At 44.6% G+C, this 124,840-nt stretch overlaps 2 protein-coding genes and 2 long non-coding RNA genes across 8 annotated transcripts; 1 reads left to right on the forward strand and 3 right to left on the reverse strand.

The window, feature by feature from the left end:
* Window positions 1–10,778: 10,778 nt before the first annotated feature.
* Window positions 10,779–21,558, reverse strand: LOC115556101 (uncharacterized). The gene is made up of 2 exons (XR_003978938.1): window positions 21,471–21,558; window positions 10,779–11,378 (listed from the first exon to the last, which is right to left on the reverse strand). It is a non-coding gene; the product is annotated as an uncharacterized LOC115556101 (long non-coding RNA).
* A 26,208-nt stretch (window positions 21,559–47,766) lies between these two features.
* Window positions 47,767–53,932, reverse strand: bloc1s2 (biogenesis of lysosomal organelles complex-1, subunit 2). Its single transcript, XM_030373524.1, has 5 exons — window positions 53,713–53,932; window positions 53,160–53,276; window positions 52,554–52,673; window positions 50,450–50,554; window positions 47,767–50,019 (listed from the first exon to the last, which is right to left on the reverse strand). The coding sequence occupies exons 1-5, from the start codon at window positions 53,876–53,878 to the stop codon at window positions 49,988–49,990; spliced, it is 540 nt and encodes a 179-aa protein (XP_030229384.1). The 5' UTR covers window positions 53,879–53,932; the 3' UTR covers window positions 47,767–49,987.
* A 47-nt stretch (window positions 53,933–53,979) lies between these two features.
* Window positions 53,980–112,863, forward strand: usp24 (ubiquitin specific peptidase 24). Of its 5 annotated transcripts, none has more exons than XM_030373519.1 (68): window positions 53,980–54,672; window positions 59,505–59,673; window positions 63,662–63,729; window positions 65,831–65,974; window positions 66,145–66,270; window positions 67,074–67,109; window positions 67,227–67,292; window positions 70,374–70,439; window positions 70,737–70,811; window positions 71,324–71,482; window positions 72,693–72,807; window positions 72,981–73,084; window positions 73,442–73,549; window positions 73,638–73,733; window positions 73,889–74,050; window positions 75,267–75,359; window positions 76,018–76,125; window positions 77,085–77,234; window positions 77,969–78,100; window positions 78,702–78,813; window positions 80,251–80,327; window positions 80,646–80,786; window positions 80,940–80,993; window positions 81,086–81,222; window positions 81,444–81,510; window positions 81,628–81,738; window positions 81,827–81,925; window positions 82,123–82,296; window positions 82,545–82,630; window positions 83,036–83,144; window positions 83,509–83,664; window positions 90,561–90,658; window positions 90,883–90,978; window positions 91,116–91,338; window positions 93,319–93,481; window positions 93,700–93,861; window positions 94,256–94,326; window positions 95,025–95,185; window positions 95,637–95,698; window positions 95,893–96,084; window positions 96,188–96,302; window positions 96,435–96,579; window positions 96,932–97,051; window positions 97,146–97,271; window positions 97,599–97,697; window positions 97,822–97,904; window positions 98,157–98,298; window positions 98,683–98,802; window positions 99,038–99,252; window positions 99,965–100,089; window positions 100,285–100,426; window positions 100,696–100,725; window positions 100,946–101,096; window positions 102,187–102,282; window positions 102,388–102,491; window positions 102,666–102,779; window positions 104,128–104,335; window positions 106,195–106,284; window positions 106,549–106,651; window positions 107,021–107,139; window positions 108,042–108,155; window positions 108,273–108,338; window positions 108,552–108,618; window positions 108,735–108,813; window positions 109,241–109,316; window positions 109,433–109,519; window positions 109,896–110,006; window positions 110,114–112,863. In XM_030373519.1, exons 1-68 carry the CDS (start codon window positions 54,394–54,396, stop codon window positions 110,174–110,176), a joined length of 7,917 nt encoding a protein of 2,638 aa, XP_030229379.1. In that variant the 5' UTR covers window positions 53,980–54,393; the 3' UTR covers window positions 110,177–112,863. The 5 variants fall into 5 exon arrangements, with proteins under 5 accessions (XP_030229379.1, XP_030229380.1, XP_030229381.1 ...); XM_030373520.1 differs by having other exon boundaries at window positions 81,086–81,201; XM_030373521.1 differs by lacking the exon at window positions 100,696–100,725.
* Window positions 60,496–62,731, reverse strand: LOC115556323 (uncharacterized). Its single transcript, XR_003978965.1, has 7 exons — window positions 62,565–62,731; window positions 61,911–61,971; window positions 61,773–61,823; window positions 61,642–61,686; window positions 61,415–61,479; window positions 61,224–61,317; window positions 60,496–61,140 (listed from the first exon to the last, which is right to left on the reverse strand). It is a non-coding gene; the product is annotated as an uncharacterized LOC115556323 (long non-coding RNA).
* Window positions 112,864–124,840: the final 11,977 nt, after the last annotated feature.

The raw sequence follows: 124,840 nt of genomic DNA on the forward strand, positions 1-124,840 counted from the left end.
GAAGAATAACGTTAGAGAGTGAGGCAGACTGGGAGGAAAGGGAAAGACTTGATGACTTATAAAAGGCTGTTTTCGGGATAATCTGAAAGCTCTTTCTTTCTTGCTTGCATGTGTGTGTATATGTGTGTGTGTGTGTGTGTGTGTGTGTGTGTGTGTGTGTGTGTGTGTGTGTGTGTGTGTGTGTGTGTGTGTGTGTGTGTGTGTGTGTGTGTGTGTGTGTGTGTGTTTGTGTATGTCCATGGAAAGGGGAAGGACGGTTCGGCTGTTTGGGGTCTTTAGGAGAGAGTCATACTGGGGTTAGCGAAGCAAATTTGCCTAAAGGTCATTCCGAGGTCACACAGCTAATACATTGGGACTGGGTAGGAAAACCCCTTGATGCTTTGTAATACCTGGGACAATAAATTCCCTCTGACATTTCTAGTGCCTTCCATGACTAAGTAGGGCAAGGTGGCCAGCATAAAGCAGAGAGAGGCTTGGCAGGTTGGGTGCATGTTTGGCTGAATTATCATTATCAGGGTTCAACTCATTGAATGTTCTGCTTCAGTTAACACACCGTTAAAGTGATGGATCTAAAAGTGGGCTACGTTTGAGCTGTGCTTTTTTCCCACTCCGTGTCCTATCTTAGTTGTTGTGCTTCCAGAGGATTCGGGGTCCCACAGCCGGCAGCGTCATTCCCTCCATCCGCATTTGTTCTCTTCTGTTGTCTGTTTTTACTGAGATGAGTCAGAAACAAAAGAACTCTGAGATCTGCAGAACTTGTTCCTGATGTCCGAGCACTGGGTCACAGATGAGACTTCCTTTCAGTGGGAACATTGAGACGGACTGAGAGAAAGCGGTTGATGAATGGCTGATGATAGTGGTTTGGAGATGAAACCGATAAAACACAAAGGCTTGTAAAATAAAGGCAGATGTAAACCATTTCTATTTATTTTCAGCAATATTTAGGTGCCCTTTAGCCACGAAAACATATAAACATTTAAAGCAATAGAGACATGCTGGTGGCTATTTATTTTTGGTTATTTCAATTGTTTATTGAACTTGAACAACAAGAGCAGAATTTCATGATGCATGTTTTTTTTTTCTTCCCAGAACACCACCACAACCTAATGAGAAAGTGTTTTGCCAAGCCGGGGTCCCATGCATGCCACTCTAGGGTGAAGCAATGCATCCAGGGCGCCAACATTTGGTTTATTTTTCTGTCATTCAACAGACTCTTTCTCAACATGCTTGCAACACTCTGCTACCTCCGCTACACTACACACAAGCACACATACATACACACACGCACAAACACACACACATACACACACCACCTCCAGCGTACTCCCTACAACCAGACCCCAGCAGAGACACTCTATTTGATTTAAACATGAACACATAACAAAGTGAAATATGAGGAACTCATGCACGTCGCTCATGTTTCCCACCAACCCGGGCCCAGAGCCCCGCGCTTATTCCTGGACCCCTGCACACATTTCACTTCTCCCCATGGCTCATATCGCTGGGCCTTCCTCCGCGTCTGACTTATTGAGTAACCACTAACCAACAGCATATTTTTCCTCTGAGAGACAAAACAGTGAAACCTAAAAGTTAGAACGAAGTTAGAAATGCTGAAATTGAGGCATGAGTGGCAATGGTTGATTCTGAACTGTAAGTCAAGCAACAGAACATGTTGAGGAGCATGTTTCACCAGCTCCTGGTCTTGGTTTGTGTTATCTCTCGAAATAGGGCATGTGAGAACCGTCAGTGTAGTAACTCTGCACTGCACTATTAGTGCTTGTAGTTAGTGCATGCTGCATGCTGCTTCTTCTCGCTACTCTTTGCCTTCAGCTACGGCCACCGGCTAGCACCTAACACGGGTGAATAGGGAGCCGAGTGCGTAAGTCTCCTACTGCCGGTACTTAGCCACTCCAACGCCAAGACTCCTGCAGTGCCTCCTCGTGGCCACACACGGTACATGGGTACCTTGCGGTCCCAGGCTAAACTTCAGCGGATCTCGGAGCAGCAGTAGGCCCCAGAGAGAAGGCATGCAGGCCCACCGGTGTGTGGATACGCCCTGGCGCCTCTCAACCACTGTCCCAACTATGGGCAAATAGGATGTGGCTCATAGCGATGGTAGGCAACCCCTCTAGGTGAAGATGGTGTCTGTGGTCACTCCGAACAAAAAACACAGGTGTTGCTCGCCCTTGCATCCGCACCGTACACCATCGGGAGTTCGGGGAGCAAGGGCGGATGACAAATTAATATCCGAGATGGCCAGAGTTGGGCTGCGAGGAGTTGTGCCCCACAATCCCTGCACATTGTTAGGTTTGCCAACGGAGAACCTAGCATTGAATGATCAATGGTAGACACCAGTGGAGGCTTCTCCAGTGAGGAGAGGGAGGAAGATCCTCCTTAACATTGTTGAGAATAAAAAATGTAGAATGCCCAGACTACTGCAATGAATTAATGCCCTTAAATATGACTACTTTAATGCCTTTGTATATGTAATGCTAAACATTAGCACCACCTATCGCCTATTGACATTACTTCAGGTAGGTCTTTCCTTCCTCAGCCTCCATTCTCTCCCATTAATTTTCCCGAAAGTGTTGGCGGCCAGTGAATAACATGGGGTTCAATGGGAGAGAGGAGGAAAGTCCTCCTCTGACCATCCAATGTGACTAGCTAAGGGATCTGGATCGCGCCAACGTCCATTCGCGAATGGAGCCCTGGCTGCGCTATGTACCAATAAGTCGGACTTCTGGCTGTGGGGCGGTGCTCTACTGTTCATTGTGGTACAGTGCGGCTCTGTTCGCTTATACTGGCGTTTCCGCCGAGCGGTGCGGCCCAGTTCGCTTATATTCGCGTTTCCACCTCTAAAAGGTGGGCAAGGTCCCGAAATAAACGGGCTGAGCCTACATATTTTGTAGGCTCAGAGTGTCCGTTGGTAACCCAACAGACACTCCTCCGTTGGGTTACTAAGACGTCTGAAAGGGTAGCGAAAACGTGGAGCTACGCAAGCCAAGTTATTCTGAAATCACTTAAATCACTTAAAATATCCCATTTGGTATGACCAGGTCACTGATATCTTTGCAACAGAAACAGCGAGGAGGATTGACTGAACTAAAAATTAAGGCCCTCAATCTTAATTGGCTTAACACCATGACCAACATTCTGAAACAACCATCAACATCCACATTTGCCTCAAACAATGTTAGGCTTACAGCCTATGCAAATAGTTGTGAATTAATGTTCTTGTTGTTCTTTTAATTGTTTGTTACTATGACCGTTCTGTTTAATATTGTGGAAAGGATCTTAGTGAATGATTCAGAGCATGATGCATTTTAAACGGCATCACTTTTGTGTCTTCATTTTTCTTAAAACAATTGTAGCTGACAATAAACATAGCCAAATTACAACCAATAGCTTCCGTCATTGAGGGCAAAAATAGGCCCAATGATAGGCCTGATTTGACTAATTGGCTTTGCATCCCTTCCTTCTGCCCTTGTAGTCCAAGACGTGCTTCCCACCAGTTTTCAAAGTACAATGCTACCACTGGTGGATTTGTATAAATTTTACTCACATAATTATCCCTCCCTGCTATTTTGTTGTTCACCAAAACACCCTGAAACAACTTGAGGCTCACATACTTATGCCACCATATCCCATTAACAGTGCAGGCAGGCTAATGGCAAACAAGCACGCAGTCCTTCCTGCCTCACTTTAAAAACCACCAGCCACTACTTGAAGACACCAGCCACTACTGGAAGACACCCCAATCACAAACCCTATACTTCCAGCGGAGGGAGTCCGCAGGAGACAAGCAGCGGATGGTGGTGCCGGTTCCCCCCCCCCCGAGAGGACACCATGACGACTAATTCCCAAACCCTCTCCTCCCCGCGTGGAGAGGAAGGGTTCAGTCCGAACACAGCAAACTGTCAAATGCGCTTTTGCGTTGTAGGAGACCATTTATTATGGGAACCTTCAACGCAAACACAGCACGAGAGGAGGCATGGCTGGAGGAACTAGTGCACTGTGTTGAGGAAAGGGGAGTGGAGCTTCACCCTGACCATCCCCGCAGAGTGGGTGTGTGTTTATTCATCATCATCACTTTTTCCCTCTTGGCACACCAGTGGCCTTGGGGTGCTCATGTCTGAACATATGGTCTAGCACCCGCAGTGGGCAGCGGCAGGGGGGCAGGTGGGGGTTTCAGGTGCCTTTGCTGGAGCACACCTCATCCATGGTTGAGGACGTAGGAGAGTGCTGCACAACTACTTCCCCCGTCCACTTTTTTTTTTTTGTGCACCGGTTGGGACTCGAACCGGCCACCCTCCGGTTACCGGTATAACTCCTTAACCAGTAGGCCAGCGATGCCCCAATCACCTCTTCTGCATGGCGGAATGATGCTCCACTGGTGGTGTGCGGCTCCTGGTGACCCCTCGAGCGCGAAGAACTCTCCGGAGGGTTCAGCAGCACACTGACAGGACTCTTATCGCTGACTTGGAACGGAACCGTGTAACAACAGTTATGAGTGCGTACTCCCCCACCAATGCAGCACCAGTCGAGGATGCGCAGAAGTTCTACGACGACCTAAGCACAGCAATCCACCATGTGCCAGCCCACAACTCAATCCACCATGTGCCAGCCAACAACTTCCTAGTAATCCTGGGAGACTTCAACACAAGGCTCGGACCAGAAGACACACCTGGGTACTTGGGTCAATTCATCAAAACAGGACCTTAAGGTGAGGAAGGCGCTGGCATGGAAGGCCCTGAATGGCATGACTAGTGTTTGGAAATCCAGTCTCCCTTGACACATAAAAATTAGCCTCTTCCAAACAACCGTGGAGTTTGTACTCCTTTATTGCTGTGAATCCTGGACCTTGAAGCCCACCCTGCAGAAGTCTCTGGATGGATGCTACGCCAGAATGCTGCATGTAATACTGAACATACACCAGAACGAGCATGTTACAAACAAGCATCTGTATGAGGGGCTACCAAGGCAGTGGTAGCCCCAAACAAAGTGGCATCCAGGAGAATAAATCTTGCTGGTCACTGCCACAGACACCAAGAACTTTCAGCTAGCAAGCTAGTGCTCTGGGAGCCAAAACACGGGCACCGACTAAGAAGACGTTCCACGCCGACATAAATGGACATACTCTACAGAGAGCTCTACAGAACTGGCTGGATGCATGGAGAAAAGGCGTGGATTGGAATCTCCTATGGTAGGACAACTCAATATGATGGTCCCCTCTGCACTCAGATCCGGGCTTCCACTACTGTCCCTTATTGGAGAACAGAGGAAACAAAGAAAGGATTAGATAGGATTTCTTGCTAAGTTATATTAGCATGCTGTAGCCTTATTGTGTAGTTATCTGGCCAATTGCATGTGGTCTGACACAAAGGACAGTACAATTATTTCCAGAAACACGAGATCAGTGGTCCAGTGTAGTCCCCTTTCTAACACAGTGCTGAGAGTTGATCTCATCATTTGCAGAACACCACATCCGACAGACTTCACCCTCAATATCAATCCATTTTTAAACTAGTTTGAAATACATACCGGGACATGGTTAATTTCTCAGAGATATTTTTCTCTTGTTGAATTTTCCCTCCACCCTTTAGATCACAGCCGACACCCTTGCTGATAGGTATGTTGTCTGAGCTTGACAGAGGCTCATGTGGGATTTTGAGTCTACTGTTCTGTAGACTTTTTCTCGTTCGACAGGAATGACAAACAAGCATTGATTCAATTGGAAGGCCCTCCAAGCTGGCAACATAATTCCACAAAGCCAATCTGAGTGGCCTTGTTTGTTTGGTAACCCCCTAATTAGCCACCAAAGTCACCAATCGATGCGCCCTGCTCAATTTATACTCAAGTCTGCGTGTATAAGGGTGTTGCCTTCCTGTGAATTTAAGTTAAGAACCATAACTGGAGCCGGTGGATGACAAACCAATGAAGAAACAGCACGAATACTTTAAAAGCCCTGGGAGCCGCCAAGAGCCTGGCTGTATTTCCAACAAGTTGAAATGCTGCCAGGGCAATCTGAACCTTTGCAAAACATTTTAATGATGTAGGTAGAGGTAAGCACTAGTGGTGCAACGGTTCACGGGTTTCCCGTGATCCGTACGGATCAACCATCACGGTTCGGGACGCAAGTGATCCGCGGATCGGCTGATAAAAAAAAAATGTTGTGCGTTGACGTGATCAGCGCATGTTTAGAGGACAATTCCGGTATTAACAACATCATCAAGTATCGTAGCGAAATACAGTTTCTGTTGTGTTTTATTTGGCGTTCCGTAAATCCCATTGAACGCAAACCGGAACCGGAACCGGACGTGTTTAGGTTTGGTTGTAGTCTTTTCGCTCGGTTCGCCGTATCAACAGTAGGGCTAGAACCAAGCGAAAAGACTACAACCAACCCCCCTTGCAATGAGCAATGAGTCTCCCAACCGAAATCAATGGATTTACAAAATGCCAAATAAAACACCACAGAAACTGTATTTCGCTACCAAACTAAAAAAAAAAGAAGATAAGGATGTCTGCATTGCCTTGGGAGAGTGTAGACTCTAAACTCTCCCCAGGAAATGCAGACATCCTGAATTGTAAATCCAGGGTTAGGGATTATTTACTATCCTATCCATGTTAAAAAGAAGAAGGAATAATGCCTCAGATTGCACATTTTTTAAATATTGACCATGCTTAAAGGAAGCAGGATTATTAACTAATTTGTCACTTTATTTTGTTTTTACACAGTTGAAGATTTTATTTAAAGTCACATTTGTCTTGTTATCTTCATTGTTGTTGTTGATCCGAAAATGATCCGACCCGTGACTCAAAAACCGTGACCAGATCCGAACCGTGAGCTTTGTGATCCGTTGCACCCCTAGTAAGCACTAAAATGTGTGCATATTCCACCCAGTTTTTTTTACTGTAATGTGCATGCAGTTAGCATTACAGTCGTAGTATATATAAATCATGAGCCAGACTTTATCCGGTACCTCCCAACAACACTAGCAGCCCAAGTGAATCACACCAAAATGTGTATGAGCAAATGACAGTGATGAGTAAAGGAGGTACAATCCCTTTGAGAACTTTAACAAATAATTCTTTGCTAATAAACATAAACAAATATAAATTGAAGCCAACATTGTAAAGGGTGGTTAATGAGAAAAAATGAATACCTTATGTTTGTTTCCCTCTGCCAGATAATGTATGGGGAACTATAAAACAGAGCCAAATTGATATAAGGCATAATTCCAGTGGAATCTAAATAGCTTGGGTTTTACTGCTGTGCACATCGTGGGTGATCTCCCATTTATAGGCCGACCGCAGCTACTGTTGGTGTTTAATAGGTGAGCTGCTAACCAGCTTAATTGAGCACGCGTGACTTTGCTAGCATATAAACACATTAGTAATCAGACATACATACACACACACACACACACACACACACACACACACACACACACACACACACAAACACATTATGGCGAGTGTGGTGTCAATTTTGCCGGTTTTGTGGGAATGATTTAAGGACTGTTTGAATTAATGTGTTCCACATAAGTCGCGTAAAACCATAGGAACTGACATGGGGAACATCCAGGTCTATGAGAGAGAGCGGATGAAAAGATTCAACAGAGCTCCATCTCGCTCATGTGTCTAATGTCCGGGTAGCTTACCGCTATGTAGTACAGATGTTGTTCATTGTATGACTCTGCTTTGATATCCTGCCTAGTATCATACTGAAAGCCACAGAATGGCAAATGTTATTCAACGATATTTGTCAGATTTACGAGAGCCACATGAGATCTGGATCCAATCAGGATCAAACTCTTGTTTGTTTGCAAGTGGAGAGAATGAGATTAATGGAAGCTCTGTTGTGTTCAAAGAAAGCATTTTTGCATGTAATTAAGTTAATTTGCCTGGCTATTGCCAGACCAAGCTCAATCGTAGATTGCACGTTGTTCTGGGGAGGCTGCTGTCATTTTATTCAGCAGAAGAGGCGGGATCAACGGGCCTAGTTCAAACCACTCTGTACGCAATTGGCTGCTTGCCGTCGCTTCTCTGTCGTAATTGTGTTAAACCAGCCAATAGCACACCAGGGGGAAAAGCCAGCTTGCTGATTGGATCATGCAAAAACATATCGGAAGCAGAAAGAAATGTATTGCTCTTCTCCAGACCCTTCTGCAGGGCGAATTCAAATTGCCGGCAGAATGGGCTGGGGTACCCACAGTCTATAAGTTAATGTCAATTATAGAATGAAGAAAGTGTGTTTGTGTGTATGTGTGTATGTGTGTGTGTGTGTGTGTGTGTATGATCCACTAATGAATGAATTGTGTCAACAGTTTGCCTTTTCTGTCATTTTTCTGAAAAGGTAAGATGTGTCCAGACATACATTAAAACATTAATTCGTAGAACAGGGGGAGCTTTAGGAGTGTGTAAATATCAAAAAATCAAAGTCATTACCCATACTGCATTCCTTCACTCCGCTCTCTAACCCTGATAGTTCCTTTTCATATAATGTTTCAGCTCACCTAATTTCAAACAGATGGTTTACATTGACATACATGGCATTGTGTGTGTATGTGTGTGTGTTTCTGTGTGTGTGTGTGTTTGCATGTGTGTGTGGGTCTTTGGGCATGTGTTTGCGTGTGTTTGTGTGTATGTGTTTGTATTATTAATAGATACCCAGGGGCTATTTGACTCCACTCTATCTTGACTGTGACTTGAGATGTAATTCAATTAGAAAATAGGTACATATTTTCTAAGGCACAAAAGAAAAAAGCTACAATAAAACATGGTATTACCCTTTGTCAAGGTAATGTGAACAGTTGGCCTGGGTTAAAACAAGACTAAATAACTCAAATAGAATCATATATAAACACACACTTACACGCACGCACACACACAGACACCCACACACTCACTAAACTCACACACACACAAACACACAGATGCAGGTCCAACTTGTTAACTTGTCCACTCAATTTGTTTGCATCAAGCCAGGCCAGTCTGAGATTTTGCAGCAGAGAAGACATTATTTCTTGTCTTGTACATAAATGTGTGTTAGATTGTGGGCTTGTGTGCGTGTCTGTGTCTGTGTCTGTGTCTGTGTCTGTGTCTCTGTGTGTGTGTGTGTGTGTGTGTGTGTGTGTGTGTGTGTGTGTGTGTGTGTGTGTGTGTGTGTGTGTGTGTGTGTGTGTGTGTGTGTGTGTGTGTGTGTATGAAACCATAAATTGGGGTTTTCTCCCACTTGTTTCCTGTGTGTGGAGGCCATTGACCACAGACTGACCACAGAGGGAGAAGAGCCGGGGCAACAGCCTGCCTGCTGAATAGGGAGAGGTACCGGGTTGACCAGACACCCACTGTCCTCACCGAGTGCTCTGGGGAGGGCGGAGCCATGCAGAGAGATTGACAGAGTGCTCCCAGCCGTCAGTCATCTAGCTTGCACATGCCCTCTTTCGCGGATATTTCTATAATGGTACAGCAAGGATACAAACAGTATACAAAAACACACACACACACACACACACACACACACACACACACACACACACACACACACACACACACACACAAACACACAAACACACAGAAACACACTGACACACACACAAAGACACAAACGCACACACACAAAAACTCATACGCACAAACACACATGCACAGAGCTATGTATTTAGATCCATGCTGTGCCACTGCACACTGTTGTTTAGCTTATAAAGCAAGCAGAGGATGGGAGGATTGAATACATATTATTGTATCCTAGCCTTTCATTAGCTCTGAGCTAGAGTTACATGTCCACGATGGGTGCCTCTCGCGGGGCTAATAACCACCTCCATTCCACATTGTGTACAAAAGGGCAGAAGGGTCAATCGTTGAAGGATTACAAAAATTGTTTTATTAATATTGAACAATAAAACAGGATTACTTTCCTCTGAATCATTTATTTGTTTTTTATCAGCTCTAATCACCAGGGGGTTCACAGAGGAGTCAGAGTGAGAGACAGAAAGGTCATGGGAGCAGTTGGCAGTGAGATATATAGGTGCTTGTGGGGGGGTGCTTGTGTGTGTGTGTGTGTGTGTGTGTGTGTGTGTGTGTGTGTGTGTGTGTGTGTGTGTGTGTGTGTGTGTGTGTGTGTGTGTGTGTGTGTGTGTGTGTGTGTGTGTGTGTGTGTGTGTGTGTGTGTGTGTTGGTGTGTCTGAGAAAGAAAGACAGAGTGTGTGTAAGATTGCCAGGAAATTAAGAGAGAGAGAGAGAGAGAGAGAGAGGGGGGGGGGGAAGAGAGAATCAACAAGGGAGATAAAGAAGGACGGGAAGATGGAGAGGGAGTGGAGGGTGGAGGTAAATCAAATCCAGATGGTCTGAATCTCCTATATTGTTTCCAACTCAAACCAGTTGGCCGCTCTTGGCTCATCCATCAAAATAAACATTTTCTCGATGGCCACGAGCTACGCTGATCTGTTAGTCATTAGGACAGCTCTCCTGCACCCAGCCGCTTCAGATGCACTCACTCTTGGTGCACACCGGGCCGCACTCTCAGAGGAGTGTGCACACACACAGACACACATGCAAAACATTTTTGAAAACACTGTCGTCGTACAAAATTCACACTGAGCCACAAATTCAGATATGTTACAAGATGTACTATAAAAGGATGTGTCGATTCCTTTCTGACATGGATGCGGAGCGATATGTTATTGTAAGTTTTACAATAACATAGTTTTTGCTGCATCTGTGCTGTTTCTGTTACGGTTGGCGAAAGGTTGGTTAGGACCCAGGATGCAGAGACAGAATCAGTACGAACAATCCACGGTTTATTGTCAGTAAAGAATAACTCAAGAGATAACCAGCGTGCAAGGCGAAGACAGGAGCGGGTGGGCGTAGCTGGCGGAGGCACCGGAGAGTGTTGCAGTCCGGGGATCATCCACTGGCGAGGAACGAATGAAAGGATAACACGACGTTAGGAATCAAAGGATTAGGTTAGGGAATCAATGTATACACGTCAGCCAAAATACCGAATGAGACGGAATAATCTGGCGCCGACGAGAAGTCCCCGCCAGGCTTAAGAAGGCGTGTGATTAGTTGATGAAGTCCAGGTGTCCCACGTTGCGGTGCCCCGCTCAGCTCGCCACGCCCCTCACCTGTCTAAGAACCAATGTCTGGGGAGCAAATCATAGAGCAATCGCGACAGTTTCGGCTTAGTTCATTGGAACACAGTCAATGAATTTTGAAACAATTAGTTCAGGGAGATGGAAGAAATAGATGCTTTGCCCTTAACACATTTCATTGAAGCCAACAATGTTTTTTTATCATAAAAAAAAAAAACCTGCTTACTACTTCAAACGCTTCCCGCCTCGTTCTTTGTGTGGGGACTTTGGCCTTCATTTGGACCCCTGCAGTTATATCAAGAGCTGTGGTAAGTGATTCAAACCTTGATCATCTGCTGAAGAATTTCTCCCAGTCTCTCACGTCCCCACCGTCTCTCACGTAACCACCGTCTCCTACATCCCCATCGTCTCTCACATCCCAATCGTCTCTCACGTCCCAATAGTCTCCCACATTCCATACTCTCCACAGTCTCTCACATCCCCACCTTCTCCCACGTCCCCGCACTCTCTCACGTCCCCAGCATCTCCCACGTCCCCATCATCACCCACGTCCCCACCTTCTTTCACGTCCCCGCCGTCTCCCACGTCCCCATACTCTCTCACGTCTCCATTCTCCCACGTCCCCCAGCATCGTGGGAGATGACGCTCCGCATCATCTCCAGCGTCTCCACCGTCTCCCACGTCCCAACCCTCTCCCACATCCCCAAACTCTCCGCCATCTCTCACATCCCCACCGTCTCTCACGTCCCCACCGTCTCCCATTTCCCCATCATCTCCCACGTCCTCGCTGTCTCTCACGTCCCAACCATCTCTCACGTCCCCACCGTCTATCATATCCCCCCCATCTCCCACCTCCCCATCGTCCCTGACGTCCCCATCTGAAAATCCCAGTTAAAAGGTTCTGGGTCTGATTCCCACAACCGTAGTCTAGCTGTAGGCATCCTTGAGCGAGGTGCCATAACCCCATGACTGCCTCTTTCATGACATGTATCTCAATGTACTATCACTTTGGAGAAAATGATCTGCTACAACCTGACAATAAATTGTAATGAAACATGAGTTCAGTCAGGGAAACCTGGCTTGTACAGCGACTTCACTGTATTGTAAAACTGTCAGAGCATTATTGTATCTCAAGTAGCAGACAAATAAAGGCTCATAGACTTGGATGGATTGTGTGGAATAGTGCATATTAACACCAGTCCTTTGAAATCTACTATCATCATAACCACATCCTCATCACCCTTCCCTTCGTGACCATCCATCATCTGAGCACACCGTGAGCATTTTCGAATACATTGTTCAAGTTTGGATAGTAAAACGAATGCAACAGCCCACACATGTGCGATGCGATAAATCTATCACAAATGTTGTAATCGCTGAACTGCGCATCTGCAAAGTATAATAACTTGTTTTTATCACTTCAGTGACTAGCACAATACCCGCAACGCAACCCCTGTCAATCATCTTCAGGATGAAGAGGAGTTACTTGTTTTGTAGTGCATATTGTACAATCCATTCCTGCCGACACATGTTGCTGTTCTGTGGGCCAAAGGAGACACAGCTGCGCACCACGAGATAGGCCGGGCACATGGTCCATGGTGTAACAGTAGGGTAGCGAGTGCTTAGGGTTAAGGTCAGTACTTACGTCACACAGAGGGGGCGGTGTTGAGGGCTCATTAAGCATTAACCATAAGCAACAACAGCTGGCGCTGCGGGAGTTCAGCAGGTGACATTCGGAGTCAGTGAACTTTGTGGAAACACGCTGCTCGGCGACTCTTTTATGAGAGAACCCTTTTCGGACATATATACACGGTGAATTAAACGATGAGACTTAAGGCGCAGGCTGGTCAGCAGGACTGACCCCTGCCCACCCGACTGGGACAAGGAGCAGTGTGAGGGAGAGAGAGCGCTGTTTGCATGCGGTGGCTGTGGACGTTGGGTGAGTATCTCTCACCTTACCCCCTAGATAGGTATGGTTGCACTGACCCAGGGGAAGTTTAGGAACATACTAAAAGTTCATCGAACCACGCAGGGACAGATGTTAGGTTACGGGCTGACTACCCAGAGGGATAACGAGCGCGGTAAGTCAGCACGTAACAATTGCGGGCTCATCCGGGATGGAGCAGGGAGCAGGTTCTAGCTGTGTAATGCTAACCGAGGCTGATTCGGCTTGAGTATTTGGCCCATGCGGTATCAGCTAGGCATGCAGGCTACTGGGGCAGTAGCGGTCGGCGAGTTAACTTCGTTTGTGTTTTTTTTTGGTACTGGTTGTTTTGGGAAATGGAGTTTGATCCGGAACAGTTTTTGGACATTGATGTGACAAGGCCACGGTTGGCTAAGATGGATAAACTCTGGTTATGGAACCTGATTGAGTATCTCGAGTTGGAGACACCAGAGGATGAAAAAAAAACCAGCCCTTGTACGCGCTATTCTGGTCGGCTGTAATGCCGAGGAGAGAGAACGGCAGGATAGACTGGGGGAGAGAGATAGGGAGCGACGGCATTAGAGCATGAAACTGGACTTTGAGAAAGCTAAGCTTTCTGTAGATCGCAGATGTCAGGAACAGTGAGAAACTTATGACATGAGTAAATGTTTCTCTTTTGTCCCCAAGTTTGATCCTGATAATTGTGAGCTGTTCTTCGAGATGTTTGAAAAAATGTGCTCTTCCGCGACTGTGGTCGAAGGAAAAGTGGGTGACCCCTATTCAGGGCTCTCTTAAAGGAGCATTTCACCGGTGGAGGCATGAATATGTATTGAAATTGGGTCCTATGCGTAGTCGAATAATAAAATAAAATTCTAATTTGGTGCCGTCTTGACCGAGAAAAGGCAGAAAGTGACATTTTGGCGCTTGTGGATTGAAGACAACAACTCCCACCATGCACCACGACGCACAGCTTCGCTGGCCACTCCCGCTGATCTAGATCTCTGCCTATCGGACACCTCGCTGTTCCATCTACCAAGCTGATACCGCAAGACTGCTAGAAAATCATTTCACACAACATTTCTAGTGAAGATCCAGTACCTTCCGCCATTGTACTTCAGTTTTATCAACAGCCTCTGTTAGCTTAGCTTCAGACGCTGTGGATGTCAGTTTCTGCTGGTGAAGTCCCACCCACTGGCACTGCTCTAATAGTTCTGTAGTGTCAGTGGGTCCCACCCCCTATAGGGGGGTGGGAATAGTGCTTGTAGTCTTACGAGAATCCTCCCCTCTTACACTTCCTATTTACTTCTATGCAAAAATTGTCAAATTGCGTCATCGTGTGTTGGAGATCGATACGGATCTCTCCAGTCTCTCCAGAAAATGGGAAAAGGGAATGATGCACGACCATTCAAAAATATGAGTGGGTTTCTAATGATAAAAAGCTTAATGGAAATGGGTGAAGTTTCCCTTTAAATTAGTTACAGAAAGAAAATATTGTTGCAAGTGGCCTAGCTGTAGGCATCGCCTTCACTTGGTTTTGCAAAGTTGTACATGTCTTAAAGATATTGATTTGGATGATGATGATGATGATGATGAAAACTTTATTTCAGACTCAAGTCCATAAATAGTAGGGGTGCAACGGATCACAAAGCTCACGGTTCGGATCTGGTCACGGTTTTTGAGTCACGGGTCGGATCATTTTCGGATCAACAACAACAATGAAGATAACAAGACAAATGTGACTTTAAATAAAATCTTCAACTGTGTAAAAACAAAATAAAGTGACAAATTAGTTAATAATCCTGCTTCCTTTAAGCATGGTCAATATTTAAAAAATGTGCAATCTGAGGCATTATTCCTTCTTCTTTTTAACATGGATAGGATAGTAAATAATCCCTAACCCTGGATTTACAATTCAGGATGTCTGCATTTCCTGGGGAGAGTTTAGAGTCTACACTCTCCCAAGGCAATGCAGACATCCTTATCTTCTTTTTTTTTTAGTTTGGTAGCGAAATACAGTTTCTGTGGTGTTTTATTTGGCATTTTGTAAATCCATTGATTTCGGTTGGGAGACTCATTGCTCATTGCAAGGGGGGTTGGTTGTAGTCTTTTCGCTTGGTTCTAGCCCTACTGTTGATACGGCGAACCGAGCGAAAAGACTACAACCAAACCTAAACACGTCCGGTTCCGGTTCCGGTTTGCGTTCAATGGGATTTACGGAACGCCAAATAAAACACAACAGAAACTGTATTTCGCTACGATACTTGATGATGTTGTTAATACCGGAATTGTCCTCTAAACATGCGCTGATCACGTCAACGCACAACATTTTTTTTTTATCAGCCGATCCGCGGATCACTTGCGTCCCGAACCGTGATGGTTGATCCGTACGGATCACGGGAAACCCGTGAACCGTTGCACCACTAATAAATAGCACAAGTACAATACAAATACAATACAAAAATATAAAAAGTCAGTTAATATACAAACATTTCAGCCAGTGCACCCTCAGGCTGGAGGTATAGCGAGCACAGCTCAGAGTTTGATTTACAAGAACCACAATGATACCATTCCGAGATTCCTCCAAACGTTTCATAAATTTAAACATGATGGTTCCCACATTCTCATATATTCTCGTTTTTTACATTTCTCAGAGTGCAAATATGTTTTTGAATGACTTTCTGAAAATGGTATTTTAAGATGGGACATATGTCACGCCACGCCTCTTTCACCCTCGCAGCTGGGCTGCAGTGGAGCCTTTAAGTTAGCTGAACACTATTCACCTGTTGCCAGATTGTCTTCGCTGTTTGGTTCATGCAAGTCTCTCCAGCAATTCGCCTGTCTCCTGTTCCCGGTTTCCCGATCCTGCCTGTTCCCGACTACGTTCCCCGCCTCGTCCTCCTGGATCCTTGTTCGCCTGTCTTCCGTCCCGGTTTCCCGATCCGGCTTGTCCCCGACTACGTTCCCCACCTCGTCCCTCTGGATCCTCGTTCGCCTGTCTTCTTACCCGGCTTCCCGATCCTGCCTGTCCCCGACTACATTCCCCGCCTCGTCCCTCTGGATCCTCGTTCGCCTGTCTCCTGTCCCAGTTTCCCGATCCTGCCTGTCCCCGACTACGTTCTCCGCCCCGTCCCTGTTGCTTGACGAAGTAAAAACTGAACATCATTGTATTTGCTTGTCTCTGAGTACTGCTTTTGGGTTCAAATCTGCCAGTCTCTTCAGTAGAGCGTGACAGTACAATCTGGCAACAGGTGAACAGTGTTCAGCTAACTTAAAGGCTCCACTAATCACCTGATTCAGCCCAGCTGCGAGGGTGAAAGAGGCGTGGCGTGACAACATATGTAGTTATAATTTGTAAACCCATGTTGCAAATATAACAACCAAGAAAACATTTAAAATGTTGATGCATGATTGTGGACTATAAGGAAATAGTAAAATTCCAGGTCTTCTGGAAAAGATTTTGGTCGCTGTGTCATAATTCAGCTTAATTTTTAATATGTTATTGCTCAAGGCACACTCATTAACGAGAAAATGTCTATAGCATATAACCGCATTTTCTGATTACAGTTTAATGTAACAGTAAACTGAACTCACCGCAACTGCAAATTAACCACACAGAGATTACCATGGCAACCGGTCAAACAACACGGCGTTCTGCGCACGCATCCGCCGTGTTGATAAAAAAATAACCGCCATATTGAACGAAATTAAACTAAGCTATAGTCCCGTTCACAGGCACCAGAATGAACAAGTTCACAGTAACGTTAATCAGGCAGTAATATGTTCAGTTCACGTTCGCCCCAAAATATGAACGTGTTCATGAACTATTGTTTAATGAACGCGTTCGGGCACAACACTGGTTATTGCTGGTGTGAGAGATACTAGGTTGTCTAAATGTAAACCGTGTATTATAGTAAGTAAGTCATTCTGTGAACAAGCTTTCTTAAAAGATCTTAATCTTTCTGACTGGACCAGGGTAAACTTGATCCCGGAGCCCGAGTTAGAATTGCAATATTTTAAATCATTATTTTTGGACATTATAAACAAGCATGCTCCTCTTAGGAAATATAAGATTAAAGGGCGTAATAATCCGTGGTTTTCAGAGCATGCAACAAAACAGCAGATGAGACGAGAGGATTACCCTTGGTCTGGGAATAATGCCCCTTTCGATTTAGATTTTGCCCCTATTACAACATAGGAGGTAAATGATGCTCTTCTAAAGTTAAATGCCAAGAAATCCTCTGGTCCTGATGGGTTTGATCCATACTTTTAAAAAATTGCTGCTGAACATATTGCAGTACCTTTGAAACACATTTTCAACCTGACAATTGAAACTGGAGTAGTACCTAGCGTATGGAAATCTGCATATGTCACTCCGTTATTAAAGGTTGGAGACCGATCAAATCCAAATAATTATCGGCCAATATCTAAACTATCTGTTTTAGAAGGGCTTATAAGTGTCCAGTTGAAATATTATTTAGCAACAAATAACATCTTAAATGATTTGCAGTCAGGTTTTTGTAAGAAAACACAGCGCTGTCCTTGCCACTATGAAAGTGTTAAATGATTTCATATATGCAATTGATTCGAAAGAATATTGTGCTGCACTATTCTTGGATCTGTCAAAGGCGTTGACACAGTTGAACACTCAGTCCTGTCTCAGAGATTGGTGGATATTAGAATGTCTTTAAAAGCTGTCAAATGGTTTGCCAACAACTTGAGGGGCCGAACACAAAGTGTTCAGGTTGATTCTGCGACCTCAAACTCCTTACTTATCCAAAATGGTGTCCCCCAGGGGTCCATTGTGGGTCCCATTTTATTTACTATTTATATAAATGACTTGTGTCACAATGTAACAAAAGCAAAGTGTCATTTTTATGAGGATGACACCGTTTTGTATTGCTCTGCCTCATCCTTGGCAAGTGCCACAGAATAACTGCGATCTGCTTTTAATACTATTCAGGAGAATCTCCACAAATTGAGACTTGTACTAAACTCTGACAAAAGTAAAATTATGTGCTTCTCAAAATCAAGGAAAAGAGACAATGTTTGTCAGATTGTTACACTAGATAAGAGAGTAATTGAACGAGTTCCAGTCTACAAATATCTTGGTTTCTTCTTAGAAGAAAATTTGTCCTTTAAACATCACATTGAGTGTCTTACAAAAAACTTACATTAAAGTTGGGTTTTTATTATAGAAACAAATGCTGTTCCCCTTTTAGTTTGAGAAAAAGACTTATCCAAGCAACTTTTCTGTCAATACTGGATTATGGTGATTTTATGCATGCATGCCAATCAGTCTTCTCTGAAAATGCTGAATTCAGTATACCATGCAGCACTAAGATTTGTAAAAAAATCTTTCTTTGCACAATCGTAGGTTGGAGCATTGGCTTATTTTTCTTTATAAACCCACATTATTTGAACGGCCTTCTTACATATGTTTTCTCCTGACTCCTAAAGTCACCACCAGGAATTGTAATCTTCAATCATATTGGCAAATCATGTATGATATTCCCCGAACGCGATGTGTCTTCGGTGAGAGTGCCTTTAAAGTTGTTGCACCCACATCCTGGTATAAACCACAGAGTCATCTAAAATTAGACTGAATTCCAATATTGAAACACTTTAAAACTAGGATAAAGGACTATTTGAGTACTAAATGCGCATGTGCTAATATTGAACATTGCTGGTGATCATGTTGGGATGATGTTAAATTGCCAATTGTCTTATTCTGTTTTATGCTGTTTTTATGTATATTTTATGTGGAACTATATGCTGCTGTCTTGGCCAGAACTCCTTTGTAAAAGAGATACTGAATCTCAATGGGATTATAACACCTAAAAGACATTTCTGATGTAGAAGCACCATATTCAAGTGAAACGTAAGGAGATCAAATTCAATGTACCATAACACTTAGGATATAGTATCTATATATTTCACATACACTTAAATAATGCCTAACAACACTTTAAACACACTTGGAATATGTTCGAGGTGCTCTTGATATGCCAAATTAAGCGAAATAATAACACAAGTAGGCCTACTTCAATGCACTTCAAATATTATCTAAATATTATCTAAATGCCTCAAATAGCTTAAAATAGTACGCTTAAAATATGGAGTTGGTATGATTTGTGTAAACTTCAATAACACTTAAACAACACTTTAAACACCCTCGGAATATGTTGAAGGTGCAGTAGATACGCCAAATTAAGTGAACTAATAACACAATTGAAATGCAGAAAGTGCATTGACATTTTAAATTGCAAGGCAACTATTATTGGTTAGTTGAAAAAAATAATCATCATTGAGATCTCTTCCGGTGTCCTGGCCAAGACAGGCAGCAGAAGCCTACAGTCACACATAGCATACACACAAAACACAAGAAAAAACAACAACTGAAACCGTCCGCAGGGGGGAAGGAGGATATCAATATCGCAAGACATTTCGGGTGGCTCAGGGAGCACTGTAATATTACATTTGAGCAACAAAGTGTAGTCTTGTGCAGTGGCGGGCCGTACTATTAGGCAAACCAGGCATTTGCCTGGAGCCCCGGGCCCCATAGAAGGTTTTTGGGGCCCCCAAAATGCCCCAATGCATATATTTTCTCCCCATATTTATAATTTTTATAAAAATCTCTTCACAATAGTAGCATCGGGATGTCTAATTACTCATGTTTTGACGATCTTTCCGTGTGCACCCCCCTTCAGTCTGCACTACATGGACTATTCCATGTAGTGCGCTCAATGAAGTCAAATTCAAAACAGTAAGCGGTAAGAGAGAGAGAGAGAGAAATCGAGTGAGACATAAATCGAGTGAAACATGAAGCGATCGTACGAAAGCGGGTCATATAAAAAGAAGAAGAAAGACCAAAGGCAGGACTTTCTTTCAAAGCTACCAAAGCTATCCAGCTTTTTTACAGCCACCGCAGTGTCAGCGGGACCGTCGGAGGATCATGAGCAGCCGTCAACGTCGTTAGCTGTCACGTTACTGCTCCTTTCATTCCAAGTGGCTCTGGCTCAGCCAGCAGCGATGCTAATGACGTGTGTCAACAAACTGACGGAGATGATGCACAACTGGTAGTGAATATTTCTCACTCTCCTTCTTCCACTTCGGTTATTGAAATTGATGACAATGACGATAACAATGACTGCGAGACACATATTGTGGATGACCCAGCACTCTGGCCCAAGCTGCTGTGTCTTGGGCAGGTGCACACATATTCTTGTGGATGACCCAGCACTCTGGCCCAAAGGCCGCAGATTCACAAAAGCATACTATTACATAGTAATGAAAAATGGTGAGAGGGTGAACAGGTCTTGGTCACAGTGAAAGTGCAGACCGTGTTTTTTGCTTTTGTTGTTGCCTTTTTGGAAAACAAAAACAACTGAGTGAGCAGCATCTAATCAACCATGAAAGGTCTGAAGAGCACAGGAAAAATACTGATAGCTGGAAGCAGCTATCAGTAGGTGTCCAGTAGTGGTTTCCAGTAGGTCACAGCAGATAGCTGCTGTGACCTACTGGAAACCCTCAGGTAAATGATGACATAAGGTTAACAGTCAGTGTAATGTGTCAACATAACTAATCTTATTGTTTTGTATGTTATTCTCAATTTTTAAATTGATAATTAACATTTGCATGAAAGAAGGATAGTGACTTTTGTTCATCCCTTGTATGGAGCATCTCATTATGCCATATATTATGCGATATAAGGTACATAAGACCGGTAGATCCAGGGGCCCCCAAATGACTGTTCGCCTGGAGCCCCCAAAGGGCTAAGTTCGCCACTGGTCTTGTGGTGGACTCTAAATAATTCGCCATACTGGGTTATTGACGTTTTCGTTGTGTTATAGGGACACTGTCTCTTTAAGATCATGTCACTTGTGTGTTGATATGCCAGTCGGCGCAATGTTTGAATTTAACTGTTTTTATATGACAAAATGAACGACCTGTCGTTGCTTGCCGAGGTGAGAAATTGTCTCTTCCCTTCTTTTATCGCAATTTCTACAATCTATAGACAGAACGTATTACCTGGGAGAGTTTGTCGACGGCAGAGCCGTTATGTTTAAAAACATAACATCCATGGGCGAGAATCGCTGTGGTGTGTGAGCGTGCGTGTGTGTTCTTACCTGCGCGTCTGTTGACGGTGGAGATGTTATTTTTACAAACATAACGTCTTACCTGGGTGAGTGTCGCTGCGGTGTGTGCGCGTGCGTGTGTGTTCTTACCTGCACGTGTGTCGATGGTTGGCCGTATGCTTAAAAACATAACGTCTTACCTGGGCAAGTGTCGCTGCGGTGTGCGCGTGTGTGTGTGTTCTTACCTGCGCGTGTGTCGATGGCGGAGCAATTATGTTGAAGGGCGAGTGTCGCTGCGGTGTGTGCGCGTGCATGTGTGTTCTAACCTGCGCTTGTGTCGATGGCGGAGCCGTTATGTTTAAAAAGATAACGTCTTACCTCGGCGAGTGTGTTGCTGCCTTTGTCTTGACGTGCGGTAAGTGCGCGTGCGTGTGTGCGTGTCTGTGTGCGCGCCTGTGTGTGTGCTTCCGTGTATGTGTCGCTGCCTTTGTCTTGACGTGCGGTGTGTGCGGATGTGTGTGTGTGTGCGGTGTGTCTGCGTGCTTGCGGTGTATATATGCGTTCGCGCCTGCTGTGGATGTGTGTGTGTGAGCTGCAGGCTGCTTGGCACATGCGTGTATGAGTAACTTGAGTAATAGGTGCGACTGGCACTATTCTAGTAGTAAGATAAGGGACTGTGAAGGGTCTATATGTGCATACCACTAGATATTCCTAGCATAAATCAGGAAATGAAATGACAGTGTATGTCTCTGAGACACTGTCTGCTGTCTGTCCTTGACGTTTATGTGTTTCCAACGGTTTAGCGGTTATCTGTGTGGCCCAGCTACACCAGCCTGACTGTGGTTAGGCTTCCGGCAACGGACGGGCCAGGTCCAAGCGAATTGTACTGTCTAGGCGGCCGCTTACGTCCCGTTGGCCAGTTTCCTTCCTCTTCATAATGCCACTGTGTCTCCTTATATCTCTTCTGTTTCCACACTTTGGAAATGATTAAGAGGAAAAAGGAAGGTTAAGCATTGAGGGAAGTGACAGGACTGTTTGAGCATTCAGCTGTAGAATATCCCCCAGCATGCCCTGCAGCATCTCCTGCCAAGAAAAACAGCATAGGCTTTAGACCTGGAGAGCCCATATCCTGCCGCCCTACAAGCCAGTGTGTGTGTGTGTGTGTGTGTGTGAGTGTGTATGCATGTGTGTGTTGGTGTGTGTGTTTGTGTGTGTGTGAGTGTATGCATGTGTGTGTTGGTGTGTGTGTTTGTGTGTGTGTGTGTGTGTGTGTGTGTGTGTGTGTGTGTGTGTGTGTGTGTGTGTGTGTGTGTGTGTGTGTGTCTGTGTGTGTGTGTGTGTGTGTGTGTGTGTGTGTGTGTGTGTGTTTACTCAAACGGTCGTCTTCAAAAAGTTCCAGTGGGGATGACCTGTGCAGTGTAACTGAAGGGAGTCTAAAATAGTGGATCAAACTAAATAGTGAGTAAGGCTCTGGCTGAGTATATTATAATAACAGTGTAAAGAAATATGCATACACACACACACACACACACACACACACACACACTCACACACACACAAAGACGGTAATCCTCAGCCACACAAACACAGTGTACACACTCTCTATAACACTAATTGGAAAAACAGTGCAGCCCCCTGTTTTGATTAACCTATATAAATGACTTCACCGCTAACAATCAACACAACCGCCAACAAAGACTGGGTTATTTGAGAGCCTGTGGGGTCATGGTATAATGACCTTCATATCTATTTCAGGAACAATGTCTTCAGACTGGGCATTACTGCTCTGCTGTTGGATGACTCTAAGGACATTCCTTTAGTCGAAACTGACAACCATTGTTCACTATGTAGAGTGAAGCTTGTTCAAAAGCGGTACCGGCCCACCGCATGCAAGAGGACAAGGGATGGAGCATTCAACAGGCCTGTTTGGTTTGTTTCTGTGTGTGTGTGTGTGTGTGTGTGTGTGTGTGTGTGTGTGTGTGTGTGTGTGTGTGTGTGTGTGTGTGTGTGTGTGTGTGTGTGTGTGTGTGTGTGTGACAGAGAGGGGCGTCAGACAGTGGTACCCAGTGGCCTATATCTGGATGTTGCAACACACACACACACACACACTCTCCCACACACCCTCAGGGAAGATGGGCAAGGGTAGAGTTAAAACAGTAGAGAGCAGCGTGGTGTGAAGCCTATCAAGGGGGCATGGACAGAGGAAGTCTAGCCTTGATCTACTTAACACCCGCAGGGAGAAAAGAGAACGCAGGGCCAAAAGCTCCGCATTGATACCCCCCACAAAAGTGCTGAGTGTGTTACTTTCCTCTCTGATCCCAGCTCTCCCCACGGTCACATCTCCTTCCTGTTGTCACAGAGAAAATAAGAACAGGATCCCCAACTCCCTGGCTGGACTATCACTGTCCACATCCCCCGCTCGTCTCTCTCACTCCTGCCAAGCCCAGCTTGAAAGAGTCAGAAACCAAACTCTTCAAGACTCAATGAAACACCTTTCACCGCCCCCCCAGTTACAAAGCTCTCCTCCGGCCCCAAGTCAAACAGTTCTCCCCTAGTCCTCAGTCACACAGCTATCCTTCGGCACCCAGTTACACAGCTTTCCCTTTGCCCCCTACTGTAACCAGAGCCCTATGTGTAGAAGATGGGGAAATTATCAAGAAGCTTGGACACTTTCCCTGGGTCACATGCTTTGTTTTGAGGCTGTTGTTGCACCATGTATGCGTGTGTGTTTGTGTGTGTGTGTGTGTGTGTGTGTGTGTGTGTGTGTGTGTGTGTGTGTGTGTGTGTGTGTGTGTGTGTGTGTGTGTGTGTGCGTGCGTGCGTGTGTTAAGAGACACGTATTGCCATTTTCTTGGAAACATTTTAGGATTCCTTATTCTCATCTACCCCTGTACCAGCACTAGCCCTCTGTGGTTATTAAATTGATAAGAATCGATTTATCGTAATTTATAATTTAAAAAGCCACCAGGTTTCTAAGGCCAAACTACGAACATACTACCAACAAAAATCTGTAATTTCCACAAAATATGATGACATCTGAGGTTGTACATCAGTGCGTCTGCATGCAAAGTGAAACCATTGTGGAGGGAAAGCCCATGGTACATAGGTTTTATCATTGACAAAAGGTCAATAATATAATAAATTATAACAATTATTGAATAAATACAAAAAAAACAGTAAAAACAGCTCTTTGTTCAATCCATCATACCTTTTCCATTGATGTTTTGTGTTCATTTGTGTTTGCTAAATAAACACAGAACTAGCATAAGCAAGGTTGCAGACTTTCTCTTTCTTCTATTCCCACTGGCCAATGCCTTCCTGCAGAAATAATTGTGGTCACTTGCACTCTTGGCTCAGCCACTGCAAACGTATTTAGCTATTTTTTACCATTTCCTTTTGAGGTGCTTTTGTGATCGCTTAGCAAATCAAAAACCTCCTGTTTTTGCCCAATGACCTTTATTGTCCAAGCCACTGAACTGATTCCTTGAGCTCCTTCAGGGCCTTGCGAGTGCGAGACGAGACGAGACACGATATTCGATTCACGAGAACGAGACGAGACGAGATTTTAAGAAAACTACAATGACAAAATATATGACTGGACCAACAGACTTTTATTTAACCGAATTGCACATGCATTTTAAAATGTTTTATTATAACTCTTAACATTCATGAAATTGAAACTAAAACAAAAATGTATAAAAGTTGAAGTAAAATAAAATTAAATAATTCTCTTTTTTTTCAAGTGCAAACAATATTATGTGCAAAACCAAATCAAAGTTCTACTCCATCAATACAGAGTGCAAATAGTGCAAACAGAGTCCGACCAAGTATGTCACTGACAACTTGGTATTGTCCGTGTCTTATCAGTCACTCTAAGCCATTCATCATTTCCGCCGGGTACCCAAAATGCTGCCAAACAAATCATTTAAAAGTGGCGCGGGCATCTTCCACGGTAATACGGGTATTTTCCGACGTCATTCTGGCTGCCTATGGCTGCTTCCCCCGCTTCCCCTCCTTCTCCTCCTCCTCTTCTTCTTTTCCTTCGTTAGGTTCTGGCAGCCTTGACGTAGCAAAGGCGCATTACTGCCCCTACAGGCCACAAATAGAAGTTTGGATAGCTCACAAAACTCGCGAGGCCGATTTTTAACGCGACGGGTAATATCGTCGAGTGTAATCTCGTCACACCCCTAGGAGGCATACTTCTTTTCCGCCAGGAAACCCTGCTGGATTCTTTCTTGTTTATTTTTTCAAAGTGCTAGACTTATATTATATTGTTGGAGATGTGTATTGAGTTGCTTAAAGTAGCAGTGGGCTACTTTATTCAAAGTGGGCACCGGCCGTATCTTCTGAAGGGAAGGTTCTCATTTTCAAGCGCATGTTTGATTCTCTGCTGATATTTATGGCAGCGGAAACTCTAGAATCAGCATCTTTTCATGAGATTCATGTCAGGATGCTGATGACTATATATTAGCCTTCTGGAGCCATGGCGAACAGGCAGGCCTTCCAGTTGTAAAGTAGTTCCTCGGCTACAAGAGCCTTTTCTGTTTCCTGTATTCTCATCTGTGCAAGGACTTCTGCGGCTCCTGCAACTTTGTGAGGATCTCGGTCTTCTCCTCCTGACTGGCATTTCTCATCCTTCCTTGTGAGTGGGCTTTCCACTGGTTCTGCTAGATCTAGGTGCAAGGTTGGCTTGAGGTCTTGGATCAGCTGCTGCAGGTGCTGAATCTTGTGGAGGCCTAGCGGAGCCCAGATGCAGTTGGTGTCGGATATGGCTTGGGTCAGCTGTAGCAGCTCTGCTTCCAGATACCAGATACTAACCTGGCCCTGACTAGGGCCTAACCTGGCCCTAGTCAGACTGATAGAAAATAAAGATTACAATGTCTTAGAGCTGATTATGCACATTTAAATGTATTAAAAATATTAATATCAAACTACTACTACTACTAAGAAGAAAAATAAAAAACTCAAGCGTCATGGAAACAGTTCCAAACATGTTGGAGATGATTTCACAAGAATTGGCCTATATAAAGCGGCGCATTTGGAGCAGTCTTGCTCATCCAGTAGGAGCACCACCCTAGTGACGAGCAGACGCTGGCTGATGGTGGAGACCAGCTCCTCCTGGCACTGCTGAAGATGAATGACGCACATCCTGGTGACGTGTTTCTGCAGCTCCCACGACACACTCACCAGGGTACACCAGGTAAGATGATTGAAAGGAGTGAAAGACTGGTGTGTGTGTGTGTGTGTGCGTGCGTGCGTGCGTGCGTGCATGCGTGTGTGTTTGGGTTATTGATACTGTTGGTCAAGGTAATCTTTCATGGTTTGTTTCATCATAGATACATGTATGTTCAAGAAGGTGTAAATGTAAACATTTTGTTAAACTACAGTCAAAATACAAACCAGGCACTGCATTTACAATGTTAATCTCTGGTAGTGTAAACCCGACATTCAGTTGATGTCACAATGCCTGTTATCTCAGAGACTTGAGATTTGCCAGTAGGTTTCAGTTAGGGAGGGTGTCTGGTTTGGTCTACTGCAGACACAACACACTTGCAAAAAATAGATAGAGGGATTGAAAAATAGGTTTATTCATTGATTAATTTTCCTTTTTTGTGATTGTTTTTTTCAAAGGATGGTAGGGGGTCACCTTATGTTGAGCCATCTTCTCCACCCTGCTTGAGACAGAGGACCCCATCCAGCTGTGTGAAGCAGTGTTGGGCCATGTCCTCCAGCTGGATCACGCAGTGTTGGGCCATGTCCTCCAGCTGGATCACGCAGTGTTGGACCAGGCCCTCCAGCTGTAAGACGCAGTGTTGTGCAATGTCCTCCAGCTGGGTGATGCAGTGTTGGGCCAGGTTCGCCAGCTATGTGACGCAGTGTTGGACCATGTCCTACAACTGTAGGACGCTGTATTTGGCCAAATCCTACAGCGGTTTGATGCAGATATGTGACGCAATGTTGGGCCTTGTCCTCAAGCTGTGTGAGGCAGTGTTTGTGTGACAGTGTCCTCCACCTGTGGGATGCAGTGTTGGGCCATGTCCTCCAGCTGTACGACACAGTGCTAGCCCATGTCAACCAGCTAAGTGATGGAGTGTTAGGCCATGACATCCAGCTGGGTGTCGCAATGTTGGGTCATGTACTCCAGTTGTGTGACGTAGTGTTTGGCCATGTCCAGGTTATCCAATTATGGATCTTAAAAATCCATAGTTCGGACTAACCCAATAATTAGGATTTCTCGAGTGTCATGTAAACGTACTGACTGTCCTCCAGCTGTGGGATGCAGTGTTGGGCGATGACACCCAGCTGTAAAACGCAGTGGTAGGCCATGACATCTAGCTGCGTGAACTGTGACGCAGTGTTGATTCATGTGCTCAAGCTGTAAGATGTATTGTTCGGCAATGCCTAGTGCCTAGACCTGGTCCAGCTTCATGTCCACGATGACCTCCCAGCCCAGCACTTAACTTAACCTAACTTCACCCATAACATGACTAACTTGCGATTAAACAACTCCACCGCTGCAGGGGCAAAGCTTGGCGTTAAACAAATTAATGGATATTACGCTGGCAAACAAACATGCAGATTCACACACACACACACACACACACACACACACACACACACACACACACACACACACACACACACACACACACACACACACACACACACACACACACACACGCGCACGCACACACACACACACACACACAATATAACACACTGTTATGTACACACACACACACACGCACACATTCACAGAAACCTATGCAATTGCATTCAGGTGTGTGCTTGCATACATCATTTTTGATCAACAACACACTGAGACATTTAAAGTTAACAAGCCTGCTGTTGTGTCACCTTAATGAGGCTCGAAGAATCAGTGTTACCTCTCAGCAGCTGCTATTCAGCTGAGACCAGGGCCCACCACCTAGGCTGGGGGCCATGCATCAGAGAGGATGAGCTCACATGTAGTTCGAAAGCAAAGGGGGCTCGGACTTCAACGGGAGGGCACAACCATGCGTGTTGTGAAATGGTTCTGTTTTTTCATAGGAGTACGTGTTAACAGCAGTGTCAAAATACACAGCGCTCGCGTCAAAAGGAAAAGGAGAGGCAGAGTGGGGCTGGCAGACTGAATTTGGCAGAAGGATTGGCGAAAGACACTCCGTTCTAATATGGTGTATAAACTGACACACACTCATGCCTTAGAGACTTAACAACAATGGACTCTCCTTCCTCATTCATCGTACTCGCTCCAGTAGAGGTATCAGTCGGGGGGGGGGGGGATTTCCACATCCTCCATGTCACATCCTTCCTCAGTCCATTTTCGATCTTACTCCGCCTTCTCCTGGACTACCAACCCTTTTTTTCCACCACTTCATTTTTTCCCCCCAATTTCCTATTATTTTCTCCCCATACTTACAGTCGCTGACATGACACGCAATTGGCATATGCATTAGAATTACAATATGCATGATTTATCATTAAATTTCAATACCAAAATAATATTTTCATTCATGAGATGAAAAGATTGTTGAACCAGACACTCACACATGAAGAAAACACTCATGATTATGCAATGTTTTTGGAGACATTAAACGTTTTCAGTAGGAGAGCGGAAGGTAGAGTTGATGGAGGGGCATAAAAAGATTTGATCAAATTAGTCCCTGAAAGATGTATTCATCATGACCATGTTTTGGTTATGTCGAGCTTGTATGTAAACATATGTGTGATGAGTGTGTGCGTGCGTGCGTGCGTGCGTGCGTGCGTGCGTGCGTGCGTGCGTGTCTCTCTCAGGGGGCAATTCACATCTGGTGTTAATTTACACAAACCCCTGCTCTGCATTCATATAATCACACAAATGCGAATGCACACGCACCCACACACACACACACACACACACACACACACACACCGACAAACACACACATACACACACAAACATACATACGTTGCGATTAACACATCATAGTGTTGCTCCATTGGTCTCGATAGATGAGTTCTGATCTGGAGGTTACAGGTAAGTAATGAATGAGAAGGATGAAGATAACCCATAAAAACTAAAGGGAGAGAGTTCGTGGGATTCAGCATCAATGAGTGTGGGTGCTCAGCATGGAATGTTCAAATGAGTATTCTGCTCGGGTCCGAATGGCGCGGTGTCAGACACTGAACCCAGCGGGAGGATACATGTAACTAGGTCAGTGTGTCAGTACTGATGGTACGTCCCCTTTAGAACTCCACTCTACAATTACAAACACATATTGGCCAGATTAATGTGTGGCACGCATTAACACAGACACACACACACAGACATGCGACTACACAAACTTTAATTATTTCAAAACACACTCAATTTTAAAACATAAAATGTGATAATTTTTAATTGCAAAATAATGGAAATTAGTACACTAATGTAGCAGGCTGTTGTTTTTACCCTTCTCTAGCCTGGCCCTACGGTTTGTGTGCAATTTTGTGTGCGAGTGCGTTTGTGCGTCCATGCATTTGTGTATGCGTGTGTGCCTGGTGTGTTTCAACAAGGACACCCCACTAGCAAAACACACATTCAGCCCCACACAACCCAGCCCCACAATTACAATTACACCCATAGGCGCCACAGCCAAAGCTAAAAACAATAGCAGTTACATACGTTTATAAATGTCCATCATTTCCAAAAGGCTGCTCTCAAAATGAGGTCACACTTACAACCACTAAAACCAGTCCGTAAAACACAGGCATTTGGTGATGAGGAAACATTCCCGATCTGCCTCACCCTAACCCCCTCCCTTGTCAAGAAAAAGGAACAAGGAGAGAGAGAGAGAGAGAGAGAGAGAGAGAGAGAGAGAGAGAGAGAGAGAGAGAGAGAGAGAGAGAGAGAGAGAGAGAGAGAGAGAGAGAGAGAGAGAGAGAGAGAGAGAGAGAGAGAGAGAGAGAGAGAGAGAGAGAGAAAGAGAGAGAGAGGCCTTGAGACCCGGATCTGTAGTTTTGATCAAAAACTACACATCCCCCCCCCCCCCCAGTTGGCAAAAGCAAGGTATCCGCAAAGAGCCAGGACTCTCACGGGAGACCCCGCCAATTGAATTCTGTCACTCACAGGGCTGATGGGAGCGCAGCAGACCAGAAGGAGAGTTCAGCGGCTGCGCCCATGGCTGTTTAGGTTGGGTTTGTCCACACTGCACACTTGCCTCATGTATGACCCATTATAATAATCCTCCACATCTGACCCAGACTAAACCAAACCATGTGGACAGTGTGTGTGTGTGTGTGTGTGTGTGTGTGTGTGTGTGTGTGTGTGTGTGTGTGTGTGTGTGTGTATGTGTGTGCACATGCCTGACTTATGAGGAGAGACTTATCAGGTCCCTCTTATTGGGGCCCTGTTCAGTTTGGGCCCAGCCTACAGGAGAGAGGGAGAGAGGTAGTGAGAAAGAGGGCGAAAGCTTGGATGCGAGACACATGTTTCTCCTTTTGTCAACCATCCATAACTCATAGCTGAGTTACATCTCAATGATATCTGACAGCCATTACAGAACAGGGAACGCTCTTAACAGATGCCAACTGGAGTTTAGATTTTCCTCTTTCTTTTATATTTCAGATCTGCTTTTCAAGAATGATCCCGTGAACCTCATCATACTCTTAGAAAAGAAAACTAACGTTGTTCGGGCCCTTAATGACCTGGGATACCCAGGGAAGGTGATCAGTTTCTGGCTAGCAATGCTGCTCCACCTGTCCTTGCAGGTAAATAACCTTCTAACACACAGGATATCCTTACTGGAAGAGGCCTTACAGAGTATGACGTACGCACATATGCATACACGCACTCACAAACACATACACGCGCATGCATGCACTTTCCCAAACACACACACATTACATGGATCATGTGCTCATGCACATGATCCATGTAAAAATGTACACATAGCTATACACATGAGAACACGCATAGAATACATGTAAGTAGTCTGACACACACACAAACACAACATGTAGGTAGTCTCACAGACAAATACACACGAACAAACCAACATGGAAATAATCCCAAGTCATTTCCTGTACCTCGACACCCTCTCATCCTTTTACTGGCAGCCCCCCACCCCCCTCTACTTTTCGAATTCCAAAATGGTACATCAGATGTCTTCTGTATGACCCCAGCCTGACTTGCCAGAACCCCCCCCCCCTCTCTTTCCTACAATGTCAAGGCAAGATTCGACCCACACTGCTTCACTTTCCATTTCTTCTTATTAAAGCAGAAACATGGCAGAAAGGGGCTGTTCTGTTTCCTGCATCTCGTTGTCCAAGGGCTCTTTGAAGAAATACACCACAATGCAATGAGGTGGGTTTGATCAGCCATGAAAAGCTGTTACTTACTGATTATAGCCAGCATCGGATTAAAGGATCAGAGAATTATCTATTATTGTACATAATAAAAAGTATTGAAGTAACTTCTAAAGTTGGTACAATGGTTTTCTACACTAAAGACCCTGGATTTTTCAGGGTCAGCCAGTGTGTGTGTGTGTGTGTGTGTGTGTGTGTGTGTGTGTGTGTGTGTGTGTGTGTGTGTGTGTGTGTGTGTGTGTGTGTGTGTGTGTGTGTCTTAATTTGGCTTCTCGCTAAACGAATGTTGCCAGTCCCTCGTTCTCTATTTCAAACGGCTCAGAGCAGAACCTGGCACATGCATAGCCGGGTGGGAAGAGGGAGCGGAGGGTGAGAGTTGTAAACACATGTTTCTGCTGTCAAGTCATTTGTGAGTCTTTTGTTTGGTCTAAAGTGATCAAAGCCCACGGGTGTGTTTATGAGCGCTGGAAGAAGTAGAGGCAAAAGGTGGGGTGTCGGGTTGGCCTGTGTTTGAGCTTTGTGTCGGTATGTTTGTATATGCGTAGGCACATGAATTATATGTGGGCTGTTTGTTGGCTGTATGCTGTGTGTGTGTTCCATCACCTTAAGAAATGACCAGCAGATTCTGGTATTTGGTTAGCCGCATTGGCAGACCCTTTCCTAATCAGTTTAGAAACTGATTCACTCTGGCTCAACCCCACCATTTTTGTTCTATTGTAAAATACAAACAAAAGGTGTGATGTCCACTCTACAAACGTAGTAGGGTAATCAAATATACTTACATAACATTATCCCTTCCCCAAGATCAATATTTTCAATTGATACAATGCACCAAGAGTGTTCTATTTTACCCCCAACAATATTAGTGTAACATGATATACCTACTGTACAGTTATCCTGCCTGCCTCAATTAGCAGCAATGCCTCATTTGATATTGCTGCAGTATACTATTCCTTTCCCAAGAACAAAATATGACAGGATACTATCCCTGTCCATAGTAGTAGAGTCGCATGCTACCATTTTCAGTACAATACACTATGAATGGGACAGTAGGAACATTTCCTGCCACAATCATCCTGGCCAAATGGTAATTTTCAATCCATGCTCTTTCATGCTTTATGTCTATGATTGTTGGGCAATTCGTTATTGAGACAATAAAACAATAATGAAATACTTCCAGTTTGTTAGTTTGTTTTAAGATTGCCTTCCTTTGACCAGCAAGTTTTTCAGTGATGATTGAGTTCTCCCTTTCTGTTGTCAACTTATCTTTTTGCAAGTAGCAGCTTCAACTTTTCCCTGAGATAGTTTTTCTTGTATGGTAATTCCCCACACTCGCTACACCGTACCACTTTGACTTGCGATTCGGAAAGGCAGACAGAGTTGTTGTCATATATTTCTTCCGTTAGTGTTCTTGACTACAAAGGTTTCATTTCCCCAGAATTTCAAAGATTTTTCAGGTATATGCTTTTTTAATAAGGAGGCCCTTAATTCACTTGAGAAATTTGTGCTGGCTGTTGTATGCTTATCAATATACATTTTGACCATGTGAATGAGGCTGCAGTTCAGGTTTATCAGTGGCTCAATTGGATAATGCCTTGTACAGGTGATCCTTAGGTTGAGAGTTTGAATCCCGATTATAGCATTATGAACAATCTGAACATGACATTCGGCCATTGCTTTGCAGCTCACCTGAATGCCGAGGCACAGTATTGCATTAAGTGGAACATCTTCATCAACATCTTTCCTTCATAATTATTTGTCATATTTATATATCTTCCATTAGTGTGTTCTTGACTTTTAATTTTGCTCGGACCCCGTTTATCACCGCTTGCGGTTATATTTTAAATTATTTTTGCCTTCTTCTCTTTTTCTCTCAGCTCCTTGCACACCTTCTCTCCCTTTCACTGGCCCTTCCTCCTGCCTACATTATAAATCATCCCCGCTTTTCCTCTCTTCCCATGAATCCGACCATATGGTAATATCATACTGTTTCATTCAGTAAATAAAAAAATAAGTGTGTGTGTTTGTGTTCTTGCTAATGTAATTGTGTGTGAATGTGTTTGTGCATTGTCTCTATGCACGTGTGTTAGTGTCTTTGTTTGTTTGTTTGTTTGTTTGTTTGTTTGTTTGTTTGTTTGTTTGTTTGTTTGTTTGTGTGTGTGTGTGTGTGTGTGTGTGTGTGTGTGTGTGTGTGTGTGTGTGTGTGTGTGTGTGTGTGTGTGTGTGTGTGTGTGTGTGTGTTGTGGTAACCGGCTCCGTGAATGAGCCGGGTTCCAAGGATCAGACACGAGGCAGCAATGGGTTAAGCCGTATTCTGCGTTTATTCAGAAGTCTCTTAGGATGCGGTGGCGCTCTAGGGTCTCCGTGAGCCTCTAGGTCTCGCGTTCGTTGCGTAATCCCGGACTGTCCCTGCTCCCGCTACGTAGCCCCTCTTATGCCGGTTCCGGGTCTTCCTCCTCCCAGCCGCCAGGTGTCCCCCATCCCGCTGATTGGGGGGAAGGTCCAGTTGCTCCCTGTCACCGGCTAGTGGGTGGCGGCGGTATACCCCGTCCTCCACTGTCCCTCGGACCCGTCCGGGCCGAAGTTTCAGGGGCGGGATGCCACACTCCTCCACCGCTTGCTCAAGCCCCTGGTCTCCGGGGAACCCTCGCAGGCAGGCATCCCGGCGTGACAGGGCGTCGGCGTTGGCGTGCTCCCTGCCCGGTCGGTGGTCCACCCGGAACCTGAAATTCTGGAGAGCCAGGAACCACCGCGTCACCCGGGCGTTGGTATCCTTGGCCCCCGCCACCCACTTCAGGGGGGCGTGGTCGGTGACCAAGGTGAACTCCCTCCCCAGGAGATAGTACTGTAGCTTCTCAAGGCTCCACTTGATGGCCAGGGCTTCCTTCACCACGGTGGACTAATTGCGCTCGTTGGGAAGGAGCTTCCGGCTGATGAATGTTATGGGGTGCTCCTCTCCGGCCCGGATCTGGGACAAGACCACCCCGAGTCCCACCTCCGAGGCGTCCGTGTGCACTGTCATGGGGAGATTCAAATCAGGTGTTATTAAAACTGTCTCGGAACACAGGGCCTCCCGAAGCGTCCTGAAAGCCCAGTCCGCCGCCTCCGACCAGGTGATTCGGTCTGGCAGGGCCTTACGGGTCAGGTCGTTCATCGGGCTGGCCAGCGTTGCGAACCCGGGTATGAAGCGCTGGTAGTAGCCTACCAGCCCCAAGAACGCCTTCACTTGCTTCTTGGTGCCGGGTTGAGGCCAATCCCGTATGGTGGCTACCTTACCTTCCTGCGGCCGCACGGTTCCCCTCCCTACCTGGTGCGCCGTGTACTCCGAAAGGGAGGACGGTGTGCTGATATAGTCCCCCAGGGGTGGAGAACGCTGTCTTTTCTCGGGCCGCTCGGGTCAACGGCACCTGCCAGTACCCCTTGGTCAGGTCCAGGGTCGAAAGGTACCGCGCCGGCCCCAGGCGCTCGATTAGTTCGTCAACGCGGGGCATGGGTTAGGCGTTGAACTCCGATGCCTTGTTCAGCCTCCTGAAATCTTTACAAAAACGATAGGTCCCGTCTGGTTTGGGCACGAGGACCACCGGGCTGCACCAGGCGCTGCGTGACTCTTCGATCACCCCGAGCTGCAGCATTCGGCACACCTCGGTCCGTATGGCCTCCCTCCGGGCCTTCGGGATCCTGTAGGGTGTGACCCTTACCCTTAAACCCGGCGCCGTCCGGATGTCGTGGTGGGTGACCGTGGTCCTCCCTGGCAGGTCGGAGAACACGTCGCGATGCTGCATGATGACCTCATCGAGGTCATGCCTCTGGGCCGGGCTGAGGTACTCCCCCACCGGGACCTCCGGAATCTCCCGCCGGGCCGCCAGTGCCAGGGGAGCGGGGTCGGTGGGTTTCTGCTCCCCCCCCCTCCACTGCTTCAGGATGTTGATATGGTAGAGTTGAGTCGGCTTCCGCCTCCCTGGCTGGCGGACTCGGTAGTTCACCTCCCCCACGCGTTCCACCACCTCGTAGGGTCCCTGCCACTTGTCCAGGCACCGGCACTCCGCCGTGGGGACCAGGACCAGGTCTCCTGGCTGAAAGGTCCGCAGCTGGGCTCCCCGGTTATAGACCCTCGCCTGGGCCTGCTGCACTCGTTGGAGGTGCCCCCGAACGATGGGCCACACCCGGGCCATGCGGTCGCGCACCTGCTCCACGTGATCCACGGTGGTGCGGTAGGGGGACGGCTGGCTCTCACAGGCCTCCTTCGCGATGTCCAGGATCCCGCAGGGTCTCCGACCGTACAGCAGCTCGAAGGGGGAGAATCCGGTGGACGCCTGGGGAACCTCCCGTACTGCGAACAGCACGTGGGGTAGTAGCTGGTCCCAGTTCTTCCCGTCTGCTTGCATGGCCTTTTTGAGCATCTGCTTCAGCGTCTTGTTGAAGCGCTCGACCAGGCCGTCCGTCTGGGGGTGGTAGACCGAGGTCCGGAGCTGCTTCACCTGTAGGAGCCTGAGGACCTCTTTCTTCAATCCGTGACTTGAAGCACGACCCTTGATCCGTGAGCACCCCCTTCGCTATCCCTACCCGGCTGAAGAGAAGCATGAGCTCACAGGCGACTGCCTTGGCGGTGGTGGCGCGCAGGGGGAGAGCCTCGGGGTACCGGGTGGCGTAATCTACTAGCACCAGGATATAGCGTGTCCCCGGCTGGTCTTGGGAAGGGGCCCCACGATGTCCAGGGCTATACGGTGTGTCTATGATTGGCATAGGAATGAGGGGGTTTTGGGCTGTGGACCGGGGGGCTACCCGCTGGCACTCGGGGCACCCCTGGCAGTGGCGCTCGACATCCCTCTTAACGCCCGGCCAATAGAACCTCGCAAGGATCCGCTCCCCAGTTTTGTCCATGCCCAGGTGGGCCCCCAGGAGGTGGGTGTGGGCCATAAAGAGCACCTTGCTAACGTAGGGGCGGGGCACCACTAGCTGCTCTCTCACTCCCCCCTCCCCTGTGGCTACTCGGTACAACAGACCCCCCCTGGTGCTGAAGTGTGGGTGTGGTGTGTGACTCACCAGGTCTCGGGTCTGCCCGTCGTGGACCAGGACGTGGCTCCAGGCGTGTTTGAGGGCCTCGTCCTGGAGCTGGGCGGTGGCGAACCGGTCGGGTTGGGACGAGCCTTCTCGGTGAGGGGGGAACTCTCCGGTTCCTCCGGTGGGTCCGGCTGCTCGGAGGACGTGAGGGTCTCCGGGGTGTCGGGGGAAGGTTCCGGCGTCTCGCTCCGGGCGGGTCCTCTCCCCGTGTGAACCGGGGACCCCGGTCGGGGAGGGCCGTTCCCCACTGACTCCTCGTCCTCCGCCGTCAGCTCTCCCGGGGACGATGGGCGCCGAGTGGCACCGTAGGCCTGCCGAGCCTCCCGCGCCCCTCTGCGGGGAGGGCCTCTCCGGTTCCGGGTCTCCCGCGTTGGGTCCCACAGCCGGTGAAAAATCGGGCAGTCCCTCCCAATCAACAGCGGCACCGGTAGGTGGGGAACGATCCTCGCCCGGGTCGTGAACACCCCGTGTGGGGTCCGGATGACCACGTGGCACGTTGCGTACGTTAAGGAGGGTAACCACACTGCCGGTGTCCAGGAGGGCCTGCGTGTCCCTGCTCATTACCCGCGCCAGGATGGTCAGACTTCCGGACGTCCCCTGCGTCCAGCAGGTCGCCAGCATGCAGGCTCGGCCCGCCCCCGGGTCTGCGTAAGCCGACGGCATCGACACGTCCCGGCCCCCCCGGGCAGTAGCGAGCGATGTGGCCGAGCTGGCCGCACTCAAAGCAGCGCCGCGCCTCCCGGTAATCCGCTCGGTGGGTTGAGGGCGGGAGCCGGGGTCCCGGTCGCGTGTCCCCATGGGTCGTGGCGGGTCTCGGCGCGTCGTGGGGTGGGGGCGGGTCTGGCGCTCAGGAGCTGGGCTACCTGCCAATTCTCGAGCTGCCGGACCAGGTCGTCCACGGTGTCGGGATGGTGGTGGGCCAGCAGCGTCGGGCGTCCGGCGGGAGTCGCCGCAGGGTGCTATCTATAATCACCAGGTCGATTGGGCTGGGTCCCTCTCCCGACGCCAGCCACCGCTTCACCAGCCGGCTTTGTTGGGCGACCTGCGTCCGCACGGCTCCCCGCACATCAAACCGCCAATTGTGGACGCGTTGCGCGCGCGCTCTGAGGTTGTGACCATAATAGGCCAATATCGCCTGTATGAGGGCCGGGTACTGTCATACGGCGTCCGCCGGCAGGTCCTGGCTCGCCTGCTGGGCGGGCCCGGTGAGGAACGGCGCCACAATATGCGCCCACTGCTCCTCCGGCCAGCCTTCCCTCTGGGCGGTCCGCTCGAAGACCTCGAGGTATGCCTCCACATCGTCTTCGGGTCCCAGCTTGGTGAGGCGGCTGGTCGGGGCGGCGGTCGGCACGGCGCGGACGGCGTGCTGGGTAAGCCGCAGCACGGCCTCGCGGAGCAGGGTGATGCTCTCGGTGGTCTCCCGCTGTTGTTGCTGGGCGGCCGACGCCGCGGCTCCGTCCGGGTTCTGCATGGCGGCGTAGTGGGTTCGCTCAGGCTGCCTGCATTCACCACCATATGTGGTAACCGGCTCCGTGAATGAGCCGGGTTCCAAGGATCAGACACGAGGCAGCAATGGGTTAAGCCGTATTCGGCGTTTATTCAGAAGTCTCTCAGGATGTGGTGGCGCTCTAGGGTCTCCGTGAGCCTCTAGGTCTCGCGTTCGTTGCGTAATCCCGGACTGTCCTTGCTCCCGCTCCGTAGCCCCTCTTATGCCGGTTCCGGGTCTTCCTCCTCCCAGCCGCCAGGTGTCCCCCATCCCGCTGATTGGGGGGAAGGTCCAGTTGCTCCATGTCGCCAGCTAGTGGGTGGCGGCGGTATACCCCGTCCTCCACTGTCCCTCGGACCCGTCCAGGCCGAGGTTTCAGGGACGGGATTCCACAGTGTGTGTGTGTGTGTGTGTGTGTGTGTGTGTGTGTGTGTGTGTGTGTGTGTGTGTGCGTGCGTGCGTGCGTGCGTGCGTGCGTGCGTGCGTGCGTGCGTGCGTGCGTAATACCATTGTAATCGTTGGTCCTCTCGGACGATGTGATGAATGGGTGGGTGCCACTCTGGCTCCTGGCGCTCTATCTGAGAGCGCCCTACTGGAAGATGCATGCATATGGTTGTGTAGATGCGTGTGTGTGTGTGCATTCTAAATACAGTAATGATCACAGAAGGTGATGCTGAGTAGCGGGCTAATTATTGGTCATATTCTGTTTTATGGTATTCAAGCTGATAATAAAAACACTGGGAATAGAACTACTGCTACTTTTCTTCCTTATAAAGGAATATGACAAAAATTATAGCTTTAGCTTTATTGTAATGAATAATTGTATTATTGTATTATTTGTATTATTTTTTATTATTGTTTATATTATTATTATATGTATACAAAGTCATTCAAACCAGGTATTTTACAACTTATCATTGAGTCTGGTTCCAGTCTCAGTTATCAGCTTTCCTGTCTTTGAGGAAAGAACCGGTTAAGGCTCATTGTTGTACCAGAAGAGAAAGGCATGCTTTAGATGTGTAATCTGGTTAGGGCTCATTAACATGGGAATACTTCCCCTAATAGAAGGTGAACATGCAGTCTTCTTTTAGGTACCAAGGTGGAGGATTTAAAAAATATACACATCCATAGAGCAAGAGAGTATGTTAGTAATTTCTTCTCTGAAAGCCAGTATATCACTTTTCCTTCTTCTGCTATGCTCTTTGTCCTTTATGACTACCAACTGTGTGTTACATTCAACTTCATACCTAGGGAATAGCTTCAACTCCACACCGTCCTTCACCTTGGATCGCTGCGTTGTGTCTGCAACGACACCATTTGGGCTTGTAATATTTAGCTGTAGTCCTTTTAAAGGTGGTCTGTGTAAATCCTCATATGGACTTTTGTAGAACAGACTTCTATAAAACACTTAAACAAGGTTGACACCCTCTGTGACACCACCTATCACCCACTCACCCATATATATCAATACTGCAGGGGCGGACAGAGTTCCATAGCAACATGTCAACATGAAGTCCAACTCTCGTTTGTATGCATGTGGGAGTTTTCGTGTATGTGTGTGTGTGTGTGGTTGTGTGTGTGTGTGTGTGCATGCTTCTGCGTCCATGTGTTTCTGAGGGTGTGTGTGTGTGTATGTGTGTGTGCACTTCCCAGACTTATTGTGTTCCCTGTCCATCATCAAGTTGTGGACGTTCTCCTTAAACGGTCCATTCAAATGACCTGTGTGAATGGACTGTTTAAGGAGAATATCCATAACTAGATGATCATAACATGATAACGCAATCCCAATGATAATTGTAGAACAACTTTCCTTGGCAACATGTAGACACCAGAGAGGACATGACATCATGCAGCTGACCGAACACAACGGCCCGGTCTTAAAGTTCCCAGAGATATTACATCGCTGTCCATGCGTTGCACACACCATGCAGGCTGTGGATCTGTGCATGTATGGGTCTGTGGATCTGTGTGTGTGTGTGTGCGTGTGTGTCTGTGCATCTGTGTGTGTGTGTGTGTGTGTGTGTGTGTGTGTGTGTGTGTGTGTGTGTGTTTGGGGGGGAGGGGTATGTTTATGCTATTCTGACATTCAGAACATTTACGCAACCTATTATTCATGTACCCCTCAACACACACACACACACACGCACACACACACAACAACATACACACACACTCCCAAAAACACGTGGACACACATGCATGCACAGGGCCAATCACACACACGCATGAACTTAACATATCCAGAGTGTATTATGAAACAGGATCCAGTACTGTATATAAATATGAACCAGAGAGGAAGACACACACCCGCTGATCTCCATGTCTCCACTTCCACAGTTCCTGTTGTTAGAGGTAAATAGGGAGAGTGCTGCCAACCAAGGTAAAGTCACAAAAGCCCGCACGCACAGAGTGATACTTACACATGGCCCCTAAAGGAGGAGAGGAAGGAGTGCTGTTGGGAACAGTTAAACAAAAAGACATTTATAGAAGGTTCCTTCTGAGTGGAGAAACAAAGGGGGGAAGTGGGATGACGTCGCGCAGGGAGGGAATCAGCAGGTCCCTGTTGGACCGTACGACATGCTCTAGAAACATTTTCTCATTCACACACTTGTAGCGTGCACACCCAGATGCACACACATGTTCACGCACACACACACACACACACACCTACACACCCAGACGGCTGCACACACACGCGTACTTAGACAGGGTATCTGCAGGTTTCAGCAAGTCAAATTTAAGACTTTTTAAGACCTTTTTAATACCACCTTCAATGAAATTTAAGACCTTAAACCCGCGATGGTGGGGGGGATCCCGCTGTATTACAACCCAAGCATAGCATGTGTGTCACTCAATGAGACTCATTCAAGATTACTTTCTGTTTGTTTATTGAACATAAATTTATACTCCAGGGCTCCAGACTAACTTTTTCCTTGGGTGCACTGGTGCGCCTACATTTTTAATTTGGGTGCACCAGCACGTATTTATGGTGCACCCAAGTTGTGAGTTGTTGAGAGGGGGGGGGGGGGGGGGGGGGGGAGACAGCGTCTGGGCCCCCGGGCAGCTGCACCGGTTGCACCGTCGATATTTACGCCGCTGATTAATAATATTTTCACCATTAAATAAATGCCTTCAGTAAGACCTGGGGGGTATACCACGAACCTCGTTGGACATACCCAGGCTTTCTTGGGAAAACCTGGCTCGACAGAGCCGCAACTCGCAATCACAGTTAAATGGTACCACGACGCTCACTTTAAATTCAATTAGTTGAACCAGGTTTTCCGCTTTAGGTTCAATGCGCGTTCACATAAAAGGGGCGTTTCTCTCGTCATTTGACTCACCCTTATGCAAAATAAATTGCGCAAGAGCGGTGTATTTCATCCAAGGCGAGCAATGTATTATTATGAACTCCTACGAGGAATTAAAAGTTCAAATCACAGCCAAGGGGAACACGGTTGCCCATAATATGGCTAGGGTGGCGTGCTGGCAAAAATAGCCGACCGTGTTAATTCGTAAGTGAAAAGAATCTGCATATTGTCTAAAAAATATTATGCATCATCATCCCTTTTACTCCCATATATGTGGGGCCCCATGAATTGCGAGCCCAAGTACCGGGAATGCACTTGATCTCCGACCCAATATCGGACGTGCACGTCAAGTTGCTTGCTTTTAGTGGCGTGGTTCAACGTCTCAAACATCAAAACAAAATCAGCCTTGTTGATGCTGCAGATTAGCTCGTTTCGGATGAAAGGTGCTAGTCCGAAGCGAGTTATATACGCCGTTTTGTCCCTTCCAGCAGTAAAGGTGCTCGCGATTTGAGAGTCAGGGAACATCAAACCGAAGAGATCTCCTATCCCCTCATTCGAGTTGTAGGACTGGTGCTTGACCACTGAGTTTAGAATCCACAACACCTCCGCTTTCAGTGTTGGTGTCGCACCAAATGCTACCCTCAGGTCAGTGCTAGCAGCGCGGACCGTCTGCGGCGGTGGCGCCGGGGCAGAGATGCAAAACGTAGAAATGGCTGGGGTCTGTGTGTGGCTCATGGCAGAGGTTTTATGTTTTTGGCTCTGCATATGGCTGACGACAGCCATAATCCCCATGGTGCCGAGCTTGAATGTAGGCTACTTTTGCACGGAATGCATCTGGCCTGTTCTGGGTTGGCAACGGACGTCTTCCAGCCAACTGACGTTGAACTTGCATTTACCCATTGTTGCAGACTAGCTAGCAAGCGCGCAGACATCCGTTTATATATGCAGCTAGCAAGAAAGTAGCCTCTCGTACATCTCCTTCCCGAAAAGTCCCGCGAGAAAAAAAATAAATTAAATAGCCCTGCCCCGACAAATTTAAGACCTCCGAGTTATAAATTTAAGACCAGCATATGACATTTTTGACGAATTTAAGATTTTTTAAGGCCTTAAATTTAGAAAAATGAATTTAAGACTTTTTAAGACTTTTAAGACCTCCGCGGACACCCTGTTAGAGTAACACACACAAACTGAATGAACAAAGCCAATATCTGTGTGCTGCTCCACAAATTGCCGTTTCCTTGTTGTCTTCACTATTTTTGGAATATTTTCAATTTTCCTATTTGTTGCATGAGGATGTTTTAAATCTATTCTTATTTTGACCGGGACCATCCAAAGTGGACAAGGTGTATGCGTCTGTTTTAACAGGCTCTCAGTCGGTCTTCTCCCACCTGTTTTGAACCGTGATGTAACACTAGCCGTGGGTGGATCGGAACACCACATCTGATCGGACGCTGTGGTAGAACGAAGCGCCTCTCTGGTGTGGTCCGTACACCAGGACCACTGAGCGCAGCCACAGCTGGATGTGTAGCCACAGAGAACACTGGAACTGAATGATCTTCTGTCTTAGTGTTTACTCGACATCTTTTCAACACAGCTTCTTGCACTAACACACACACACACGCATGGATGCACAGACACAAACAGACATGCACACAAACACACACACACACACACACACATTGAAACAAGGCTAGGATAATAGTCTACAATAGAATTCCTGACAGTATCGTCTGTACCTCTTGCTATTCTCTGGTATAGTTTAGAGCAGGGGTCACCAACCTTTCTGAACCTGAGAGCTACTTCATGGGTACTGAGTCATACGAAGGGCACCCAGTTCTATACACTCTTCTGAAATAACAAATTTGCTCAGTTTGCCTTTAGTTATGTATTACTATTAATGATTAATGATACTCATCTATGTGAAGACATGTTAATTAATTAAGTCATGTTAATTATATCTCACAATAATTATTAACCATGACTTAAAAATGGTAGTACTAGTGCTATTTTTAGAGCAGGCCTGCGGGCGCCTCATGTGGTCCTTGCGGGCGCCATGGTGCCCGCGGGCACTGTGTTGGTGACCCCTGGTTTAGAGGGATCAAAACCATGCTTGGGGTACTTGGGGTTGGAATCCCAAGCTCCTCTCCACAACCGTCCGACAGCTCTGTCAGCATCGCCATCTATTTTTATTATTCAGAAGAGACTTGAAATCAGAGAAGAATGTAGTCACCCAACATGTTGGGCAAGATAGGGTGGACACACACACCCACACACACACACATAAACTTCACATCTGGTGGGAGTTAGACCTGCCAGAGCCTGAGGGAATTTCTGCACTGGAAGGGGTGGGGAACGTACCATCAATCAAAACCTCCCCTCACCTACTATCTTTCTTTCCCTCAACCATTTAGTTTAGTCTTACTTTATCAGCAGGGGGTATATCCTGGAGAGTGTCAGGGAGGGGCTCAACCAATCAGTAATCAGAGCTTTGGTTATCAGTAACCAGAGCTTCAAGTCTTCTCTCGGTGGGGTCCCTTATGAGTCCAAGTCAGGATCCCTGCTGAATTGGAATTATCTGGTTCCAGGACTTTTGGAAGGGTACTTATTCTGCCACTTTGGGGGTTATCCTACCCCAAACTGGCCCTCAAACACTCACACGTGCACAGACACGCATGCACGCACACACATACTCACACACACATACCCATGAGGTTATAATAACGTTATTACTGTAAAGAGAAATCCTGACGCAATATGGGATACAAATTGTAAAGCTGTGGTTTCTGTGTTTGTAGCACATATAAACAGTTTAGAGACAGAGAGAGATACATATCCTCTAAGAAACCTAGTATGGAGGAATAACAATAGGAACAGAGGATCACAACCACATATCTTTCAAGATAAAGACCAATAAACATTCAGAATCTGCTCCCTCCCAGTGGAACACTTTCGTCTATCAAACATCACATGCTCCAGTGCTAATGATCGGGGGCCAACATGTGGAAAATACGATTTTAATACTATATTACTATTTTTTGCTCTCTCCTGGATTTTAAAGTGAGCAACTGCACTGGGAGAAAGAATTCACCTTTTTTGTGGGGCGGCTGAAAGAACTCTCAGAATGACTCAAATGCAGGTTCACGCAAGGACAAAGCTTGACTAATATCACTATTTTTTTTCTAAATAAGAAAAGAACTTGAGATATTTTTCTTCAACTACGTTTGTTTCTGTAAAAGACAGAGAGGGAGGCATTGCTTCACAAAACAATACATTGACAATAGAAGAGCAGATGGAGACCGAAGCACCAGCTGATATTACTGGCAGTCTGCAAGGCCTTAGCTCATCGTAACTGTTGTAGCACGGCCAGCAAAAATCAAATGGATAGCTTTTAGCACACACAACAGAACACTTACCCGTTAGCTGAGCCAGGTGCAGTTATGTTTATGCACCCTGGATAATTAATGCAAATATTATGGCAGTCTTTGGAGAAGAGAGTTCTGTGCTTAGCTTGGTGAACCATCCGAGGGCTCATTCCCCCAAACCTGGACCGCTCAGGCATAGGACCACATAAAAGTTGGGCAGAGGGGATCAGTGCAATTCCAAAATGATCAGGGACATATTGTGCCAGTTAAGCTATTAGAAAGATTTATCAAATCATGCCTTCTAATAAGTTATAGTATGAGCCAACTGACATTTTTCAGACTTGCACAAGAAGTAACACAATCTTTATACAGACAATCCCACACACACACACACACACACACACACACACACACCAGTTTCTGATTGATAATTCAATGTTCTTTTACTCAAGTTCCCATGCAGTCAGAGGGAACATGCGCAATAGGCCAGGCTGTTTAGGATCTCCTCAGATCTTCACTTATCCATGCTGGTGTACACGGTCCGAGGCAGGAGATAAAGGCAGCTTTGAATTGGCTCTATACTTGGTGGGACTCGGGTGGTTATGGCGTTCGGAAGAGTCCGGGTTCCTATTCTAGTAATCGCAGACAGAGTTTACAGAAGGGGGGTTTGTGTTTATCAGCGTCTGCTGCATTTAGGATGAGACAAACATTCTGTGATGTATGAGTCAACTCAGCTGCTTTTAAGGCTTCCAGGATATCCATTACTCATTAGGGTGGGGTAATACATGGTAACATATACCTAAAATAGTATGCACACACACACGCGCACGCACACACACACACACACAGGTGAAGGTGGTTGGGTTACCACTGACCCACAGGAATCACTTCCATCCATATAATGATGCAAAACTCTTGACATGTATGCAAGGATCCTCTAGACACAGCATCAGAAAGGCTGACTACTGCAGGCCAGAGCCTCTAGATTGAAGAATATTTGTAAAAAAGCAACAAGTAACCGAGGGCGAAGGGTCAAAGATGTCGCAATTTAAAAATATAAAGGGAAAGATTCATTGTCGAATCCAGGTTTTCAAATCCAGGTTTAGGTGTAATAACAAATAAGCTATTAAATTATCTATTAATTGATTGGGAGAAAAATAATAAATACAATTTTTTTTGTTTTTCATTTTTGATTTGTTAATTAATGTATCATGACAATGTTCTAATACAATGTTTTTGACCATGCAATGGGTATCGGTTTAGTTAACAAAAAACAAAATCTAAACAAAATATTAATCTGTGATTGTTAAATACACATACACAGACTTATCTCTGATGGCTCTGGATCCAAAGAGTCTGAGCAGGTTTTAAGGTAAGTAGCAAGGGGTACTTAAAAGGACAGTTATATGTTGAGATTCATAATGAGTATGAACAACAACAGAGATACAAGCAGACACACACACACTGAGATTAATAAGTGAACATCCAACTTTAACCAACCTGACATAAGATGAGGTTTCTTTAGATACTAGCGCTAACTGTGACCTCCAGTCACGGGTGGGTTCTTATGTACTTAATGTTCAGATGGGGCTGATGGAGACACAGGCCAACATCCTGACTCCCCAACCTGCGAAGATCAACCCAAATGAAGGGACACCGCTCCCCCATTCACCAACACATTCCATCTGGTCTCATTTTAGATGCGTAACCACAGACCGGGGCCATCTTGAGAATAACGCAGGCAGATTTAGCACTTGGTTCAAAGTGCTACACGGCTGACATGTACTTCTTGGGGCTGGGGTTAGAATTACAAAGGTGGGGTTTTAAAGATCTGCTGCGAGCTAGAAGTGACACCTGGGTCATGAGTGTGAGTTTTCGTGCCCACGTGTGTGCTTGATGGAGGTGTGAGTGCTGGAGTGACCGAGGGTGAACCTTGTGTGTCTTTTCATCTCCTTTCCCAGGAAAGGTATTTGAAGTTTGACGCAGTTCCTCTGATCTCACATGTGGTTCGTATTTGAGGAGAAAATGCCTGCAAGATCTACAGGCAGCTCTCGAATGGATGTAAACATGTACAGTCTCACCATTTATCTCAGGTCATTTGGATTTATTTTAAAGGCATTCTCTGTTGCAGGGGCATGGTTTTGTTACATTTTACAAGCTGGAGTGTAGGTATAGTTTTTGTGTGTGTGTGTGTGCGTACGTGGTTCTCCGCAAAAAAACAGTTAACGTTTGTGTGACAATCTCCATTAGGAAAGTTGTTAACGCTTAACTACGCCAATTAACACAACGATGACAAAGATGGCTTCAAGTAAATTTGATCATGTACAGTAATCTCTCTCTCACTGGCTCTCTCTCTCTCTCTCTCATTTGTGAAGTGTAGTAAAGTCTCCCACAGATCATGGCAAACCTGTCCATTACACAACAGCGTGGGGTGGCATTTCGCCCTGCCATTGCTAACTGGCACCAGGCTTTTGGGGGGGGAAAAGCACCTCTGCTGCAGATTGTAGCAGATTTTGACAAGATGTTTGACGCTCTTTTAATCTCACTACTGACTACTTTCTGCATTTGGTCAAATCCAATTCAAGTGTAGCCTACTCTGTTTGTTTGTTTTGATCGGTTGTGGTTGCTTTTTTGCGAGGAATGTTTATTCTAAGAAATGTTTTTATTTTAGGAAGACCAGAATCAAAAATGCAATCAAATCTATAATAACATGAAGCAAGTGTGTATATTTATAAGCGTTCTGTGTTTGTCTGTCTGTCTGTGTCAATACTAAATTAACTAACCCTCAAACTGAGGATAAACAATAGCAAAAGCATGAGAACTGCCGAGTTGTGTCTATTGTGGTAATTCTCAATCTAGACTAGAGACACTTACATTTGATCTTCATAGGAGAAAATAAATACTTAAAATGCTAGATTCTTTCCCCTGTCTAAAGTAATAGCAAATCTCAACAAAGCTTGGGAGTTGAAGACATATGCTATATATCTTCTCCTTTTCATTAATATATCAGGTTATTGATGACTAACTTTAACTAACTATAATTAATTAACTTTAGAATAAACATACAAAGTTAGCACATTTTCTGCTTACGGTTTATTATCACCGTTCTCAGTAATAACATGCGAAAGGACCAGTGTACACAACTTTTATTGACCTACAATTTAAAACCAAAACCCATGAAGCCCCTTGACAACCCCAGTGTTTAAAAGATGTCTGGTCTACCCTAGCAACAAATAAACACACCAACCAAACTCAAACATGGGAACACTTTTCTTAATTAGGAATGTGTTGATTCCAAGTAGAAACTTGCTGAAAAGGAACGTCCTGGTGATTAAGATGACAAGTTACCCAATAAAAACATAGATCTGCACATATTGGTGTGCATTGGTGTTTCCATAACCTACCATCCCTATTAGAGTTTGGGGGTATTTTACTGAGGCATGCTTCCCGGTTGGCTAACTGACTTGCTATAATGCACCCTATCGGAGCAATTGAGGTATGGAAAGCTGGGCGGTGGTGGGAATTAACCCAGAATCCCTGTTTAACCTCTGGTTTATGTACTTTATGCCCGGTATCCTAACAACGATCTGGTGCATACCTACCTGTTATATCTTAACATATGCACTGAACGATAACCTTAGAAGGATATTGTGCCAGGCATGTTATCAATCTGATAACATAATTTTGTATCTAAGATACACCTACAAATCTTATTTTTTCTATAACATACAGTAACAAACCTCCGGTAAAAAATATCCCATTTTAAGACGAAAACAAAAGTAGATCTGATAAAATACAGAGACGGTAAAACACAGGAGCATATTACTGCCCTGGGGCCTGGGGAAAGAGAGGGAGATGGAGGGGTTTCTGCTCTGCTGCAAACAATATAACAGTATGAATAATGAGTTCCCTCTGTGTTGGGGCCTTAGCAAAAATAATGAAAACAACCTGTTTTAGATTAGGCCCCTCTCTCCCCTCTTACACTCACATGGGATCACAACAACACAGGGGAGCTCAATTACTTTAGGTTATATGCTGCTGCCCACAGCTATTATTATAGGTGTGTAGGTTTACAGCAAAAGTTGTGAATGACGGAGAGCGAAACCTTTGATAGTGAAAAAGAACTCGCATAGATTCTAGATTAGTGACCTGCTCCTCGTCTCCGGCAAATACTCAACCCATAATTACTTTTTCATTCTCTCAGCCTTAACTTACGTTTCACAATGAATAACAGAGAAACCGAATATGTAAATTATCCCGATGAGGAAGGTATCAGGAGCTCAAGCGCCACGAACACTCTGACCCACCTATGGATTATAGTGATGGTGGAGTAGGCTCCATTGTTGATTCATGGCGACTGTTGTCAACAAACCTGGGTCAACTGCAGCATGAATCGAGTGGTTGTGTGATTGGGATTGGAACAAAACTGCAACCTTATTGTGATATCAGACTGGTTACATAGTATTGTGCAAGAGCCTGTTTATTTATCATAGTAACAGAATAGCAATTGTTATAATAGGTTAACAAAAAATAGTAATAGTTACTATAATAAAAGAAAAGCAATAAAAAACTGTTGGGAAATGTCAACTGACAACTCAATGTCCAAGTAGCTGTCTCATTTTGAACAACCAAGAACATTTTAACCAGTAAGAGTAAACGTGTCAAACAAACTAGTTATGTTAACCACTTGCGCCATGAAGACTAAAGTAGAAGCCAGTATTGAGAGGCAACATTGAACATGGTGCAGCACTGACACCTGCTGATTGCCGTACGGAAAGGGCATAACAATCCATTGGTCAAAAAAAAAAAAAATACTTTTCATCTCCGACTTATGTACACATTACATATTATCCAATTTCTCTATTCTAAATAAACTCCTCTTCCAAAGCATACTGCATTCTAACGAGTTGGCTTCAGCTGCCTTCAACACAGTTACGCAATACCATGTGTAAGTGTTCTCTATCAGTATTAGTCCAAGTACATAACAATGCCTTAAAGCCTTTTGGATCAACCCTACCTGAGGCTTTAATACTGTAAGGGAAATCTATCACACTGAATACGCTGCCATGTAGATCATTTTCCAGATGGGGCACACCTTTTTTCAACAAGGAGTAGGGGCAAATTACTTTCTTTTATAAAATGTATGCCATACTTTACCATGGATCTAAAGAGTTGGCCATAATCTTCTCGTCCGTTCCGGCTGAAGCTCATTAGGATTCAAGCAGTGCCAACTGTCCGTTTCTCAAGCGTTTTATTTAGGTGTGAAATTGAGCTTGCCTGGATGTTGTTTCTGTCTTGTAGTGCCGTGCTGGACTGGTAAGGGGAGGGGGAGAAGAGAGACAGCATGTCTTCTCATCGCTTCTCCAGTTTCTTGAATTTTGCCTCTGAGCAGATACAAAGATTTATAAATAAATAAATAAATAATTCAACAGCATGAAATTCTCACGAAACAAAGTGCACAATATTCAAGTGAAGAGTTTTTGATTTGGGAAACTGAGGAGGGCATGAAGAAGCCATGTGCATGGAAGACTATCTGTGAGGTAAGAGTGCCATCTGCTGTTCAAGGTTGTAATGGGCAGCACAATGTGGTTGAACTATTTTAAGGCTTCAGTATGTCCAACATACCAGAAATAGACAGGACTGACATTCAAAGAAAAGGCTCTGTGGCTCAGCTGATATACAGAAGCCTCTTTTTAGCTTTCATTATTCTCCATAATAAAGTCTCTTAATGCAATTATGTCTTTCAGTTTTCAATTACAACTGTTCAAATAAGTGTTTTGTAAACACACTCAAAATAATTGTATAATGTCATACCAAGCTTCTTGGAGTATGCATCTAGTTTGTAAGCAGCCTGTTCCAGAGATGATACCTGTTCTTCAATTTGATTTATTTGATCCAGGTAAGGTTGAAGGCTGGCATCTGAAACACACAAAAACAATTTTCATGGCAACAAAAATCAGGTAAGTGTGTAAATGTCGGTCTGTCTGTCCAGACACACACACACAGTACTTTTTAGCGTACAGCAGCACGTGGTATAGCATGTATCATCCAGCAGAAGTCCCACGTTGCTGGGTTACTCCAAGACGCGTTGGTTAAGTATTAGTATACTACAACCATAACAGACGCACATTCTTCAGAGTTCAGAGGTGCCTTGTCTATGCTATTCGGATCATAGACATTGCAATGGATATAAGATAGTAAATTGTATCTCAAGGTTGTACCCAATATAAATATTCAAGTATTCACATAAAAGAACACGCACTGCCACAGTGGTAGTGTGTACGAGTACTTCTCAGGTCCAGTCAAATGCTCGATTTCTGGTATTGACACACCTCAGCCAGAAAATAAAAACAAATGACTTTCTAGCAAATTAAACACAATATTAGAACCTGACCTGTTGGCTGATTTTATTGCCTATATTAGCCTATCACAGATATATCGTATCGGCATATATGTTTGCCAATATGAAAGCTTAATAAATGTTGATTTATAAATGTCATTTCATCCCTTTATAAATCCTCTACTTTTATGGTTGAACCTCCAAATTCTTAAACTGAGTATATCCACATAAACACTCCCAACAATAACTGTTTGACATTATGGTATGGACGAAGGTTGGTAGCTCCTCCCCATACAGTTCATTGGTTCCTTTAGCTCAGGATTTGCATGTTATGTTGTGGGTGAGCCACAAATCCAAAGGAACTGCTCCACTCCTAGCATTGATACAATATTGTATCAACCGATATATAAACCAATATATCTTCACCTAGATAGCCAGTCATCTGCATAGCCACCCTGTCCCACCCCACCCACTTATTGTATGTTGTGCGTCCTGGCACTTAATGTATGCACTTATTGTATGTTGTATTAAGTTATAGTACTTAGTTGTGAAGCATCTTATCCTAGCTATCATTGTTGCATACGGGGAATGGGTTAACCTAGCAATTGTTGGTGCTTGTACTTGATTCTACGAACATCCTATATAACTATACCGACAGCGATATATAGTTTCAATTTCTTCTGACAAATGTACTTATTGTAAGTCACTTTGGATAAAGGCGTCTGCTAAATGCCACACACACACACACACACACACACTAGTGGTGGGCATGGATTATTTAATTAATCTAGATTAAAATGGCAAATGGCAAAAAATCTGTCTGTTTACCTTGACAGCGGTCAATTATACTGGGCAATGGTGATTTATCGAATATAATTCACCGCCGGAAGTTGTGAAGTGCCCATGCAAGTGAACGGAGCATAAACAAAAATAATTGACAGCTGAACGTTGGGAAGGCCCATGCAAGTGAATGGAGCAGTCTACAGCATTGAGAAGAGCCGTGTAATGATCCATAATAATGTAAGGTTTAGAAGTTAAATATTTGAAAGTTGTAGAATAAATTAATATAATTTATATTGGAGTTAATTTGCTAGAAATGTACTTACAATTTTTAGTCAGTTAATCATTTACATATTTATGTTACACAATTATTACATATTTACATGTTTACATTTAACAGTCAGGATATTCTGTTGAATCTGCCTCTCTGATTCCCTCACGGTTACCTCAGTCTAAATTATAGCTTCTGATTGGTTAGTTCAGTCACGTGAAGGGTCCGAACAAGGAAGTGTTTGAAAATAGATTAACGGCGATATTTTTTTTTATCGCACGATAAAATTTTCCCGTTAACGCAGCCGTTAACGCCGATAACGTCCCACCACTAATATATATATATTATATATATACACACACTTTCAATATCGGCCCAAAAATCGAGTATCAGCTGATACTCGACACACACACACACACACACACACACACACACACACACACACACACACACACACACACACACACACACACACACACACACACACACACACACACACACACACACACACACACACACACACACACATTTGTTGTTGAGGTCTTGCAGGTTACGGCTTATGTTGATGCTGATGTCCTTCATCTCCATGTACTTGAGACTGGTCAGCTTGTTCATGTTCTCCAGCAGCCGGTAATCCTCACATGTTGCTGTGTGGGGAGGAGGAGAAAGGTAGGAGTGGAAGCAGGATAAAAATAGATCAATGACATTCTACCATGTTTTGTGGTAGTCAACTCTTGTGTGAGAACGACTGTAGTACTTTTGTATTGAGGACCTTGTGTTGTTTTGCATTGCATTGCATCATTATAGCTTGTGTACTTTGTCTATGTACTGTGTTAAAATATGAGCCCCATTGTCTGTGAAAATGCATTTCCTCTTTAAAGACGCAACATTACTATACATCAACTCAGATGTTTCCAGAGTTAGACGTACACAGTTTCTGCATCATCAACATTTTTGCCAGCCTCAACCAACTAGTTGGTGCTAAGAACAAACGTACTGTTCGTTTACTAAGAACATGGGGCTTAGAATAAATATTATAATCAATTGTTATTTTCAGACATTTCTACATGTGCTCAGACAAAAGGTTACACAACTTGGTATGAACAGGGATAAGAGCAAAAAGAAGATGAAACCTGTGAGTTCTCCTTGTAGAAATATTGCCATCTTGTCAAACATGTCAGTGCAAAGCTCATTAATGTCGGGTTCTGCAGGCTCCACAGCCTCCTCTGCCGTCTCCACTCCACCATCACCTTAACACACACACAAAATAATTCTTACTTTTTTTTCTAAATCAATGATGTTATAACCGAGAAGGACAGCAATAGCAATCCCGTGTTATTACACCGTTGTTATCGATATCGTAGTGGAAATTAAGCGTATTGGCATAAAGTCAAGAGAAATTACAAATAAACATGCATATTGTTAGGCTATATATTGTTCATTCATTCTATACAACTATGATATGAATTTTTGTACAACACGATGACGTTATTTAAAGCCCAAGGCAAGCAGAAAATAAACGGATGCATGATAAACAAGGCATAGACGTGATACGGACCAGAAACCTACAAAAGTAAAAGCATTGGACGGCTGGAAGTGTAGCCTACTTGTGGTAAGTTACCGTTCCTCTAATGTCATCGCGTAGCTAGCCAAGTTGCCTTGAACCGACATCAACTCAATACTCACTGTTCGTGCTTGGCTTCTTGAGCGCTGGTGCAAGAGGTTCCACTGCATCTTCCAAGCTCTCGCCGTGAGGGACGGTGGTTCCTGTCAGATTTAACGCAGTCGGATGGGCCATTACCACCCTGGAGATGCTGTCCATATCAGCAGCTTTCTCACCCGTTGCAGCCATTTTCTGTTGTTAGCTTTTCCTCGTCACATGATTTTAATTTCCACGTGATGTACTTCTACACGAATGAAATCACTATGCCACACCCTTTTATTGTCAGGTGGCTAACTGATATAGTATACGCCGCGTAAAACAATTTAAAATAGATATTTTAATAATATTATCTCATAGATGTTGATGCGCGTTACACTGGTCCACACATAAATTACCTAATTATAACCGTAATTGGATTGATTGCAAAGTCAAATTAATTATATTTTTGTCCATAGCCCCTAATATCCTAACCTATATTTGAATAATAGTAGACATTTTGAAAATAAGAACCAGGCGTTATGAAAACATCCCTTTTGGGCGGGTAAGGGTGACGCACTCCACGCATCCTCGGAAACGTATGGCGCTGTTGTGGGAATCCATCGTGACAGGTTAGCAGTGGACTGTAAACATGGCGGCGTGCACGGCGACAGGGCTGTGCTCCATACCCCGCTGCTACTAGTCTGAGAGACGGAGACGCGCTGAACATGGAGACTGAAGAGGAGCAGCATATGACAACGCTCCTATGCATGGGCTTTCCAGACCCCGTTGCAATACGGAAAGCGCTTCGCTTGGCAAAGAATGATATAAACGAGGCAGTCGCGCTTCTAACGAACGAAAGCCCCGGACTCGGGTATGGTTATGAGCCAATGGAGAGTGGGCCTACCACCGGCTCGGGGACAGGAGGAGACGGGGAAAACAGCGGGCGTACTGGGACGGGGGGTTTTGATCCCCCGCCTGCATACCACGATGTAGTGGACAGCGAGGTAAGGCCAGATACAGCCTTTCTTCAACCAGCAGCAAGGGAATTCTTGGGAATGTGTGAAAGTATGCGTTATACCAGTAATTTAGCACTATAGACCAGAGGGATCGCCCATTAGGCGAAATCACTGCTAGCTTAACATCAAGTATATCTGTCAAAGCAGGAGGGAAAGGTCGAGGCATGCACTCTCAATCCAATAGACTATAACGTTGAGAACGATTGACTTGGGCGGACGAAGACCGTGTGATAAATGTAAAACCCGTTTTGAACATGGTTCGCACTGTGGTTTGCTGTCAACTCCAAGCGGCTAACCAAGGAGCGGCTAGCTAGCCGGGACGTTATGCTGCCCGCGCGGTTCTCCGAGTAGCAGCAGTAGTACTGTGCTGGCAGGGTTAAGTTAAGGTGTAACTGGATTCACGTTTTAGTCTCAATAGGGAGTAAAATAATCAACCAAATGATTCAATACATTAACCACTGCACAGGTAAATTTGCTTCACGTAAAAGCTATCGTTAGCCCTTGCCCCTTATCGTAAAGCAAGGCAGTGTCAACCATGGATTCCTGCATAACCTTTTCTAGTGCATTTGAGAAACCGTATGGATTTCGCAATTCTTAACATTTAGCCACTTCAAGCACGACCCAAGATCTTTGCTGTTTGTTCGTCATCTTTATGCCATTGGAAAAAAAGCTGCCCATATGTTTAAAATGCTACCATTTTATGCCATTACGACGAATCGTTTTGTCAGTATAGCAAACCACTTACTGGTCCTCTCTGGACCACTGGTTTATCCTCTTCTTTCTGGGCAGCTTGAAGACCAGTTCCATGAACAGTTCTCATTTCTAAATAACTACCTTATGACATGTTCGCATAATATCGTACGCACTGCCTATAAGAAAGTTGTTCATACATTATGACCGCTCAAGCAAGGCTAATGGTTGAGCTGTAATGAGTTAGCAAGCAACCCGTACACCTGTTGCATTCCAACATGGCCTAAGCAAAGAAACGTTAATCATTACTACTCTAATGTTGACCTTTAAATCATCGCACAGCACTGGTGTGTCAGCCTTCATGTATTTGTTTTATGTTACTTACTACTACTAGTGTAGAACTCAAATATTTTGAGTGAGCTCAATATGTCTTATCCAGTTATGGTCTTTCATTGCCAATGGTAGTTAATGCTAATTAGACCCTGTAGTTAAAAACGATGATACTGGAATGAGAGGAATTAACCTGAACAGGAGAAATTGAATTTGCTTAGTCTAACACTTCTGTTTGTTTACTGTCAATTGGCAACATTTCTTTTCCCTTTTAGATAATATTTCACCTTATTCCTAGGACATCAGTAGTTCTCAGCATTAAGGAAAAATACAGATTTTATTCATCTCCTCATGCAACATTTTATTCATACTTATTTTATACTTCGGCGGCCTGTCATAGTTCTTTAGCCCCATATTACGCTCCTAAATATAGTCTCTCCACAAACACACACACAAACACACACACTGCAGTATTTTGCTGAGGTGGGGGTCCCAGGGGGGTCATAAGGGTGCATGGTAACAGACTGGTGCGGGATTGGTTACCTCTCTGTTCTGTGCAGATAGAAACATGGAGATGATCCCCTTGAGAAGCCTAGCCTTTCATTCTCCCTCATTCCCTGCCTATCTGCATTTCTCATATTTTGTTTTTTGGAAAAGCCTCCCATATTCCACTTATTGCCTTTAGATACTCTTTATACAGTATATGTCACTAGTAAGTTTGATGTCTCGAGACATCTAGGTTTTAAGCAGTCATGACTCATGTGGCTCCATTAGTGACTGGAGGCGATGTTTTTTTTGTATTCGGAAATCGAATGGTTCTTATTGGGTATTCTCTCCAAAAAGTTTCCTCTTGGTTGCCTTTCACTACCTTTGTCTAATGTCATAGCAGGTTTCATCTCTCATTCTCCACACCCCCTGGCATGCATCCATCCATCCATCTTTCATCTCTTTTTCACTTCAAACGGGAGAAGATGAAATGTGATACTTCTTCTTTGCATCTCCCTTCTCCATTCCTTCCTGGCTCTTGTTCAGTGTGCAGACCATCTACATATACATCAACAAGGTTATTAAATATGCAGTAAGATACGCCATGGGCATTGTTTAAAGGTAATCTGTTTCGTAGCTATGTTCATCAGCCTTTGGATAAGTTTTTCACAATTGTTTAAACACATTAATTGGAATATCAGACACAATGTGCACCTGAAACTCATGAACCAACTGCCAAACCAATTCTGCTGAACTCTAAGCACATTTTCTGCTTTAGACTCGGATGCCCATTCCAACCCACAAATTTTTCACAACACTACACACAATTCTCTATATCTTGCACACTCTTCCTGAATTCCCTCTTGGTGTTCACACAGAACACACTGCCAATCACATTTCTAAGCTCCAAAGGCTGTTGTGCAACTAGCAATCTGCAATTTGCTGTAGAGCAATCTAAAATTTGCTTTTAACTTTACGGTATTGCCTATTTTCCGTTATCTCTTTCATTTCATCCCGTTATAGTTATAGGAGGTTTATTATTATCCCAAAGGGAAACTTGGTTGCAGGAAGGTTACTGTAACAGATACGTAAAAGCATACAAGAAATACATTACTGTAAGACATCAACAATGACCAATAAAGTTAAGACACGGACACACAGGCAACACACAACAGACAAGTCTGGAATTCAGTATTCTGCAAATTTAGCAAGGATATTGCCCAAGTTAAAAATGAATTTTTGGTCCTATTGCATCTACAAAAAGGCACTCTGAGTCTCCGTCCTGAGGTGAGAACCTCAAAATGATTGTGAAGGGGGTGGCTTTTGCAGTCTAAAATCTAGTTGGCTTTACGGACGACCTGTTCCTTGAAGATATATTTCATCCTTTTTGCTGTGCTTTACCTTAGACTCCACACTTTGGGTACAAATACTGTATGTGTTGTTACTGTAAAGTATTGTTTTCTATTTTAGTATATGTAAAAACATTTGCGGTAATATTTTACAACCAACAGGTGACAGTGTAACACAAAAAATGCAAAAGCATAATACTGATGAAGCATTCATATAGTGTTTTCCATTCTGCACACTAGTGTTCACGGGGTGCTTAGAAATGTCTACTCGTATGAAGTATGTGTATGTTATTTGAAAAGAAAATGCAGTTAAGTGAAGAGTTAACACTGTTTTGGGGGCAAAGTGTGCTTTTGCAAGGGAAGTGTAGGATTTAGAATTTTGTGTTGAGTTTTGGGATTTTATGTTTAAGGTTTTGAGAAAGGGAAGTAGTCTATCAGGAAATGTGTTTAAGCAATTGGGAAAAAACAATATTGCGTTTCACATATCACAATATTCTATTGTAGATGTTTTAACTAGTGATGCTCCTTTTGATTGGCCACGGATTATTATTGGCACACAGACACCATGTAGTATGTGATCAGACTAATACATTTCATATAGATTGGGTTTAAAATTAATTTCTGAAAAATCTGAGATATTGTAGCCTCTGAGAAATTGGTGATCTCTGTCTGATTGTCTGATCACACATTGCCAAAAAAACTGATTTCTGCATCCCTAATCTTAACCAATGTTGAATGGAATATTGTGATATGCAGGCAAAAATCATAAATATATTCAAGAGGGCTATATTTGCTGTCTATGGCAAAACAATATATTTTAACATGCCTTATGTCAGATCGATAAATCGCAACGCAAGCATGAATTTCTAAAAAGACACACAGGACTTACCAGTGATCGCGTTTATAGTTCACTGCGTCGGATCGCTGTTATTCAGAGTGAAAATTATTTGATGAATATCCATCATCTTTCCAACTTAATATAAACTGCTATTGAGATGTGTTTCTTTTAATACACAAACATAGTAGCTATTCAAGACTGATAGTATTAATTTTACAATCAGTTTTGATGACGGTACATTCAGGGTGTGCCTTCATTATTTTAACTTGTCAAACGTGGATGAACTCTGCCTACCCGGGTAAGCCATCTTGAATCTCATCATTATCAAGAGAGGAGACTTATTCAATCGTGAATATGCATATTCCTTCAAGAATATGTTTTTAACCTCATAATGTAAATAATCACAATTGCTGCTCTTGCTCTACCACACAAAAAAAAATGTGTCACTCTTAATGACAAATTAATGATTCTGAGCTGCCCTTTTTTTTTTTTTCTGTGCATGTTATTTGGTCAACACATTTATACTTTCGCTAGCCTGCCCTTGAGAATGAAATAGTAGATCATGATGCATGATTCAGTTTTGGGAAGACGGGATGGTATTCCTCATACTCATTAGAAGATGATTCTTCCTCACAAGTCTGGGGATATTCTTTACAGCACTTGGGTCACTGTGGAACAACTTATACATTTTTGGGGCTCTGGCTTATTCATTAAAGCAGCTTCAATATGCTAAATGTAGGACTCCCTTTGTGTGTTCAACTTTAGGGAAAAATGACGACATTTCACTATTTAATTATTTCCTTTTGGTTAAGTAGCCCTGGGTTGCACTGGGTAAAATATTTGGTTTACCCAGTGCAATGAGTTTGTGTGATGCAGAATAATTTTGTAGCATGATAACTTTTATTCAGACGATTTCTAGACAATGTTGATCTGTTAAATAATTGTATCTGCTAATCAGTCAATAAAACTAAGCCGGATAATGCGTCAATAAGTCGTTCTTTAGTATTCAAATATATATATTTTTTATTGTTTTGGAAAGACGAAGGTTTAATGTGCAAGCGGGCCATTAAAATACTAACTGTAGATCTAACATGACAGACTAACTTGTGTCTGTCTGTGTGTGGCAGAGAAGTAACGATGAGAATGGAAACTGCTCTGGAGGTAGCATGGAGTTCCCCACCACCAACCTTTATGAACTGGAGAGCCGAGTGTTCACCGACCACTGGTCCATACCCTACAAGAGAGAGGAGTCCCTGGGCAAGTGTCTCATCGCTTCCACCTGCCTCGCCCGACATGGTAAGATTGTCCTATTGTGTGTGTGTGTGAGAACAATCCTTATTTTACCTCAAGAATGAGCTGTGATGTTCCTGTTGTGTGTAATTCAACCTTTTCGTTTTTGGATTTCCATGGTTAATAAGTTCCCGTAATTCTCTGTTCGTTGTGTAGGCTAGGGTTGGGCAATCGTCTACCAGCTTCCACTGCCGATAGCGCCCCCTACAGATCGCCGATAGTCGATACTATCGGGGGGGGGCAACTTTATAATAATTTTCTAATATTAATTATTTATAATAATTGATCACTTTGAAAAAAATCGCGTTTTTATTTTTTGAATTTTTTCTTAAAAACGAATACGATGGTCTTACCCTTGGACCAGCGTGAGCCGGGAGCCTCCGCTGATTTAAGTTTCGATGCGTCGGCGCCGGCCGACGCACACGCTGACACACGCTGATGACACACAGCTCGTAGCTGTGTTCGAAATCGTTCCCTATCACGGATAGGGTGCAGCTATTTTGTAGTGTTGTTCGAATTCTCACTGGTTAATTTCATGCCCTATATAGTGCACTTAAAATACCCAAAATGTGAGTGTACAAACTGTACATATGATGTTCCCTACGTGTTACTCCCATATACCACAATGCAATGCGGTCGTGTTTTTCCGGAGGAGAAGAAGAAGCTCAATAACCGCAAGCGGCAAAAACAAATACATTTAATGATGGAGTCTCCGGCTTTCGTTTAGAAATATCAACAATTTATTTGGGATTTAACAAGAAAATGAAACATTCAAAATTAATAAGAAAAACCTTGTTCAAGGAAATGTAACATTCAACATCAATACAACCTCCAGCTTTCCGAGTAGGGTCCAGCTGCAGCCCCGGAGAACAACACCCTGGCGTGACAGAACACCCAGGCGTGACGGAAGTACTGTGGCTGGACGGAAGTTACCTCCGATTATTTTCTATAGATAAATAAACGTATTTATAGCTTGAATTAACATAAAAAATAAATAAAAAAATATTTCGACACGTTAGTAACCATTTTTATAGCTTGGAAAATGTCTTTTAACGTTATTTAGACAAATACCTCAGGATTCTTTTTTGCGTTATTGAATTTATTAGACCAAAAAATGTACATAATAAAACAATATTATGACATGTCAGTAACCATTTTTATAGCTTAGCTTATAGCTTATTTTTTTTAACGTTATTTAGACAAATAAACTAGTTCAGTGTGTAGACAATTATTGAATGGAATTGAGTGTATTATACACTTTACTCATTAAGTAATTTACCATTAGAATTAAGTAATTGTTTTAATATGTCTTAATAGAATCAAATTCAAATTTTTGTCAAGTATATCATCATAATTTGATATAAAGATACATTGAAGAATAACCACACCAAAGTTTCCTCACAATTTATTCAACAAATAATCTACAGAATCTTAAAGATATAGGTTCTTCATGCTGCCATCAGCTCCAACTCACTGTCAAAAGAATCAAACAGTCAAATCAATATTAAGCCTATACAATATATTATTTGTATTCTGTCACTGGAAACGATATTCACTTCTCTCTTTCGCTTCAGTCTGAAGACTGGTGGAAGTAGTCCAACCGTCATTTGTTTGGCCTCCTCCGTGAAGTGTGCGAACCTTCTGCCGTGCCTGAATAAATAAGGAGAAATGATTGTAAGAATTATGCATATTTAGTTCATATTGGGGTTGAGGTGTATATTCATATCTGAAATAAAAAAAAACACACCCATCCAGGTGGAAGTTCTCAAGCAGTACTGTGCACCACCATTTTCTGAGGACTGGCATGTCTTTCTAAAGTAAGGGGATATTCCAAGAATTGACAATGATAAAATATGTATACAAGTGTGAATTTCTCGATGTTGTAACCTTACATATGTCAAAAATCCAATCGTTATTTTAAACGTATCTTTTCAATCGTCAGCTCTTTTTTCATTTAATTTAATGTCTACTTACAACAGTGAAGTCAAATGGTGCCTCCATGGCAAGGTACCAAGCGTACTGTGATGGAAAAATGTAATTGGTGACAACATTCACACGCGTTGTTATATCTGTTCAGTACATTTTAAGTTTGCGACTGAGTATACCATAATCATGAAGATCCCACAGTCGTTCCCGTATTCCTGTGGTGGAAGTCCCTGAACCATGAAGGTAAAACATAATATTAGAAACACATATAAAAACGATTTATTCCTTAAAAGTTAGACGAGAAAAAAGGCATGTACCTCGATATCATGTCCAGTTTTCTCCAACCAAGTTCCTGGAACAAGCTGCTCTGCGAGATCTCTGTAATGTAGTGGTTTACAAAGTACCTTTTAAATTACTGCAGCCTTTACAAAGGGATTAGCTTTATGTGATTTTCAGCTATCTCACATGTCACCATGTAAAATATTGATGTGGCCATTGTGTGTCATAAATGAACACATTTCACTGGCGTCCAATGGTATCTTAAGAGTGAATGATAACTTACGAGAACACTTTCCATATATTTCAGATCTGATGACATGTGATGAGCGCATGACTACTTGACTAAAAGTCAGGGAAATGTGACTCCCTTTAGAAATGTCTTAAACATAGGCTCGTCAGGGGAACATGACTGCCTTTTGAAATGTCTTAAACATAGGCTCGTCAGGGGAACGTGACTGCCTTTTGAAATGTCTTAAACATAGGCTCGTCAGGGGAACGTGACTGCCTTTTGAAATGTCTTAAACATAGGCTCGTCAGGGGAACGTGACTGCATTTTGAAATGTCTTAAACATAGGCTCGTCAGGGGAACATGTACTTCCGTCGCGCCTGGGTTGTTGTCACGCCAGGGTGTTGTTCTCCGGGGCTAAATAACGTTAAAAAACCTTTTCTAAGCTATAAAAATGGTTACTTACGTGTCGAAATATTTTTTTATTTCTTTGTTATGTTAATTCAAGCGATAAATACGTTTATTTGTCTATAGAAAATAATCGGAGGTAACTTCCGTCCAGCCACAGTACTTCCGTCACGCCTGGGTGTTCTGTCACGCCAGGGTGTTGTTCTCCGGGGCTGCAGCTGGATACTATTGAGCTTTCCTCGAGAGTGCCCGGTTTGTTTATATGATCTGGGCGCATCTGTCTGCGTCACACAAATACCTGGCGCATTTACTGACGCAAATGACGTTTAGAAATGTTCAGCGTAGTGTCCGAATTCTCGTTTGTTCGTTCCCTATGTAGTGCACTATATCATGAACACTATAGGGAATAGTGAGTGAGTGAATAGGGAACGATTTCGAACACAGCTCATGTACCACAGCTGTGACCCGGAAATGGTGCAGCGGGGTGTGATGTCATTTCGCCGTGCAAGCAGACCAGTAGGTTTCGAGCCCCTCCCCTCTCCTCTCCTCTCCTCTCCTCTCGCAGCAGTGAGTGAATACGGCAGGTCAGCGCTCCATAGTATGTTTTCCACCGGTGCCAGTTAATTTCAATTACAATTTGCGGTGCTTTTTAAGTTGAAAAAATAGCTACCACAGCGCTTTAAAAAAAGAAAACTAAAAATTAATAAAATTAATTATCGCCTTTTTATCAGCAACTTGGTTCGATCGACGATGGAATCCATCTATCGTCGATAGTCGATAGAATCGACTATCGGCCCATCCCTAGGCCTGCTGGGTTGTTTCACACATTGGTATATTGGAAACTGATGTTTTTATAGCTCAAACTTTGGGCAAAGTTCTTCCATAGTTTTAGATTTTATGGGCAGGGTTGTGCTGCTCCAAGGTCTCTCCTATTCGCAAGGTACTCTGATCCCCAACTTTTCATTCTACCTTTCACCATTCTTAGCAAGGTTCTAAATCCCTACCTGCTCTTTAAGATAAGATGCACTTTGTTGAAATGGTGGCTTAATAACATGTATTCTGAATTGACTTTAAGGCACTTTGGATAATAGTGACTGCTACATTTGGGAATGTGGGATATAAAAAAAATAAACGTTTTGCCTTTCTTTCTCCCAGGTTTGGCTGATGCGGACGAGAACTGTAAGCGCTTCATGGATAGGTGCATGCATGAAGCCTTCAAAAAGGTGAGAGGTCCCACTGCTGAGGTCAAGGTCATGCCTTCAAGGAGTCTACATGCTTATTCAATTGAAATCTTTAGAATAATCAGTTATTTAACTGAAAGGTCCATTGTGTAAAATTGAATAGTAGCTAGTGGTATGGTTGCAGATTGCAGCCAACTGAATATTCAGCCCTGCCTTGTAGGGGTGTAACGATACACGTATTTGTACAGAACGGTCACGGTACAGGCACTTCTGGGTGGTTACAGAGGTGGACCGCGGTGCGTAAATGTGGCGTACATAGCGTTAATATGGCGATTGTAAAGGCTTGTTTTGCGATGCAGAATTTAAAACTTGAAATCAGAGTTCCCCCCGGACCGTTTAGCCAAAGTATACTACTCCGACTCTGTAACTATGGAGACCACTTCCACCAGTTCTCCGTCAGATCGATCTTATATGTTGACTACAAACCATGTAAGTAGTGTTGTAAATTAACTTCGAAAGCTTTTAAAATCTTATTTGGTGTTTAATTGGTCCTTAATGTGCAAATGAAACAATGTACAAAGTAAATAAGGTGCCAGGTCAAACCGGAGAATTGATCCCGGAAATGATTTTGTTAGAGGACCAATCACAGCACTTGCCGTCTCCGTTGCGTCGATGGATAGTTCAAAAATATTGGTTGCGCACGTAAGAGGGTCTCCGGCAGGCACTCCGGCTACAAAGAGGGCTATCGGTGTCTACGTACAGCACTTTGACATGCACACGCATTTGAAAAAGCATCATCCAGGTGTTATTATCACCATTGCTGTGAAAAAAAAAAAAACGAGCTGTGCAAACCCAGCTCAAGACAATATTTCGACAATCCCTGTCTCTGAATTCAGAAATGCAAATGCCATAACCAAGTTGCTGCTGATCTACGGCCATTCTCTGTTGTTGACAAACAGTTTTTAAAATGTTCCCCTTAACTATGAACCGTACCGTCCTGTAACATACGGTGACTTCAAAACCGAGGTACCTGCCGAACCGTGACTTTTGTTTACCGTTACACCCCTACTGCCTTGTATGTGGCTTTGCGAAATAGCAACATACATTTATTTTGCACTAAGGTGGATTTTGACGGCGCTAATCTGCAAATCAGTTTGATCAATCACATTTGGATATCTTTGTCATAGTCACCAATGGTCACTGTACATGTTGTAGGACATGGCGGAGGTTATAGGCAACTGGCGTTGCTCCACACACAGTCCTGAATTCATAGTGGTAAACTACATTTATAGACCTATAATTATTCATTCAAATAGCAGTTGACACTAAAGGCCAATGTTTACTTGCACGGCGGTAATTGAATATAGGTTGCTTTTGATAACTATGTGCCTTTTTGTATCAAACATTTTTCATTTTGGATACCAACTTTCTCTGAAACAGTGATAGCCTACTATTAGTTATCGAACAGGGAAACAACCACAAAAACAAACGTCTCCAAATCATGGATGAATCCACACCCACTTGACATAATCCCCCTCATGGATCAAAAAGTCAACCTCTGTTATAATTAAACGCTCTGAATACATATGATAGTTTGGTGAACGAACAGAGCGTAAGCTCATCTTCATTGGCTATTTAGACTCGTCAGAGAGGGTTAACTTTCTTGAACACCTGAATATAATGACATGGTGTTTGTAAATTGATTATACAACATTGCTTATTCTAAAACGACTACACAACGGCCATGCTAGAAAAGATTCACAAATGGGTCATGGCTCATGCCCCCCTCCTTCCTACAACTCTCAAATATATATATATTTTTAAAGCACGTTCTCTCTAAAGCTGTCTGTCCATTCTGGGCTACTGTATGAATATTTCAGTTAACGTCTTTTAAGAGGACTAGATCCCTGTATAGATATAAAGGGCTCATTGTAGGGTAACGATATCGCAGCAATTATATTTGCATGTGATTATACAGATATCGAACATACTTTGGAGTATTTCAATATTCCTGCGAAGTTACCAACTCTATTCTGCTAGATGCCATTCGATTCTATACACTGAACCTTCAACTGCAATGTGACACGAGTCAATCAGCTCTAATACATGATTTAATACCATATCATATTGTTTTTGACTGTAGTTGCTGACCAGCAGTGCTGTCCACAAGTGGGGCACAGAGATCCATGAGGGAATCTACAACATGCTGATGCTTCTGGTGGAACTGGCTGCTGAAAGAGTCAAGCAGGATCCCATCCCAGTTAACTTGATGGGTGTTCTGACCATGGTAAGGTCTCCCTCTGCCCCCTCAGTGTTTTATATTGGTCCTCCTTGACTCTTTGTCCGTCTGTGTTTCTCTATCTCTGTCGTTATATCACTGAGATGTGTATGCATATTTGACACATGAGATTAAACATTGAAGGGCATTCTTAACATTTCTTCATTCCCCTCGTCCAGGCCTTTAACCCTGATAATGAGTACCACTTCAAAAACCGCATGAAGGCCTGTCAGAGGAACTGGGCAGAACTGTTTGGAGAGGAGGCCAACATGTTTGCTGTATCCCCTAGCAACAGCTATCAAAAGGTACATCACACCCTACAATTAGATCAAGCTAAATTAAGAGTTTATCTTCTTTATTGTTGCTGTAAATTAACCAGTGACTGCCCAGGCAACACAAGCTGTTGATGGAAATTGAATGCTTTGTATACAGGCTATGGTTAGGTGGATTTGAGAAGTCCAAAATGATAACTAATAAGCAACTAAAACTGTCATAATTGTCCAATCAACATTCTTATGCAATATAATTAACACATAGGGCATACGTGTTTATTAATGTGTAAATCTTTATCTAATATATACAGCTATGCATGCAGATTGATTGACCTACATCCTCAGCAGCACTCTATGTCTGAAAAGAATAACTGCATGCTGGGGAGGTATTCTGTTCCTCCTCCCAGGCAGGCATATCTTGCTGGGCTTCTGTTTGCCTCTAGTTAGCCCTTTGTTTCCATCTCCCTGAGCCAGAACAGAGGGCAAAATGAGTATGCGCCTCATCAGAAGCTTTGCGCAATAGATCCAAGAAGAGAGCTTAGTGTGCTTGACAGACATCCAACAGCTGTCCGGAAATCATGTTGCATTTAGTTACAGCTCTAAGGTGACGTGATATTTGTGAATGATTCTGTGGAGCTCTCCACGTGACATAACTTAACCCAACAGAACCTCTGAAGATTGTTTTCATTGAATCTCAAAAAGTTTTACATTTACCGAAGACGCATCAGACCATAAAACACATGACAAAATAGTCATAAATGAGGATGTCTACCATACATTTCTAATGACTTTCTCACAAGGCAGTTTGTCATTTAAGTTTCAACTGTTTGTTTCAGGAGCCTCACGGTTGGCTGGTGGACCTGGTGAATCGAGTAAGTCATTAGCGCTGAGCAACACATCATGGTGACATACTGAAACGTTCCTAAAGTGTCTGAATGTAAACCTTGTGCTTGGCCTCACACCTCTCTCCTTTCATCTGTCTGATCCAGTTTGGAGAGATGGGAGGATTCACCGCCATCCAGACCAAGCTTAATACTGAGGAAATCGAGATAGCGGTAAGGGAAACCTTTTCCCAGCATGCACTGGTGGCCTGACTCTAACAGTAATGCAATGAATGTTTTACTCCATAGAATATATGGATTGTGACAACATTGGAAGGGGAACAGTGATAGTGATTTACACACAACGGTATATGGAACTCTCCTGTTCAATCCATGACCTTAAGGATGCATTTCAGTGCTGTATTACTCTATAAGATAACTGCTCTAATTTAGTGTGTGTGTGTGTGTGTGTGTGTGTGTGTGTGTGTGTGTGTGTGTGTGTGTGTGTGTGTGTGTGTGTGTGTGTGTGTGTGTGTGTGTGTGTGTGTGTGTGTGTGTGTGTGTGTCAGCTGAAATGCTGTGTGTGTGTTGAGAGGAGTCCTTGTACTGAAGCCTCTTTCAGTGAACCTGGCCGGAACACAAGCATTGATTCAGTGTGTGTCTCTCATACACAGAAGCCATTAGCATGTTAATAAGTTAGATGTCTTGCTCGTTTACTCTGGAGATGCAGGCAGAGTGTGAAAGCTATCTGTTTGGAGATGCCCCATGAGCAGAGAAAGAGACTGGAGGGAGGAAGATGCATAGGAAGACAGAGGGGAGACACGCACTCAGAAAGCAAAAGAGGGAGTAAATAGAGAAATGGTAGGAGTTGCATCCCAGGGGTGTCTTATTCAATTGTCTTTGATGGGTAGGAAGTAGGGATGGGCGTGAGGAATCGATTACTCTAGTACTCCTCGTTACCAATGAACTCGGTTGGTGGACAGGCAAACTCGAGTTTGCATATACACACACAAACAAAGTTTTCTGAAGCAAATGTATCAATTTTCTGTGCGGCGCCACTAACGCATGCCGTCACGTGGGCACAAAGCAAATGAAATGTATCAAATTTCTGTGTGGCGCGTGCCGTGCCGTGTGCAGGCACGGCAGAATTTAGAAAGTTAAGAGATGGCGGTTAAAGCAAAGCGCAGCGAAGAATTGAAATACTTTAAAGAAAAAGGAGATCATAAGGTGAAATGTAAAATATGCCAAGTGAAATCGAGCTACCAGAAAGTACTATGCGGCAACATATGCTCCTGAAACACAACGGTGAGTTCGGGAAAGCAGACCCGCAGCAACCAAGTGTGTCGGCTATTTTCACCGCCGCAAGACGCTTCTGTAATCCAGGCCGTGTAGAGAAGATCGCTGAGTATTTCCATAGTCCATTTGCTGCCGTTTTATTTGGAGCTTTAAATTATTTGCGATGGTTAGGCTACTTGTTTCGTTTTTGTTTTTTTTAAACCGTTACAGGCCTTGGTTCGACGTGATTTAAATTGTGAGACGCATATTTATTTTTGTAAGGAAAATGTGTTTTGAACGTTTGCAAAAATAAATAATGAATACTCTGATAACTCTGACTGTTTTGATGGAGAATAAGCATTACATGTTTGGTTGGTAATATTGCCGTTCATCATTAGGCCTATTCCTGCTGCAGATGCGTTGCATTCTAAAAATATATTAGATTAAACGAGTACTCGATTGATCCTCGAGGAATTCCTTCGATCACTCGAGTTTGGAATTTACTACTCGTGCCCATCCCTAGTAGGAAGTCAAAAGCATTGTGGTCATACGCTCCTCCAGAAAGAGACATGGAAGATGTGCAAAGAGGAGGAAAATGGTGCCGAAAGGAGAGGAACACTACAGCCATTCATCACAAACCTTCTAGTTTTGGCCCTGCATGACAAAGGACAGCTGGGTTCCGCTGTTGCGAACTCACCCACATATCCATGCGTGCTCTCTCCCTGACTGTCCCTCGTGCACACTCATTCACACGCAGTAGTTAAAATGCTCCATGCATTCCATAATTTCTTGACCCCTTGGCCAGGAGTATGACACGTGGATTAGAGTATAGATAGTCTTTTTTGATGTACATAATAATCTGTGTTTCTGGTCAATAATCAGGTGCCGAGACTATCTGTATGACTCGTGATGTTTTTGGTCCAAACTGTTGATCAAGTTATCGTTTACAACATGAACATGTATATCAACGTTCCTACTTTTTGCATTAGGCCTTTTATCATTTTGGCTCATTGTATGATGCTTAAATTGCACAGCAGTTTGCCTGCAGCAGAAATGGCGTGCTATTTCAAACGAAATGAAATGCATGTTTAAAGATCCCATGGCATGCTCATTTATGAATACTTTTGTATATCTGTTAGTGGGCCCCTAATACAGTACTTGAAGACGTTCAAGACATTAAGCCTTGGTTTACAGCCCCTACGAGCCAGTCCCACAATGAGCTTTCCAAAAACCGTGTCTTTTTTTTAGAGGCGGGTCATGGTGGAGGGTGGGGGTGTGGCCCTGAGCAAATTGCGGCCATGGTACCTTGCGCTCATTTATACAGTGGATGTATCGCAATGGCAAGGCGCACACAGCTTTCGGACGTGTTCTGTAAATATTCTAGAACACTCCGGCTGCTCCAGCGGGAGTCCTGGAGCTCTACATCTAAATAATATCATATTATACATAGATATCTATATCATTTAATTATCACAGGCAAAAGCTGTGTGCGCCTCCAGACGATATTATGAATCTCAAACGTCTCTGGTTTTCCCACATCAATCTGAAGTAGACTGAACCACGACATGGAGGAGAAAGGGATTGTTGACCGCGATTGTCTCAGCAGCTCGAGCAGTGGGCAGCGGGGCTCCGGCGGGAGACAATCGCGGGCAACAATCCCTTTCTCCTCCATGTCGCGGTTAATTTACTTCAGGGAGTCAAAGCCAAAGTTCCTTTCCCCCAATTCCTTCTCAACCATGGCTAAGATTACCCCCACTCTGTGCTTTAATTTTTCCAAGGCGGAGCAGGAAACCTAGTGCTTGTTTTTTACACCTAACGTCATTTCTAGCCACTGGGGGACCATAGGCAGGCTAGGGGATCTATAGTTAGAAAAAACCTCCTAAAGTGAAGTTTTCATCTCATGGGACCTTTTTAATAATATTTTAATTTCAGCACACCAGTCATCTCCATTATCAAAAAAGTCTATAATTTTCTATTTGGAGGCTTTATTTCCTTATGGTTGTAGCTCTTCTGAGCAGCTCTCTCTGTGTCTCAATGCAGTGTGTATCAGCCCTGGTTCAGCCTCTCGGAGTTTGTGCAGAATACCTCAACTCCAGCCTGGTCCAGGTACGTTTCTTTGGCTTTATTCAACCTTGAATACAGCTCCCAGTTGGTTCCAATAACTTTCCATGTTTGGATGGGCAAAGTGGAACGGGAAGGATATGTACAACCCAATGCTTTCTTTTCCCATAACACATTCCAGAGTCCCAAATGTAAATCAGTACCATGCTGAACCTGCAATCACTGGTGCTCTAGTTTGTTTGTTGAACCAAACCAGACATTATTTTTCTGTTGGCTATTTGGTACAAGTTTACCTGTTCTCCCACGCAAATATACATGTATAATGAAATGTGTTTCTTGCAGCCCATGCTTGATCCGGTCATCCACAAGATGATAACCTATGTACAGAACTTGGAGGAGAAAGACCTGAAAGACAAGGTAGAATAACTATTCATATAGAGGCACTAGGGTTGCCGCGGTGTGGACATTTTCACACCGAGTAATACACTCGTGTCAACACCGGTATTACCGGGTATAAACGGTATAAACTTTGAAACTAGGTGAACCGCCATCTTCTCCGTCAACTCTCCTCTCACACTCGGTGACAGCGTCTGGCAGCGCGCCGCTTCGCAGGGTTTGTTTACCGGCGTTGCTATGGTTACGTTCTTGTAAGGAAGCGCGCCAATCCTCTACCGCACAGAGCAGAACTGTGGCCTATTCTACACATAATTTTCTTAATTATAATTCTATTCTTAATTTTTACTGAATTATTTTTTTATTACTAAGAAAAAAAAAAACGTAATACCGTATAACGCGGCAACCCTAACAGGCACTCTAAATCGACTTGAGCCTTGAATGAAGTGAAACCATAGGGGACAAAATAGAAGGGGAAAGAAAACAATTAAATAATCTAATATGAATCTATGAGTGGCTGTCACCTCCCTCCCCAGCGTCTGGTGAGCATCCCCGACCTTCTGTCAGCCATCAAGTTGCTGTGTATGAGGTTCCAGAGGGAGCTGGTCACGGTGGTGGACGACCTGCGCCTGGACACCCTGCTCCGGATGCTCAAGACCCCCCACTTCTCCACCAAGATGAACTCCCTCAAGGAGGTAACCAACATAAACTATACGCGTTGCCATGTGCTGGATATAGAGGGGCTTGTACATGATGGGAAATGTTGTTGTTGATCCTCCGCCATATTGATGACTTGATTTAGAACTTAAATCCTAAAACAATGTAAATATACTGATACATAGATTATTGAAAACATTGTTTTGCCACATCATGCTTGAGAAACGCTGTGGCAGTTAATAACACAACCATGTCTTCCCATGAGGATATTTCAATTCATTTCACAATGAATTATTGAACAAAGACCCAAAAAACCTACGACTCAGTGTTGAGTGGAGCTTAACAAATGGCGGTATGCTCAGTCTTTATCTGTAGTAAAAAAGAGACCCCTAGGGGAGAAAGAAGGGAACTCTGTTCTTTAGTCTGCTGACCAGTAGGAGGACATAGAGTATCTCTCTTCTTTAGTCTGCTGACCAATAGGAGGACATGGAATATGAGGCTTTGAAACTGTATTACTTCCCTCCTTTGATGTAAGGATTTAGCGTTCGTGGGGGGCTCTTTGAAATTGTTTGGGACTCACCCGGTTATAGACGAAACTGGTGTATGCAGAATTCAAGTAACTTTTGTTTGCTTCGTTCCTTATCTGTCCCAGATGCTATGTAAGAAATAAAATTTTAATTATACATCCAAAAAAGAAACTTGCTCCCTGCCTAAGTTTCTCTGCTATTCTGAAGTTTTGCATCTAAGTACCTGTGTCAGAGCTTAGCTATATGTGTTTGACAGGCAAGATGAATTCCCTGAACCAATCAGAGAAGAGGTGGCCTGATGGTCAGAAATTGCCGGGAACGGTCTATATCAGGGGTGCCCAACCAGTCGATCGCGGTCTACCAGTAGACCGCCGACAGATTCCAAGTCGACCGCGAGGGATGAAGAAGAGAAAAAGCAGTTTTCTCTTCTTCATGCGCTGTCAACAGCAGTTGAAAGACGTCAACAGTAGTTACGCACTCCTAAATATTGGCATGGCTGAGGGGAAACGAGCCAAGACCTACCATTTTCACCCACAGTGGGAGGAAGATTATTGATTATTGTTGAGAAGGTGCCGTGCGCAGACGGAATGAAACCCCCACTGAAGTCCGTAGGTTCATGATGATCCCATTCTAAGCAATGTCATGGTTAAAATTGCTAAAATATAGCATGGCTACAGAGTTTGTGCACTGATCTTTGTGTATTTTGATTTCTCTCTACCAGGTGACAAAGCTTATTGAGGAGAGCACAGTGTCTAAAACTGTTAAAAATGCCATTGACACAGACAAACTGCTGGATTGGCTCGTGGAGAACTCTGTTCTGTCAATAGCACTGGAGGGTAAGGGCTCCTCAAACAAACAAGCGTTTATTCAAGCACTTGGCTCTAATCCATTTTGAATTCCCGGTTTGTTGCTTACCTCCCTTGGAAAATGCAATGAGAAGGTAATTATGCATCAGAAAATAACATCGGCAGCTTCCCTTAAAAGGTGTTGTCTCTATGTACCGTTTCAGGTAACATAGACCAGGCGCAGTACTGTGAAAGAATAAAGGGAATTATCGAACTCCTGGGCAGTAAACTCTCTATGGATGAACTTTCAAAGATCTGGAGAATCCAAGTAAGTAGCCCATTGCACACCAACCCTCACTAATAATGTGTGACCACCATGTAGGTATAATTATCACATTGTGCTTTCAATAAAAAGACTGTGTGTGTGTGTGTGTGTGTGTGTGTGTGTGTGTGTGTGTGTGTGTGTGTGTGTGTGTGTGTGTGTGTGTGTGTGTGTGTGTGTGTGTGTGTGTGTGTGTGTGTGTGTGTGTGTGTGTTAAGCATACTGGCCATTAGACGGTCAGTTCACAGTAGGGAGTGAAGTGATGGAAGAGCTCAAATGTGTTGACAGTATTAAATGTGCCTGTACATATTTGATGGTCCGCTGTGTATTTGATCTCTGGCTGATCTGATTGAACGATTCCAGGCCGGCCAGTCTTCAACGGTGATTGAGAACATCCACACCATCATCGCCGCTGCTGCTGTCAAGTTTAACTTCGATCAGCTCAGCCACCTCTTTGTTCTGATACAGAAGGTCTGTGCTCCATGCTGCAACTGCCATTTCACCGTTGGTCCATTTGGAGATATGATGAGTGTTTTTATTAATTGAGTTTGTGTCTCAGAGTTGGGAGGTGGAGAGCGATCGCGTCAGACAAAAGCTGCTCAGTCTGATCGGACGGATCGGCCGAGAAGCTCGCTCTGAGGCTACAACAGGAAAGGTACGTCCCTCAAATTGGGGTGTGCGTGTGCATGCGCCCGCCAGGTTGGAACACAATGTATACTTGGTTGCTACAGTTAATAATGAAGTTAGCCAATTTGCTTTGAAGTTAGCTATTGGTGCTTGTAAAGTTCAACTGTATGTGTGTGTTTGGAGGTGTTGGAAGTTCTGTGGGAGCTGGCCCACCTCCCCACCCTGCCCACCAGTCTGGTTCAGCAGGCGTCTGAGGAGCACCTGGGGATCCTGAGCGACGCTTACGCTGTCAAGGAGACCATCAAGCGGAGTTACATCATCAAGTGCATTGAGGACATTAAGAAGGTGTGACACACACACACAGACACAAACTTCTAAAAAAAAAATCTTTGTTTACTTATTTGAGAATCAAAAATAAATGGACTTTACCCGGTTTAGCTTGGTCACCGTAGTTATTAAAGCTCATGATTTTTAATAACTGTTGTAAATCATAAGAAGGGATGCTTTGAACCGCCAACTGTTTCAAGAACCATGTGAAACAAAAGTGCTTTATGAAGTTGCTATCCTAATTTGGGACTTTTATTGGAAAAATATATAATAAGTGCGCTTCAGCCCCAAAACTAACCCTATCCCGATTTTGAAGGGGAACTGACAGACCATTCAGTCACAATCAAGCCCCGTGCTCTCCTCTAGTCCTGGCCATCTAATGTATGGTTGAGCTTTGTTAAGCTGCACAAGCAATTTACGCAAAAATATGCTGACCCAAGGTATTGACATAAGGGAGGACGAGTGTACCGTGTTTAACACTTTCAAGCCTGCTAACAAAGAACGACACCTCCTCTGTCGGGAGATGGCAGTAAAGCTATCTAACTTGGTGCTAAACAAACCATAGTCTTACTGATATAACATAATTCATTGAGTCATGCAGACCAAACACAAACAAAAAATATATATTTTCCTTAGTGTCAGGTTATCGGTTATAGCGGAAGTTGTATCTCTTCTCTTCTGAAGGCACACATGCCGATTTCTCTAAATAAAAACACCTGACCAAACCAGAATACTGTTATCTCAAGTCTCGTATTTTATGTATTTTTTAGAACGCTCAAAACATTTACTTATTTATATTATAAGGTAGGATTGGAATGGAAAATGTATTTGTAATTTTCACATTGACTTATATGAAAGTGAAACTTAATAGAAACGATAACGTGGGAACCAAAACCGTAAAATGATGATCAAACGATGCCCATCCCTAATCTGAAGTGTCGTTCCAGCTTAACACATCAATGTTTGAAACCTCTTCAAGGCATTTTCATTTGTGACCTCTGCTTGTGTGGTGGATGTTGGAATGTGAACCTGACTAATTCAACACATGCTTTAACGTTCATTCACAGAAACACAGTAGAAGAATCTTCTGTCCGCACTGCTATTCCCTTCCTTCCTCCCTCCCTCTCGAACACATATTCGTAAACTCCCTTGTGTGCATCCTGTTAACTGAATGTTCATAGGGCCAGACGTGATGTTCTCATGCACCAAGCTCAAACAAGGTTTACTTTCCTAGCTTCAGATTCAGGAGGAGAGTAAAGGCAGCGAGTCGCAAAGTTCATTTCTTACTGGTTCTTGGGGCAAGCGGAAAGCTAACACATCAGTCAAAGTAAGAAAAGCCCCCCTTTTAATAATAATATTAATAATAATTATACACATACTGAGCTGCCTTTAAACAATCCAATCAGCTCTTCCAATCTCACTGCTTCACCATTGCCAACCAATCGTGGAGAAATGCCTGATCACAAAAGGGATGTCATTGGGCACAGGGTGATTGTATTTATTCATTAGTATTTCACCTGTGGGTGTGGGTGCGTGTGCAAATGTGGTTGGGTGGGTGGGTGTGTGTGTGTGTGTGTGTGTGTGTGTGTGTGTGTGTGTTTGTATGATTTAATCTCAAGCTCTTTAAACTAATCGGGTCACTGGCTTTCGACTGCACTGGGTGGTTGATCTTGGTTTTGGTTGAGGGTGTTCAATAATTTAGCTTCCGCTGAGTTCCTTGGGAAGGTCTACGGAGGCCCATCAGGACTGTAGATGTCCAGGGTTTGGCAAAGGTTTGTTTTTGTAATAGAAACGTAAACATGGCAACCGAAGACTTAACTTCACTGTGTTGTGACTTAAACTTAAAGACTTATTTTAAGTTTTGCCAAACCCTTCCCATTTATTTCTGATTATGCCCTTTTCCATGTGTGTGCTTTCTAACTTATTCTGTACAAAGGCAGCCACAAGTTTTTATCCATGTGTTGACATGAGTGTGCGTGTGTCAGGCTTCTCAACAGAGCAGTCCTCAGGCAGTTTGGGTTGTCCCTGCTCTTCGGCAGCTCCACGAGATTACACGCTCCTTCATCAAGCAGACCTATCAGAAGCAGGACAAGGTAACGCACTCCCCCTTGCTCTATGTGGCTGTGTTTGGATTTGGCTTACTTGTTCCACCATGCAGTATTCCTTGCATAGTGTATCGCAGTGTGTTCAACCTGTGTTACGAGTACCAATGGGGCTTCTGCAGGTGGTACCTGGGATTTTGTTCTTGATATAGACGCATTTTTAAATATTTGTGAAAGCTGTATTGATGATTGTGGCCGAGATGTGTTAAATGAACTGCGTACACAACTGACAAAGCCGCAGCACAACTGCCAATGCTGCAACACAACTGCCAGCCCAACACCACAACAAATGAAGAAACCACAACTTTATGGAAATGAGCCTGACGGGATGTTGACTATGAAACAATCTAACTATTATTGTAAACCCATACATTATAGAATGTGGAAAGGGATGAAATAAATAATCTACGTTCTATCTAATCTTGTTGGTTGAATCAAAAAAATGGGTTTACATTTTAATCTGGAATACTACTTCTCAAACGGGCAAGATGTGTTCCAGATGTGTAAGCAATGAAAGACCGACAGCAATAATAGTCAGCCCGTTCCATGGTCTCTGTCCTTTGATGCTCACTAATTTATAACTTGCTTGTGACTCTTCTTGGCCACTGTAATAATCGTCTTTTTTTGAGTAATTCAAAACTATGGTCGCTTCGTGCATCTTATCAAATGCTTTCCATTGTAATGTTTTCACTTGATTTGTGTTTTCTTGTACACACTGGGAGCTTGAGCAGACCTTTTTTTTTTCACTCTTTGCCACCGTCTTTCTTGTTTGTAATTATTTCATATAAATTCATATAAAGATCGTCATATAAGATCGTGACCCACTGGTATAAAGTTCATTACTCAGGTAATAAGTAAGATAATAATAATAATAATGTGCTAGAAATCCATCGGAACGTTGTGTATTGATTGAATAAATAAGTGCTTCTCCTCCTCCCCCTCCTTCACAGAGTATCATCCAGGACCTGAAGAAGAACTTTGAGATCGTCAAGCTGATCACAGGCTCCCTGGTGTGCTGCCACCGGCTGGCCGTCACTGCTGCCGGGAACAACGGCCTGTCCAGCAGCACCCTGGTGGACGGACGCTACACCTATCAGGAGGTCCGTCTCTCACACACACACACACGCGCGCGCAACATTAGTGAAGAGCTGCGTCAGGATGCAGACACGTTTCAGATTTTTGCAGAGCCGCCTGCATTTAATCTTCCACATCATATTAACGTCTACAAGTGGCCAATATAGCATTTCCATCGACAAATATGCAAGGACGAGCATATCCTGAAACGGAAATGCAGGAAGAGTTTGCTCCATTGAAGATATGTTGAAAAATCTGTATATCCATTTAATAAGTAATACATTTACATTTTAATAATTTAGTAATAATTAGGTTTCAAAATTATTAATATGTGCTGCTGGAAAGAAGTTGCTGAATCACATCCAAATTATATTAGTGTTGGTCTTGCCAGATTTGTTCATTTTATTATTGTGTCTGGCTGTTGGAAATAAAACACAATAGAAGCACCCTGCTCGGCCAATCACTGATAACTTGCTGTGAAATATCGCAGAGAAGGACGATGCGTTGCTAAGCTGTGGAAGGAGAGGTCATCCTCGCATTCGTAAAAGTTATTGACCTGCGACAGGGGTGTCTACGGTCTCTGAGTAGCGACATGGATCTTCGCATGCATGATGGAGAAGTGTGATTTGGGCATGAATCAACGCTGCAATTAATTACAAACATGAACAAGCTTTGAAAAGGAAACACACAGCTATCTGGATGGGGTAATGATAAATTCTGTTGATAAATGTGTGTGTGATGATCTTCTTCTGTGTTTTAGTACCTGGACGGCCACTTGCGTTTCCTGGCCTTCTTCCTTCAGGAGGCCAGCCTCTACCTGGTGTGGAACCGGGCCAAGGAGATCTGGGAGTGCCTGGTGTCCGGCCCTGATGTCTGTGAGCAGGACAGAGAGGTATACATGCTATGGGCGTGCATCAAACAGTCTTAGCGTTGTTCTACCTTTTTTAAAAGGGGTTGTATGTTCGATATGAGAGTTGTAAAGAGAGATAGAACAGAAAAGTTGAGATTCTGAAAAAAACTCAAAAAAACGTCCCCTCCTTTTGTGCTCCCTCACTGCATACTCATCTCTGTCAATGAAAAGTGTTGCATTCATGCACCTGTTACTGACCAAGATTGATTTCCCGATATGAGCCGGGAGTGGTCTCAAACGGGGAGAGAGAGAGAGAGAGAGAGAGAGAGAGAGAGAGAGAGAGAGAGAGAGAGAGAGAGAGAGAGAGAGAGAGAGAGAGAGAGAGAGAGAGAGAGAGAGAGAGAGAGAGAGAGAGAGAGAGAGAGAGAGAGAGAGAGAGAGAGAGAGAGAGAGAGAGAGAGAGAGAGAGAGAGAGAGGGGGGGGGAACTTGCACTGTATTGCTCAGATCCTCTTTGAACAAGGTCTTTGTCTCCAAGCCCCCCCAAATACCTAGAATGTATTCGGTGCTTGAACTGCAGTTTCAAGGTAATTGTTTACAATATGTCATGCATTGTAGTGATGTATATATAAATGGCTCCACAGATGTGTTTTGAGTGGTTCACCAAAGGCCAGCATGACCTGGAGAGTGATGTCCAGCAGCAGCTATTTAAGGAGAAGATCCTAAAACTGGAGCCCTATGAGATCACCATGAATGGTGAGGTTCACCCTGTAGAATAGGGCTGTAACGATATGTGTATCGAAACCTATATCGCGACACTCAAAGCCACGGACCTGTCTCGAGGTGGCAGAAGCGCGACACACCCTTTCTAACTCCCATTATCCTTCCAGTTCAGATCCAGCCACATGATATGAGCTGTTAGTGCCAGGGTTTCCGTTGTCCGGTAATGGAACAATTAAATGTCAGACAAAATTGTATCTCTCCGGTCAAATTGTCAGATTGAAACTTGCTAATAATCGGTCTAAATAATAGTCTGCTGACACCGCTCCTCTTATCAATGCCGTAAGTCTGCGACGAGATGCCCTCGCTGTGATGACAGCGCTCCGTGGCTATGGAGGATTGCATTTCTCCACAGCTTGTGAAGTCCTCATATGCGATATGAACGACATTTATCCAGATCGGGCCAAGCGCGTAAAAATAGCCTGTGTGATCCCTGTCTCTAGTATTTGTGTGCTTTGACCGGCAGTTGGTCTGCTTATAGGTCGGAATGAAGCGGCTACCGATTATTGACAGGCTGGGTACTTTATTCTACCGGACTTGTTCGTTTCTTCACTAGACACACACACGCTACCGCTTGCTCTCCTCGCTCGTCCACTCACTCGCTGACGTCACTCACACACACAGACATTCACACTGCTGTTCTCGCGCACACACAGACGCTACTCGTAACACTATGCCTCGTTATTGCGAATCAGACGTTCATGTTCTTTAGGCTATTAAACATGTGGCATTCTATACGGCCTGATTATGTCATTATTTAAGCTACATAGCCTAATAAGAAGCGATCATAGGCTATTTGACCGAAAACGAATCCTATGCAGGTCACTTTGACCAGCACCGTTTTCTCTAGCGGGCACGCTGGTTAGTGGTTAGTGCTACCAAACTATTCAAATTACTATTATTTATTTGACATTAATATTTTCAAATACGTAAGCCTAAACCATAAATCTAGTTGAGAGTTTTTGCCTACCTGTAAGCATCCTCCAACTGCAATCTTTGGTTATTTATTTTATTCATTTTGCTACACTTTAATTGTAATCTTTCTGTTCAACTCTGTTCAGTGTTCCAAATTATTTGTTATCAAATATTACAAAAAGTTAATTGTTATATCAGTGTTGTTTATATAAAATGCTTTTTAAATTTAAAAAAATCGTGGGATGTATCGAACCGTGGGTCAAAATTCCTGATACAAACCGAATCGTGAGTCTGTGTATCGTTACAGCCCTACTGTAGACACACACCCCACGGGGCTATGTCGTTAAATAACATGAATAGGTGGCAAAAATACAAATTGAGTGTACATTGCATTTCAGCATTTCCACATTGTATGTGTAAAAAGACACGACAGAGACAGACATAGTTGAGCATGTCTTTCTAGGTAATTGTTTATTTTTGCATCCCTTGTTTTTCTAGGATTCAATCTCTTCAAAACCTTTTTTGAGAACGTCAACCTGTGTGACCATCGCCTGAAGCGCCAGGGAACGCAACTGGTCAGTTGTGTTTTAACATTCATTTTACTGCTTGATTTAATTTTTATTGATTTGGTTTTCATGGACTTAACAGAATACTTTTGAATAAATTATCTGAAACAAATAATGATTCTGTAGCTGACGCATATTACTTAACTAAGACATTGCTTGAAAACTTTATATATTTTTGTTTCAATGCATTGCATATACTATTTTTTAATAAATGGTTATGTCTGTTATTGATAATAATGAAGTTGTTTAACACTAATGTTGAACCACAATATGATGAATAATGAGGACTACTCAATGACAATGCTCTTGGTCACCATGTGAATCCAGTGTGTGGAGCGACTGGATCTGGTCGGGATGGATTTTATCTGGCGAATCGCCATGGAGACTCCAGATGAAGAGATCGCCAACGAGGCTATCCAGCTCATAATTACATACAGCTACACCAACCTTAACCCCAAAATGAAGAAGGTCAGTGTTATTCATCTGTGGCGTTGGGCGGGGGGGGGGGGGGATTGGAATTGTGTGTCCAGCCTTCTATCTGTGGTTCTTAACTTGTGGACTTGCTTAACGTGGGCTTGACACAGGTTTTGTAAATGTATTTTCTCATTTTCTGTCCCATAGGACTCTGTGTCTTTGCACAAGAAGTTCATCGCTGATTGTTACAAACGGCTCGAGGTAGGACATTGTACCTAAGCTCTTAAAGGTTGGCCTGATAGAGATATCATCGAGTGTTTATATTGAAATCCTAACGTTTCTCTTTCCCTCAGGCGGCAAGCTCTGCTCTTGGCGGGCCAACCTTGACACATGCTGTTACCAGGGCAACAAAGATGCTCACAGCCACCGCAATGCCTACGGTGGCCACCTCCGTGCAGTCTCCATCCAGGTACACAGCAGGCGGGTCTGGGTAGGAACATAAGATATTAAAAGCTCTATACTAACTGTCAGGAATACGTATCAAATAAGGACAGGGCTCACCATGCTGATTGAGAAAGCTTATTCCCTGCTGATGATTACTCCTTTATTGCAGAAGAATTGTGCTAAAACATTGTACAGTGTGTTTTGTCTGACTGAATCATTGCTTCCTTGATCTACTGTGTCATGTATCATCGTTGTACTCCTGTGCAGGTCCACAAAGCTTGTGATCATTGAGAGACTGCTTCTTCTGGCGGAACGATACGTCCTAACTATAGAGGTACGCTATAGGTCCATGTTGAAGACCTTCCTGTGTTGGGGGTCTAATTCCTTTGTCTGGTTTTAGCAAACTCTTTGACGAGGTGACGCTTAACATGGTGCGGTGTTTCCTCCACAGGATCAGTACTCGGTCCCTCGCACTATCCTACCTCACGGCGCATCGTTCAACGGCCACCCGGTGACCCTTCATGTCACCTACGAGTCCACCAAAGACACCTTCACCCTGGAGGTATGGCCCTCACTCACACACACAGCCTCAATGTATGGCAGTGCGCACCGCAGGGACGGGCTGTCCTCACGCTTTGTTATCCCCGCAGGCCCACAGTAATGAGACCATAGGGAGCGTCAGATGGAAGATATCTGAGCACCTCAGCTGCCCTGTGGACAACGTCCAGATCTTTGCCAACGACAGCGTGGTAATTATTAGGATTCTTGTTGTTATTGCTTTAGTAAATGTTAAAAAAAAATACAATTTAATATTGGGTTACAGAGAAGGACAATAGTGTAAAAGTTAACAATAACATTTTGAACATAATGAAACTTGGCGCCACAACAAATTGCAAATTGCAACGGGAAAACAATAATACCAACCCCCTCACCCTCCTCTGTCCAGCTGACGATGAACCGGGACCAGAAGCTGCTCTCCCAGCTGGGCTTCAGCGACGAGCAGAGCCTGACGGTTAAGAGCTCCAGCACTGGCACACCCTCTGGCAGCTCGGAGTCCTCCACCTCGGCCTCCAGCAGCTCCAGCTCCGCCGTGTTCAACTCTGCCTACGCACTGGAGCAGGTAAAAACATCCATACACACACACACACACACACACACACACACACACACACACACACACACACACACACACACACACACACACACACACACACACACACACAGGCTACCTTCACGCATAAGGAGCTTCGTTGCAACGTCTCCCCCGGCTTTGTCATATAACTCTGCCATTCATTTTTATAAAGGCTTCAGTCGTGTGTGACAAACGACAAGAATTCCCGAGTTTTGTTTGTGTTTTTCTGTCCAAAGGAGAAATCTCTGCCTGGAGTGGTGATGGCTTTGGTGTGCAACGTGTTTGAGATGCTTTACCAGCTGGCTAATCTGGATGAATCCAGGTGAGAGAACCACCCTACTAATGAATGCATCTGTTTTTGCCAAGAACAAGCTTGGCTGAGGGATGGTCATGAATTATAGCATCATTATCCTGATCTACCACAACTCAATCTCCGTTCTTACTACCTATGAGCTGTGTAGGACTACGTCAGTAGACAAGTCTCCAAAACGAGAACAATAAGAACAGAGTTTTCAGATGAACAATATCTGAAACATGTAAAGGAAACGTATTTCACCCTCTTACTCCCCCCTCTCGCCACTTAACCCATGAAACTGAAACGGTTGTTTCCCCCTCCCTATGGTCCCGCTCTCTCGCTTCCCAATTACGCTCATTTGGCGGACCGGCGGGAGTTGAGAACACCTGGCAAAAAGGTTGCGTGTGTGTGTGTGTGTCTGTGTGTGTGTAGGATCACTCTGCGGGTGCGGAAGTTGCTGCTGCTAATACCAACAGACCCTGAGGTGCAGGATGCTTTGGACAACTTTGTTCCCAAAGAGTCCAGCGTTTGGAGTCACCAGGTACTTCCCTCCTGCCGCCATGATTTTAGTTCTCTATCCCATCAGCCTATACGTCATCCATGTTGCTTTATCTGAGGAGATTGGGAATAATTTAAGATTCCCTTTTTGTATTGGTTGCGAGAGCATGGCCTCTGGATTGCTAATCAGAGAAAAGCAATGCATAAAAATGATGATGATGTGGATAACAATAATAACCCTTTCTATAAACAATGAGGAACAGCTGTGCAGCTGCAGAAACTCTGCTGCCTTTTCTTTATTTTCTTTTTTTATTCACAGCTGGATGTTGTATAACTTGTATAATGTCTCTCACATTGCCCTCCTCCCCCATGTCACATGACCTCCTGTCTTGGTGTGTTCAATGCAGAAGACCCTCTTCACGCTGGGTCAGAGTGCAGGATCTCGCTCTCCATCCATGTCCTCCAAGCAGCAGCACCAGCCCAGTGCCGCCTCGATCCTCGAGTCCCTGTTCAGGTCCTCCGCTCCGGGCATGTCCACCTTCAGGGTGCTCTACAACCTGGAGGTGCGCTCGCACACACACACACACACACACACACACACACACACACACACACACACACACACACACACACACACACACACACACACACACACACACACACACACACACACCTCTCCAACAATAACACTTCAATGACATTTTTTCATTATTTTACAGAAACATCCTTGACATACAGGGTTCCCGCGGATCCTTAAAAAGTCTTATATTCAGAAATGGAAAAATAAGGCCTTAAATAGTATTAATAAGTCTTAAATCCATCTTTCAAAAGTCTTAAAAATGTTACCACATGATAAGTAGGATTTTATGATTGTAATTAGTCTCAAATATAAAAAAAACAATCTGTAATTTTTTTAATATAAATTAATAGCAGTAATGTCGCGCAATCACGAGAGCGGAACCAACAAAACATTTGTTGGTGTATTTTGTGCAAGAAATGTTTCAAGCTCGGCGCAATGAGAAGGAAAGCATTGGAGTCCCACATGCACAGCGCGAAACACAAAGCCTCAACATTAAGCTGTCAACAAACGCCAGGTATTTCCCAGTTCTGGGGCCTGTACTACGAACCTCGATTAGAGGGTTAGCGAGGTATGTTGAGCTCAAAGCCTGGGTTAGCTGGACCACGAAAGTCGATCTCTTTTAGCGTCGCTGTATCACCATGGTGACTTATGCTCGCAACCAAATCTGGTCGGGAGCAGGTTTTCAGCTTAGTCTACCCGGAGATCGGCTACTTAAATCGGCGTGCGCAGCTTCCTAGCCCCTCCTCCGACAATGGCGTCACCTTTTGTGGGTGTTCCCGTGGACCTCAGCGCACTTATCGTACAGGCGTCTCTCCGGAGACAGAGGGTTTTTCGGGACAGAACCGATCCCTTGGCATTGTCTGATATTCTTTATGAGAGATACAGATTACAGAGGGTATTCGTTATTTGATCGTCCTTGTTGGACCGTATGTAGGCAATGCTACACAAAGAATCCGTGCACTAAGTTCAAAGGTGGCCCCACGTTCAACGTACATTAACCTTGGATAGTCAAGTGCCGTGTTGTCCATTATCCCTTACATAACCGCTATGTCAGTGACACAATTAGGCCTAGGCATTTTTTATTCTACAAATTCATATTATAGCTGTGAGAATTGTTAAGAAAAATCACCTCCATAGTCGCCCTGGAGTCACAGGCCAACAGAGTCTCCTGCAAGAATCAGGGAAACCTATTATAGGACATTCTTTCCAAAAAATTTAACATTTAGAAGAATAAGTGACACTTTGCTTTGATAGTTATATACCTCTGATTGGAGATTGATTGTCGGCGGCTCCTCCAAGATAATGTTTGTACCTTCAACTAAAAATGACACACTTAATTTACACTCAATCATTTCACATTTGATTAGCAAGACAATTATTTATGTCCATTGCCAATACATGAATACATACTCATTACAAATGCCTTGGATGTCGAGGCAGTGGGGTCAGAGGACATCCCTCCTTCCACTCCTACCATCATCGGCCGACCTTCGTTATTGGCGAGAGCCAGCTCCTCCGAAGTGGTGAAGGGCGGTGGAGCGGTCCCCCTCCCAGTCGTATTAATTTGGGTTTCTTTTTATTTGCTACAGGTAATCAACATGAGATTAAAGGTTGGAGCCTAGGCCATTGCAAATCATAGGCTAGATTCACCTGAGATTATTCAAATGGATGCTTACAACTTACCACATTGAATAATATTTTTATATTTATTTTTGACTTGGCCCCATGTTCGTAGGAGCGTGCAGGCACCACATCTATGGGGGTAAAAGGCATGATGATACATAATTTTTAGACAATATGCAGAATCTTTTCACTTAACATGGCTATTTTTTGCCAGCATGCCACCCTAACCATATTTTGGGCAACAGTGTTCCCCTTGGCTGTGATTTGGACTTTGAATTCCTCGTAGGAATTCATAATAATACATTGCTAGTCTTGGGTGGAATACACCGCTCTTGCTCGATTCATTTTGCATAAGGGTGAGTCAAATGACGCGATAAACGCCTCTTTTATGTGAACGCGCATTGAACCTAAAGCGGAAAACCTGGTTTGACTAATTTAATCTAAAGTCAGCGTCGTGGTACCATTTAACTCTGATTGCGAGTTGCGTCTCTGTCGAGCCAGGTATTCCCAAGAAAGCCTGGGTATGTTCAGCGATGTTCGTGGTATACCCCCCTGTTCTGCTCTCGTTTCTACCGTGCCTCTGTAACCAACTGTATTTTTAAAGGTAATATAACAATGCAGTGGTGCATCAATCCCAGGTTATAAGGAGACTGGCTTGTATTCTTAATAGAACTCTGATAAAAGGAATAACACACAGACACAGTGAGGCACGTTTGACCTTTTATCTAACGATCAATCAGAATCAATCAGATTATTTACACAATAATAATAATAATAATAATAACAACACTGAACCTAAAACACTGAACTCAAAACACTGAACCCAAAAGAGGTCCCCAAGAAAAATAACAAACTAAATAAAATGGGTACCCAGCAAGTCTTTGAGTGCACTCGATTCAATGAAAGGGGTCGTTCTGTTCCTACCACTACCGCTACGGCCGAACGCTCTTGAGCAGGGGCCAGTCGATGACAGGCTGTCCTCTTGTTCAAAGTAACGTCAAATCTTCCTCCATATCTTCTATTTCTTCCGTGATAACCTTTTCTTCGTTTCTCTTCTAGTCTATATGTTCACTCAAGTCTATGTTCGCTCTTCAAGTCTATGTTCGCTCTTCAAGTCTATGTTCGCTCTATTAGGGAGCGTCAACAAAAACACGGTCTCCAGGCAACCGTTTCAGTTAGCGGCCGTCAGGAATATAACTTTTTCTTCGTTTCTCTTCTAGCCTATATGTTCACTCTTCAAGTCTATGTTCGCTCTTCAAGTCTATGTTCGCTCTTCAAGTCTATGTTCGCTCTTCAAGTCTATGTTCGTTCTTCAAGTCTATGTTCGTTCTTCAAGTCTATGTTCGTTCTTCAAGTCTATGTTCGCTCTTCTTACGCGCCCAGCAGAGAACCACTTTTTTGGGAGCGTCAACAAAACACGGTCTCCAGGCAACCGTTTCAGTTAGCGGCCGTCAGGATTATATTGTAGCACGTGAACACTGGTCGCTACAATATACTGGGAATATATATATACTATAGATATACACCATACACACTACATTATATATATTATTATAATATATACATTCATATAAATTGACATATACATATATTAGCAGAGAGAGTGAAATAGCATGGGTTACACCTCCAACCCCATCTCCGAAATCATCAACCGGGATAGCAGCAACAAATCTCCGGACAATGTTAGGTTGCACGCCAACGATGAAAGCAGAGTTACTGTGGTGTCTGAACATCGTGACAAGACACCAATCCTACAAGTCAAATAAGGGAATTGGAGACTTATTCCGTGCGATGTTCCCAGACTCTGATAGTCCCCACTTCTTTGCATGCGGTTCCGACAAGTTTTAATGTTAATGCTTTCTTGCATTTACTCTCCTTATAGTGTTCAGATGATATAGGATATAGCGTTCAGATGATAGGTCTTACTGTTGAGTTTTATCGGTTTCATCTTCCCTGTACTCTACCGAACAATGTGCGCAAGAAGTCATTTTTGTTTCCGTCCAAAAAGCCTACTGATATTGGAAATATGTTCAAATATTTTTTTCCATTAGTTTTGATTAATGCATTGGTCTTAAATTTCCTTTCAAGTGGCATTAAAAAAGTCTTAAAATTAACTTTCATTAAGCTGTAGGAACCATGACATAACAGTTTCTGAGGTAACAAAACTTCCAAACGGCCTATTCAATTTGTCTTGGAGCTTGAAGGGTTAAATTAAATAAACTATTTTGACATCCTATAAGAATGCTGTTAGAAAATGCTCATTCAATGAGACAAATGACAGTAAAATTGACAAATCCTATCTTCTCTCTAAATGGGTGGGCTCTGTTATCGCTAACTTTATGACAAGGTCCGCCAGCTACGGTGGCGCATTGCATTCACATCACAAACAAAAAATCTGGTTATCTCGTAATAAGAAAATATCTCATAATAATTACGAGATCATTATGTCATTTTTACGAGATTATTATCTCATAATTACGAGATCTTTATCTTTCTCATAATTACGAGATAGTTATCTCAAAATTACGAGATCTTTATGTCATAATTACGAGATAATTATCTCATTATTACGATATATGTATCTCGTAATTATGAGATATTTATCTCGTAAGTACGTCATCAGAATCCCGTCTTCCACCACATCGTTGCGACACCAATGTCTCCTCTAGCTAAATGTAACCTAGAGAACTAGCTACAACCTTGTTTTCATCCAAACGAGCCGTCTTTAGCGAACGATGATTTGCATTGGCTTCTATGAGCTGTCGGCTTTCAGCCGCCAGCTTAGGGACCGTCTGAAAAGTGCAAAACTGAAAACGACCACAATAGCATCGCCATTATTGACTCGAGTCCCACAACTTTTTCCAGATAGTCATGGCCTCTATATGGTCTTACTACAACCTTTAGCTTTGAAAAATATATCTCAACTTATTTTTAAGGATTTTATATTGGGCAAAGAATTCAATGTCCATTTTTGTTTTTGCAACAATTTCAATAGGGTTGCCATTATTGATTACAGAGCCCCACAACTTGTTCCATAGATGCATTGCCTCTATATGGTCTTCCTTCAACCTTTAGTTTTGAAAAAAATATCTCTTCTTATTTTTGAGGAATTATTTAGCAACAATTTCAAAAGCGTTGCCATTATTGACTCTAGAGCCCCAAGACTTGTTCCATAGAGGCTTGGGCTCATTATGGTACGACTACAACCTTTGGTTTGGAAAAATATGGGCCATACCTATATGGAACAAGTTTTGGGGCTCTTGAGTTAATAATGGGGACGCTATTGAAATTGTTGCAAAAAGAAAAATCCTTTAAAATAAGTAGAAAACTAAAGATTGTAGTAAGACCATATAGAGGCCATGACTATATGGGACAAGTTGTGGGGCTCTAGAGTCAATAATGGTGACGCTATTGAAATTTGACCATTATGGTCGTTTTCCGTTACTTTGTTACTTTGCAGAAGATCCCTAAGCTCGCGACTGACAGCCGACAGCTCATGGAAGCCAATGCAATTCACCATTCGCTAAAGACAGCTCGTTTGGATAAACAATGTTGTAGCTTGGTCTCTAGGTTAATACATTTAGCTAGAGGTGTCAGTGGTGTCGCAACGATGCTTCACTGATGATCTATTGAACCGCAAACTCAGAATCTGCCCATTTCTTTCCATCTTTATGGAAGTACCGAGTCCGACCAACAATCAACTGAACCACATGTGGTGGAAGACGGGATTCTGATGACGTAATTACGAGATAAATATCTCATAATTACGAGATACATATATCGTAATTATGAGATAATTATCTCGTAATTATGACATAAAGATCTCGTAATTAGGAGATAACTATCTCGTAATTATCAGAAAGATAACCATCTCGTAATTATCAGAAAGATAAAGATCTCGTAATTATGAGATAATTATCTCGTAATTATGACATAAAGATCTCGTAATTATGAGATAACTATCTCGTAATTATGAGAACTATCTCGTAATTATGAGAAAGATAACTATCTCATAATTATGAGAAAGATAAAGATCTCGTAATTATGAGAAAGATCTCGTAATTATGAGATAACTATCGTAATTATGAGAAAGATAAAGATTTCGTAATTATGAGATAATTATCTCGTAATTATGACATAAAGATCTCGTAATATGAGGTATTTTCTCATAATGAGATCTTTGTCATAATTACGAGATAACCTGCTACTTTTTTTTGTGATGTGAATGCAATGCGCCACCGTAGCCAGCTGTGAGGGACACAAATCGAATAAACTGGATATTAGCTTATGGTGCGTGATTTGGTTTACTTCACAATGGCAGCCGCCGCAAGTAACATCACCGCTAGTGAGAAGGTTGGAGTTGATATGAATTCAAGACCAACCCCAGATCCATTATTGGTTAAGAATAACCAAATCTCTTGAATGGATCAAAAGCTGATGCGATCAAACAAGGACCAATGGCTTTACTGTTGAGATTAGATTTTCTGCTGTCATGTTTTTTTGCAACCCGTCCGTTGTCTATTCATATGTCTATATATTCTACTAAAGTGCACACACAGCTTGCAGTGTTTCCCCCAGCACTGTATGGTTAAGGCGCCAGCCTTAACAACAATAGGGCCCCGCCTTGACTACCAATGTGTAATTATTATTATTTTTTTAATTATTATGCATTAACAAAGTAGAAAACTCTCGTAGGGAAAGAAGACGTACTTTCATCAGATATAAAATAATAAATAATGCATCGGTAATACTGCTACAACAATGGTCATGCCATAGGGTTAGCTTTTTGAATGGAATTGAAACCGAGACAAGCCCCCCCAACCCCGCTCCTTGGCCACCTTGACTAAGATATTTTCTGGGGGAAACGCTGGCTTGTGTGATGATTTGATAATTTGCATTTCGCTTAAGAGGTAGCTGTTTTTAGTTTTGGTGAAAACTCGCACTCTCTGTGCTGTTTAGTCGTTTGGTTGCTAAGGCTTGACTAGCGTATTCACTTTTGTTTCAGAGCTGGAATTTGCATAGGTAACTTTTGCAGTACTAAAGAGAGTAAACAGTAAGTTTAGCTGGTGGTTTGGCTTTTTTGCGATGGGGGGTTAGAGGGCAATGGTTTGAGAGCGATGGTTGGCTAATGTCAAATTTCCCTGCAGCAAAGTAATCTGTCTTTCGAGAAGATGGGACACTGGTTCCTTTCCTACACCTCCATGTTGTTTTTGTTGTGGTTGAATCCATCAGCTTATTCAATATCTCACACGCTAGGTGCTGAGCTCTAAGCTGATGCCCACATCTGACGATGAGATGGCCAAGACCAGTGTCAAGTCCTTCTGTGAGAACTTCCTCAAGGCTGGAGGCCTCAGGTAACCCAACAACCCATAGCAGCAACATATACTAGTCCCTATAATAATTATTCTATTTGAACCTTGGAGAAAAGCTCTTGAAGGTGATTTTCCACAGTTTAATTCTGTGTAATAATCGGAGCAGCAATGCATTTGTAGCTGTATTTGTTCTTCTAATTGACTGCACGGGTGCACCAAGGACGATGAGAACAGCCCGAGTATATGTCCGCCTCTTATCCCCGCAGTCTGGTGGTGAACGTAATGCAGAGGGATTCCATCCCCTCAGAAGTGGACTATGAGACCAGACAAGGAGTCTACTCCATCTGTCTTCAGCTGGCCAGGTACCCAAACTTTTTATCAAATTGTTTTACATAAGATAAGTTTTTAACGCATTCAAAAATATAACAGAACTTGCAGAGTTCAGCGTTGTGTCCGGATGTCCACATCTGTCCATTGAGCTGACAGTGTCTCTTGACAGGTTCCTCCTGGTGGGCCAGAGCATGCCCGCCTCATTGGACGACGACAACCTCAGGGACGGCGACGCGCTGTCGTCACGGCCGTTCCGGAACGCGGGGCGGGCCGGCAGGCAGTTGTCTCTCTGTGGGACCCCAGAGAAATCCTCCTACAGGCAGATGTCCCTCTCGGAGCGCTCCTCCATTCGGGTGGAGGAGATCGTCCCTGCAGCCCGAGTGGCCATCCAAGTACTTATAACACACTAGGGATGCACCGATTCCACCTTTTGTAGTGGTATCGGTGCTTACATCGTAGGGATCGACCGATTATCGGCCGGGCCGATTATCGGAGCCGATATTCGGCATTTTGACGCATATCGGCATCAGCCTTTTTTTTTTTGATCCGCGCCTCTCTGTCTGCTGTCACTACGCTGTCTCCAGCATTGTCCAACCCACAGCACCATCTGATTGGTTACACGCTCTGGTTACACGCAGAGCCACGACGGACAAAAAAAGCTCAAACAAAGTGTTTTGGCTATTATTTTTACTTAAAAAGTGAAACTGCAATGGTATGAACACCAAAACTAAAATAGTAAAAGTACTATAAATAACTATGTACAAATAAACAAAAATAAGTAAAATTACATAACAATGTGAAAATAAACAAAACAACTATTTATTTTTATTATTCATAAAACCAAACTCACAAAAGTAAATAAAAATAAAACCACACACGAGCGCGCAAATCAACCACTTGCTTCACACTTGCACTCTGGGGAAGAGCCTGCTAGCTTACACACCCCATGCGCATTTGTTTTCTCAACAACACGTGAGACGGTGTTTGACATGCTGGATATCGTCAGAAAGGTATTTTCATTGGCTATTAGGATATCTAAGGCCCGTCCCCGACCCTTGCTGTCTGCTGGTGTAGCTGTCAATCAAAGTATACATGCCCCGTTTTGATAGTGATCGCCTCATTGGCTTATAAGGCTTGTAAACAAGGAAGTATTGGTCTCACAGACATGTGCGAGGGCTCTATGTCACCGTGACACCCTGGTGAACACGGTGGGTTCCATGAATCGGACGACAATAGCGGAATTCCAACCCTAAATCGCAGTTTTCTACAAAAAAACATTGCAGCGTTTCGGTTTTCTATTTTTCGGCTGCTTTGTATAAGATGGCTTGTGAATATACACAATGTAATTAGACTAAAATAATATTGATATTCGATTTCTGTGGACTCTTATGAACATTTCAAGACCCAACATGAAGTATCAACTCATTGCTAAGGATATCCACAACGACGTTAAAGTTAGAATGGACCAAGGGAGCAGGAGGGTGAGGGGGGCTATTTTGCCCTAAGACACTAGGATATTTTTCATCTATATTCGCTAAACGTATTTATTCCACCAAATGGTTGACATTGGATGACATTCCTGAGATTCTAAGCTTTCAAACGGTGTATGACATGACTATATCACTCCACTGAATGATGCTGAAAATTGACCCAGCATGTTGGGGGGGGGGGGAAGGGGTGGTGTAAGTTAATTGTTGGAGTTTGTATTATTCAAAATTTTGACGCCAATATTTTCCCCTTTTCTGTAAATTAATATCGGCTACAAATATCGGTTATCGGCCCCCTTGACTACTAATAATCGGTATCGGTATCGGCCCTGAAAAAAACATCTCGGTCTATCTCTATTACATCGGTACTTGCCGATACCGAAGAGCCAGTGAACCCACTGTTTCAGCGGACATTCAAACACTTTCAGATATTGGGCTGAGAGTTCTAAGAAAGAGCAGGGTGTGTTTGCGCCATTGTTATGGCCCACAACAATTTTGCGAATTAATGAACGATGTATCTGGACGCGGGTATTAAATAAATATTTACCTTTGCGAACTTGCTGATGCCAAGTTTTTTTAATGATAAGTTAACCTTAACTTGGAGTTGCCACAATTGTGTGAATGCTTATTTTGAATAACACTTAGAAGTATACAAAAGATAATGACACCAGTGAATCAAAAACATAGCATTCAACATTTGTTGTACATTTGGAAAGTAGGCCTGCTTACTGATTACAATTCATTCCTGTTCCCCCCCGTCCCCCCACCACCAGAAAAATTGTACATTCTGCACCGGGAACACTGGAAATGGATATCGAAGAATTTTCTATATAATATGAGTGGTGAAGAATGAAAGGTATCTAAATGGGTGTTTTTTGATCCTAGACAATGGAGGTGGGTGACTACACCTCCACTGTGGCCTGTTTCATGAGACTGACCTGGGCCGCTGCTGCTGGGCGACTAGACCTAGTGGGCAGCCCTCAGCCAATCAGAGACAGCCACAGTTCATTGCTCCCTCAAGGCGTTCGCACCAGAGTGAGCAGCACAGGTAAGAGAGCCACATCAAAGTGGAATTTAGTGGTCAGGTGTGGTTTTATTTCTCACTCATGTTTGGAATGTGTTTTCAGTTTCTTTTACTGTCAGCAGATGTCACGGCAGAACAAACATCCTGCAGATCAGGCTTCTACTGCTTATGCAGCCAAGATTATAGTTAATCACACACGGATCCAAGCCAATGACTTTCTTGGGCATGTTTACAATTTCCAGGAAGTAACTGCAGCTCCAGCAGCGAGGGCGAGGGCACTCCTACCGCATTGCATGCTGGGATATGCGTGAGACAACAGAGCGTCTCCATCAAAGACACCATCATCGCCCGGGAGGCTTTGTCACTTCTGGTGACTTGTCTGCAGCTCCGCTGCCAGCAGCTCTGTAAGACTACACACGCACACATGACCCCAAGTTGTTTTTTGGGCTATCAGCCATAAAGAATCCCTGTAGTTGATGTGTAGTGTATCGGTTTAAAATATATGCATTTCAATTTATTGCAGACTCTGAGATAGATTAGATTCACTGCCAATATATCTGTCTGCACAAAGTACAAAAAAAGGCAAATAGAAGTTCTATTTGTTCATTTGCAGCACTGCCCAGCAGAAAGAGGCCATTGGTTATTACATGGACATGCTTTGTTCTGCTACAGACAAGACAAGGCTCTGTGTTGTATCATTCCCTTGTATGTGCTAGTTTGTGTAGCCGTGGTGTTGGCTGACCCTGTGCTCCGGGGGCAGCAGATCACTGAGTGTGTGTTCTGTTTCTCCTCTGGCAGCATCTTTTTACAACCTGCCCTCTGTTAACGACTTCATCATCGACATCCTGCTGGGGTCCTCCAGCGGAGAGGTACTGAACCGCTTTGTTCCGTTTCTGAGAACAAATGTTTTGTATGGACTGGAGCTGGCCGTTGCTAGTGACCTGAAGACATTGTAAAGTGTTTTTAAGATATCGGTAATGTCTATTTGCATAGTCTGTGCTTTGCTCACGTAATACAATTTGAATGGGAAATAGAACTAGCACACTCTGAATGTCACAACCGGATCATAATCTATTTAATAATGTCCATATTATCTATGCTTTCCTTTAGCAGTATAATATTATAATTTACAGACTACGCTTGGTTTAATTACAATTAGGGTTATTTGGCAGACGCTTTTATCCAAAGCGACTTAATACACACATTGACACACCGACGGCAGAGTCAACCATGCAAGGCGACAGCCAGCTCGTCAGGAGCAGTTAGGGTTAAGTGTCTTGCTCAGGGACACATCGACACTAGGCTAGGAGGAGCTGGGGATCGAACTAGCAACCTTTCGGTTACAAGACAACTGCTGTACCTCCTGAGCTAAGCCGACCACAGTTCAAGGGCTTTCCACAGTTGGGCGGGGGGGGGTACCAGAATAAAACTATTAATAGCGGAAACATTTCCTTGATGATTGGTTCATTTTACTCAAATTCTACTGTAGTTTAGCTATTTAGTGATGTTGTAAATAGCTGTAAAAAGGCTACTTAGTGCTGTTTTAACGTCTGGTGTCCACCTCCAGATCCGTCGGGTTGCCTGCGACCAGCTGTACACTCTGAGCCAGTCGGACACCTCAGGCTTACAGGAGGTGCAGAAGCCCAACCTGTTCCTGCTGACGGTGGTCCTCAGCGCCCAGCTGCCCCTCTGGAGCCCAACCTCCGTCATGAGGGGAGTCAACCAGAGGTACACGGCCCAAAAGAGTTACAGGGAGGTTCGACCAACAAGTCAGACTTTAGATACAGCCTGTAAAGTCTGATGGCAGACAAGCTGAAATCCGGGTGAACAGATTTGCTATCTTTAGCTTCATATTAGTTTTGACCCGTCATGTTGTGGCTAACAGCAAACACAAACTCGGCCAGCATTAGTTTACTTTTCCCAGGGTAGCCATGCTATAACTGAAGTTCCGCATAGTAGGATTGCTTGATCTAAAATTATAGTTGCCAAGACTTGAGACTGGAAAGCTGGACCTATAATGCCTGTTGGGAATGTGTGTGCATTTCATCTGGCCATTTAAATGGCTTTGATATTATGCCTTTCCCAGGTGGATACAGCTGAGCGGTTGCATGAAGAATTGCCCTAATCCCTTCCTGACCTTCTTCCTAGTCTCTCTTGACAGTGTTTTTTTGTCCTGCAGATTACTTTCTCAGTGCACTGAATATTTTGAACTGAGGTGTCAGCTTCTGGACGACCTGACCAGTAAGTCTTAACGCAAATACACACATGTCAAATCCAAGTTGTCGTTTATTTTGCGTTGATATGTTTGAAAGGGCAACGTCTATTTTCATCCACCAGATGTCAGTGTAGGATAATCTCTTTTCTAATTGTGTTATCCTTGCTTCCTTACTATCTCTCCATCTCTCCCTCCACCCTGCTCCGTCCCACTGTCCTAGGCTCTGAGATGGAGGCGTTGAAGTTGAGCGCGGCCAACATGCTGGAGGACGAGATCTCCTGGCTGGACAACTTTGAGCCCAGCTGGGGCTCCGAGATGGAGACCAGCGAGGCTGACAACATCCTGCAGGCAGGGCATCTCCGCCTCATCAAGACACTGCTCTCACTCTGCGGCAAGGAGAAGGAACAACTCGGTGAGCCCGCGCCAACGCACACCCAATACATCCCTTACCTGCACAGTCTGCATGTCAACGACTTGTAAACTAATGCGATGACAACGGCGCCGTCTGCCAACAGGTCCGTCGCTGATCCAGCAGCTGTTGGATGACTTCCTGTTCCGTGCCTCGCGCATCATTATCAACAGCTCTAACCCCGCGCCTGCCCCCACCCCCAGCCATGACTTCCACCCAAAGTACACCTTCCTTTTATAGATTTGGATAATGTTTTGCAATTGTTTTTTTCGAGACAACTTGAAAACTAACATGATTCACAACATGATTAGAACACATTGATCTATACTGAACGCATGTGCGTGTGTTGGCAGGTGCAGCACCGCCAGCAGCAGGCTAGCAGCCTACGAGGTGCTGGTGATGTTGGCGGACAGCTCTCTGCCCAACCTGCAGCTGATTACCAAGGAGCTGCTGTCCATGCACCACACGCCTGACCCCTCCCTCAGCAAGGAGTTTGATGTGAGACTCGACAAGGGATTCTCAGGCTCATATTTCAAAGGACCTTTTCCTATGACATATAGTTTACAAATGACATCAAACAGCTGAGGTTGGAAATATTATAGTACAAGTATGATTGAGTTTATAATTAATGCAAAATATAATTAATGAATAATTAATAAAACATATTATAATAATAATATTGGAATAAAACTGCAAATAAAACAGAACATTTTATTTTAATAGCATCTCCAATGTTTAAGCTGTACACCAATTCACCATCTTGCAAAGTCTTATTATTATTTATTTAAAAATATGCGCCAACGCCATGTTCTCTTGCAATGTTGTGTGGCTGTGGTTTCCCTCCCTGCAGTACCTACCCCCGGTCGACAGCCGCTCCGTATCTGGGTTTGTGGGGCTGAAGAACGGCGGAGCCACTTGCTACATGAACGCTGTGTTCCAGCAGCTCTACATGCAGCCTGGCCTGCCAGAGGTGCACGCACGCACGATTGCACGCATGCTTCCCAATTGTCGTCAAAAGTGATTTGTTAATATGCAACGTTAAAACTGTGTTACTTGATACGCAGGCGATCTTGTCTATTGAGGACGACACCGAGCAGCCAGAGGAGAGCGTGTTCTGTCAAGTCCAGTCCCTGTTCGGTCACCTGATGGAGAGCAAGTTGCAGTACTACATCCCTGAGAACTTCTGGAAGGTGCGTTGCATCCTCACTAGCTGAAATCCTGCAGGCTTTTATTATAATTGCTTTGTTTGTTCCAAGATAACAGCTCTGCCTTTTTGTCCGTATTAAACCTCATGAAAATTTGTGTCTCTAGCCCAACACACAATTCCAGGGACTTAATTGTTGCAACGTTGTATAAATTGAAAGAGCTTCAAACAAAAATACAGATGTTTCGTTTGTATTAATCATTTTTGGATACTGTTGATGATTAAAATGCTTAGGGTTTTCTTATAAGGTTTTAGCTGTGGTCCTCAAGGGGATGAACACATTGTGTGGTTTTGTCTCCTTGGTCTGAGGCAGATCTTCAAGATGTGGAATAAGGAGTTGTACGTACGGGAGCAACAGGATGCTTATGAGTTCTTCACCAGCCTAGTGGACCAGCTGGACGAACATCTCAAGGTGTCCCTCTCACTCACGCACTCTCTCACTCTGAAAAACACAATTGTCTTGTTGTATTTGCCATTTCTTGTGCTTTAAGGTGTTGTCACTGACACAACCGATTCCTAAAAATGTTCCCCAACAGAAAATAGGGCGGGAACAGCTGTTTAAAAACACTTTCCAGGGGATTTTCTCTGACCAAAAGATTTGTAAAGACTGTCCTCACCGGTAAGCCACAACCAGGATCTTGCCTTCCATGTTTTATACACTTACTTCTAGATGAATAATAAAAAGTGACAATCTCAAATATATCTGACTCGACATACATTTATTTACAGGAAAGACATTGAGATTACCACTTTAAACTTACATTGACATAATTAATTTCAGAGTTCCTATTAAACCCCACTCTAAAGGACCTTGATTTCCTTCGTAAATACTTTACATTATACATTTATCCTTTGACCCTTGACATTACAGGTACGAGCGAGAAGAGACATTCATGGCCTTGAACCTGGGTGTGACCTCCTGCCAGAGTCTTGAGATCTCACTGGACCAGTTTGTCAGGGGGGAGGTGCTGGAAGGCAGCAATGCCTACTACTGTGAGAAATGCAAGGAGAAGGTGTGTGAGAAGTCTGCTAAATATTATAGTATACAAAGCTGTAGATAACGTTTGAGAGTTGAAGACGGTGCTCTCTCTTGTAGAAGAATCGAGAGAGCAGAGTCATTTTTAAGCTAAACTTCCCATAAAGAACGTCCCTCCCTCCCTACATTGCTCCGCCTCGAGCACCTTTAACTTTCCAACTTGAAATGTTGATACTCTGGCACAATACTAACTTAGCAATATCGTGCTGAAACGAACAACATGAAAACTTACAACGGCTTTATATGGGGCCAAGAGGATTATTAGGTTTAATTCAAAGCCAAATTCTGGGTACATACTGTAGGCTCCCCGTCAAGTGCCATTATTATTGAAGTATCAAATTAGGTGTGTGTGTGATTTCAGAGAACCACAGTGAAGCGGACGTGTATCAAGTCCCTGCCGAGTGTGCTCTGCATCCACCTCATGCGCTTTGGCTTCGACTGGGAAAGCGGACGCTCCATAAAGTACGATGAGCAGATCAAGGTAGGACATGACTGGGGCCTGCATTCGTAGGGAATCATCACTCAGAGCTACCATCACTGTTCACTAGATGCAGCCTCATCACTGTTGAATAGATATAGCCTCATCATGTAGATCTACCATCACTTTTCAATAAAAACAGCCTCATCACATCATTCAGAGTAATTTATTAACAAGTTGGATAACAATTAACTCTTGGTAATTGAAAGACCCCATGTCCTCCCCGTCTCTCCCTCAGTTCCCCTGGGTGTTGAACATGGAGCCCTACACGGTGTCCGGTATGGCACGCCAGGACTGCAGCGGGGAGGCTGGGGAGGGCCGCGGCGACGGGGCTGCCGGTGGCTCGCCCCGCAAGAAGGTAACCATATCGGAGAACTACGAGCTGGTGGGAGTTGTAGTCCACAGCGGCCAGGCGCACGCTGGACACTACTACTCCTTCATCAAAGACAGACGGTAAGACATGAAGGATAACTGGACCATCCGCCTCGCCTAAAGACTCAATTTACCAGTTCAATGTTTAACATTTGTTTTTTACGATTACTCAATAGTGTTTAAATGGGAATAATGCATAGGTTGGAACTAGTTGTTCTTATTTTCCAGTCAGCACAACTGTAGTATATCAAAGCAATTTAAACGTCTCTTTAGTCAGTCTTCAGTCGGTTCTGTTCAAATGCCCTGGGCAACACTGAGCAAAGGCCCATTACAGCTCTAACAGGCTTTTTCCCCCGGCACCCGACTGTACTTTATAGCGCTCTCAATCTGAATGTAATGGAGGAGGCTAATAGCTGATAATTAGTGGAGCCAGTGGAGTCTTATTACCTTGGTTTTTCCACTCAGCTGTGCTAGAGTGTAGGGGAGCTCCCTAGGGCTCATTATACAGTGTTCAAGGGGTAGGGGGTGGCGGAGTGGGGGCCCTGTAAGCTTTTACAGATGTTGGGCCCCTCAAGGCAGAAACACTAAATGAAGACCTTGAATGCCTTGGAACCAGATAATCCATCACTGCCACATTTACCACATCTCTCACTCGCTCATTCACTTACTCACTCTTATTCTCAAAGTGTTATCGTGGACTGTATACAAAGCTGTGTATAGATTTGGTGCAGCCAACCGCCCTCCGCAGAGATGTATTGTGCATAGAGGTTAATTCAATACCATGCTTTTACAGGGGAGGCGCACGCGGACGCTGGTACAAGTTCAATGACAACGTGGTCGAGGAGTTTGACATGAACGATGAAACCCTGGAGTACGAGTGCTTCGGAGGGGAGTACCGCCCTAAGGTCTACGACCAGTGTAAGCCCTCAGCACACAAACGCGCCCCGATCAATCTAGCCAGGTCCTCTTCATAGGTTAACCATAACATTTAGCGTAGCTCTATGGAGTTTATGGATCATTCCTGACCATTTATTTTCAGTCAGTGTTTTACTTTGCAGTTGTTTTTGCATATCTTTTGTATATGTATGGGTCTCTTTGTGTGTGTGTTCTCAGCCAACCCATACCCTGATGTGCGCCGGAGGTACTGGAACGCTTACATGCTGTTCTACCAGAGAATAAGTGACCAGAACTCTCCAGTCCTTCCCAAGAAAAGCAGGGTCAGCGTAATGAGACAGGAGGCCGAGGACCTCACTCTGTAAGTGTGTCCCCACAGACGTACACACTGTAAACTGTAGGTCCCCATATAGACAAACTGCAGGTCCCCCATGATAAGTCACACCTTACCCTGTAGGTGACCACATGGACCAACACATTTTCAATGAACCCAGATGAAATGTACTTCATAATCCCAGCAGGGTAATTCAGGGATATAGACAAACTGTTCGAACTCGAATAGACCCACATAGGCAAAAAAAAAAAGCATAAAGTATAAGAAAGTCCCCACTTCTCTCACTCTCTACACAGGCAAACGCAGGTTTCACATTCTCCACACAGGTAAATGCACACTTCACACTCTGTGTCCCACAAAGGAGACAAGCAACATCTTCTGAGAAACGCAGCTTACAGTACAAATGTCAAATGTAAAGTGTGTGACTAAAGGCGATTCACGTGTTGCATTTAATTTGATTTGCATGGTGTGTAACTCATGCTAATTTTTGGACTATTAAGCTTGTCCTGTGGTAGCAACGCATGTCTTTGTTGTTCTGCTCTCTAGCTCCGCCCCCTCCTCTCCCGACATCTCACCCCAGTCGTCCCCCCGCCCGCCCAGGGCAAACAACGACCGGCTCACCCTCCTCACCCGTCTGGTGAGGAAGGGGGAGAAGAAGGGTCTGTTTGTGGAGAAGATGCCGGCCAGTATCTACCAGGTACACTTTGGTTACTAAGAAAGCCTACTGGAAGCCTTTCAGCAGGCCTGACCTAGTAAGGTAGATAGGTTGAAGAGCTACGGTGTAGTTCTGATTAAGTGAATCAGTTAGTGCGAAGGTACTCTTAGGTATACAAAAACATAGTTTCTTAAAAGATAAGCTGACCAAGTCACTCTTCTTTAAATTAAAAAAGCTTTAATAAATAGGCTTTCATAATAGAATTCTTAAAAAGTTGCCAACATGTTTCGGCAATGGTTGGCCTTCATTAAGGCATGAATAATAAGCAAGGTGTGTCGGCAGGTATATCAAGTCATAGGTATTAGTAAACTCGCTCTAGCTGGAGTAGGCAGTCAACAGATTACTCATAATGCAGCTTAAATCATGTAATATGATCACAAAATACATACATATCCATGACAAACTGAATGTATCCGGTGTTGAATAACAATCATAGCGATACAATCAAAATAGTTCAAACAGTCAAAAACAGCTCATCAACTCTAAAGGAAGACCACCATTTCAATAGAATCATTCAATCCTGGGAATGCTATAGCATCTAGTTTATAGAGCCAGCGACTTTCTTTTTGGTTTATTGTTTTTTCTCAACCCTCCTAGAGGTAAGGGGCACATTTTCAATCCCTATAGCTGTGAACAGTATGCCGTTGACATTATGGGCTTCTTTGGAGTGTCTTGTCATAGCATAATCACAGTTTCCTATTTTTGCGGCATACCTGTGTTCAGCGAGGCGGTCTTGTAGCTGTCGCTCAGTACGCCCAACATAAAAAGCATCACACAGAGAGCATTCCAAAATATAAATAACATATGTAGTCTTACAATTTATGAAATGTTTAGTAGTGAATTGAATTCTAACTACTGTGGAAGTATTCTGTTAGTTTTTTACAGAGAAATTCCCTGGATGGATGATTCGTGGATGCTTGTTTTACACTTGAGTAACCTTCTAGTTCAGATAAAAAAGAAAAATTCAGAATTGCAATCAGAAAAATTGCAATTTTGAATCGCTGTTTGTGAGTGATTCATCACTCTACCAGCCATATCAAGCTGATAATATATCAATGATTGTTGTGTGTAGATGGTACGAGACGAGAATCTGAAGTTCATGAGGAACCGCGACGTGTACAACAGCGACTACTTCAACTTCACACTATCCCTGGCCTCCGTCAACGCAGTGAGTGCTTCACGTACCTTACTGGTCCTGGTCTCTCCCTCGCTCCCTGCCCAGATCCACATCACCAGAGATACTTGTGTGTGTGTGTGTGTGTGTGTGTTACAGACAAAACTCAAGCATCCCGACTACCAGGCCATGGCCAAAGAGAGTCTCCAGTTGTCTGTCCATTTCCTCTTCCACACGTACCTGCACACCAAAAAGAAGCTCAGGTACACGCGCACACGCACAAGTCCGTAGCTAAAATTGAAACTTCTGCACTACAAAGGAAGGGAAAATCATAAGCCAATACAAATACGTTTGTATTGCTTTAGTATTCCCGTTTGGTTTGGTTTAAATGTCACATCTCCATCCCCTATTTCTATGTCTATCTTGCTCGGAACCAGGGTGGACACAGAGGAGTGGATGACTACGGTGGAGGTGCTGCTGTCTAAAAGCAGCGTGGCATGTGGCTGGATGGTGCAGTATCTGGTGGGACCAGAGGGCCGAGAGATCTCCAGGTGAGTTCTGCCACCGGCCTTTCGTCCACGACACCAGATGACAAAGGAAAATAGTTTTGTTGGCTAAGGTTGACCAGCTAAAGGGCTGGTCCGGTAGATGGCTTTCCTCAAGTTTTAAAAAAAATGACCCCGTGCCAGGAACGTCCCGAGTATGGCTGTGTATTTAAGGAATAACTCATCCCATTAACGGCTTATGTAGTCAAAAAAGTGCGTTCTGTTATACCTCAAAAAGTGCAATGAACAAATAATTAAATCCCGGACTCATGGTCCGGGATCTGTCCTATGGTCTCCGAGAGCCCTCTCCAAATTTTAAGACGCACAAAATGTCAAAGCGCAATAGTGCCAAGAGCCATCTAGTGCTCTCTAAAATAAGCACAGCTGTCGATTAGGCTCCGGATGCTGATTGGATGAAAGAACATGCCTTTGTGTGTAGCTGAAACAAACTTCAAATCAAGTGTGGAGTGATTATATGTAGGGAAAGTGTGTTCCTTCAGGCTGTGGTTAAAAGGAGTTCTCGCTGCCTCTCGGAAGAACAAACATGCCCTCACAAATGACCAGGGTTTCTGGATAAAAACCCTTTTCAACATGCTTCCAAAATTACTTCTGACGAGATGAAAACTATTACAGAAAAGTTCCCACCCATCAAGTTGGTTAATGCCATCTGTTTTTGGGTATAAAATTTAATTAAAATGTATTTGAAGTTGGTTTCAGCTTCTTGATAAAATAGTTAATAAGTTGATAAAATAATAAGTTAAAAACATAAAAAGGGACAACAATTGACTCCTAGTTCTGCATGATCGCCCCCCAAAGCGGCTTTGACAAGGCCAATGTCCTGTTATCTGCCATCTCAACTAGGGAGATACCGATATTTTTTCATCAGCATTAGCCGATACTCCGATACGCCGATACCGATATTTAGAGCCGATATTTAGAGCCGATACTGCTTTTGCTCCCTCAATCATAAAAAGTACACTGATAACAAATGTTACAAGTCTCAATTTAAAAAAAGGAACATTTATTGAACTTCAATATAAAAAACAATATTTAACAAATACTAAAAACAGGTGAGGTAAAACAAGTAAGAAAAATTAGATGAGCAATATTTAACAAATATTAAAAACAGGTGAGGTAGAACAAGTAAAAAAAGAGAAAAAATATCGCCGCGTATCGGCCGATACCGATACACGTAAAAAACGCGAATATCAGCCGATAATATCGGCCGACCGATATATCGGTCGATCGCTAATCTCAACACACACCTAGTGCATGAAGTCACATCCGTACGTACGTACGTACGTACTTACGCGAGCACTGACCCGTGCCCCTCTGTGTGCCTGCGGTGCTCCAGGGTGTGTCTGCTGGAGTGCAGCCTGCGTGAGGTCCGGGTGGTAGTGGCCTCCATCCTGGAGAAGACCCTGGAGAGCGCCCTGCACTTCAGGGAGCCGGGCCTGGACGGCCTGGTGGATGCACTGCTCTCCCTGCTGGACAAGGACGTCCCAGAGAACGTCAAGAACTGCGCCCAGTACTTCAGCCTCTTCAGCAACTTCGCACAGCGGGTAAAGGAAGAGTTAATCCAGTTGTTTAACTGATTGGTAACACTACATTAAGGAGAGGTTAGTTGGCAATAGGGATGGGGATCATTAATATTTATTTATCGATACCATTTTCAATACAACTTAACGATCCGAGTCTTTATCGATACCACTATCGATACTTTTCTATTAATTGGTGGAAATACAACGCATTTTTAGTGATGAGGAAAATATTTAGGAAATAAATAATTGTATTTTAATTAAATATGTACTTCTTAATAAATATTAACATCAGTAGTTTCAATTACCGTATTTTCCGCACTATAAGCCGCACCGGAGTATAAGCCGCAGCAGCTAAATTGAATGATGTGTACATATATAAGCCACACTGGAGCCCGCCGCTTAAAGGTTGGGGGGGGGGGGGGGGGGGGGGGGGGGGCGCGGACCGCGGACCGGTCATAAAGCCCATAGAGTTAAAGTTGGTGGACTGTAACCTGTAAAATCCATAGACTGGGAGGTCCCCTAGTGGCCGTTAGCTGTACAAATCCATAGATTAACCGCACCGTTATATAAGCCGCAGAATCGAAAAGTGGGAAAAAAGGCGCGGCTTATAGTCCGAAAATTACGGTATATATACTAAAATGATTAGAGCACTATACAACTGTATTAGTAATGCAGAAACATGAGTAATACAGTATTAATCATGTTTCTCACAAACCCAAAAACAAAAACTCAATTTACCGTTTCTCTGTTACATTTGAACGCATCATGATCACCTAACAGTCGTTTTACTGAGCCAACCTCAGCACATCATCACGCAGTATATCTGAAACTTTATTTACTTTCTAAGATAACTAGCTTGTATGCTGCCGATTACAACACCGATTTCACAATTGGATTACTATTTTTAACTGACGGGACTAGCGACAATGTCTGTAGTGAGACAGGAGAGGAGGAGACAGGAGGAGTCTTTTCAACTCCGAGACAGTCAAAGGTAATACATTTGGCCTTTATTTGATGCACAATGCTAATGTGCTTGGCCATTGAGGTTGTGTTCCCCCCTTTACAATAAATGATTTTCGCCCGTTCAGCCATCCTCGCGAGCAAAGTTAACTGGGGGTTTTGAAAAACGTGGAACCGGGTCCTTGATAGAACCGGGTTTCGATCCCCATCCCTAGTTGGTAATGCAGAGTTAATCAAGAGGTTTAGGAGATAAGGAATTAAAGAGATACTTCACCGGTGGGAATATGAAGGTTTTGTGAATTAAATAATTCAATGTATTATAAATGTGGAAAAAAAATTGAAATCGGTTCATCCTAGCCTGAAAAAAGGCAGAAAGAGTGTTTTCATGGTCTCTCTGGCTCAAAGTAAGAAAAACTCCAACTACCACAGTGCATTGCGCTCGCTGCCCCGCCCACCTGTCGGTCTCCCGTCCCCCTCATTCCCCCTCAGTACGCGAGCTCCCGCCCCCTCTCATTCCTTATTGGTGGAAAAATTTGCCACCTAAAGTGTGTTGTAGTCCTCGGCCCTTCTAGCGGGACAAAAGGTTTCTCCCGAAATGACGTCAAACGCGTCATTTGACGTCATTTCGGGAGAAAATTAGATGAGAAAAAATGGGCCAAGGGGAGACTGGTTTAGACTGATATTTATTTATATATTTATTTATATTACAATAGCGATTTTATAATGATAAAACGCCGGTTCTAAATGGGTGAAGTATCCCTTTAACTACAGTGATGACAGGTCAAGTTGTTTAGGTGATACTGTGAAACAACACATTAAGGACAGGTTAAGATGGGGATGATTGAACAAAATAAAGGTGTGTAGTGCTGCTGGTTTCTGAGCTGGTAGATCCTGATTGTGTTTTTTCTTCTCTGTGTTAGGGCTCCACCTCATGCCAGTTGTTACTGAAACATGCAGCCTATCGCCGGATGCTTGTATTCCTCCTCGGAGCCAACAGGCAGAACAACCAGGTAAGCTCCTCTGGTCTCTTCCACAAGACAAATGGCGCATTCCCTTGGCGGCTCCACTTGTTTTCCGTAGTGTTGTACCGTATTGTATTGTATTGCTTTACCGTATAAGCCTTATCACCTTAACCAAGAAGGGCTGTACAAGTTCATCAAATACTAATGTTTATTTGCATAATTTGAAGGTTTAACCGTATCGACACAGAAACCGAGAATATTTCATCTTCATTGCACTAAACCCGTGAACCTCTGTCTCTGATAATGTTCCAGAACCGCCGCTGGAGTCCGGCGCAAGCCCGCGAGTTCCTCCACCTGCACAGCACCCTGGCCCTCATCACCCTGAACTCTGACCTCACAGCCCAGAGGACCCATGGTCAGTCACACACACAGACACACCTTATATCCAGTGGCATTGCCATGTGTCACAATGAATTTGGATCTTAACACTTTGGATCTTATTCCAATTTCCATGTCAAATAGTGGGGAATCTAAGAAAGTAGCCATTGTCTACTGCTTAGAATATAGCAAAGAACTATACCGGAAGATTAAGGGAAACCACGCTGTAGACATGTCACTTCCTGAGGGAAATCAATGCTTTTTATGGCCTTCTCCCCCATCCAAAATCATGTTTTCTGTGTGAGTCACGTTTAATGATACATGGTGGTAATGGTGTTAAGCAGACTGTTATTTGCTGTGATCAGAGATGTGTGTCTCACATGAGACGTCTGGTTGTGTTCCTCAGCCCCGGGAGCGTTCAAGCTGAGTGTGAGCAGTGTGCCCCCTGCCAGTGCTCTCATGCCGCTCCACGCCGACCTGCAGGCCTCTCTCTTCACCCCAGAGGGGCAACCATACCTCCTGGAGGTAACACACACACACACACACACACACACACACACACACACACACACACACACACACACACACACACACACACACACACACACACACACACACACACACACACACACACACACACACACACACACACACACACACACACAGAGAGAGAGAGACAAATGCACTCGTGCAAGCACACACACGCATGCACGCACACACACACAGAGAGAGAGACAAATGCACTCGTGCAAGCACACACACGCATGCACGCACACAAATGCAAGTGCGCATTCAAAAACACACAAACACGCATGCATGCACACACACGCACAAATGTACACACACGAATATGTGCACAAATACACGCGCACACACAAATGCACACACACGCACAAATGTACACACACGAATATGCGCACAAATACACACGCACACACAAATGCACATGCACACACACGCACAGAAATGCGCACACAAATGTACACACACACACAAATGTACAAATACACACACAAATGCACACACATGCACACACAATGCAAACACGCACACAAATGCACACACATACACGCACAAATTCACACACACACATGGAAACAGACACTACCCAAGATTAACAGCATATTGGGTAACTTTAAAAAAAGGTTAGGCATAATAAGCCTTAGCGGGCTTGACATGTGACAAGTTTTTAATTTCAACCTTTGTTGGATTATAAGTGATTTACCTAACATACTAGGCTCGGTCTATCCTCTTACTATTCACTACTCTTATATTGTTTACAATGTTTCCAACTGGTTAATGTAGGCCCGTCGTAAAGGAGCAGGTATAGGTTAGGCAACTAGCTCAAGAATGCTGTAGGCAGACTAGACGTGAGGTTCCAACCCAGAAGCAGCCTCTTAGTGCTTGTGTGTACATGTGTGTTTTAGGTGATGTTTGCCATGCGGGAGCTGTCTGGACCACTGTCCCTCCTCATCGACATGATGGCCTACTGCTCCTACTGCAATGAGCCTTTCTCCTTCGGAGTCCTACAGCTACTCAAGGTAAGCATACACCTACATGTGGATTCACTGTCTGTCAGACCATACCCACATGCAGTGTATGATGAAACTCTGACGGTCCTCATTTGTTCTGGCTCTTTGTGTGTGTATGTGTGTTAGACCCAGTTAGAGACAGCTCCACCACATGAACTGAAGAATGTGTTCCTGATGCTCCAGGAGCTTCTGGTGAGCGATGATTACTGATCACACAGTATCATGACACCTGGATCTACTACTTTACCTTCTTTTGATTCGATTGAAAATATCAAAGTAGTAGTAATATGATTTATTTTGATTGATCATTTCATTGGTGCAAATGATACGCTTCACCTGTATGGGTATTTTGTGCCCAGATTTGTGTCTTATATGCAGCAATTAATCCCCTCTCTACCTCGTCAGGTGGTTGAAGACCCTCTCCAGGCCCAGCGACTCAAGTATGCGTTTGAGTCAGAAAAGGGCTTGTTAGGTACGTCTGTTCCTTTTGGTTCCTCCGACAGAGCACTTCACTGATCTTAATTGTGTGTGTGTGTTTATGTGTGTGGTTGAGTTGCCCCGACTGACCGCTCTTCTGCCTTCTTCCAGCGCTGATGCACCAGAGCAACAACGTGGACAGCAGCCGCTGCTACCAGTGTGTCAAGTTCCTGATCACACTGGCCCAGAAGTAAGACAGGATTATTTATAGAGCCCTCTATCACAAGCACTGTCTCAAAGGGCTAGTGATGGAGTCTAGAAGTCTGCTGATGCGCAACATGAAACTTAATGGATGGCTGGGAGTGCTCCAAAGATTCTGAGCAACACTGGACGTTCTAGCTGATGTAAACCAAGATTTACATTTTTGTTCAAGTCTTGTTCACAGTTGCATTCAACATGCCTTCTATATTAGTTTTATCACATGAGATGAGTTGTAGTGCATTAGGGATCGGGGTAGTTTTAACAAAGGATATGAGTTGAAGTGCATTAGGGATCATGGTCGTTTTAACAAATGAGAGGAGTTGTAGCACATTAGAGGTCGTGGTTGTTTTATCACATGAGATGGGTTGTAGTGCATGAGGGATGTTCTACTGACATGTATCACTTGTTGTCACCAGGTGCGTTCCAGCCAAAGATTACTTCAAGGATCTCTCTGGTCACTGGAGCTGGGCGGTCCAGTGGTTACAGAAGAAGGTCAGTCTTCAGTCCTCCACTGAAATCACGCTGCTGATACAGGACAACTGGGAGCTCAGCCTGTGAATGTGACCATGACCATGTTTATGAAGGTGTGTGTGTGTGTGTCCTCCCAGATGTCCGAACATTACTGGACTCCTCAGAGCAACGTGTCCAACGAGACGTCCACCAACAAGACCTTCCAGCGTACTATCTCAGCACAGGTAGGGAGACACTCACTCGCTTTTACACACACACACACACACACACGTACACAGACACACACACACGTACACACACACACACACAGGTACACCTCAACACGCACACACACACACAGGTACACCTCAACACACACACACACACACACACACACACACACACACACACACACACACACACACACACACACACACACACAGGTACACCTCAACACACACACACACACACACACACAGGTACACCTCAACACACACACACACACACACACACACACACAGGTACACCTCAACACACACAATGCAACTTTTGTTAAAAAATTGTCCAATTATAGCGTGCATCTGAGAGTCACTGCTGTCTTCTCGGCTGTCTTCTCCGTAGGACACGTTGGCCTATGCAACAGCCCTGCTGAATGAGAAGGAGCAGTCCGGCAGCAGTAACGGCTCTGATGGGAGCCCAGCCAATGAGAACGCAGACCGAAGCCTCCGCCAGGTATCCTCCTACCCCAGTATGAGGTCACATGACCTCTTGTCATTCCGTCCTTTCAAGGCGTTGTTTGTTTCCTCACAGCTAACCTCCCTGTCATTGTTTTCTCCAAGGGTTCAGAATCTCCCATGATGCTCGGCGACTCGAAGAGCGATCTGGAGGACGTTGATCCCTGACCCCTTCCGCAACCAGAAGAATCCCTCCAATACCGAGGTGGTGAAAATGCTCCTGGCAGCCAATAGAAAGACTGCACTTCAACTCTGATTGGTCAGGACATTTTAGACCCAACACAAAACCAATCACTTTATTCTTCTGGTCGCTATGGCAACGGAGGGGCCATGAATAAACAATGAGGCCCTTCCTGCTAGGCCACCCAAGGTGATAGTGGAGCTTAATAATCATTGAGGTTAGGAGCGCTTGATTACGGCTAAGTGAGAACCTTCCATGAACAATGGATGAAATCATCCTTTTATTCATTCACTCACTCAGAATGACTAAAGGTCCAGGACGGGGTTGGGTTGTGTTTTAACAATTGTTTTTGCTCCTGTTTGCCAATATATCAACAAAGACATATTCATATTGTAAAGATTTGTTCCATACATGTAATTTCAAAATGTAAGATAATATTTTAAGGTCTCTGTGTACTCACCCTCACAGTTGTGTTACTACAAGATGTGGCGTCGCCTCCCTCTGAGGTGTGTGTGTGTGTCTGTGTGTATGCGTCCATGCATTCACCTGTGTGTGTCTGTGTGCATGCGTCCATGCATTCACCTGTGTGTGTGTGTGTGTGTGTTTGCCTGCGTGTGTTGGCACATGAGACGCCCACACATTGAAAGGGCCGTGGTTGGGGTTTTTAAGTATGCACTTTATAAGCCTCACCCAGTCTAGTGTGGGACGTAGGGAAGCACTGACTGGGCTGTCCCACCACCACCTCACAGTTCTGCGTCTCCTCGTCAGATTCCAACTGTACACTCCGAGTTTCTTTGTGCCACAGAGCGCCTGGAAACCAGCTCGGTGTGTATGTAAACCCTCTGAGCCCAGCCAGCCTTTGAACGCACCCCTTACTACAGTAACCATGGACGTGGCATCGCCTCGTCTATTCCCTTGGCGATGGAGAGCGGACTGGTGTATGAATCTTGGAGGAGAGGTGAACGGTGTTTAAGATGCAAGCAGCTCTTCTGCTGGCTTTTATCTGTTTTTGTTTACCTATTTTTTTTTTCTCAGTTATGCTTTTTATGAGTATGCTCTGCCCGTTTCCTCTGGCCTGGATGTGTAGATCTGGGGCACTTAGTTGAGGGACCGCCTTATGCAAGTACCGCTGTTCTGCACCTCACAGCAAACAGCAGGGGGCATCCGTGCCAAAGGAAGGGGAACTCAGGAGTACATTTTATTTTTGGTGCCAATATTGTATACACACACAGACACACGCACACCAACAATTGCAGAATATACGCACATGCTCACTCACCAAAATGCAGATCCAAACGGTTTTCCATCATGTGCATTATTATCATGTTTAGTTTGCCAACAAGAGTTTCTCTTTTCACGTCTAGCCTTCACCTCCTTCTTTTCTGCCTTCCCGGAACACTTCCACCATCTCCCACATCCGGTCAAATGTAGTCCCCCTCCCCGCCTTCCCCATGCTCGATCTCTCTTCCACCAATCACATCGGGAGACTTGAAGTGCCTTAACCTCCCGATGTGTCCCCCTACCCCCCCGATGTGTCCCCCTACCCCTTTGTCCTGTGTTCCCCATTGTTTAGCCAGCGATCCCGTCTGGAGAGCCGCACCCTGGTTCCCCCACGAGAGGCTGATCAGTTCCTTTTATATGCAATGCTGAACGTGGCTTTCTTCCTTGTAGTGTTGAGGGGATTTTGAGCACTGTGGGTGGGGGTGCCTCTGTTGTGTGCCAAGGTTTTTAGGAATGTAGTTACCTGGGTAACTAGGTTGCTGAAGTCTTGAAGCCCAATAAAACAGGGTTAAGCTGGTGTGTGTGTTTGTGTTTGAGATCAAATGCTGCTTCTAGTCACTTAATGTAGTTCAAAGTGTAGACTGCACATTAGACAACCGATGAAATGATTATCTACTCCAGCAGAAACCTTCACCAAGACTGTAAGGTCTCAAGACATTACAGTCCAGCTTCACGCAGAGCCCTTTGTGTTATTCTCTTACCGTCGGGAGATGATCACCGCAGTCACCGTTTTTTAAACCAGGCTTTAAAACATTCACGTTTAGTGTGTGTGTGTGTGTGTGTGTGTCAAAATCATTTCTTAGCATTTCCTTTGGTTTCATTGACTACCTGGCTTTAGTCCACATGGTGTTCCATGTTGAACTGGTCAGCACCCCAAGCCCCGCCCCTCTGCCCTAACAGATGGGGATGTGAACCCATCTGATTCTGTGTGAGCCCGGCAAACGGCTGCATGTGTGGCTGACGGCAGCAGCGAAGGCTTGTGTATTATGTGTAAATGTTTACATGGAAGACAAACCCCTCTCTTTATCTTTGCATCTGTGAATCGCTCATCCACACTCGTTATCACAACCACCACAACTCCCTCATACTCAGCCTGGCCACAGGGACGCTTTCAGTGGTCCCCTCTGAGCACCTATAGATCTTTTCTTTTTCTTTTTTTTTAGAGACTTTGAATTGCTCTTTTTCTTTTTAGCCATGGGATGTGGGAAGGGGGGGGGGTGGGGGATGATCTTTACGGGTTTTTACTATCATTCAACTTTGAACACTCACTTCTGAAGGACAAAAGTCTGCCACGAGGGGATTCTGTAATGCATGTTAAAAAAAATGTTTTAATTTGTACATCAGTTTGATTATGGGGAAAGATTTGATATAAAATAAACTGGAATGCACAACGTTTTGTAATGTATTTTTTTCCGCTGTCAATATTTTCATTATTTCACAACACCAGAACCTTCAAATATTTATCTGTGTTGTTTCACCTTTTGTAATGAGAAACTGGAGCGATTGGAAATTACTTGGAAAAATATTGAATCATTCTTTCTTTATACTACCTTTTTAATACCAAATCAGTGTTTTTCCATCAGAGCCATTTTGTGTGTACAAATCACCCTGGTCGCCATCGACCATTTTATCCTTTTTAGAAAGGCTGTTAAAAGCTGTTTTCTGCATATACAATATTGCTAAAGTAAACTTGCTCTACTACTCAGTTTGCTAAGTATTGTGAACTAACACAATACTTAGCCAGCTGGGCAACGCCTCACACTTTCACTAGATTCTACAGGTTGGATGTTATTGCGCCTAATCTGTCTCACACAGTCTTGAGTGTTGGATCAGTGAACATGCCTGTTTGATGGGTTTGCACTGGTACTTCTTTGACAATACGGGAGTTACTATATCCCATAGTGAGATACCGAGCGAATATTGAAAGAAAACTTAAAGGTCCCATGACATGCTATTTTATGTATTCTTTAATATAGGTATTAGTGGGCAACTAACACAGTATTCAAAGACGTTCCCGAAATTCAGCCGTGGTGCAGAGTTACAGCCACTCTGAGCCAGTCGCACATTGAGCTTCCCCCAAATGCGCTGTTTTGGTGTCTGTAGCTATAATGCAAATGAGGAGGAGCGAGGCGGGTCAAGGAGGAGGGTGGGGGTGTGGCCCTGAGCAGCTTGCAGCCACGATAACATGCGCTCTGTTGCGCTCAGTGGATGTATCGCAATGGCGAGGCGCACAGCCTTTAGCCGTATTCTGTAAATATTCTAGAACACACGGGAGTCCTGGAGCTCTATATCTAAATATTATCATATAGCCTACATAGATATCTATATCATACAATATATATTATCATGGCCATAGCTGTGTGAGCCGATATCATGAATCTCAAACGACCGCGTTGGGTTCTCAGACGTTCCTGGTTCTTCAACCTTCTCATCAATGTGAAGTAGACTGAACCGCGGCAAGGAGGAGAAAGGGATCGTTGCCGGGCAGCGCTTAGGCACCTCCGCCTCCGGCGGTGGTCCCTCAGCGGGTCTCAAGCGGGAGATATTCGCCGCCAACAATCCCTTTCTCCTCCATGTCGTGGTTCATGTTCTTGAGGGAGTCAAAGCCAAAGTTACTTCCCCCCAATTCATTCTCAACCTTGGCTGAGATAACCCCCAATACGAGTCTCGTTGTAGAAATACCAGAGACCAGAGTCCGACGTGTTATGCGCCATCACACCAAAAGCAGAACGGTTATCCAAATAACAAGGAAGTGTACAACACTTGCGTTACAGTCCTGGATCTCTATATCTAAATAATATCATATAATACATAGAAATCTATATAATTGAATACATATTATCACGGCCAAAAGCTGTGTGCGCCTCCAGACGATATTATGAATCACAAACGACTTTGTCGGGTTCTGCAACGTCTCTGGTTCTTCCACTTTCACATCAACCTGAAGTCGACTGAACCGCGCGCTGCCTGCTGCCCGCTGCCCGCTGCCGGGCGACCGGCCTCGCGGCAACCGGCGGTATGTCGCAGTTCATGCACTTCAGCGAGTCAAAGCCAAAGCTCCTTTCCCCCAATTCCTTCTCAACCATGGCTGAGATAACCCCCAATGCGAGTCTCGTTGTAGAAATACCAGAGACGAGAGTCCGACGTGTTATGTGCCATAACACCAACAGCAGAACGGTTATCCAAATAATAAGGAAGTGTACAACACTTGCGTTACAGTCCTGGAGCTCTGTATCTAAATAATAGATTGTGGAGTTATGTAAATGATGAGACAAGAGACGGAGATGGGTCGAGTCAGCTTTACTTTCCACCTCAAACAAACGAGTGTTACTCGCACATCGAGTGTTACCCACAGAGCCGTTGCTCTGTGGGTTATAGGCTGTGGTGCGGTGGACCTTCACCCCCAGGACCCCGGCGACCGCAGTCCAAAGCTCCGACGTGAACTGCGGCCCCCGGTCTGAGGAAATGTCTGACAGTGTGCCGAAACGGGCCACCCAAGCCATAACGAACGCCCGGGCCACCTCAGCTGCTGTAGTGGAGGACAGGGGAACCACTTCTGGCCACCTGGTGGTCCGGTCCACCATGGTGAGGAGGTAGGTGTAACCACGGGAGGGTGAAAGCGGGCCCACCAGGTCCACATTCACGTGGTCGAAACGCCTCTCCGGCACTTTGAAGAGTGCCAAGGGGGCTTTGGTATGCCGAGTCACCTTCGCACGCTGGCACGCCACACAGACAGCAGCCCAGGCCCTGACGTCCTTCCGCAGGCCCGGCCAGACGAACTTGGCCCCCACGAGCTTGGCAGAGGCCTTCACCCCTGGGTGGGAAAGGCTGTGGATCGTGTCTTACGCCTCCAGCCAGCAGGCACCATGGGGCGCGGTTGGCAAGTAGAGACGTCGCAGAGGAGCGCAGTGTTGGCCGTGCCAAACACCACATCCTCCATGAGGAGTGCCGTGGGGGCTGTCCTGTAGGCCTGCACCTCAGAGTCAATAGCCTGATCCCCAGTCATAGCTGCGTAGTCGAGGCCCAAGTGGACGGAACCAATAACCACCCGAGAGAGGCAGTCGGCTACAAAATTGTCTTTGCCGGCCACATGCTGAACGTCAGTGGTGTACTCCGAGATGGCGGAGAGCTGACGCTGCTGTCGACCAGACCATGGCTCCGAAGACTTGGCCATGGCGAACGTCAGCGGCTTGTGGTCAACAAAAGCCGTGAACCGACGGCCCTCCAACAGGAAGCGGAAATGACGTGTGGCGAGGAAAAGAGCCAGGAGCTCCCTGTCGAAAGCGCTGTATTTCCTCTCGTTGTCGCGGAGCTTCCTGCTGAAAAAGGCCAGCGTTTGCCAGGCTCCGCCCACCCACTGCTCACACACAGCCCCCACGGCGTAATCAGAGGCGTCCGTAGTAAGAGCAACAGGGGCGGTCGGAGACGGGTGCGCCAGCAGAGCAGCGTTGGCCAACGCGGTTTTGGCAGCATCGAAGGCAGCCGTAATTTCCGTGGACCAATCCAACACGTCTGCAGGCTTCCTGCCCCGCAAGGCGTTGTACAAGGGTCGCATGAGCTGGGCCGCATGGGGGAGGAAACGGTTATAGAAGTTCACCATGCCCAGGAACTCCTGCAGGGACTTCACAGTGCGCGGACGTGGGAAACTGGCGATGGCGTCCACCTTGGCCGGGAGGGGAACCGCCCCCTGCGGAGTGACGTGGTGGCCGAGGAAGGTGATGGATGACCGGCCAAACTCGCACTTGGCCGGGTTGACAATGAGACCATGCTCACTGAGCCGACCGAACAGCTGCCGTAGATGCGTCAGGTGGTCGTCCGCGGACGCACTGGCAACGAGGATGTCATCCAGATAGACGAACAGGAACGGCATGTCCCGCAGCACAGAATCCATGAGGCGCTGGAACGTCTGCGCTGCACCCTTGAGGCCGAAAGGCATCCTCAGGAATTCAAAAAGTCCAAAGGGCGTGATGACCGCCGTCTTGGGGACATCCTGCGGGCGGACGGGCACCTGATGGTAACCGCGTACCAGGTCCACCTTTGAAAAGACGGCGGCGCCAGCCAGGTGGGCGGTGAAATCCTGAATGTGCGAGGCGGCGGGCCCGTGCATAGACCGGGGGGCCAACCGTGGTGATGTAGTGCTCCACACCATGCTTAGCCACAGCCGATGAAAACGTTGGCGTGGTGATGTCAGGAAACTCAGCCAGCAGGCGTTGATACAGGTCCCCGGTGGCAAATGTGTTCGCAAGACAAAGCCCCCCCACCCCCCCCCCAGCGTGCAGGGGAACGAAGCAAAGGAGAGGGCGTCGATCAGGCGGCAGTTGGTAACATCCACCAGCAGCCTGTATGCGCAGAGGAAATCCGCCCCCAGGAGTGGCGTAGACACGGCAGCCATGACGAAATCCCAACCAAAACGCCGGCCGCCGAAACAGACATCCACATACCTCGTGCCGTAGGTACGAATGGGTGTGCCGTTGGCGGCGTCCATCGGGGTGCCATGGCCGCCAGCCATAGTGTCCACAGGCGTTGCCGGCAGGATGCTGCGCTGAGCCCCAGAATCGACCAGCAGCCGCCGGCCGGACAACGTGTCAGTGACGAACAACAGCCTGCAGTCCCGACCAGCGCCCACAGCTGTTAATGAGCGCTGGCCCGGGCTTGGCCCCGAACCTGGCGTGGTAGTAACAACACCCGTCGTCATGCTGTCGGCGGGCGGTCACAGCGGCTGCGGTGTCCGGGTCGTACCCCTGCGGCGGAAACGGGGCCGACGTGTGCTGGGGGGGCAACAGGAAGATGTGGGCGAAAAGGAAGGAGGGATCCGCCGAGCCCAGCACAGCCAGCATCCTCTCCATCAAATCGGACGGCTTGCCGTCGCCCAGGCCGTTCAGGGAAAGCAGGCGGTCCGCCTTCTCCAGCTCTGACAGTTCAAAAAGGTCCACGAGGAACGTCTTGAGCGCGTCGTACTTGCCGACAGCTGGAGGAGCCTCCAACCGCGCCATACTCCTGGCCGTCGTCGAGGCATCTACCACGTGGAAATACTTAGTCACGTCCTGTGTTATTCCTCTCAGCTGGAACTGGGCTTCGATATGCTGGAACCACGACCGTGGGTTGTTCTGCCAGAAGTCCGGTAACTTGACGGTGGCAGCATAGATAGCGCCGACGTTAGCCGCGTCGATAGCCGCACCGCCAGCGGCGGCGGGCGCGTTGTTATCACCGTCGATGTGAAACATTTTACAGCCGTATCCAACTCGCGTCGGGGGTCACCAATTGTGGAGTTATGTAAATGATGAGACAAGAGACGGAGATGGGTCGAGTCAGCTTTACTTTCCACTTCAAACAAACGAGTGTTACTCACACATGAGTTCAAATCGAAACTCCAGAGAATCTGAACTGTCGTGAAACACTACGGTAGTGAACCGGAACTGCCGTAAACCGGAACTGTTTACCTTAAAGGTACAGTCCCTTTGTGAATGTCTCACACATCAATTGTGGGTCACCACAATATAATACATAGAAATCTATATCATTTAATACATATTATCACGGCCAAAAGCTGCGTGCGCCTCCAGACGATATTATGAATCACAAACAACTTTGTCGGGTTGTGCAACGTCTCTGGTTCTTCCACTTTCACATCAACCTGAAGTCGACTGAACCGGGCGCTGCCTGCTGCCGGCTGCCCGCTGCCGGGCGATGGTGCCTCGCGGCAACCGGCGGCATGTCGCAGTTCATGTACTTCAGCGAGTCAAAGCCAAAGTTCCTTTCCCCCAATTCCTTCTCAACCATGGCTCAGATAACCCCCATAACAGTCTCGTTGTGGAAATACAAGACACGTCAAAGAACCGACAAGAAACACTTGCGTTACAGTGTGTGTATTCACACACATACACACACACACACACACACACACACACACACACACACACACATGTGGCGCTCGCACAGTCGAGTCTCTTTGGCGGGCCAACGGCTCTGGGCGGGCCAGGCAGAGTAAGGGGAGGAGCTGAGATTCTTGGTGACGTCATGAATACAGACATTCCAAATCAGCGCACTTGAGCCTCCGTTTTTTCAAAGGCAAGCAGAACAGCTAGTGCTCGTTTTACACCAAACGCAAGTTTTAGCCATTGGGGGACCATAGGCAGGCTAGGGGAACTCATATTTATGTTAGAAAACCTCATAAAGGGAGATTTTCATGTCATGGGACCTTTAAGGTTAAGAAATTAACCAAGGTTTTCTGATATATGAGTGAGGTATCTCACCAGACCACCCTCTTGCCCGGAGCGAGGAAGAGGTGTTTTGCCTATAGACTGAAGAGATGACATGATGACGGGACTTATGTAGTAGGAGAGAATAGAATAGAGAATAGAATAGAATAGAATTTATTGTTGTCATTGCACATGTTACAGAGCAACGAAATTTCCAGTTACATTCCGTCCAAAAAACATAAAAGACAGTGTGGGGAGACAGGACGTCACGTCTGTTGGCCAGTCACGACTGGAGTAGTGTAAAATTGCTTCTGGGGGACAGTGCGAGGGGCGTGTCCCATAGTGAGATACCTCACTCATATATCAGAAAACCTTGGTTAATTTCTTAACCTTAAGTTTTCATAGGAATGAATGGGCGCCATTTTCGAATCCGCTGTCCATTCTATAATATGTCTATGGGTTGGCAGTCAACGTTTCCGGTTGCCGTGGTGCGGACGCGAGTCAGGCAAGACGACTTCAGCAAGGGACCGCGAGCTGCAGCATACATATGGGGTAGTGGGTGAAATGAAATGTGAGGGAGAAGATCTGTATAATTTTTCGGAAAGTCCCTAGGGCTGGAGGATTAATCGAATTTTAATCACGATTTCGATTTTAGGGTCAAACGATCACAAAATTAACTTTTTTTTAAAATGTTTTATAGAAAGGGCAAAACAGCTGGACACATCTGTATTTCATTTTAGATTGGAGCATTTTCTTTTTGACCATTTTGTGATTTTTTTAAGGCGAAATTTCAAAGTTCTCAATTACAAAAAATTCGGGAGAGACATGCTGAAATTACAACGTGTTTTCAAACTAAAAAATAATCGTTTGAATAATCGTGATTTCAATATTGACCAAAATAATCGTGATTATGTTTTTTCCCATAATCGAGCAGCCCTAGTCTAGAACTGTGGGTGTAGAAGAACTATACTATAGTCCTTTGTATAATAGTTATTCCAAAGTCATTTCCATTTCCTATGGAACAAGCGTCAGAGATATCCCAATTTTAACAAACTCAAAGTTCAAATATCATCTCTTCGGACGGCACTTGTTCTGACCTCTAGGCGTCACATTGAGCCTGAAGTAGTAGCCGCAAAATCTGAAACAGGCAAAAGAATACAAAACTAAAACTAAAAATGGAGGTGAAATTGATTGTTTCGGTGTAATTTAACGAGGAGGCCTAAGGGTCCAGATGACTTCAGAACTCGGGTTCAAGCCGAGAATCTTTGAGCTCTGGCATGAGCGGGGCCCGCACCTGTCAAAGGGTGCTGTGGAGCCACACACTTGGGTGTCCTGCGCAGGCTCAGGGCTGCCGTGGGCCCAGCACTGCAGGCCGTCAGTCACCCAGCACCGGGCAACCGCGTGGATCCCCTACCGCCCGGCCCGCTGTGGTCCACACACTCCATGCCACGGCCCATGTTGTGGTGGAAGGACAGAATAATTCGTAGATCGCAGTCTATCTTGTTTGTCCTCAGTCTGTGACGGAGTTTGGGAAAACAAATACAAATTCGGAACTCAAGTTAATGGGCAGCCCATCATCTCCTCACCGTGGCAATAGCGGATCGCCGCTCTGTCGCTAGACAACGCCCCTGACTTCTCAGACCACACAGAACAGCACAGCTCTAGGCCTGTGAGAGTGAGGGACACAAACACACACACACATTATCCAAAATGCATGCATACAATCCTGCAACAAATGGTTTGTGTGTGCCCAGTAATTGAGCCTCATAGTGGGGCTTTGGAAATCTGTGTCGCCAGATGCTGGAGAAGGGGCATTGCAGCCAGAAGGTTGGGTGTCTTCTGCAGGACCCTCAACGAGGACGTGTTCGGACTGGAGGACAGAATCACTGCAGCCAGACCTAGAATATAAGCACACTCCTGGCCTTAGTAGAAATAATCAACTATTCCAATAGTAATAATTGCGTGTGTGTGTGTGTGTGTGTGTGTGTGTGTTTGTAAAGTGCGTACCAGTTGTGTTTGTGTTTGTGTGTTGATTGTCCCAGTAAGGTTTGTATTTGTGTACCAGGAGTATGTTTGTGCTGTTCTGTATGTGTGCGTGTGTACTGTGGCATCCCGCCCCGTAAGCCTCGGCCCGGACCAGCCCGAGGGTTGGTCCTGGACGGCGTGTACCGCCGTCACCCACCAGACGGCGACCGAGAGCAGCCCTTTCGCCTCACCAATCAGTGTGATTGGGGGACACCTGGCCGAAAGCCGAGGACGGAAATATAAAAGGACTGACATTTGGGCAGACCAGGGAGGAGAGCGAGGAAGGAGGAAGCGCTCGGGTCCACGAGCAGCTAGAGGCCCACGGCGGCCCTAGAGACCGCGAGTGCCTTGTTTGTTGAAGCTGTCTGTAATAAATGCCTTGGATGGCTTTAACCCTCGCTAAACGTGTCGTTTATCCGTGGAACCCGGCCCAATCGAGTACCGGGGTATCACAGTACCTGTCACGTGGGCTGCAGCCTGGGACGTCCCGCTGCGTGAGGTGAAGCACAGGGGTTATACAGTCACTGCTGTCGCTAACGATGTCATCGCCCGACGCAAACAGATCCACACAGTGGCCGAAGTTGGTCCCGCCCGCTCCCAATGCCATTGGCTGATCCTCTGAGGTTACCGCCCCTATTGTTATCACCTGCAGATACAAAATAATAATGATGAGTCAAAGATAATATTTAAATTAATTGAAGAATAAGGAGGGCAGCGTTGTGTATTTCCCATGTCAATTTTCATGCGTGTGTGTGCGTATTTGTTTGCCTGTGTGTATGTGTGTGGGTTAGCCTGTGTGTGTGTGTGTGTGTGTGTGTGTGTGTGTGTGTGTGTGTGTGTGTGTGTGTGTGTGTGTGTGTGAGCCTGTGTGTATTTGTGTGGGTTAGCCTGTGTGTGTGTGTGTGTGTGTGTGTGTGTGTGTGTGTGTGTGTGTGTGTTAGCCTGTGCGTGTGTGTCCCTGTCGCTGCTACGACCAAGGCGCCACTAGTCACCAGCTCCCGTCATGCCGTGTTAAGCGTGTAGCTGAAGCCACAAAGGAACGGCATCAGCACCACCATCCAGGTCCCGTGGCAGGGCCAATAGGATTGCTTGGATGTGCTCGATGGCTGGGAGGGAGGGAGGGAGGAAAGCCGCCAGGTTTAGAGAGGTGAGGTTGTGAGGCGCCTCACAGGTGAGGGCTGAACGTGCGTTTGCATGGGTGGGTGGGTGCGTACGTGTGCGTGTGTGTGTGTGTATGTGTTTGTATGTGTTTGATTGCTACTTGCCGGGGCTCCTGACACAATCCCTTTCCCTGGCAGTTGAGTACACGCACCAGGTGGATGGCGGCACCGGGGGCCACCCAAGAGTCCAGTCCGCTGGCCGTGCCCACCGTGTGCGTCCTGTGACTGTCACACTGGCTGGTCTGCAGGAAATTATATTTCAAAGAGGTTTCCCTGATAAACTAGGTAGCCGATGTTCAGTCAGGAACGAATCACGGTGTGATTTTAATGTTTACTATTAAGCCATTTGGCATGCACTTCATCTGAAGTGATTGACAGTGAATTGAGATGCATGTCATTAAGAAGAGCGTCTTGCAAAATGATCCCTACCTTTCGGCTTGGAGTCAAACAACCTAGCCACTACTACACCATCCTCCCCTTATAACACTATCCTTTCCCCTCCTCTGTGTCTTTCTCTGGACCTCTGTCAGAGAGGAGAGCGAGAGAGTTAAAATACTCTCCGACCTGTATGTGAACTCTGAGTACGTCCTCCTCAGGGACGCTGTTAAAGTCTATTAAAGCTCCCGGTAAAACGTCTGAACACTCCCATCCATAAGGAACACCTCCGCCTGGCCTCCGTCATCTGGACAGGACACAGGTGGAACAAAGAAACCAACTCTTTTGCAGATGATTAATATCTAACCAATAACCAGCCCCATCCTGCTACATGGTTGAGTCTCGTTTATTTTGTCGATATAACCGTTTAAAAACACAAGACAATGGCAGTCCAATCAGAGGGCTACCTATTCTCAAGGTTATACAATAGAAAAATGTGCAGCCTCTGTGATTTCTATAGGCTTACTTGAAAAACCCAATACCTTGGTCAGACTGGAACATGGACCAGTTGGTCTGTGGAGGGTATATTGTTTGCCTGCTTCATGAAAGAAACAGAATTGAATGGTAATCCCAAGCAGTTTGTTGCTTTAGGAGAAGATGCAACACATTGGTTTACACTTTAAGTAGGGCCTAGTTTTAAGGCACGTCTTATTTTTAAGTATACTTATAAATACATCCTTCTTCGTGACTTCCGGTGAATTCAGAAATATGTCATTTAGGAGCAGGAAGTGGGATGAGGCATCATTCTCAGGGAATCCTTATGTGGGACTGGGTAGTACCCCTACTTAAGTGGGGAGTTATTATTTGTTTATTATTACATGTGTATTGCATTTGCATGTACATGTGTCCCACTGGAAAATGGCCAACCTTAATTAACTGTTCGAAAGGTAAATAATGTAGGCCCAATTAAAAATGACATCTGGAAATATTGATTAGTGTAGGGGTTTAGCCCTAACGCTTTCCAGACTGATTCCGAAATAGGCTAAGGGTTTCCAAGCGTAACCGAATTACAGGCCGATTGAAATATATTTTCCTAAAATTGTCCAAGAATCCCATTTTTTGTAAACGGTGCCCCCTCCTGGGACAGATTTGCAGACACAGTGGTACACGCGTTAACTTATTTAGGGTGTAGTCATCATATTAAACACTAAATTATTATCTAAGAAGATTTCATTAATGAAATTGCCATGATGCAAGCTCTTAGTAAATGGCAGATAGACAACGTACATTTATAGAGATCATTATATTATTAATATTTTTGAATGATGATTTTTCTTAATTGATTCTTAAACAGCAACTGTTGAGAAGAGTGAGATGAATACTCAGATCAGGCTCAGAACTGGACAGCTGTGATGCCTGAGGCGCCTCTTGGGCCGTACCGTCACTTCCCCTCTCGCCATGGCAACCATGCTGCAGCTCATCATTATCATCATTACTGGATTAATGGAAAGAGAAAAAGACACCCTAATGATCTAAACATGCTTATAAATCTATTTGTGGCCACTCTAAAGGAAACATGGCTGTAATTTATCCATCAGTCTATAGAAGTCAGCTGTCCCCAAGCCTTTAGATCAAAGGCCTGACTGACCATGACTTTTCATCGAAACCTGTATTCTTTTTCTTTTATATATAGTATTAGCGGTGAAGTTATGCCGTTCTTTCTCCTAATGCAGGTCATCTCAGACAAAAAGTTACCACCCTAAAGCAAGCCCTGGTTGGCTTATTAGTTTGTGTGTGTGTGTGTGTGTGTGTGTGTGTGTGTGTGTGTGTGTGTGTGTGTGTGTGTGTGTGTGTATGTGTATGTGTGTGCGTGTGTGTGTGTGTGTGTGTGTGTGTGCAGTCCTCAAGCCCCTTTTCTTCACGAGAAACCAACGTGACCTGAAAAACAACCGACAACACAACACGCTGGAATAATATCATCATCCTATCTTCCATCACAGACTTATACATTATTTTCCCACCAGCACACACACACTAATCCAAAGACACATACCGGTACACACCTTATCTCCCACATATACTTTCTCACACGGACCCACACTCAGGACAGGTGCCCATACACACCATGAGGTCCCCCAGTGTGAACAGCACTCCTCGGTCATGCTGAAGGGTCCCAGGGACGCCACACACAGCCCCGCCACCATCCGCCCGTAGCTGGACTGCTCCACCACGGTTCCAATCCACCGCTGAGACTTTGAAACCCGTGTGTCCAACACAAACTGCAGACTGTCTTCATCTTTCTTCGTCCTGGTTTTTCAAGGTGAAGTTGTGTATGTTTTTGTGTGTTTGCGTGTGTGTGTGTGTCTGCGTGTGTGTGATTAAGAACTTGTTCTGTGCTTTTTAAGGGGGTCCTTGCCTCCAGCTTATTGTCAAAATAGGTAACATTTTGCCTATTTTGTCATAACACCACCAGCCCTTTCTACACTTAACCTGTTCCATTGCTTCCATTGTTTCCATAGTGACCAGGTGTTCTGTATTCAACACTGTCATTTGTCTGTTTAGACTTAAATAATTACTTCAGTAAACATTTGCCATATTTATTTTTCTTTAT

This window comes from Gadus morhua, chromosome 12 (assembly GCF_902167405.1).
Source record: "Gadus morhua chromosome 12, gadMor3.0, whole genome shotgun sequence".
Classification (NCBI taxonomy): domain Eukaryota; kingdom Metazoa; phylum Chordata; class Actinopteri; order Gadiformes; family Gadidae; genus Gadus; species Gadus morhua.

Coding starts and splice junctions, on each gene's coding strand:
- bloc1s2 (XM_030373524.1), bottom strand. CDS start 53,878: ATGGCTGCAACGGGTGAGAAAGCTGCTGATATGGACAGCATCTCCAGG. Junction 53,277..53,712: donor CAAGAAGCCAAGCACGAACA/GTGAGTATTGAG, acceptor GTGTGTGTTAAG/GTGATGGTGGAGTGGAGACG. Junction 50,020..50,449: donor TGCATACTCCAAGAAGCTTG/GTATGACATTAT, acceptor GTATCTGCTCAG/AGGCAAAATTCAAGAAACTG.
- usp24 (XM_030373519.1), top strand. CDS start 54,394: ATGGAGACTGAAGAGGAGCAGCATATGACAACGCTCCTATGCATGGGC. Junction 82,297..82,544: donor CTGCCTACGCACTGGAGCAG/GTAAAAACATCC, acceptor TTCTGTCCAAAG/GAGAAATCTCTGCCTGGAGT. Junction 109,520..109,895: donor AGCGTACTATCTCAGCACAG/GTAGGGAGACAC, acceptor TCTTCTCCGTAG/GACACGTTGGCCTATGCAAC.